General features: G+C 34.9%; 2 protein-coding genes and 1 long non-coding RNA gene across 3 annotated transcripts; 2 read left to right on the top strand and 1 right to left on the bottom strand.

Moving 5' to 3' along the window:
• Positions 1 to 23,888: 23,888 nt before the first annotated feature.
• Positions 23,889 to 26,034, top strand: LOC129924518 (uncharacterized). The gene is given in 13 exon segments (XM_056019642.1): positions 23,889 to 23,927; positions 23,930 to 24,034; positions 24,081 to 24,134; positions 24,137 to 24,187; positions 24,190 to 24,246; positions 24,293 to 24,394; positions 24,397 to 24,501; positions 25,297 to 25,434; positions 25,437 to 25,493; positions 25,540 to 25,599; positions 25,646 to 25,753; positions 25,800 to 25,859; positions 25,906 to 26,034. Coding segments are annotated over 13 exon segments (1,065 nt in total).
• A 22,481-nt stretch (positions 26,035 to 48,515) lies between these two features.
• Positions 48,516 to 116,161, bottom strand: LOC106067091 (probable E3 ubiquitin-protein ligase HERC1). The gene is made up of 85 exons (XM_056036523.1): positions 115,929 to 116,161; positions 110,198 to 110,517; positions 109,625 to 109,980; positions 109,230 to 109,506; positions 108,702 to 108,794; positions 108,356 to 108,568; positions 107,822 to 108,053; positions 106,675 to 106,754; positions 106,380 to 106,476; positions 105,838 to 105,981; positions 105,318 to 105,445; positions 105,065 to 105,209; positions 104,691 to 104,862; positions 104,289 to 104,423; positions 103,570 to 103,735; positions 103,333 to 103,458; positions 102,271 to 102,450; positions 102,037 to 102,189; positions 101,771 to 101,903; positions 101,273 to 101,461; positions 100,963 to 101,157; positions 100,607 to 100,786; positions 100,197 to 100,311; positions 99,117 to 99,376; positions 98,662 to 98,796; positions 97,019 to 97,072; positions 96,269 to 96,348; positions 95,676 to 95,751; positions 95,289 to 95,536; positions 94,741 to 94,938; positions 93,946 to 94,066; positions 93,563 to 93,806; positions 93,329 to 93,447; positions 92,889 to 93,038; positions 91,955 to 92,061; positions 90,899 to 91,276; positions 90,156 to 90,395; positions 89,960 to 90,043; positions 89,411 to 89,744; positions 88,319 to 88,446; positions 88,067 to 88,230; positions 87,639 to 87,847; positions 85,079 to 86,020; positions 84,690 to 84,894; positions 83,910 to 84,130; positions 80,984 to 81,170; positions 72,374 to 72,543; positions 71,244 to 71,428; positions 70,561 to 70,663; positions 70,278 to 70,402; positions 69,477 to 69,612; positions 69,180 to 69,380; positions 68,889 to 68,939; positions 68,578 to 68,791; positions 67,795 to 68,023; positions 67,401 to 67,587; positions 67,155 to 67,279; positions 66,127 to 66,284; positions 65,103 to 65,305; positions 64,533 to 64,736; positions 63,776 to 63,900; positions 63,308 to 63,513; positions 63,056 to 63,158; positions 62,787 to 62,963; positions 62,451 to 62,549; positions 62,008 to 62,181; positions 60,422 to 60,557; positions 59,313 to 59,467; positions 58,273 to 58,358; positions 57,920 to 58,025; positions 57,577 to 57,715; positions 57,172 to 57,353; positions 55,872 to 56,027; positions 55,437 to 55,662; positions 54,985 to 55,232; positions 54,615 to 54,845; positions 53,841 to 54,007; positions 53,551 to 53,716; positions 53,290 to 53,366; positions 52,997 to 53,168; positions 51,821 to 51,901; positions 51,282 to 51,434; positions 50,437 to 50,570; positions 50,158 to 50,329; positions 48,516 to 49,983 (listed from the first exon to the last, which is right to left on the bottom strand). Exons 2-85 carry the CDS (start codon positions 110,498 to 110,500, stop codon positions 49,795 to 49,797), a joined length of 14,847 nt encoding a protein of 4,948 aa, XP_055892498.1. The 5' UTR covers positions 110,501 to 110,517; positions 115,929 to 116,161; the 3' UTR covers positions 48,516 to 49,794.
• On the top strand, positions 72,659 to 80,793 carry LOC129927428 (uncharacterized). Its single transcript, XR_008779040.1, has 2 exons — positions 72,659 to 74,939; positions 80,301 to 80,793. It is a non-coding gene; the product is annotated as an uncharacterized LOC129927428 (long non-coding RNA).
• Positions 116,162 to 117,426: the final 1,265 nt, after the last annotated feature.

The raw sequence follows: 117,426 nt of genomic DNA, 5'->3' as shown, positions 1-117,426 counted from the left end.
TTGAAATTCAACAAGAGTATCAAAAACTTTACACTGTACTTATTATCATTTGCAAAACGTCAGACCGTATTTTTGTCAAGTAAGCGCGGCATAGACTTCAACACTTCTTTGATGTTTCGAGGTTGTGTTTGGCCGGATCATTTTGCTGGTCGGCATGTACTTTTGATAGCACTGCCACTTGTTGTCGCTCCTTCCCTCCCCCGTCTTTCAATGTATCCACTGACAATGTTACCGAAAACGAGGGATGAGAGAGAAGTTAGGAATCATTGATGTAACGCAGCAAACAAAATAGGGGCGACAATTAGCTCTTTAACATTAGTCCCCAGGAGTTAACTGACAAAGCTGCAAAATTGCTAACCACCCAACTTATTCACAGCTCAATTTGGGTCTAGATTATAGAGTATAATAGAGGTATCGTTTCTACGTTTTGTAAAGGAAATGTAAGCATTCTTTTGTTTATTTTTAATAACATACATCTAAAAATACTACACTTAGGGCTTACAAAAAATTCGTTTGTATGTTTTTAAAAATCGAAATTTAAATCCAAAACTCTGTTGTTATTTTAACTTTTGTATCCAATGGCAGACTTCTGCTTAGTACGAATTATGCTTAGTATAAATTCTTATAATAATGAAATGGATTTAGGCTATATAGCGATGTCACATCAGATATTTAATGAAAGAAGATTTATATTTGAAATGTTCAGGGCCGGATTTAAGGGAGGGCAGGCGGGGCTACATCCCCGAGGAAATATATATATATCGGTATTTCGACGTCTCAGAAACTTTTAATTATTTTTGTTTTCGCATTTTTAACGCTAACACTTTAAATATTAGGTCGGCTGGCAACGCTGTCGTGAAGCGTCCTCTTGTGGCATGCTCGTAATTTATGAATGCAGCTCCGGAATAACGGCAGTACAACTACCAAGTGCCTTAACGGCCCTTACCCTCCACAAACTCAAAAATTATAGGACTACACTTCTTAAAACTGAAATTTGCTTATTAGTGATTTGCAAAGTGAGACTAAATTTAGCATGTTTCTAGATCTAAGTATTTTTATTTTGAAGTGGAATTTCATTCAAGCTTTTGAAAAACTGTAGGGGTCTCCACAAAAGTCCTGCCCCGGGGTCTCCTTAAATCCGGCCCTATAAAATAATGGGTCATGGTACATTCATATAAAATTCGCGTTTTTTGTGAATGTACTAAGACGAAGCAAGAGCTTTTCAATTAAAGTGCTCCCCTAACCGTTCTGCTTCCTCTAATCTTTAAATGAAATGGGTTGTTTGAGTCAGCCTGGGAAACCTAAGACTTAGAGTTTAAGTCACTGATCAACATGACACATGAAATGCGTAGGACGCAATTATCTTCTTTTTTTGAAGTAATATCTGTCATCTATAAGTAATATCACAACGTTTCCAAAACATTTAGTAATATTGTAACCGAGGACAAACACTGAACGAAAGATAAAGGTGAAGAGATATTTTTTTTACAAGATATTAGACGATCACAACATAAAAGTCTTATGTCGTCTATGAGCTCATTTAGCTGCTCTTCCTTGCAGGGTTCACTGTCTCCGCCACTGCCTTCCACTAACATACACCGTTCACTGCTACCGCCTATGGCCCTATGTCTTATCGTTCCAACAGGGTTCTCTATCTTGCCACTAACGCAGGTCACATGACATGTCTCAAGAACAAGAGTATACATACACTAACAGGAACGACTATTTCCAGTTTCCTCACAAGACTTCTTTCTGACCAGACAACCTACACTGCTTCTGACCCGCTTACCACACTAGCAATGAACCCTTCTACAATTCAGGCGGTTCTAAGCTTCTAACCTATCTCTAGTTCTGTCTCTCTACTTGGCCGGAATCAACAGTTCACCATCTTGTTACTACCCACTCACTCGTTTTAACAGTGCCCTGGTGCGCACCATACGCTTCAATGTAGGAGCAAACAGTGGCGTCACAAGGATGGGTGTCACCCGGTGAGGTAAGATCAGAGTGTCACCCCCCCCCCCAAAGTTCAACAAATTCAACTTATTTTCCCAATAAAAACTATCGTTGTTTAGTTCTTTATGCGCTATAATACAGTTCGTTGATTGCTGTAACACAACGTTCAAATGAGTGTCGATTATATTTTAAAAAATTGTCTCTGAAATTTTATCGTTATTACATAGATTAACATCTAATATTTTTTTAATTAGAAACAAATTAAACATCAACTGAACATGCTTTCCTCGGTAAACATTAAACAGCTTTTATTACTCAATGAAAAAATTTTAACATTATAATGGTATTTTCCTGAGGACGAGTAATGAAAAAAAAATGCACCTTTATGAAAAGTATATTGATCGGTACAAATACTTAACATTTATCTTAACATTTAAAAGTCTACAATAACTTTAAAATATACAAACGTAAAGTTTCCTTTTCAGGATTTAAAATTTGAATACTTATAAATAACTTTAACTCAATATATTTTGCGACTTCATGTTTCAGTTGACAGAATTGCTTGATTTGAAAACATGTCCACTACCTATCAAACAAGAAAATCTTGCTATTGATTTACCCCATTAAGAATAAGTTTATTCAACCATTCAAATGCTTTATGATCTTGTTTCTGTCTCATTTAAAGTCTTTTTTTTTTGGAAAAGTTTATTTTTTCCACTAGGGTGTCACCCCATATTGGGTGTTACCCGATCGGCCGCACCCCCCCCCCCCGCACCTCACTAGTGACGCCACTGGCAGCAGATATAACAATATATTAATTTCAACTTATTAAGACTGCTATTGTACTGTTTATAGTTTTTAGACTAGATACATCATACATGTATAAATAAAATACTGTACGTAATCCTACGCAAGCATACATCCAGTATCCGATGCATTATCAAACATTATCTACATATATTATACACAAATAATATGACTTGTCATTTGTTGGCCGGGTTATATGGTAGGTCTAATGCACGGGCCGATTTTGATACCCAGTCCACCACTGCTTGACACGAAATCTGTTGCAATTCAATGCAAAACAATCCTCCTTGCCGATTCTCTAAATATTGTTTGTCAAGCATGCAGCCTGCGGACGTGTGTTTGCATCAATGAGTCTGAGTTCTACCAAGCGAGTGGCCTATAGTTTGGTCAATCATCTGGGGAAAAAAGTTGTAGCTTTTATTGTAAGCCACTCAATGAAAACTTGAGTATGTGACACCTTTTAGAGATTCAAGAACTGTTCTCCAGTTATATAGGAGTGGCTCGAACTAGACTCGAAACTCTTCTGCAGAAGAAAAAAATTGAATGGAGAATTGCCCGATCAGGAAAACACTGCGCGTTTCATCTCAGATATAGGACTACTTGTCTGAACCCTCCAACAGACTCCATCATAAAAAAATGAGAACGAAAAAGAAGAAGATAGAAAGCAACAATGAAGTGCATTGTAGCAAAAAGTGATTAGATCACAGCCAAGTGAAAATATGGATTCAAGAGCATTGCAAACTTCAGGTCAGTGTACTTACGATGAATATAGGCCTACTGTCAGCTATCCCCTAATATCACATGTCATCTATCCCCCCAATATCACATGTCATCTATCCCCCCAATATCACATGTCATCTATCCCCCCAATATCACATGTCATCTATCCCCCCAATATCACATGTCATCTATCCCCCCAATATCACATGTCATCTATCCCCCCAATATCACATGTCATCTATCCCCCCAATATCACATGTCATCTATCCCCCCAATATCACATGTCAGCTATCCCCCCTATATCACATGTCATCTATCCCCCCAATATCACATGTCATCTATCCTTCAATATACCATTTTATCTAGCCCCCTCTTCCCCTGCCCCATTGAATGGCATCTAGCCCACAACATAATATGTCTGATATACCAGTTTGTTTATCTAGTTGTACTCGTATAAAAAGTAGTGTTTTTTTTTTATGTTACCCTGAGATCAACACGCGTATACAATTATAGCAATTAGGCTACAAATAATGATTGTAGTGTGTGGGTCTAAAAAATTGTTCAGGGTTAAAGGGGAAGGTGTGTGTGTGGCTTTGTGCAGCTGTTGGTGGAAAAAAAGGGGGGCGGGGGTTGACGATTGGTTACGGTTGGTAAGCAAAAATGAGACGTCTTTTGACATTTCTGTATTTCACGAGACACTTTATCCTTCCAGACGTTTTTTTTCCTAGAAAATATTTTTCTGCACCGTTCTCATTTTTTTATGCTAGTAGATCATCTAGATCAGTGGTCTTCAACCCTTTTTGGCCTACCACCCCCTTTTCTTATTTTTTCTTTTAAAAAAATCCGCCAGTGCCCCCTCTAAAAATAATAATAAAGAAACGTGAAAAGGCAAATTTGAATAAAATGTCATTAATTTATTAATTTTCATTCTGTCAATAACAGGTCGCTAATTTTATAACTATTACACAAATATTATGTCAAATAATTTGCAATGATTACACATGAAAATTAGTATCATTGTCATGACTTTCTTTCACATCCTTTGCATAGTCCCTTTTTAAGTTATTCAATATTTGGGCCTACTATTTTTTTGGTTTAATTGTAAATTTAATACTATTTTTTTTTAAATAAATATGCCTATTATTATTGCTGAATTCACTAAAAATGAAATTAAGCTAACAGGAACCTTGTGCCTCCTGCAGTCTGACAATATTAGAAATGTCAAGCTGTAAATTAGCCAAAACAAGGCGAAGGCCCCCTCTCGTGGTTACATCCAGTCTATTTCTTTGCTTACTCATTGAGTTTGTTACTGCACTAAATCTAGTTTAACCATTATGTTGATGGAAATGCTAAAAATAATTCCATTTTCGACCACAGTTTTGGAATTTTACTGGAACATTTAAGTGCTTAGGACGTAATCATCTTTTTTGAAGTAACAGCATTTTTGATATTGTTTCTTTTTTAATATTAATAGATCTGAAAGTATGCTTTATTTGCATTGAACGAGAGTACTTTAAACTATGTTTGACTCTTCAGGAAACTGTTTTATGGAATATTAGAGATCTTGTACAGGACAATCTACCACGAACAAACAATTCAATGGAGGGATGGCATCATGCATTTCAGCTGTCTATTGACGGTCATCTCCCTAATGTGTAAAAGTTAATCTCTCACTTCCTCAGAGAACAGGAGAACACTGAGAACAAGGTTCTGAGGTAGGCTACAATGCCGGAGAACGAAGTAAAGCTGCAAGCAAGACAAAGTACTTCCAACTTCTTGCAGCTATGTTGCCAATGTACGGGAACAAGCCAGTGATGGAATTTCTACGCGACATCTCCTACAATTTAACTTTGTGAAAGTGTGTGTGTGTATATATATATATATAAATTTGACAAGTATCTTTGCCTGTTTTCAAAGTACACTTTTGGAATGTTGTGACAAGTCAAAAGCTTGCTGTCAGAGTCACTCAAACTTATCACAGCATCAATTATTATTATTTATTATTTATTTATTTTATTATTATTTCCCCGTCCTATCCCCAATTTCTTCACCCGCCCCACCTTTTCATCTCCAGTCAACCACCTTGGGACAACTAGACCAAGGCTTTCACTTATCTCCCTTGATCGGGGAAAGATAAACACACAGCCTCTTTGGTCTCACCCGCCGGATGTCTGACGGTCGCAGTTGACACCACCTTGGGTGGAATGCAAGCCAATCCTTCTTCCCCCCCCCCCTCTCCCACGTCTCTCTTTGATCAAAGAGATTACTCGGGTCAACACGCCTCGTGACACTCCAAGGTGCGACTCTTGTCGGACTTCACCCACGTGAGAGATAATCTTTGGTCAATCCCATTTCCTGTTTCCGCCCACCATTTTCCAGGCCTATATAAGGTAGAATATGGCGGAATAGACACTCTCTCATTTCTCATTCTATCTGAGCAATCGAGTCTGGACTATATCGTTTATTTTTACTCCTAGAGGAATACCTGGTGGTAAGCCGAACTTAATCACAAGTTCCATCTTAATTACTTTGTGCAAATTTTTCACTGGATATTATCATGTGTATTTTATTATTTCATTTATATTTAATCAATGCATTGTGTATTTCTCACTGTCGTAAGTAGAAAACATAAACATGTCATATGTGTATATTTATGTATTGCATTAATCTATTAATGGTACGTTGCTCAATGGATCGTTGATGCATCCATGTATATATTTGTACATCTTATTTTATTCCCTTTATCTCGGCTGACCGCCGTGATAATTTTACTAGCGTACTTAGTACTGCGCTTAGAAAAGATATATGAATTATCTCTCCTTTAGACATTCTACTTTGACGAGAGTTGCGCCCCTTGAACGGACACTCTCCTTTCAAGCGCCCTCCATTGTTCTCGGCCGACGCCCATGTGTATAAATAAACTGTCATGGTCGCTGACCACCGCCCATTCCGCCCCCCCCTTTTTTTTCTCTTTCCAACTTGTGTTGTTTCATTGAGATTATTATTTTCCCTTTTATGTACTATCAGCCATCTGTTTTCCAAATCCCATTTGTCGTCATCTCCTCATTGTACTCAAAAGCAATTTTACCAATCTGACGTATGCACCTCAGTCGAGGGCATCGATAATTTGCATGAGAGACATGTCATTATCTGTCTTTATTTATCCGCAGCATCCCCTCAGGTGTCTGCCTATTTGATGTTCAGTGTCTACACGACACGACTCAACTAGATATCATATCACTACGATATTTAGTATTGAGTATCATCTACTGCCTACTGGGATCTACTCAACGATTTACTTGGCGCTACCGGCTCTACTTGCCTGCCTATTCGACAGCCCACCTGTCAACTTATTAGGTACGACGTCCCTATAGACCCAGAGTCTGTGCCAGACGTCATAGCTACGCCAAACCCTCTGCAACTCACTGGACTTATCCCGCTCACTACGCTGCCCACGGCAGATCCGCTCTGCCCGCAGCGACCTTGTGCCCACGATAGCCGGCCACCCGCCCTACTGTGCCCACTACAGATATCAGAACTTTGGATTGAGACTCCACAAGAACTGTATCACCGGCGTCCCTCTACCCGCTAAAGCGCCACTTCCAGCTGCAGAACCTCAAGCCAGGACACAGCCAGCTGAGACCCAAGCAGGACAACCAGCTAAGTTCAGAAGACAAAGTGACATACTCTCTTATTAAGTGCAAGAGTGATGATTAAACATAGTATTGCTTAGAGACAGATGCAAACCCTCCCCCTTTTTATTCTTCTATGTAAATATTTATGTAAATAAATATTCTTCATTTTTAACTTTGTATCTATCTTTAATTGCTTGTCTCGTTGCGTGTCTGCTCCCGATTTATATGCTGACGGGTTGGTGTGTGATCATTTCAAAAATAATCATCCCCTAGACATAACGCGCCAAACACACGTCACTTTCACCAACCTGTCACAAATGTAAATAAATGATATATTTTGAAATTTGTCATTTTAGCTTATTATAATTTTTGCTTACTATTTGCATATTTATGTTTTCAGATATCTAAATTGTTTCCTGCAAAATGACTGAAAAATAATAACATTGAAACCAAAAAAAAAATATTGTCTCTTTTCATATTTTACGATATCTTAAGTATTTCTTCCAAAATGACTGAAATATATTTTGTCGGCTCTATTTTGTCGGGGTACCGTTAACATTCTTTGTACAGAAGACATAATTTTGTAAATCTATTTTTTTCCTGCAACTCAATCTGAACATCAGTAACAGATGTTTAAAAATTTAATTTTTTTAAATTTATTACTTCCTAGAAGCAAATCATTTCTTCAGGAGCATTGTTAGTTGACTTGCATATAACTTCTTTAAGTCATCGCTAACCGATGAATCTTCCTACTTCTGAAATAATTCCTAAAGTGTAATCAAGACTTTAACAAAAAGAGCAATAGAACTAACTTTCGAAAGCAGCCTACCACAGAGTACATTAAGAGTTGAGCATGCTGCTCATCATTTGTTTCACACAACTGTTGTTATTTTAGGCGTGGGTTTGTATTTTATTTACAGTTGTTATAATTAGATTCAAATAGAAATCAAATTGCGGGCTAAAATTTTAACAAGAAGTTGCCTGTGTATCCTAACTTACAAGTTGAATAGTGGACGGATCCGTTCTTTATTCTATAATACTTATGAAGCCTTTGTAGCGTCCAACCACTGATGGTGTCCTATAAGTCGCAATAAGCTACATAACTACACAGTTTTGAAATAATATTTCATCACTAACGAAAAAAAAGTATTTTTGTATCACAGAAAAGTTTTTAACAATTCAATTTCAGTTTTATTCAATTTTTAAACAACATCATACATTTTTTAAAAAGTTTTTTACTTTAAAAAAAAAGCTATGCAATTTTCTAAGAGGCCACTAAACCATATTCTTTGTCATTTTTTATATTGTTAAATAGTAGAATTTTTTTTTAATTGTTATAGAGTACAGTTGAATTACTTTTGGATATCGCTACATGATCGTAAAGCCGACTTTTGAAAATGTTGTAATTCGAAGTAGAACACTGGAATACTTTTTATTCAATAAAACTTTAGGAAAGATGGGTATCTCCATACTAGCGAGTTTTTCTTACGATGGATTTTGTCAATATTTTCATTGTTTAAAAAAAGTTAAATTATTCTATTTGAATGTTAGCTTGAGCGTTTTTTGTTTAAATTAAAATGTACACATTAATATATTAACAAATGTAGATAAAATAAACTATAACCTAAAATTACCTAGTTTGTTTATCAAATCATAAACTCGCGCAAGATCTAAGGACACTAGATAACCTCCGATTACAGCAACAGAGTAAGAATTTAAACATAGAAAAGGGGATTCTCGAACTCATAATCTAACGTTGTTTCTGTTCTTAAATTAGATGCACACTATCTATAATTTTACTAAATTTTGTTTGCAAGCGTTAATTTTGAAAAAAAAAATTGTTTCAGTACACCTCTAGTTTATTCTGTCATTTCTACGTCCCCCTTTTATGCCCAGTGCCCCCTACCATCCCCATTTGTGCCCAGCGCCCCCTCTCACCCCTTTGGCTTCCAGCGCCCCCCAAATTCATGAAATCGCCACCTGGGGTGGGGGGGGGGACGCTAGCGCCCCCGTTGAAAACCACTGATCTAGATCTAGATCTAGTCCGCGGAGTAATCCTTTTTGGCATATATTTATATATATATATCATATATATATATCATATACATTCTTCTAGATAACAAATAGAGTTAAAAAAGATGTAAAGAAAATTATATGCCAATTTCTTCTTACTAAATATATATATATATATATATATATATACACATGTAAGCAGGTTTCATTCCTGCCTTTATGCGTTCAGCAAACAAGATTGTAAAGAATGGGATTTGTCTATACCGAGCGCCCTGAGCCTTTAATTGACAGCACGTAATTGAGAATTGTATAGGCCAACAAAAGTTTGTTGTTCCAATTAATAAACATAATTATTTAAAAGTAAAAAAAAAATGGGCTGAGGGGTAAAAAAGTTAAAAAAGTGAACAAAGCTTGGCGAATGCGATCTTGTAGCTATTGTCAAAGCTTATCAAAACAACGTCTTAAACACTACACCCTACACTGGGCTCCATGTCACGTGTGGGGTTTGACATAACAAATCTGTTGTAAATATACCCATAGTCTCATGCATGTTTAATATATGTAATTTATACACAGTAGTTTGTCATTTAAAAAGCTAAATAAAGCCGATAATTAAACACACATAAAAACACTTTAGAACGGACTTAAGCTTGAGTTATGACCGTTCTTGTGTGCTGAGTTTTGCTTCTATAATGCAAGTGAATGCACCATTTCGCTTGGTATGCTCAAAGAGAGAAATACATATATGATGAGGTCTCTTGTTTAGTTGACAGTCTGTGCTAGAGAGTCTTTTGTCCGTGCGAGTGTTTGTGTTGGTGTAAAAAGTGGTAATGAGAGGGGGGGGGTGAGATACAAACAGGATATTTAATGCAGGAGCTGAAAGAGATTAACTTACTTTTGGGTCAAAACAAGCTCTTATTGTAATCTACGAATTCGAAAAAGCAAAAGTCTCATTAGGCAAAGTGTGACAGTGCATTTACTTATGTCAATGAAATAAGATAAGATAAGATTATAAGATACTTTTATTGATCCAATCAAATGGAAATTCAGTTTGACTACAATTGCCAACCTTAAATTGTTGAAATACAAAACTAAAGCTTACTCTTAAAAGATACTTTTTTTATTGATTTTTCTTATTTATTTATTTTTTTAACAATACCTCTATTCAAATCACTCCTTCATTGGAACCTGGGTGGGTGGGCAGCTGTTCTCAAAAACGGCTCTAACGATTTTCCTAGAAATTTAACAGTTGGTGTATATCGCTGAGAAAAGAATTACTAGCTCATTGGCCACGCGGGGAAAATTCTAGTTTGACCGTCATCATTTTTCAAAGTATAAAATAAAAAAATGTAAATCTAGCTCTAGAGCGTACATGGCGAAGTCAGACGTATTACAGTAATTATGCGATAACAGAGAAAATTTAAAGTTGCTTCAAGTTTATATTTTTACGTAACTGTAATATAGATTAAATCTAGATTCTAGATCTTAAGAGTTCTAAATCAGAACTTTATATCTAGTGTTAGATACCAATCAATAATCGCACAAATATGCCTTCCTCGCTCGCTGGCCGAATCAGAAAATGAATTTTTTTCTAGTAGCTGACGGTGTCGATACCTGAAATAGACCCAAAAAAAATTTAAATTATATTTTAACTTTAATTATGGAGGTATTGTCTTTTTGAAAAAAAAAAATTTAAAAATGTTTTTCTTGTTAATAACTGATAATTGGTTTTACCATTATCACCGGAGGCCAATACAAGTGAGATTTCCATGTTTGCAAGAACACGTGAGGTTTCTATGTTTGCAAGAACACTTGAGGTTTCTATGTTTGCAAGAACACGTGAAGTTTCTATGTTTGCAAGAACACGTGAAGTTTCTATGTTTGCAAGAACACGTGAAGTTTCTATGTTTGCAAGAACACGTGAGGTTTCTATGTTTACAAGAAGACGTGAGGTTTCTATGTTTACAAGAAGACGTGAAGTTTCTATGTTTGCAAGAACACGTGAAGTTTCTATGTTTGCAAGAACACGTGAAGTTTCTATGTTTGCAAGAACACGTGAAGTTTCTATGTTTGCAAGAACACGTGAAGTTTCTATGTTTGCAAGAACACGTGAGGTTTCTATGTTTGGAAGAACACGTGAGGTTTCTATGTTTGCAAGAACACGTGAAGTTTCTATGTTTACAAGAACACGTGAAGTTTCTATGTTTGCAAGAACACGTGAAGTTTCTATGTTTGCAAGAAGATGTGACGTTTACATGTTTGCAAGAACACGTGAGGTTTCGATGTTTGCAAGAACACGTGAGGTTTCTATGTTTGCAAGAACACGTGAGGTTTTTATGTTTGCAAGAACACGGGAGGTTTCTATGTTTGCAAGTTTCTATGTTTGCAAGAACACGTGAGGTTTCTATGTTTGCAAGAACACGGGAGGTTTCTATGTTTGCAAGAACACGTGAGGTTTTTATGTTTGCAAGAACACGGGAGGTTTCTATGTTTGCAAGAACACGTGAGGTTTTTATGTTTGCAAGAACACGGGAGGTTTCTATGTTTGCAAGAACACGTGAAGTTTCTATGTTTGCAAGAACACGTGAGGTTTCTATGTTTGCAAGAACACGTGAGGTTTCTATGTTTGCAAGAACACGTGAGGTTTCTATGTTTGCAAGAACACGTGAGGTTTCTATGTTTGCAAGAACACGTGAGGTTTCTATGTTTGCAAGAACACGTGAGGTTTCTATGTTTGCAAGAGCACGTGAGGTTTCTATGTTTGCAAGAAGATGTGACGTTTACATGTTTGCAAGAACACGTGAAGTTTCTATGTTTGCAAGAACACGTGAGGTTTCTATGTTTGGAAGAACACGTGAGGTTTCTATGTTTGCAAGAACACGTGAAGTTTCTATGTTTGCAAGAACACGTGAAGTTTCTATGTTTGCAAGAACACGTGAAGTTTCTATGTTTGCAAGAACACGTGAAGTTTCTATGTTTGCAAGAACACGTGAGGTTTCTATGTTTGCAAGAACACGTGAGGTTTCTATGTTTGGAAGAACACGTGAGGTTTCTATGTTTGGAAGAACACGTGAGGTTTCTATGTTTGCAAGAACACGTGAAGTTTCTATGTTTGCAAGAACACGTGAAGTTTCTATGTTTGCAAGAAGATGTGAGGTTTCTATGTTTGCAAGAACACGTGAAGTTTCTATGTTTGCAAGAAGATGTGAGGTTTCTATGTTTGCAAGAACACGTGAAGTTTCTATGTTTGCAAGAACACGTGAGGTTTCTATGTTTGCAAGAACACGTGAGGTTTCTATGTTTGCAAGAACACGTGAAGTTTCTATGTTTGCAAGAACACGTGAAGTTTCTATGTTTGCAAGAACACGTGAAGTTTCTATGTTTGCAAGAACACGTGAAGTTTCTATGTTTGCAAGAACACGTGAAGTTTCTATGTTTGCAAGAACACGTGAAGTTTCTATGTTTGCAAGAACACGTGAGGTTTCTATGTTTGGAAGAACACGTGAGGTTTCTATGTTTGCAAGAACACGTGAAGTTTCTATGTTTACAAGAACACGTGAAGTTTCTATGTTTGCAAGAACACGTGAAGTTTCTATGTTTGCAAGAAGATGTGACGTTTACATGTTTGCAAGAACACGTGAGGTTTCTATGTTTGCAAGAACACGTGAGGTTTCTATGTTTGCAAGAACACGTGAGGTTTCTATGTTTGCAAGAACACGTGAAGTTTCTATGTTTGCAAGAAGATGTGAGGTTTCTATGTTTGCAAGAACACGTGAAGTTTCTATGTTTGCAAGAACACGTGAAGTTTCTATGTTTGCAAGAAGATGTGAGGTTTCTATGTTTGCAAGAACACGTGAGGTTTCTATGTTTGCAAGAACACGTGAAGTTTCTATGTTTGCAAGAAGATGTGACGTTTACATGTTTGCAAGAACACGTGAGGTTTCGATGTTTGCAAGAACACGTGAGGTTTCTATGTTTGCAAGAACACGTGAGGTTTCTATGTTTGCAAGAACACGTGAAGTTTCTATGTTTGCAAGAACACGTGAAGTTTCTATGTTTGCAAGAACACGTGAGGTTTTTATGTTTGCAAGAACACGTGAGGTTTCTATGTTTGCAAGAACACGTGAAGTTTCTATGTTTGCAAGAAGATGTGAGGTTTCTATGTTTGCAAGAACACGTGAGGTTTCTATGTTTGCAAGAACACGTGAAGTTTCTATGTTTGCAAGAAGATGTGACGTTTACATGTTTGCAAGAACACGTGAGGTTTCGATGTTTGCAAGAACACGTGAGGTTTCTATGTTTGCAAGAACACGTGAGGTTTCTATGTTTGCAAGAACACGTGAAGTTTCTATGTTTGCAAGAACACGTGAAGTTTCTATGTTTGCAAGAACACGTGAGGTTTCTATGTTTGCAAGAACACGTGAAGTTTCTATGTTTGCAAGAAGATGTGACGTTTACATGTTTGCAAGAACACGTGAGGTTTCGATGTTTGCAAGAACACGTGAGGTTTCTATGTTTGCAAGAACACGTGAGGTTTCTATGTTTGCAAGAACACGTGAGGTTTCTATGTTTGCAAGAACACGTGAAGTTTCTATGTTTGCAAGAACACGTGAAGTTTCTATGTTTGCAAGAACACGTGAAGTTTCTATGTTTGCAAGAAGATGTGACGTTTACATGTTTGCAAGAACACGTGAGGTTTCTATGTTTGCAAGAACACGTGAGGTTTCTATGTTTGCAAGAACACGTGAGGTTTCTATGTTTGCAAGAAGATGTGACGTTTACATGCTGATGCTTGCAAGATCATGAGGTTTACAAACCTCTCAACATCATATCAAAGTAGTCTCTTCAACAGCCTCACACTAAATTGATTATTGAAAATGCACGAAAAAAAATGATGAAGAATGAATTCTTCTATGGGCATAACTGGCACAGTGTCAGTGTTATTCAGCTCTGAAGTTCAGAATGGAATTTTGTATATTTTTCTTCTTAATGTATTGAGATTTGTTTGTGTAGGAATGACAGAAGCGACAGTTTGAGGGGTGCAGAATGGGACAGCCAGCCCCGGTCAAGTTCTTGAAGCTTCAACCCAGATCACTCAGTGATTATTTGCAAAAGTAATATGCATGCTGCCCATTATACTTATATGTGCTCTCTGAAGTCTATCTTGTGGACTAGAATCGCATCTAGGTCATCGAAAAGGACATCAGCATTTTGTAGTCATTTAATTTAAGTAGACTCAAACTCGTGAAGGTGAGTGTTAGGGGTGAGATTAAGTGCGGTCGGATAGTCAGCGTCCAGCCTGGAGTATTTCTAAAGGCACACCTGGTGACAGGGTAAAACTGATAATCACTTTCTTTAATGAGGTATGGACGAATTCGAATTTATCGCCTTTAATTAAAACTTAAAACATGTAGAAAATTTAGAAACATTATTTATTATTAGTTATCATTATTTATTTGAACTGACCATAAAGCTGCTGTCTACATTTCATTTAGAGTGTTCTTCAAGATCAGTTCATGTGGTTCTACTCGCGTACAAAGAAAGACGTCTGCACCATTAACCACACATTTTGGCAGTCTAAATACACTGTTTTAAAAACCTCCGACATTGGGAATGCGTCCCTGGTTAATGTATTTGATAGTCAGAGCCTCTGAAGGGGGATTACGATGCTGCTAAAGATCTGCGCCATGATCGATTGATTTTTTATAATCAGAAACAAATAAGAGCTTGAAATGCAACTGTAATACATATTGTTACAAATGAACAGTGATAGGTAGAGGTCAACGTATGACCCCGACGAGATGACACAGCAGCTAGTGTTCCCTGGAATCTACATGTACAAACAAAGACAGGATGTGACGTGTCCACACGTGTTGTTCCAGGGGACGAACAGATCTAAGTAGGGGGACAGTTACTAATGAACAGTGACAGATAAAGGTCACTACGTGTGACCCCGACTTGATGACACTGCAGCGAGTGTTTTCTGGAATCTACATGTATAAATAAAGCCAGGATGTGACGTTTCCTGGCATGTTATTCCAGGGGATACTAGGAGTGTTTGTGCAACTTTGGAGAAGCGATTAGGGACTCTATATAAGCCAGAGAGTTAATGTGAAAGTGAGTCGTATGGAGTCGTGAGTGAGCCGTTACAGTCGATACAGACTATGTAAGACGTGTGCGGCTCTGTGGAAGAGAAATGTGTACGACTCGGTGCAAGTTAACTAGGGTAGAGTTAACTGGAGTGGACTACTGTCGTTAAAGTCTATACAGCGAACTACAGTGGACTTGAGCCGTTACAGTCGATACAGTCGATGTAAGACGTGTGCGGCTCTGATTCGGTAGACTTGAGTGCGACTTGGTTCAGCTTTAGGAGACCTGGAGCGACACTGGGAAGTGTGTCGTTGGTCTGTTCTGTGGAATACGGCTCGAGGAAAGTTGAGAAGAGATGAATTGCAACGAAGTATAGCTAACTGTAAACTGACAGATATTGTACAGTCTTCTACGCTACATGTTACAGTAATGTTAGAGTTAATAGTCATTAAAGTTATATGAAACTGAAAGTTTAGTAGTCAAGTTCTTTGCAGTGTTTTTATTTGTGTGCCAACTAATACATCTAGCCAGAAGATTCAGAAATACGTAACAACTGGTGTCAGAAGTGGGATCTTTCTGGCTAGAATGTGTTCCATCAAACTTCTTATTGAACTTGACATGAAAGAACTTAGACAAGAGCTTCGAGAAAGAGGTCTACAGCTTAACGGAAATAAGGAAACGCTAACAGCACGTCTCAGACAAGCCCTGTTGGAGGAAGATGAGAATCCGGACAGTTGTCAATTTGAAATCAAACCTAATACGATGGAGCTCCTGAGAACTTTGCAATACAAAATGAACTCGGTGAAAGAGAGCATTAAGAAGATAGAATCAGAAATCAACACCAGATTTTCTTCATTTAACCAGTTGACCAAAGCCATGAATGAGAATGAACAAATAGCTACCATGCCCAACAAGACAGAAGAACAAACAGATACGATAAAAGATCAAACGAGAATCATGATTAACGAGCTACTAAACACTCAGCAGTATCAGATTGAGTCGACAGATGAAAGAGCTACACCATTGACGAACAGCGAACAATTGTCCAACCAAGGATGTGGCGATACAGACTATTACGATAGGCATGTTGGTGATGGTTGTGCTGTCTGTGACTGTGATAGCAAACCAAATGAATGTGTCCCACAAGAAATGAAAAGAGACGATAGCTGTTATTGTTTCAACGAGAAGCTGAATGAGACAGTTGAAGAAACAAGAGAAGAGACCTATAGTTCAACCGAAGATTTTGCTAGAGATATACCTGATATGAGTACCTCAACCAGCCAGACAGAACAAGACAACGTTGGGTCTGCGTCCAAGCCTGTTGCTGTGGGCCTCAAAGACTTCTGTCTTCTATCTGCCAGTGTCTACGAGAGGAACTCGAAGCTGGATTATTGCACCCATGCGTTTGACAAGAACTGTACGTACGTAGCTATGCAAGAAGACTGTGAATGCCAAGAAATACACCAACAAGCTCTAGACTTAACAGAAGCTTGTACAGCTATCAAGGTAGGCGTGAGAAGCCCTGGTGATAGTCAAGGAATTACAATAGAAATTGATTTTGAAGTTGATGGACCTTTGCACGTTGAATGTTATCAACCTGCCCCACAGTCGAGTCCTCCAGACTCGGATGAAGGTGATGACGTGTTTGAAAACTTGCCTTCAAGTGGACTTGCAGCTCATTCGCAAAGCACCCATCAAAGAATAATGCTGAAGCAACTTGTTAGATCAACAGTCTTGATGACTACAGCTATGAAATACAATGCCTTCCTATGTGCTAAGTCGCTGCCATCAGCATTGATCGACAGGAAAGCAAGACAACGACAACGACATCAACGCAACCAAAGAAATATCAAATTGAGGAGGCGGAGAAAGCGACACCTGCAGAGTGCAACGTGGATGGCTCCAACAAGATCAAGATACAAACCTACCCCTTCTCCCACTGATAGACCCCCACCTGCATTTATGAAACTCCATAGCCCATGTTGTTAGAAAACAAGCCCACCACGTCTCCCACTGATAGACCCCCACCTGCATTTATGAAACTCCATAGCCTATGTTGTTAGAAAACAAGCCCACCACTTCTCCCACTGATAGACCCCCACCTGCACTGATGAAACTCCACAGCCCATGTTTTTAGAAAGATTCTGTCCGGAACCATCAGACCAAAGAAGAAAGCCTTACGAATCAGTTGAAAGTGTGAAGCCACTAATGAATAATCTAAGAACATTCCTCATGAGAATAGGTTGATGAAGTATAACAGAGGTTTTAGAAGAACGCTAATTAAGTCAGAAGCAAGAAGGACAGAAAAGAAGTAGTTTAAGATGTCAGAACTGTAGTGAGTAACCATCTGTGACAGAACTGTACAAGAAGATCAACCCAACATCGTACAAACCCAAGTCAGTTGCTGTGGTTTAAAAGAAGAGCATGTGAATATTGCTGTACTGTGATGAACTTGGTCATCTCTGAAGAAGCTCTGTAAAAAGATACTTGAAAATGTAAAACTCAGCGAGTGAAGTACGAACTCTTTAGAATGCTGCCCAATGTCGTCATCTAAAGGTCGATGTTTCCATACCAAGATTGAAGAAAACATTTGTGAGGACCTGCTGAAAAATGAAGATTTGGCTCCCATTCTTCTATGGAAAGAAGATGGACAACGGCCAGATTGAAAGAACATCTCTGAGAAGGGGGCAACCACCAAAGCTTCCTACTTGATCGTCGATCGATTTCATCAGTATCGTGATGAAGTAGAATCTGTTCGGGACGAACAGATCTAAGAAGGGGGCAGTGTTACAAATGAACAGTGATAGGTAGAGGTCAACGTATGACCCCGACGAGATGACACAGCAGCTAGTGTTCCCTGGAATCTACATGTACAAACAAAGACAGGATGTGACGTGTCCACACGTGTTGTTCCAGGGGACGAACAGATCTAAGTAGGGGGACAGTTACTAATGAACAGTGACAGATAAAGGTCACTACGTGTGACCCCGACTTGATGACACTGCAGCGAGTGTTTTCTGGAATCTACATGTATAAATAAAGCCAGGATGTGACGTTTCCTGGCATGTTATTCCAGGGGATACTAGGAGTGTTTGTGCAACTTTGGAGAAGCGATTAGGGACTCTATATAAGCCAGAGAGTTAATGTGAAAGTGAGTCGTATGGAGTCGTGAGTGAGCCGTTACAGTCGATACAGACTATGTAAGACGTGTGCGGCTCTGTGGAAGAGAAATGTGTACGACTCGGTGCAAGTTAACTAGGGTAGAGTTAACTGGAGTGGACTACTGTCGTTAAAGTCTATACAGCGAACTACAGTGGACTTGAGCCGTTACAGTCGATACAGTCGATGTAAGACGTGTGCGGCTCTGATTCGGTAGACTTGAGTGCGACTTGGTTCAGCTTTAGGAGACCTGGAGCGACACTGGGAAGTGTGTCGTTGGTCTGTTCTGTGGAATACGGCTCGAGGAAAGTTGAGAAGAGATGAATTGCAACGAAGTATAGCTAACTGTAAACTGACAGATATTGTACAGTCTTCTACGCTACATGTTACAGTAATGTTAGAGTTAATAGTCATTAAAGTTATATGAAACTGAAAGTTTAGTAGTCAAGTTCTTTGCAGTGTTTTTATTTGTGTGCCAACTAATACATCTAGCCAGAAGATTCAGAAATACGTAACAATATATTAGTACTTTGAGATTAAAGAGCATTAGGGTTATCGCGTGGTATCTTGTTCGAACTCTGGTAGCAATTTACTAGAATCTAAACGCATTTATAAAAAAAAATGAAAATGTTAGGCCCTATATTTGGAACCAGATGTATGTAACATCTGTTATCATCACCACAATTACTGATATCACCATATTTTATGTTGTCACTTTATTTCATTTCCGTCCAGAGCCAAAACAGCAGTTTCTTCCTTTGACGAATGTTTGTAGTTTTTACAAAGCTGTCTGTCTGTCTGTCTGTCTGATACAAATTTTGTACACGTTATTTCTCATACTTCACATCCTATGATCAAGTTGCACAACTCTTCACTGTCCCTAACTAAACATGAATCAATTAAAATATTAACCAATTAATTAATTAAGTAGTAGTTAGTAATTCATTTTGTTGGACAGAAAAAAGGGAAATAAATCATACATTATTTAGACATTTGGCCCTACATATGCAGTTCTTTCCCTTATAAAAGCTTTGTTTTCTTTTTTAATTTTGTATTTACATTCTACGTGTTTGTCTGTCAGCTCGTGTGTTAAGGCGACATTACAATAACTATTATTATTATCACTGTAGAATAATCATGCTTAAGTCAGAATTATCGTTTGTTTGAGATGGTCCCATGTCTAGTACAGTTTAAGAACCATTCTGTTAGCTCACAGTCCTGCCCCTAATTGTCCTTGCTGCAGAGAGCATCGCAAACACGAAAATGTGTCTCTCAAAGAATTCAGCAAGAGCCAAAGCCAACAATGGTGTCAGGTTGTTTTGAAAGATGTGTTGTTTAAACTACATCAGACACAATGGGGCGGGACGGGATTGCGAGCCTGTTTGTCCAACACAACCTCTCTGTTGTCTTCTGTTCCCTGCAGTGGCCAAATTCTTGGAGAAATTGTAGAGTTTAAGTTTTGACTGATTGCAGAATCAAAATGTTAATGTAGCTTTTAAGGGTAATAAAATACTAGAACATACATTGACTTGACTGACGAAGTGGCGTAGACGTACCAAACACAACAAAAGAAAGAAACCTTTTTTTAAAACAAAGTTTACATTGCTGCCACATCTCTCAATATTGCCAGGTTTATCTCCCTTTTTCTATTTAAAACTATTAAACATTAACCACTAATTAATTTGTTAATTTTTCGATTGATTCACGTGTTATCCTCGACAATGAATAATTATGCAAAAGTTTTACTTGATCCGAGAAAGTGAAGTGGGAGAAAAAACGTGTAAAAGATACCAGACAGACAGACAGACAGAGTGTGTTGATATAAGCTTTTTAGAATAAAAAAAGTTGAAACAAGACTATAGGACGTCACCAAGTGGTATCACGATGTGGAAGTTGAAACAAGACTATAGGACGTCACCAAGTGGTATCACGATGTGGAAGTTGAAACAGGACTATACGACGTCACCAAGTGGTATCACAATGTGGAAGTTGAAACAAGACTATACGACGTCACCAAGTGATCCGGTATCACGATGTGGAAGTTGAAACAAGACTATAGGACGTCACCAAATAATCCGGTATCACAATGTGGAAGTTGAAACAAGACTATATGACGTCACCAAGTGATCCGGTATCACGATGTGGAAGTTGAAACAAGACTATACGACGTCACCAAGTGATCCGGTATCACGATGTGGAAGTTGAAACAAGACTATAGGACGTCACCAAGTGGTATCACGATGTGGAAGTTGAAAAAAGACTATACGACGTCACCAAGTGATCCGGTATGACGATGTGGAAGTTGAAACAAGACTATATGACGTCACCAAGTGATCCGGTATGACGATGTGGAAGTTGAAACAAGACTATAGGACGTCACCAAGTGATCCGGTATCACGATGTGGAAGTTGAAACAAGACTATAGGACGTCACCAAGTGATCCGGTATCACGATGTGGAAGTTGAAACAAGACTATACGACGTCACCAAGTGATCCGGTATGACGATGTGGAAGTTGAAACAAGACTATACGACGTCACCAAGTGGTATCACGATGTGGAAGTTGAAACAAGACTATATGACGTCACCAAGTGATCCGGTATCACGATGTGGAAGTTGAAACAAGACTATACGACGTCACCAAGTGATCCGGTATCACGATGTGGAAGTTGAAACAAGACTATATGACGTCACCAAGTGATCCGGTATGACGATGTGGAAGTTGAAACAAGACTATATGACGTCACCAAGTGATCCGGTATCACGATGTGGAAGTTGAAACAAGACTATATGACGTCACCAAGTGATCCGGTATCACGATGTGGAAGTTGAAACAAGACTATACGACGTCACCAAGTGGTATCACGATGTGGAAGTTGAAACAAGACTATATGACGTCACCAAGTGATCCGGTATCACGATGTGGAAGTTGAAACAAGACTATACGACGTCACCAAGTGATCCGGTATCACGATGTGGAAGTTGAAACAAGACTATATGACGTCACCAAGTGATCCGGTATGACGATGTGGAAGTTGAAACAAAACTATATGACGTCACCAAGTGATCCGGTATCACGATGTGGAAGTTGAAACAAGACTATATGACGTCACCAAGTGATCCGGTATCACGATGTGGAAGTTGAAACAAGACTATACGACGTAGCCAAGTGGTATCACGATGTGGAAGTTGAAACAAGACTATATGACGTCACCAAGTGATCCGGTATCACGATGTGGAAGTTGAAACAAGACTATACGACGTCACCAAGTGATCCGGTATCACGATGTGGAAGTTGAAACAAGACTATATGACGTCACCAAGTGATCCGGTATCACGATGTGGAAGTTGAAACAAGACTATATGACGTCACCAAGTGATCCGGTATGACGATGTGGAAGTTGAAACAAGACTATATGACGTCACCAAGTGATCCGGTATCACGATGTGGAAGTTGAAACAAGACTATATGACGTCACCAAGTGATCCGGTATGACGATGTGGAAGTTGAAACAAGACTATATGACGTCACCAAGTGGTATCACGATGTGGAAGTTGAAACAAGACTATATGACGTCACCAAGTGATCCGGTATCACGATGTGGAAGTTGAAACAAGACTATATGACGTCACCAAGTGATCCGGTATCACGATGTGGAAGTTGAAACAAGAATATACGACGTCACCAAGTGATCCGGTATCACGATGTGGAAGTTGAAACAAGACTATAGGACGTCACCAAGTGGTATCACGATAAGAAAGTTGAAACAAGACTATACGACGTCACCAAGTGATCCGGTATGACGATGTGGAAGTTGAAACAAGACTATATGACGTCACCAAGTGATCCGGTATCACGATGTGGAAGTTGAAACAAGACTATACGACGTCACCAAGTGGTATCACGATGTGGAAGTTGAAACAAGACTATATGACGTCACCAAGTGGTATCACGATGTGGAAGTTGAAACAAGACTATAGGACGTCACCAAGTGATCCGGTATCACGATGTGTGGAAGTTGAAACAAGACTATATGACGTCACCAAGTGATCTGGTATCACGATGTGGAAGTTGAAACAAGACTATACGACGTCACCAAGTGGTATCACGATGTGGAAGTTGAAACAAGACTATATGACGTCACCAAGTGATCCAGTATCACGATGTGGAAGTTGAAACAAGACTATACGACGTCACCAAGTGATCCGGTATCACGATGTGGAAGTTAAAACAAGACTATATGACGTCACCAAGTGATCCGGTATGACGATGTGGAAGTTGAAACAAGACTATAGGACGTCACCAAGTGGTATCACGATGTGGAAGTTGAAACAAGACTATAGGACGTCACCAAGTGGTATCACGATGTGGAAGTTGAAACAAGACTATACGACGTCACCAAGTGGTATCACGATGTGGAAGTTGAAACAAGACTATAGGACGTCACCAAGTGATCCGGTATCACGATGTGGAAGTTGAAACAAGACTATAGGACGTCACCAAATAATCCGGTATCACAATGTGGAAGTTGAAACAAGACTATATGACGTCACCAAGTGATCCGGTATCACGATGTGGAAGTTGAAACAAGACTATACGACGTCACCAAGTGATCCGGTATCACGATGTGGAAGTTGAAACAAGACTATAGGACGTCACCAAGTGGTATCACGATGTGGAAGTTGAAAAAAGACTATACGACGTCACCAAGTGATCCGGTATGACGATGTGGAAGTTGAAACAAGACTATATGACGTCACCAAGTGATCCGGTATGACGATGTGGAAGTTGAAACAAGACTATAGGACGTCACCAAGTGATCCGGTATCACGATGTGGAAGTTGAAACAAGACTATAGGACGTCACCAAGTGATCCGGTATCACGATGTGGAAGTTGAAACAAGACTATACGACGTCACCAAGTGATCCGGTATGACGATGTGGAAGTTGAAACAAGACTATACGACGTCACCAAGTGGTATCACGATGTGGAAGTTGAAACAAGACTATATGACGTCACCAAGTGATCCGGTATCACGATGTGGAAGTTGAAACAAGACTATACGACGTCACCAAGTGATCCGGTATCACGATGTGGAAGTTGAAACAAGACTATATGACGTCACCAAGTGATCCGGTATGACGATGTGGAAGTTGAAACAAGACTATATGACGTCACCAAGTGATCCGGTATCACGATGTGGAAGTTGAAACAAGACTATATGACGTCACCAAGTGATCCGGTATCACGATGTGGAAGTTGAAACAAGACTATACGACGTCACCAAGTGGTATCACGATGTGGAAGTTGAAACAAGACTATATGACGTCACCAAGTGATCCGGTATCACGATGTGGAAGTTGAAACAAGACTATACGACGTCACCAAGTGATCCGGTATCACGATGTGGAAGTTGAAACAAGACTATATGACGTCACCAAGTGATCCGGTATGACGATGTGGAAGTTGAAACAAAACTATATGACGTCACCAAGTGATCCGGTATCACGATGTGGAAGTTGAAACAAGACTATATGACGTCACCAAGTGATCCGGTATCACGATGTGGAAGTTGAAACAAGACTATACGACGTCACCAAGTGGTATCACGATGTGGAAGTTGAAACAAGACTATATGACGTCACCAAGTGATCCGGTATCACGATGTGGAAGTTGAAACAAGACTATACGACGTCACCAAGTGATCCGGTATCACGATGTGGAAGTTGAAACAAGACTATATGACGTCACCAAGTGATCCGGTATCACGATGTGGAAGTTGAAACAAGACTATATGACGTCACCAAGTGATCCGGTATGACGATGTGGAAGTTGAAACAAGACTATATGACGTCACCAAGTGATCCGGTATCACGATGTGGAAGTTGAAACAAGACTATATGACGTCACCAAGTGATCCGGTATGACGATGTGGAAGTTGAAACAAGACTATATGACGTCACCAAGTGGTATCACGATGTGGAAGTTGAAACAAGACTATATGACGTCACCAAGTGATCCGGTATCACGATGTGGAAGTTGAAACAAGACTATAGGACGTCACCAAGTGGTATCACGATGTGGAAGTTGAAACAAGACTATACGACGTCACCAAGTGATCCGGTATCACGATGTGGAAGTTGAAACAAGACTATAGGACGTCACCAAGTGATCCGGTATCACGATGTGGAAGTTGAAACAAGACTATACGACGTCACCAAGTGATCCGGTATCACGATGTGGAAGTTGAAACAAGACTATATGACGTCACCAAGTGATCCGGTATGACGATGTGGAAGTTGAAACAAGACTATATGACGTCACCAAGTGATCCGGTATGACGATGTGGAAGTTGAAACAAGACTATAGGACGTCACCAAGTGATCCGGTATGACGATGTGGAAGTAGAAACAAGACTATATGACGTCACCAAGTGATCCGGTATCACGATGTAGAAGTTGAAACAAGACTATAGGACGTCACCAAGTGGTATCACGATGTGGAAGTTGAAACAAGACTATACGACGTCACCAAGTGGTCCGGTATCACGATGTGGAAGTTGAAACAAGACTATACGACGTCACCAAGTGGTCCTGTATGACGATGTGGAAGTTGAAACAAGACTATATGACGTCACCAAGTGATCCGGTATCACGATGTGGAAGTTGAAACAAGACTATATGACGTCACCAAGTGATCCGGTATCAGGATGTGGAAGTTGAAACAAGACTATACGACGTCACCAAGTGATCCGGTATCACGATGTGGAAGTTGAAACAAGACTATACGACGTCAACAAGTGATCCGGTATCACGATGTGGAAGTTGAAACAAGACTATATGACGTCACCAAGTGATCCGGTATAACGATGTGGAAGTTGAAACAAGACTATATGACGTCACCAAGTGATCCGGTATCACGATGTGGAAGTTGAAACAAGACTATACGACGTCACCAAGTGGTATCAAGATGTGGAAGTTGAAACAAGACTATACGACGTCACCAAGTGGTATCACGATGTGGAAGTTGAAACAAGACTATATGACGTCACCAAGTGATCTGGTATCACGATGTGGAAGTTGAAACAAGACTATATGACGTCACCAAGTGATCCGGTATGACGATGTGGAAGTTGAAACAAAACTATATGACGTCACCAAGTGATCCGGTATCACGATGTGGAAGTTGAAACAAGACTATATGACGTCACCAAGTGATCCGGTATCACGATGTGGAAGTTGAAACAAGACTATACGACGTCACCAAGTGATCCGGTATGACGATGTGGAAGTTGAAACAAGACTATATGACGTCACCAAGTGGTATCACGATGTGGAAGTTGAAACAAGACTATACGACGTCACCAAGTGATCCGGTATCAGGATGTGGAAGTTGAAACAAGACTATAGGACGTCACCAAGTGATCCGGTATGACGATGTGGAAGTTGAAACAAGACTATATGACTTCACCAAGTGATCCGGTATGACGATGTGGAAGTTGAAACAAGACTATACGACGTCACCAAGTGATCCGGTATCACGATGTGGAAGTTGAAACAAGACTATAGGACGTCACCAAGTGGTATCACGATGTGGAAGTTGAAACAAGACTATACGACGTCACCAAGTGGTCCGGTATCACGATTTGGAAGTTGAAACAAGACTATAGGACGTCACCAAGTGATCCGGTATGACGATGTGGAAGTTGAAAAAAGACTATACGACGTCACCAAGTGGTCCGGTATCACGATGTGGAAGTTGAAACAAGACTATAGGACGTCACCAAGTGATCCGGTATGACGATGTGGAAGTTGAAAAAAGACTATACGACGTCACCAAGTGGTCCGGTATCACGATGTGGAAGTTGAAACAAGACTATACGACGTCACCAAGTGATCCGGTATCACGACAGGATCAAACCATTCGATTACGTCTCATGACCCCTGAACTTGGAATAAATAAATAATAAATAACGCAAAGACCGGTGGAAAAATCATGGCCTAAGTTCTTGGGGCTTATAAAGACATTCCTGTAACTGGAACAACAAGAAAACGAACTAAGACTATAAAACTAGTGTACATTTTTAAAACCTCGTTTCCATTCAGTGATATTGCAGCCATTAGTTTTGAATCAGCCATGTAGCCAATCATCTGGAAGAAAGTTTCCGTACTGCTAGTTGGATTTCAAACTCAAGTCTCAGTGATGGAAGGCCGACCTGTTTTGTCCGCTTAGCTAGATGGAAGGTCGACCTGTTTTGTCCGCTTAGCTATTCAAGTACCTATACAAAAAAAAAAAAGATTTTATTAGTCTACAGTTGTTTAAACATTTTCACAGAATGACCTACTTCTCTAATTTATTGTGATTATTGTCACGTGGTCGCTTGTCGCCGATTTGACTAAATTCTCTACTTAAGACAAAATATATTAATTATGACCAATAGATGAGAACTATTTGGCTGTTTCTTTAGACTGACTCGTGTGTTGTCATCGACACACAAAAAATAATGAAATTAATAATGAGTAATAGATTGGTGTTTTTTTTTTTTTAGATTGATTCCTGTGTTGTCATATGGACAGTGAATAATTGAGCAAAGTTTCAACATAAACTGAAAATGGGAAGTGGGAAGAATAACGTGTAAACGATTTTGAACAGAGGGACTTAATGTAAGCGCACAACAAAGGAAGGCGGAAGAAACGATGGATAGACAACTTTAGGCTCAATGAACGGACGGAAATCATGCTGGACGAAAAGCGAACAAAGAATTAAAAAACAGCAGAAGATCACTCGTAGTAATCTAACGGTCCAACTGACTTCGGTAATGATCATTTGTAGTATTCTAACGGTCCAACTGACTTCAGGATTGATCACTTGTAGTATTCTAACGGTCCAACTGACTTCAGGAATGATCACTTGTAGTATTCTAAAGTTCCAACTGACTTCAGGAATGATCACTTGTAGTATTCTAACGTTCCAACTGACTTCAGGAACGATCACTTGTAGTATTCTAACGTTCCAACTGACTTCAGGAACGATCACTTGTAGTATTCTAACGGTCCAACTGACTTCAGGAATGATCACTTGTAGTATTCTAACGTTCCAACTGTCTCCAGGAACGATCACTTGTAGTATTCTAACGGTCCAACTGACTTCAGGAATGATCACTTGTAGTATTCTAACGTTCCAACTGACTTCAGGAATGATCACTTGTAGTATTCTAACGTTCCAACTGTCTCCAGGAACGATCACTTGTAGTATTCTAACGGTCCAACTGACTTCAGGAACGATCACTTGTAGTATTCTAACGGTCCAACTGACTTCAGGATTGATCACTTGTAGTATTCTAACGTCCAACTGACTTCAGGAACGATCACTTGTAGTATTCTAACGGTCCAACTGACTTCAGGATTGATCACTTGTAGTATTCTAACGTCCAACTGACTTCAGGAATGATCACTTGTAGTATTCTAACGTCCAACTGACTTCAGGAATGATCACTTGTAGTGTTCAAATGATCCAACTGACTTCAGGATTGATCACTTGTAGTATTCTAACGGTCCAACTGAATTCAGGATTGATCGCTTGTAGTATTCTAACGGTCCAACTGACTTTAGGAATGATCACTTGTAGTATTCTAACGGTCCAACTGAATTCAGAATTGATCGCTTGTAGTATTCTAACGTCCAACTGACTTCAGGAATGATCACTTGTAGTATTCTAACGGTCCAACTGACTTCAGGAATGATCACTTGTAGTATTCTAACGTCCAACTGACTTCAGGAACGAACACTTGTAGTGTTCAAATGATCCTACTGACTTCAGGATTGATCACTTGTAGTATTCTAACGGTCCAACTGACTTTAGGAACGATCACTTGTAGTGTTCAAATGATCCTACTGACTTCAGGATTGATCACTTGTAGTATTCTAACGGTCCAACTGACTTCAGGAATGATCACTTGTAGTATTCTAACGGTCCAACTGAATTCAGGATTGATCGCTTGTAGTATTCTAACGGTCCAACTGACTTTAGGAATGATCACTTGTAGTATTCTAACGGTCCAACTAAATTCAGGATTGATCGCTTGTAGTATTCTAACGGTCCAACTCACTTCAGGAATGATCACTTGTAGTATTCTAACGGTCCAACTGACTTCAGGATTGATCACTTGTAGTATTCTAACGGTCTAACTGTCTCCAGGAACGATCACCTGTAGTATTCTAACGGTCCAACTGACTTCAGGAACGATCACTTGTAGTATTCTAACGGTCCAACTGACTTCAGGAACGATCACTTGTAGTGTTGAAATGATCTGACTTCAGGAATGATCACTTGTAGTATTCTAACGGTCCAACTGACTTCAGGATTGATCACTTGTAGTATTCTAACGGTCCAACTGTCTTCAGGATTGATCACTTGTAGTATTCTAACGTTCCAACTGACTTCAGGATTGATCACTTGTAGTATTCTAACGGTCCAACTGACTTCAGGATTGATCACTTGTAGTATTCTAACGGTCCAACTGACTTCAGGATTGATCACTTGTAGTATTCTAACGGTCCAACTGACTTCAGGATTGATCACTTGTAGTATTGTAACGGTCCAACTCACTTCAGGAACGATCACTTGTAGTATTCTAACGGTCCAACTGTCTCCAGGAACGATCACTTGTAGTATTCTAACGTTCCAACTCACTTCAGGAACGATCACTTGTAGTATTCTAACGTTCCAACTGTCTCCAGGAACGATCACTTGTAGTATTCTAACGGTCCAACTGACTTCAGGAACGATCACTTGTAGTATTCTAACGTTCCAACTGACTTCAGGAACGATCACTTGTAGTATTCTAACGTTCCAACTGTCTCCAGGAACGATCACTTGTAGTATTCTAACGGTCCAACTGACTTCAGGAATGATCACTTGTAGTATTCTAACGGTCCAACTGACTTCAGGAATGGTGAATGTGAAATTAATCTATTTCACACTTCAAATTGTCTCAGAGAACAATAAAAGAGAAATGAAATATATGAAACATCTTCAAAAATAAATTTAAATACCGCCAAATATATATAAATGAAAAACTACAACTTTTTCTTCTACAATCATATCTATAAATTCTCCAAAGACACACTTTCAACTAATACTAACGTCCCTGAGGACACACCACTAAATGTGACTAACTTCCCTGAAGACGCACCACTATGACGAGGGGCGGGTACCCAAATGGACCGTAGAGCCACCGAAATGGCCGCATCTATGCCACGTATGAAAATGTTAAAGGTTTTATAATATTCCCTTATAAAAAGGTCCCTCAGAGCGTCGTGTTTAAAAACAAATCTTTCACAGACTCTACAGTGTAATACCATTTTAACTTAACTCATTTTCCGAAATAATGTAATAGCCTTCATCCGTAGACAGTGCTACTAGTAGGCTTCATCCTTTTAGGGCCTACATACTTAGCGATTAAAAAGCCACATAAGGTCTATATTTCTTATAAAGTTACAGAGTTCACTGTATGAATACATATCGATACATTATCAAACTTAACATGATGATTTTGAGGACAGGTAGACCTAGAAATGGATGCCCATTATATGATATAGAATTTGTGGGCCGAATTGCATAGAGATCCCGGGCCGATTTTGACATTCAGTCCGCCGCTGACTATGACTAACTTCCCTGAGGACACACCACGAACTGTGACTAACTTCTCTGAGGAAACACCACTGTGACTCTCTTCCCTGAAGACACACCATTAACTGACTTCATTGCTATCGAGTCACTAACAAATCACATGTCAGGGTCAGGTTTTATTGTTTTCAACTTTGAAAGTACAATGTGCATGTAGGCTATTATCTATCAACATGATGATGTACAGCCTGAACCCTGTCACATGATCTCCACTACCGGAGAGCTCTACCACTAGGCCGTGTTATCTGCTGATTCAGCAGAAGTAAACTTTTATGACCAGTTCAATATTGTACAGGAAGTAGCAGACAGGTTGCTGGTCAGATGGTAAAAGCAACGTGAGTTGTTGATTTATTTTGATTATTTTAAAAAGTTGACTCCGGGTCAAAATGTCAGATTTCTAGTTTTTATCAGCACCTGTCAGAATGAGGTCTCTCTCTCTCTCTTACACTCATTACTCATATATATATATATATATATATATATAGAGAGAGAGAGAGGGTTCAATACATCCGTTATGTTGCACAAGGAAGGCAAGAGGGTTAAGTCCTTTGTTCACACTCGACTACTGTGTGTGGGGTTAAAAGGTTCTGTCAGGGTCTCAAAACAAGAACGGAAGGCGCTACTAAACATCTTACCTTTACACCAATGGACCTCATTCACCAATCGTAAACAAACAACATTTAGTCACGTGATAATATTGATAAAACAACGAAATAAACTGTCATGTGATAGCCATTGTGTATTAAAAATTAGATCGTAATTTGTATAGAAGAGATAGAGAATCACGTGGCTAAATGTTGTTTGTTTACGATAGGTAAATGAGGTCCATTGTATCTAGCAGTAGCATAAGGCTTGTTTTCTAGTTGTTTTCCACGTGACATGTAGCCTATCATTCATTGGCCTGTTTTTTTTTTTACTCGTATGCTAAGCCGAACATTATTTTGACCTAAAATAAAAGCGAATTCTTGCAGTGTTTTTGTTCTCTCTCTCAAGTGCCACAAATAGTTGATTACGAAATGAGGGACGTAAACTCTGTGCTGATATAAGGGACAGTAGGCGGGATCACTGTCACCTAGAGTCCACAAGGGAGGGCACCCACAAGAGAGTCAACTTTTTGTCTTTGTTTTTTTTGTGTGTGTTACACTACCTCTATTCAAGTCCGAACTTCATGGAACCTGGATTCAGGAACCTGGACGGCTGATCTCAAACATGGTTCTAACGATTTTCCTATAGATTTAACAGTTGATGCATATCGCTGAGAAAAGAATTACTAGCTCGTTGGCCACTAGGGGAAAACTCTAGTTTGTCCGTTATAATTTTTCAAAGTAAAAAAATAAATAAATGTAAATTTGGCTGTAGACTATATCTTGGTCTAGAGCCAACATAGCGTAGTCAGCTGTATTACGGTAATTATGAGATAACAGTAAATTTAAAGTTGCTTCAATTTTATTTTATTTAATAAGCATTGCTTAGATTTTTACGTAAATCTAATATAGATTACATTTAGAATCAAGATCTAGAAGTAAATCCTTAAAACCCACCTTGACAGTTCAAACTCGGCCAATGCACTGGAGGATCCAGAGGGGACGGGTGAATTTGTTTAGAGAAATCACACAATTTGAGTACAAACGTATTTACTTATCTTAATATTTAAATAATATACACTAATTATTTATATTTTAAACAATTTTAAAATTTTGTCACCCCCCCCCGGTATATTGTGGGTAGAGGGCGATTGCATCTACCGCTTTACCCTAAGGAGGAGGCGGTTTAATTTTTGTACAGAAATCACAGTTTGTGAACTAAATGAGTCCAATATCTAAAAATATGTTACTTAGTAGTATTATAGCACGCACTCTAATCTTAAATTCAATCATTTATAAATATAAAACAAGGTTACAAAGACAGTTTTGTGTGGAAACACAAACTTAAATCGGCCCCGAAGTGGTCCACCCAGGCAGATAAAAAGCAGGTATCAATATTTTCGGAAAGAACATCAGAATTAAATTCGACAAATGACAGAGAAGAATGGAGAAAGAAGGTTGACAGATCTTGTGTGGTGCCCCAGCGGTCCAGCAAACCAAAGGATAGATGAAAGTGAATGTGAAGTTAAATGTGAACCTGGCCTAACTGATGTCTTATAATGAATATCTAAATGATCTAATTGCTTTGTAAATGGTCAATCTCTAATTCCTCAAAAAAAAAAAAAAAAATACATTTCGTAAAAAAAAAAAATAATTAAATTTTTTCCCTTAGTTAAGTGTTTTATAGATGATGTATGCCACTGCTGTTTACGTGATAATATCAATTATTTAATAGAAAGACTTTGTTTGCGGAAAATTTAGAATTCATAAGAAACTTTTAAGTATAAGTGGAACAAGCGAGACGAGGTTTGAACTTATTTCCAGGTCGCTTTTTTTTTCAATCTGAAAGGTATCTATTATTTAAATAACTTTGGGCCTATAACTTACTTTCAATTTATGTTTTAAGACTTGCAGAAATAAAAGAGTTATCCTTCCATGACTTTTTCATCGTGGTGTCCCACATGGTTGGACGACGAAGAAAATTATATATATATATATATAGGTAGTCGACCCGCGAAGTAGGATACGCCGCTATTTTGCAGGGCCGGTCTTACGCCACTGCAACCTATGCGACCGCAGTGGGCCCCTTACTTTCATAGGCCGCGCTAATTTTAGGTGAAGGCCTAAATTATTAAATTAAACCATTTTAATATTGCCCAAATCAAAATAAAAAAAAAATGATAGAAAATAGAAATAGAAATCAATGGGTGTATTCTAATGCGTAGAAGAGGGAAGCATGGCATTACCATTGTCTCAGGTAGGAATAGGACTTATTTTATATTCATGAAATAATCAAAATCTTTATCAAAAAGCAATTCGGTGGATGGGGAGTGAATTCATACTATACTTGCAATAATAGGCCTATAGTTAAGTGTCATAAACTTTATTATAAAAGCTATATTTTTCTTAAATTATAGTCAGGATATCATGCGCCAAAACGTCTGCGCCAAAACGGTCGCGCCAAAATGGATGCGCCAAAACGTCACGTACCGTATAATGTCATATCATTAGTCATCAGATTTACTGCTCTTACATTTTCCAGTCCTTCGTAGTTTGAAGTTGCTGTTACGTTGCAAAGTATTTGTTTTAGATGTATTTATGTTAAGTTTAAAATTTTAACTAATAAATTGCATTAAACCTTATTATTTAATTTTGCTATTGCCTAATTTAATAAAAATCGAACCCAACCTGAATCCGAACTTGAATCCGAACTTTAAATCTGATCGTGCTCTACATAAATCTAGCCGAACCGATACCGAACTTTATATAATGGGTTCGATTCCCCCCAGCCCTACTTCGAACGTTACTTTAGTCAATAGGGAGATTAACTAGTTCATAAAATAAAAATACTGTGATTTACAGACATTTCACCTTAATGTTAAACAAGAATGGTTGCGTTTAGAGAAAGGTTAATTGCTTCATAGTTTCTTCATAGTTTCTTCTCTCTGCAAGCATAACTTAAGTAGGCTACGAAAACACACACACACACACTGTCAAACACCCACACAGTCTAAGCACACACCTTTTTGTGCATTGTTTCCCTTGTTAGCGACATAAGCCCGGATTCTCTACGAGTGCAGGGGAAAGGTACAAAGCAGTTAATATCTTGACTTGTTTTATTTCCGTCAAGATATCACCATGCCATTTAATATTTGTTCCTAGCTTGGGCCCCAAGGGTCATCTTTCCGGTGTAACTCGTCTCATTCAGTTCACGTCATACAAGGAGACGAGATTGAAAGTATAGTCAAACAAAACTAACAGAAGATATGAACCATACAAGGAGACGAGATTGAAAGTATAGTCAAACAAAACTAACAGAAGATATGAACCATACAAGGAGACGAGATTGAAAGTATAGTTAAACAAAACTAACAGAAGATATGAACCATACAAGGAGACGAGATTGAAAGTATAGTGAAACAAAACTAACAGAAGATATGAACCATACAAGGAGACGAGATTGAAAGTATAGTCAAACAAAACTAACAGAAGATATGAACCATACAAGGAGACGAGATTGAAAATATAGTCAAACAAAACTAACAGAAGATATGAACCATACAAGGAGACGAGATTGAAAATATAGTCAAACAAAACTAACAGAAGATATGAACCATACAAGGAGACGAGATTGAAAATATAGTCAAACAAAACTAACAGAAGATATGAACCATACAAGGAGACGAGATTGAAAGTATAGTCAAACAAAACTAACAGAAGATATGAACCATACAAGGAGACGAGATTGAAAATATAGTCAAACAAAACTAACAGAAGATATGAACCATACAAGGAGACGAGATTGAAAATATAGTCAAACAAAACTAACAGAAGATATGAACCATACAAGGAGACGAGATTGAAAGTATAGTCAAACAAAACTAACAGAAGATATGAACCATACAAGGAGACGAGATTGAAAGTATAGTCAAACAAAACTAACAGAAGATATGAACCATACAAGGAGACGAGATTGAAAGTATAGTTAAACAAAACTAACAGAAGATATGAACCATACAAGGAGACGAGATTGAAAGTATAGTTAAACAAAACTAACAGAAGATATGAGAACCATACAAGGAGACGAGATTGAAAGTATAGTCAAACAAAACTAACAGAAGATATGAACCATACAAGGAGACGAGATTGAAAATATAGTCAAACAAAACTAACAGAAGATATGAACCATACAAGGAGACGAGATTGAAAATATAGTCAAACAAAACTAACAGAAGATATGAACCATACAAGGAGACGAGATTGAAAGTATAGTCAAACAAAACTAACAGAAGATATGAACCATACAAGGAGACGAGATTGAAAATATAGTCAAACAAAACTAACAGAAGATATGAACCATACAAGGAGACGAGATTGAAAATATAGTCAAACAAAACTAACAGAAGATATGAACCATACAAGGAGACGAGATTGAAAGTATAGTCAAACAAAACTAACAGAAGATATGAACCATACAAGCAGACGAGATTGAAAGTATAGTCAAACAAAACTAACAGAAGATATGAACCATACAAGGAGATGAGATTGAAAGTATAGTCAAACAAAACTAACAGAAGATATGAACCATACAAGGAGACGAGATTGAAAGTATAGTCAAACAAAACTAACAGAAGATATGAACCATACAAGGAGACGAGATTGAAAGTATAGTCAAACAAAACTAACAGAAGATATGAACCATACAAGCAGACGAGATTGAAAGTATAGTCAAACAAAACTAACAGAAGATATGAACCATACAAGGAGACGAGATTGAAAGTATAGTCAAACAAAACTAACAGAAGATATGAACCATACAAGGAGACGAGATTGAAAGTATAGTCAAACAAAACTAACAGAAGATATGAACCATACAAGGAGACGAGATTGAAAGTATAGTCAAACAAAACTAACAGAAGATATGAACCATACAAGGAGACGAGATTGAAGTATAGTCAAACAAAACTAACAGAAGATATGAACCATACAAGGAGACGAGATTGAAAGTATAGTCAAACAAAACTAACAGAAGATATGAACCATACAAGGAGACGAGATTGAAAATATAGTCAAACAAAACTAACAGAAGATATGAACCATACAAGGAGACGAGATTGAAAGTATAGTCAAACAAAACTAACAGAAGATATGAACCATACAAGGAGACGAGATTGAAAATATAGTCAAACAAAACTAACAGAAGATATGAACCATACAAGGAGACGAGATTGAAAGTATAGTCAAACAAAACTAACAGAAGATATGAACCATACAAGGAGACGAGATTGAAAGTATAGTCAAACAAAACTAACAGAAGATATGAACCATACAAGGAGACGAGATTGAAAATATAGTCAAACAAAACTAACAGAAGATATGAACCATACAAGGAGACGAGATTGAAAGTATAGTCAAACAAAACTAACAGAAGATATGAACCATACAAGGAGACGAGATTGAAAGTATAGTCAAACAAAACTAACAGAAGATATGAACCATACAAGGAGACGAGATTGAAAGTATAGTCAAACAAAACTAACAGAAGATATGAACCATACAAGGAGACGAGATTGAAAATATAGTCAAACAAAACTAACAGAAGATATGAACCATACAAGGAGACGAGATTGAAAATATAGTTAAACAAAACTAACAGAAGATATGAACCATGTTCGCCTTTATCACCTTATAATTTGGATGAGCTTTATTTAGCACTATCTAATAAAAAGACCAGAAGAACGTATTATGTTTTAAAAAAATAGCTATAGAATTATGATCTTCATGTATAGTCTGGTGAGAGATTTTCCTGTATACCAGTTATAAATGACAGTATTGTCACGACCCAATGTTGCACTTTAGTCAATCTAGTTATTCATGTTAATCAAGCCATTGGTTTTCCTGGCTGATTCAGGCAACCCATTCCATGCCCTCATATTTGGAACAAGGAATGTGCCTTTATCTTTGTGTCCTTCTGAATATTTTATTAGGTTTTGTTTTTGCATTTGAAGATTATGGTTCATTGTTTTATGCATAATTGCTACTTTACTTTTAAGTCTTCTATCCAGAAGGGTTTCTAAGTTTAATGATTTTAGTAAAGGTGTTACTCTAGTCAAATGTCAATATTCCCTTGTTTTGAATCATTCTGCTCTATTTTGTGTCTCTTCCATGTTCTTTATGTTCTTATGAGATGAGGGGTCCCAAACAGAGGATAAATATTGTAATATTGGCGTAACCAAAGATAAATAACACTTTAGTTTTATATGTTCCTATTTGTAAAGATTTCTTTTAATAAACCTAATGGTTAGTTTGATTTTTTAATAATTTTATCAATATAGATAGGTGTCTGTTCCTATATATGTCTATGGCTGTTCCTTAATGTCTCATTAGAATTAAGAAGATGATTTGATGATTCGAGAGAGTTATCTTAAGTTGTTCTTGTTTAGAAGCTGTATTATAGAAATGGTTTAGAAGCTGTTTCGAAGGAACTTATTTAGAAGCTGTAGATGCAAATGCTTAAAAAAGTTTATTTTTATTGTTTAGATCCGAAAAAAAAAAGAGATGAGATGAAAGGAGATAGTAGTTGCAGAGTTCCGATCCAGAACCATACAGACGACCTAGCTTAAGCACATAGATGCGCAGACCACACAATATGACAGCCATCCGTACTTTGCATGTCAGGTAAATTTAGATAAATACATTGTTCTATAAATCTTAACATATTATATAAAACAAACATTAAATCTTTTAAAATTATTGATGATTGTGTACGTGTAGGCCCCATTGTTTATTGACAGTGAGTAGAAGAGGATAGACTTTTGGGATCAATTCATTTTTTTTTCTTTATTTATAATACTCAAGATTTAATTAAAAAAAAAAAACTTTGATTGAAATATGTGTGCGAACTTAGGAAAATTATTTTTAGTCAGAATTAAAACTGCGACAACATTTTAGAGTCACGAAAAAATCTCATCCATAGATCTACCCAGCCAACTAGATATGTTGTTCACATCTGCTGGCATAACCACTTTCACTTTCTTGTGTGTAGTGTATCGTATCAGATCATGACGTATCAGATGTATTACGCTATAGGTAATTTTAGCTTTTCAAATCAAATATATTATTATTATTTTGTCGTTAGGGCATCTAAAGGTGGGCCTATTCACTGGATGAACTATCCCCCCTTCAGAATAATTTAAATTTCACTAAGCCATGAATAATTATGATACAAGTAGATCGAGTGATCGTGGTTATAAAAGCACGCATTGTGTGTCTGGTATAGGCTTGGAGAGATGTTATAGTTTACCCTTAGCCTACATTACCCTCTTTGTTCCTACCTGATATGGAGAGTGACGTCAGGGGAGTTAACTTAGTGCACATCAACGTCAAGGACACAGGACAACCTGCCCCTTAGCACGAACTGAGTTGAAATGCTTCATCAAGTTGTTTTTTCCCTTGCGTCGCAATCAAATTGAAGTGTATGAACTTTTCTATTAAGTCGCGTATCTTAGGATCTAACGTGGAGCCATGCGTAGTGCACAGATTTAGATTGAACGGTTTCTTTTTAACCTCTATTTTATAAATAATTCTAATTGAATTTACTCTCTTGGTTGACAAGTCCTGATGATATTTTGCATTGTGCATTTTGTATAAATGTTCTACTTTTTTGTTTGTAATGGAATGGTTTGTTGGAAAGTTTGTTTTTGTTTTTGTTTCCAGATTAAAACCATTTATTTCAATAAGGTTTTAATTGTTATGTATGTAGTCAGTAAGCCTTCATCACATTTATATTACACCAAAATTCACAGCGTTCATAAAAGCAACATTCACAGCGGTTATAAAAAAATTCGCCATTTACAACATTCTTCACAACAAAGGGATTTGTCACTAAGAAGCCATTACATTGTATTTAAGACAGCTCTCGACCGCTATCAGCAGTTCAATGATCTTAGGCTAGGTTCCATACGGTTTCAAGCTGCGGCCTCTTGTCGGGAAAATGTTACCGACGTTTTCGTACGGCTAGGACCAAACGTCTTTACCTTACAGTTAAGTGGACCAAGATCATCATTAGAATCCAGCGAAACTAGAACTGCTGACCTTTGATTCGGCAGCCAGGCTCTGTATTACTTAATCATTGTGTACTTTAATATTAACTTTTAAAACACCGTTATTTTCTAACCTAACCAAATTTTAAAGAAGAAAAACATTTTTAAAAATACTTTATAAAAAAACAACAAAGCTTATATTAGGTGTAATTGTATCAATTAGTTTGAACCAGTCATATTGTTATACACTCCATTGACCTAATCATAATAAATCTGTGCGATAAGAAATATTTTTAGCAATAGCCTTTTTTGTTTAGCTTTTAGCTGTCTCAGTGCCAGTTGGACCGGTTGGGAAGGGAAGAAAGGGGGGGGGGTATTTTAATGAATGTTTACGTGATCGTTTTTTAAATACATAAAGAAAATGTTTCACTCTGGGGTTCAAGAGTCTTCAGTGGGACTAAGTTTATAGCACTACATCTGTCAAGTAAGATTTCCTTGCCTTGGTCAAGATACCAAACAAAATAATTAATTACCAATCGTTAATTAACTAATTGGTTACTTTTTTTATTATTGGTTCTTGTGTTGTCAGGTAAAAGAAATAAGTGCGTAAAATTTAAGCTTGGTCAGAGATTAAGTGTCGGAGAAATAACGTGTACAAACTTTAAGCCAGACAGTTAGAGTGAGTTGGTATGACTTTTGTAGAAATATCCAATATATAACGCAAATTGTAAAGTGTGTGTGTATGTCTTAGATAGAAATCAAAACCAGTTGATCAAACCTTGATAAAACTTGGCATGAATATAAATCACTGCCGAGACCGTGGTATATGTTAAATGCCCTTCCAGCAACCAGAGGGCCTTTCATAATAATAATAAAAATTACCTAAATCTGTCTCTTACACTAAGGAAGTGGTAACAAATCGGGTAGATCCAGTTTCCTATTAATCGTTACAAACTCTGATACTATCGGTTCAACGGGTACAACTATTTTCAGTTACTCCCCATTTTGTGGAAAGATTTTTTTAAAAGTGTTCATATGAAATAAAAGCATAGTAGTACAATAATAAGACTTCACTGTAAAATAAATCGCCCATCTAAGATTAAAATAGAAATAATTCATTTTTCATATCAGATATATAAAGCAGAAAGTAAGGTGTGTGTATGTATGTATGTTTGTCTGTATGTTCCGCATAGAAATCAAAACCGTTTGACCGATCTTGATAAATTTGGCATAAATGTTCCTTAGATCATGGCGGAAATCCTAGTGTATGCATAATGTCCCTCCAAAAACTGTGTTGGAGGGACATTATACATACGCTACGAGGTAGTTACCTCAATTTATTTTTATTAAAGAAATAAACTTTTTAACAAATTCAATAAAGCAACTTTCGCAATCTACTTTTATTTTCGAGGCAAAAGAAATAAACCTGAAAGGAACATTGGCAAGTTTGACATAGATCTAAATCCAATCCACTAGTAATACATAAAGTAAGACCCGCAGGCAGGCCTAATATCCGGCTTATATATATATATATTGAGAGAATTGTACTATTATTAGTATTCTTCATTGAATTCAAAGGTGCCCCCCCCCTTATTTTAGACAATTGTTTACACAGCTATTGGGATAATAGTGTAAAATATCAGACACTTGCCTTCCGCCTCAACCTTGGTTTTAATGAGGTTGCTTCCCCCACTTCCCAATTATTCAAGCTGCATTCTATCATCCCGAGTCAGGCTGATGGAAACAATGTTGGCGTGCGCTCATCTGTGTGTGTACGTAAGTCCTTATTACGTTAATGAGACAGTCACATCCTGTTTAGTGGCGTGAGACTTAAAACCACCAATAGAGGATATAAAGTCATTTTTTTTAAAGTTTAAAGACGATCGTTTGATTCAATGAAAAAAAAAAACAGTCGTGATAAAGGGGCGGAGCCTGGTTTGCATTGTTAAAATTTCAGGCGATGTAAAAACACGGATCTAATCAATTCGTAAACTGCTTAATGCATCGCCCCCTTCTTCTTATTGGGGGTTTTCAAGATAATATAAACCAGTGATTCTCAAAGTGCTTTATATAGACCCTCCCCCAGGGTCTACGAAGACTTACAAGGGGTCTACGAGACAAAAATGTTTGGGAACCACTGACTTAAACAATGCCTATGATACTAAATTAAAATTCAATGTTCCCAACTGAAAGAACAACAACATTGGGCTATAACGGAAAAGAAATTGATTCTACAATGCCAAATAGTGCACACAAATTATCATATATATAAATATATATATATATATATATATATATATATATATATATATATATATATATATATATATATATATATATATAACCCCCCAAAAAGGCTTATTAACACTTATCATTGCTTTTCCGACATATTAAGCAGGGAGATTTCGTAAATTATTGAATGCTCCGGTTGAGACCTATTTTCATGATCAATGATTTACGAGAGTGTTTTATTGTGGGCAGTACAATATCCCAAATCTTATTATTTCCGACATAATATGACAAGCTCCCACAAGTATCGATAAAGACTTTATCAAGGCGAAAATGTCTTAAAATAAGGAATTACAATTAAAATCCCAACATTATTAAATGGATTCGAACACGAGCCCGTCTGTTCTATAAGTGTTTATTTTCCTTGACAGCTACGCACAGTATTCGATCCGACGTTTACACGGGTAGCTACTTTGTTCCAACTGAAGTTCAATTAAAATGATTCTAGAACTCAAGAAAGTCTACTACAATTCTGTTATAACAGCAATGTCTTCAATTCCGAAGATTACGTAAAACCAGTTGCATATTTTCCCACTTCTGATGCGGATAAAGTCGTTGTCCGTCGGGGGTTTTCTTAATGTCTTCTGCGCCTATCTTGACTATCTTCTACAAAGGCTTTTCTTGTGGACTCAATATATGTCCCTCGGTCTTCGTAAGAGCTCTCCAGCTGAATCTTTCAGAGACCATCCGCTGCCAGCTACTTTGCTCTATGCCAGCGATGGCAAAATAGCGCCTGAGATTATCTTTAAAGCGTTACAGGGGTGGGGAGGGGGTACATCTGCTTTAAGCTCGTCAAAAATGATTTGGCATGCGGTTGCAGTTTTAGTCAAATGATTTTAATAGCATTTATAACCAATCACAGATATATATATATATATATATATATATATATATATATATATATATATATATATGTATATGTGTGTGTGTGTGTGTGTGTGTGTGTGTGTGTGTGTGTGTGTGTGTACACGTGTGTTTCATTACTTCCTTCTTGCGTTGCACTCTCTGCTGGCCACATTCAAATAAAATAAATATTTCAAGTTTGTGTTAAAAACTAATGGATCTCTTTCTACGTGTAATAAATAACAGATCAGTAGAGATATAATAAATGTATGGATTTTCTTTGAGGTTACAACAAAAATCTAAGTGTATAAGCCTTAACATTGTTACAAAGTTGAGGAGATAAATCTTGCAGAATTCAGAGATATGACAATGATTGCGTGGTCTTTCCCTTATATAAGCTTTGTTCCTTTAAGAATTTTTTTTTACATTCTGCATATTTGTATTGTTTGAATACGTTTCGTACCTTCCTTTACAAATGAAGATTATTACGTTCCTAGTCCAAGCCTCTTGGAAGACGGCGCAATGAATGGAGAGAGAGAGAGAGAGAGAGAGAGAGAGACAGAGAGAATAAACCAAACTTTTTTGATTTGTTGAAATATGAAACTTCACACACAACATACAACAAAACAACAAACAAACAAACAAAAAAACAAAACCTCAAAACTGTCATTACACGAATACAAGTGATAGTAACTCTATATAGCTTGCGATTAGCTTGAGCACTCGTTGACGGTATTCTAGCACGTGATCACTTCGCTCTAGGCCGTAGACAAATCTTTTTTTTTTTCCTCGTTTCAAATATAATGCAGAGGCCTACATTAAAAACAAAAAAATAACTACTAGTCGACCGGCGGCGTAGCATACGCCGCTATTTTGCAGGGCCGGCCTTAGGCGCCTGCAACCGTTTATACATTTTTAAGGTGTATACATTTTTAATTGAACCATTTTATAACTTAAAACAGATTTCCCGCGCCCTCCTATCGATTTACCAGTAACTCCTGGAATTCCCCCGAAATCGCAAAATATACGAAAAAGTCATTAAAATATACGGAAATATATTTTAAAAAATGTCATTTTGAGGTAAAATTCAATATGGAAAACAATTCTCAAAGATAGATTGAAACATTTGGTAATTCTTGCTATTGAGCGTGATCTATGTAGGAAACAGAATTATTATGAGATACTGTATGACTTCGATACACGCAATGCTCGTAAAGTAATTCTGTACGTAGTAAAGAAAGAATAAAATGCATAGACAGATTTATTTTCTAATACAAACTCTTAAATTTCACTTATTATCCGCTTCCCTACCCAAACTTGGCCCCGCGAAATCCGTTTCGCATAGGGTCCCACAATGGTTAGGTCCGGCCCTGCTATTTACATATAGTAGATTATTTAGATTAGTTCCTAGTCCAAACCTCCCTCAGGACAAAGGGGGATGGGAGCGGGCAGGGTTTGATACATTTAAACGACAGTCAAGCGCGCAGCCAGTCATCCGTAGTGTAAATACTACTCTTGTTTTCTCGTGGACAGAAATACTTCTTACTACTCGACCAACTCTTGAGGGAAGAAGAGAATTATATATATAGATTAGGCAATCAGCAGTGGTCTCCCCATAGTATATCAGTGAAGCCCAGTCTTATTCACCTCACGGGTCTCTTTAATTCCCAACACACGTGTTGCGGGCCACATCAACAAAAGATTTTTTAAAAAAGGAAATAAACAACCAATTTTATTAGAAATCCGTGACTCTAGTACTTACAATAATGAATGAGTAGTTTATCCGAAACCAAGTTCTTCTCATCTGGCTACATGAATGAGACAGAAAGTTAGAGTAGCCTTTGTGATGGTTGAAACTTCATTAAACAGGTCTTTGCCAGTGGGGGTCTAATGCATGTTCATAAAAGCTACTTACATCTCTATATGTTGCTGTTTGTGCCGCGAATAAATACCAAAAGCTTGATCCGTATCAGATATGTCGGTGGACTCATTAGCGGCATTAGAAAACATTTAAAAATCTGCTGTCCTGTCTCTTAGTTTGGAATGGAGATTTGACACCGTGTCCTGCACTCGTCTTCTAATTGTCATGAGCTTCAACTGCATTCTTTTGTTTTCATGGCTCACAGCAAGCAAGCATTTTTTTTTACGCATTCGAAGTCTGAAAATGACTTTGTTTCTCTATCAATATGAGCAACTCTGTACAGCAGACTTCATTCTTGTCTCATTTTTTTTTTTTTTGGTAGATATTTTCATCTCTCCGCCTTATTAGTTTTTGTGTTATGATGTTGGGTGTTATGCTCTTTCAAAAGAGCTACAATTTCAGTATAAAGCAAATATCTTGGCTTTTTATCAGTACCACAATCCATCAAAGAAATAGTGAGAGCACTAAGGGAGGGAAAGATTTTTTCTACTTTTTTTTTGTGGGGACGTGATTTTCTACACTTTGTGTCGATATTTCGGAGGGCCGGATGGAACCACCTCGCCGGCCGGATCTGGCCCGTGGGCCGTAATTCTGGCATCACTGGCGTATATATGATTTGTTTTAATGAAACTCTACAAGGGAGAAAAATGTTAGCGATTCGGCGGATGATTTTCGTTAATCGTTATTATGGCAATTTTAGAAAAAAAAAAGTTGGATCTACATCTCTTCTTCTTATCTTCTTATATAATACAGACGTTACTTCAAAAAAGAAGATGATTACGTCCTACGCGTCATGCATTTAGTCATGCATATTAACCAATGACTTAAATTCTGTCTAGTCACTGGTTTTCCTGGCTAACTCAGGCAACCCATTCCATGCTCTAATAGCACTAGGGAAGAAGGAGTATTTGTACAAATTTGTCCTAGCATATGGGACGAGGAATGTGCCTTTATCTTTGTGTCTTTCAGAGTATTTTATTAAATTTTGTTTTTGTTTTTGAAGATTATGGTTCAGTGTTTTATGTATGATTGCTACTTTACTTTTGAGCCTTCTGTCCTGAAGGCTTTTTCTAAATTTAGTGATTTTACTAAAGGTGTTACTCTAGTCAAATGTGAATATTCGTTTGTTATGAATCTCACTGCTCTATTTTGTGTCTGTTCCAGTTTCTTAATGTTTTCTTGAGTTGAGGGTCCCAAACGGAGGATGCATATTCTATTATTGGCCTAACCAAGGTTAAATAACATTTTAGTTTTATGCTTTGTTTGATTTTTTTATAGTTTCATCACTATGTGTATTCCATGACAGTTTTTCATTTATTATAACACCTAGGTATTTTGCGTTTTTAGTCTGTGTTACTGGTTTGCCATGAATAAGATAAGTGGAATTAATTTGTTTTAGTTTTTTTGTTACTCTTAACAACTGTCATTTTTCTGGGTGGAAAGACATGCTCTAATTTGATTCCCATTTCTGTAATTCATCTAATTCTCTTTGTAAAATATCTGTGTCTTGTGTTGTTTTTATTGTTCTATATATTATGCAATCGTCTGCAAATAATCTGACTTTTGTTCCTGAAGTAATGCAATTTGGTAAATCATTTATGTAAATTAAAAAAATAGTAGTGGACCCAAGACTGTTCCTTGAGGTACACCTGAGTTTACTGTTATCGGTGTTAATTTAGAGCCATTTATTATTACAATTTGTTCTCTCCCTATCAGAAAATCTTTAATCCACTGATGCAGTGGACCATTAATGCCGAAATATTTTAATTTTTTAAGCAAACTATGGTGGTGAACATCTAGAAGGATCAACAACATTGACACTATCATTTTAGGTACAGTCATACAAATTATAAAAAAATAGAATGTATAGTTTTTTTTCTTCTTTTTTTTTTAAACAAGAGTTAATAGCCTTTCGAAGAGAGGAGATTACAAGCAATTAGAACCGGACCAGAGATGACAGCCTATTTATAGCTACCTCTGCTGACATAAAATAAGGGTCAAGATTGTAGGCCTTGGTTCTAAACACACACACACACACACTGTGCTAAACACTTGCACGGCTCATAGACAAAAAACAACAACTACGTCTAGAGACCCAAAGGTTATTCATAAAAACATCTGTCTGGGAGGCGCGACATGTGTGTGTCCGAGTACAACAATTACACAGATACACTAACAAGTTGTCTTGTGTCCGTGTACAACAGTTACACAGATACACTAACAAGTTGTCTTGTGTCCGTGTACAACAATTACACAGATACACTAACAAGTTGTCTTGTGTCCGTGTACAACAATTACACAGATACACTAACAAGTTGTCTTGTGTCCGTGTACAACAATTACACAGATACACTAACAAGTTGTCTTGTGTCCGTGTACAACAATTACACAGATATACTAACAAGTTGTCTTGTGTCCGTGTACAACAATTACACAGATACACTTACAAGTTGTCTTGTGTCCGTGTACAACAATTACACAGATACACTAACAAGTTGTCTTGTGTCCGTGTACAACAATTACACAGATACACTTACAAGTTGTCTATCTTTTTTGTAGTAGACATTACCCAACCACCAAAGTCCCTTTGAGAACCAAAGGGTTCACATTTGTATATTATCTCCAAAAAGAAAAACGTTTTTGAAGCGACCTCGCAGGACTTGAGCTGCTATTGTCTTGATATTTCTCTCTGTGTGTCTCACTTTCAAAAAGAAGTTCTGTTAGAAAACTCAACGTTCTCTTCGTCCTGTTTGAAATTCTATAAAAGTTTCACTTCCCACTCTCTGATTTCAATGTGTCAACTTGTGACATTTAAGTAGCTCCTTGCATTATTATCTAAAAAAACAATAAACGTAAGGGTAGACAACTTGTAGTATTCTTAAGGACGGTTACTTTTCTCAGTAATCCCTAAACTTCTAAGGAAAGCATTAAATTAAAATGTTCAGTAGAGATGAAATGTTATCTCAATAAATGTATACATCTAAAACTCTAATTATCACTTCTAACAAAACTAACATAAAAATAAAGTGTTATTTTAAATATAAAATATATGATATGTAACGTGTATGGATTTGTACAAAATATAGACGTGATGTTCTCTTGTTAAATATAGTAACTATATAGAGTGGTTAGAGACTATATGTACTGGAATAAAGATGAAAAGGAAATAAGGATTTAAATGATTTCAATAGTTGTAACTCTCCTGGACCACTTAACAGTACTGATTGACTTGAAGTCAACATAACTCATTCTAGTACTTATCAGTAATATTGCTAATATTAATGTAATTTCAAAATGTCACTAGAATAGGATGCTGTGCCCAAAATATATAGCCAAGGGTCATGGGTTCCCATAGTACACAATAATTTGGGTTTGAATGATATTACTGAGCCCACTTTGGGACAATAAGCTGTAGGTACATTTGGTGTCGCAAATATTTTAAAACCTAGACATAATGTATTTAAAACTATTTTTAAAAAAACAACATGCAGGAATGGCATACTGAATATAATTTTTGTTATTATTGACCAGCCATATTAGCAAATCTTATCAGATGGCATTGAATATTATTGTATTTTTTACTTCTAAATCTTATGTTCAATAATAATAATAATGCACATTCTTAAATTTGTCACTTTAACTTATTGTTTAGTTTAGTTTAATTAACACTTTGTATTACCTATCCGAGCAACCCTGCACATATTACTCAAGAGATTCCAGATCATGACATCTGACAGAGTCAGTGAAATTGTGTGTGGGATGTGTTAATGTATTAATGATACCAATGAAGAGCGCATCCAATTTTTGAGATTTATTTCTGGGAGAACTGTCGTTCCATCAATATGGACAACTACATGTTAGTCCGTAATACAGATCTCCTGTAACACCTGCAGACATTCAGGTTCATTAAGAAACAATGAAATTGTGTGTGGGATGTGTTGATATCCACTTTAGCTACCTCTAAAACAAAGGACTAGATCTACTGAGCACTACCATCTGTTTCTTTTTGTTTTCTTGCATCCTTAATGGTGTTGGCTGCAAGAACATTTGAGTTTTTGATTAACACTTTGTAACACATTACAGAGAGATCTTCTTCCAACATGGCTGGGCTGCTAAATTTTGACTGCCAATTTGAGATATATTCAATATTAAAATGAACTTTTGTACAGCCTAAAATGGGAATAAAGATTAAAAGGAAATAAGGATTGTTGTACAACAATTAAGTCTAAATTTGAATGCAGTAATTTAGCAGCCCAGCCAAAAACAGAGCTGATTCACTCAGAGCAAGTTGATTCTGAACAGGATTCATTCTCTAGAGATTTCAGCACAACAGATTTCCCTCTGGAGTGTACAGCTGAATCTCCTGTGCACAACAGACTACCAGAAGATAAAAATACTACACAGGCTACAAATGCCAAACCCAATGCCATGGTGGACATTTTACTGGACAGGGATATATCTGACACTAAAAGAAAGACAACAGACATTTCATTTAACATGGTAATGGTCAGCAATGTAAACCTTTTTTTTTGTATATTTATATATAGAGACACCTTGAAAAATCTTTAACCAAAATTTTGCAAACAGCGATATCAATGCAGGCTTTCTCAAGCTATACAACTATATAGCAGGATTAACTTATTGTTTATTTTAAATAAAATACCTAGTTAGGTTTTATTTACTTTCTATAAACAAATGACTAGATCTGTTACACAAACTAAGCAACCTAACAACACAATAAATAAAGATAAAATTAACAACAAAATGGAATACTTATATTCATTTTTAATTTGAGACTTTGCTATGAAACACTAGAGATATATTCCATTTTTCACAGTTTTGTAATAAGTTTCATTTTCATTTGATTACTTAAAACTCCAATAACAACATGCGACTGTTAAAACAACGAAAGTGCAAAGCAACAGTTTTAAAAGAATACTCATGGTAGTGTATAAGTGTAGTAGCTAAAAGTCATCAAAACAATGAATTATTTAACAGAGTGAACTACAAACATTACCTGTTGTAATACACATGGTTGAAACTAACATCAAGGTTATTTGTTTACTCATTTGTATTTCATTTCCTACAGCTAGATAAGGTGTGTGTGTGTGTGTGTGGGGAATGTTAATATCTTTCACACAAATTGTTTTCTCACATACATTTACAGTTTCTTAACTTCTCACAAACCTTTACACTTCACTGTGTTATATATAAATAGATGCCATTTTCTTGAGAAATTAAGGATTGGAGTAAAGTGGTGCACTACAAACTAAGAAGAAAATAAAGGAAAGACCTAGAGGCTTGGATGGATCTGTAATGTAAAAAAAAAATACATTTATAGAATACAATTTAAGCATCTATCACAAAGATCTTATGACAAAGAGCGTTGGGCATATTTCCAGAGGTTTTAGAGTCACAAGAATGAATGAAATTGTTATGAACAATAAAACTACATTATCAAAGAGTTATTTAAATGTGTTTAAAAGTGTACAATAGAACCAGGGCTTGAAAAATGCTCTAGTAATGAAGTCATGATAATTATGGTCCTTTGGAACTAAACAGCATTACAGTAAAGAGGGAATGAGCCCTGGTAAGGCTGATCATAAATTTATTAAGGTCTAGATGTTAGCTGACAATATTTTGCTACAAACATGTAGAAACTAAATGAAACATTGCCATTCTTAGAATGAAATGAGTACAACCTTCAGAGACTTGTAAGCTGAAAGTAAAAAGTGGATTGACAAAGAAAAAAGTATCATTCAGAAAAAAAACATTTCTATATCGCAGTAAATGAGCATTTCATAGAGATATCAAAATGTGGATTTATTTATTCTATTAGAAATGGAACAAATAATGCACAAAATAAAAATGAATTTACAATGTGTTCATCTCTTCCTCCATCATTTCAAAAAGTGGGAAAACAATTATAATTAATAAGTTAACAGAGTATAGATACACAGACATATTTCAGGAACTATTTCTTCCCAAACATGAATCACAAGATTAGGTTTAAGGACTGGACAGGGATCTGGAATTCAGACTTCTAGTTCTACACAACATCATCATCTGAGTCTTGACTGGTCTCTGTATTACGGACTAACATGTAATTGTCCATATCGATGGAACGACAGTGGTTGATAGCATAGCGCAGCTTGCTGGCCATGGCTGCTTGGCTGCTGTAAGCTGGGAGTCGCAGCTGAAAAAAGCAAGTTTGCGATGTAGGCAAGCTGTCTCTACCCTGTGAATGTTAAAAGAAACGTATGTCATTCAATTATTTTAGCTTCATTGTTTACGAACATTTAAAAATTTTGATTTTCCAAAGTAATTATATCCCACACCCAGTTTCAGCAATGTTTTTCTTTCCTAATATTAAAATAAGCATTAATGTTTTAAAATAAAAAATTTCACTGACTCTGTCAGATGTCATGATCTGGAATCTCTGAGTAATATCTGCAGGGTTGCTTGGCAACCTGGTTCTCCCAGAAATAAATCTCAAAAATTGGATGCGCTCTTCATTGGTGAAACTCTCCAATACTGCCCAAAACCATCTGACCAGGACATGGTTCTCATCAATGCCTCTATATCTGTTGATAAAAAAACCACATTTAAAAAAACAAGTTTAAAAAGAGCACAATGTCTATATTAAGAGTAAACCAAGAAGAAATGTGACCAATGAAAGTAAAAGACTTACCTTACAACTTTCTGCAATACTTCAATGTTGACCTCATCAGTGCCACAAACTAATTTCTCCAATGCAGAAGCAGTCAAAAGAGTCAAAAGTGGTACAGGTATAATACCAGCCATTCCTTCTCTAATTAACTGAACCTGAAGGCAAAACATTCTCATCACATGATCAGTCAGTTAATGAAAATGTTTCCAACTCAGATTGCTGTTTTTTTTTTAATACAGATTGCTATGTTTTTTTTCTTAAAATATATTTTTCTCTTTAAAATGTGTTAAAAATTCATATCAGCAAATGTTATAAAGTTTAGTAGCCTAATGAGAGATAAATAAAACAAATTAAAATGTAAAATTAAGGCAGTTTATTTTGGCAATTTTTATTATTAAAATTCAGGCTTCATTCTACCAATATCTCCGCATTAATTTATTCTTGAATATTACCCTAAGAAAATTGTAAGTAACACATATGAACCACACAGTATCCCTACAGTTAATACAACCAAAGCTCATCCCTATTTTCATTTAAATTTATCTTTGTTTGGGTACTTCTAGAACAAGAGCTGTGCCTCTAACCCAACTCTCTAATGACAGGTCAACCAGTTCATGTTGTCTTAGCTCTTAATGTGGTGAGCTTCAAGAAAACAAGTTTTATTTTATTGCAGAAAAATGTTCAATGAATCCTTTGGTTGTCAGGTTTTACTCCAATACTGTTTACAAATATTCAATGCATTTGTATGATGTTAGTCTTGTGTTTCATTTCATCTATTTTTAGATCATTTTTTAACAACAGCAATATATATAATTGAATGATTCTTGTAAGAGAACTATTGTAGCAAGACATCGTTCTCAACAAACCTGTTTGTCCCATTCATGTAGTCTATACTGTAAGACACACTCAACATACTCATGACGATTGTGGAAATGTACAGGAAGTGTTTGACCACCTACTACTACTGGAACAATGTGACCACTGGAACTTCTGCCTTCAAATGTCTCTATAGGTATGAACTAGGGATAAACAGCAGAGTTTAATTCATGCGTCAAAGTGATGCTACATTTTACAAGTGTTAAGTTCAATCTTTTATGCATAGAATTTGTGAAGCGCACTGCATGGGTTGGTACTGCCATTTAGAGGCCATTATGACAAAACATTATAAAAGAGCTAAATTGGAGGAGCATAAAGGAAGATGAAGAATAGAAGCCCCTAAGTCATGGGCTATGAGTTTTTCAGGTGCGACTGAATACTGGCCATCTACTATGAAGAAATGTGATGGACAGACAATCTCAGAATAAAATACTTAAAGAATGAATATGAGAGACAAGTAATGCCATAAAAATGTTCCATTTAAATACTAAAAAATAAAAAAAATTATTCTGATTAATAATTATTGTACCTCGTGGAAATTGAACTCATTGACGCCACTTTCATGGATATCTTTAATTCCTTTCAGACTCTGTATGTACAAATGGTCTACCTAAAAAGCACAGAACATAGTATTTACTTCTAACAATTGGGACAAAAAAAACAACAAAAAGCAACAAATAATTGCCAATCATCATTATCAAACTCCATTTGAGTGAGGGCTTGAGAGGCTCAAATCCTCTCTTGCAAATGCCCTGGACAGAAACCCTGCTGTCTTGCGTAGTGCATAAATGTTGAGAATTTTGGGTTTCCCAGACCTGTCGAGACAGAGATCAGCAAGTCTGGGGCAGTCAAACAGAATATGAGACACGGTTTCCTCTTCTTCCCCGCAGCGGGGGCACCGTGAATCAAAATTTGGCCATAGCCACGAGAAATATGAGCCAACAGGACAATGACCTGTCCTGCACTGGAAGTGCGGTCAGGGCGCCTCATGCGCTCCCAGACTCCACGGGCTGCCAATTGCAATTGTTTTTGTTTTCTGTTGCATGCTATTTTTTTCGGATGTACCCAATGAAGAGCACCGGTGATTTGGGGGCGACTAAAAATAAAAAAAGAAAACATTTTTGTGGTGATTTTTTTTTTATATTAAAATTGTTAATAAAATAAAAACAAATTTAGCTACATATAAACGGATATTATCAATTAGCTTAACTTTCTGAATAAGAAAATCGTACATTCGTAAGCCTCTTTTGCATAACTGTGGGCCCTTCATTGTATCCTTTTTTTCTCCTTTAACTCTTTCTCTCTGTAATTATATTTCCACGTTTTGACGAATTCTTTAAGCTGCTCATTACTATTTCACTACTCTGTTATGATTAAGCTTTAAAAACTTTTTCATTTGTTATCAGAAAATGTTTTATTTGGTATAGAATTTAAGGGGAATGCATGCTCTTTTTATAAAATACAAAGTAAAGTTTATAAAATCAAACATTGATTTAATTTATTGAGGTCGAATCAACGATGATATCATCAATTAGGAGAGAAAGAGTTAATAAAACTACTTAAAAAAATAATAAATCAATATAACCCAATCTAAAAAGCCTAATATAGCCCTAATATATATGTATGTATTTAAAGATCATGGAGTTAATATTAAAAAACCCCAATATAAACTTATAACTAGCAAAATGTTTCAAGGGTTTCATACTTCCTCTAAATCCTCAACTTTCAAAGACATGCCAGCAACAAGTTTCCATATGCAGGGTGCTAAATGCAGATCTAAAGGCTTTTTTGTTCTGATAGCAACACCAAACAGTATGCCCAGAAATTTAAACAATGCAGCATTCTCCTCCACGGACAATGATGGATTTAGTAAATATCTAAGGATTCAAGAGAAAACAAGATTAATTACTAACTAAAATTACTAATAACTAAGTTTAAAAAAAAAAAAAAAAAAAAAAAAAAAAAGAGGACATCAATGGACAAGACAAGAAACATTACCTATCAAGGTTGTTTCCTGAATCATTTTTAGCGTTTGGTGTTGGTATGAGTAAAGGTACAGCTCCAGACTCTAGTTCCTGCAATGGAGAAAAACTATCATTAAGATACACTGTAAAGTCTAATTTATATAAAGCAACTCTGAAAAACACAAGCCATTTATACTACACATCAATGTCACTCAAAGTCAACAAATACGTGTGAAAAAAAAAAAAAAAAAGAAAAGGACTTCAAATAAATTTAAACTGAAACCATTTGCCTCACCAAACACATTTCTGTTATAGTGTCATCAAAAACTCCTCCAGCATCATCAGCACCTTCACCAATGAGCTTCACTTTCCAGGCCCTGGCAGGGAGTCGCAGATCTTCAGGTTTCAGTTTGACAACCTGTTGTGCTATTTGAGTGTAAACTGGTCGACATTTTTTACCTCTGGACAGACAAAAAAAAAAGTCTGTTTAAAAAAATACTAAAGCTTTGGCTTATGACTCTTAGAAAATATGATTGGAAAGGGAAACAAATTAAAGTACTGTATTACAAAACAAAGTCTACAAACCTGGTAGAGAGACGTTTGACTGTGATCTGTGGGCCACAGTTCTTACTTTGTATCATAGTTTTACTGATGGCTCTCACCATAGGTAATGTGTAGACCCGAGGGGATAACAGAGGCCGTAGTGGACCTTCACAGATTCCAGGGACTTCAGATTCACCAGAGTTATAATCCTAAGAGTCAATGGATACATGTTTTTAATGATAACTAGATTAAAAAAATACACTGTCTTTAGTAAGAAAAAAACAAACTTGTTTGCATTTAAAATCCTCTCAGTATTACAAGAGGTGTTTATGTAATTTTCTTTTTTTTGTAAACCAGCTTTAAGGTGCTCAGCTTAGGCTCTAGTTCAGAAGGTTTGCACTAGATTTGTATTCCTCAATATTTTCAAGTTTTTAGTTTTGGCTAACGTAAAACTAGCATAAGTATAGAGATATGCTGTGATGTCTATTTGACATGGCTCATACTTTCCAATGCAGCTCTAGAAGCCAGGGAAAACAAGGTAATTGTATTGCTCACCCTGTAGCTTTAGTGCAAGGTAACAAATACAAATCTATTCAGGATAAAGTGTCATAGATTACTATTACTACACCTGGTAAGGTAAAAAAACAAACACAAAATATCCATGCAGAAGAAAAAAAGAGATAATACAGGGTGAATAATTCACAGTTGTTTTTGTAGTGAATGTGTTGTTTTAATTGAATGTTTAGCCCACTTGTTTTTCTATGGCTGTTAAAAGGATGTAAGACTGACTAAAAGTAAATAGACAAACAGACTTACAGACTTGGGTATCAAGTTAAGTAACCTCCAAGATGAATAGACGAGATCACTAAAATGGTGAAGCACAATGAGCCTATTTCTGATGGCCTCTATGGGAACATACTGGAGTGCTGTGTACTGGGGGGGTACAGTCTCAGGCAGACCCAGCAGTAACGGAGCTGGAACTCCAGGGACACGCTTGGGAGGTGGCGGGAAAGACCAGGCAGCACAATGACTCCTTCCCGCTGAAATCTGAGAACATTTTAAGGAGAATATATATATAAAAGAAAGGAATTCGCTATCTTTTATTTGGTTTAAATTTTAATTAGAATTACAAAATTACATACAAACATTTCTTAAGCAGTACGGGTAAATGAAATGTTTTACTCACTTGTTTAATATTTTGATCCAAAAGTTGTGGAAGAAGTGTTGGTTCCTTGACTGGGGAGTTGGTGTGACCCAGTCCAAGTTGTCCGTCAGTGTTGATACCCCACCCCCAAACCTGGCCAGTGCATGCTAGAGCCAGAGTGTGTTCTGCTCCAGCTGCAATGTCATCTATAAAGTGTCCAGCTAATGGCATAACTTGCTCTGGTTTACAGTGGCTAACACACTGAGTTTCTCCTTGGCCTATCATGCGATCTGAGAATAGTGGCAGTGCTTGTCAATTATTTCTTATTTTGAAGGATGCACATTAGGGATCTGAATTATTTCCTTTTTAAAAGATCTACTATACAATAAAATTATTTTTCTATTTTTTTTAAAACTTCATTCACTATTCAATTTTCAGCAAATAAACCATGGGTCTTTTTATTAATCTGTTTGTGAAATAAAATCACTACTTACCCTGCCCCCAAGTATAAACATGTCCATCTGTGGTCAGCGCAACAGAGAACTGGGTCCCGCAAGCAATTTTCTTAATGATGAAGTCCTTCAAAAGTTCAATTTTGGTTGGCACTGACTTGGGAGAGCTGTTGCCCAGACCCAACTTCCCATAATCTCCATCACCAAAAGCCCATACAATGCCTCCATCTGCTGACATACACAGTGTGTGATTCAGACCACAGGCCACCTGAAATAAAACCTTACTCATTGGCTGATAAAGAAAAAACATTTCAGTCCAAATAAAAAACTATTATGTTACAAAAATAAAAAAAGAACTGTTGTTAAGTATTTACCTTTAAACTGGTCATAGCAAGCCTATTATTTGCGATAATAATAAATTCTAAACTATATCAAAATGAGAATTAACAAAATTAGCAAAGCCAATTTAAAACTAACCATTCCAATCTGAAAGGCTTCTAATGACATGACTCGCTCTGGAACTTTTTTGTTAGCTGTGGAGCCATGACCCAGTCTTCCGTAGTCGCCATTTCCGAAAGTGAATAGCTTGCCATCAGATGTGACTACAGCACTGTGCTTGAATCCACAAGATACCTATAGAGATAGGAAAATGTGTTTTTGTGCTCATTAACAATTAAGAAAAAAGGAAATAGATATTCAGTTTCATAAATATTTACACATACACACATACACCTACTATGGCCAGTTGACTTTGGCATGCCTAAGAACATAAAAAACAGGGAAGTATCAGTGTGTTATTAAACATGTATTTAGTCTTTAAAACTTATTAGAAAGAAAAAAACAACAATAGCCCACTCTCCATTTCAAACATGAAAAAGAGTTTTAAGTTATAATTAGGAAAAATTCAATTTATTTATATATGTATATTATATTATTTATAAAAAAAAAAAATTATTTTTCAGCCTTTCATTTGAAATAAATCATTAAAATTTTACATAATGAACAATGCTTAATGTTTTAAATTGTTTTGCAAGATGAAGTGATTTTTTTTACAAGTTATTTATCCCACACCCAATCTCGGATGAAATTTTGCACAATTATTTCATTTACCTGACAACACAAGAATCCATAAAATAAAAAAACAAAACAAATTAGTTAAATAAATATTGGTAATTAATTATTTTGTTTGGTATCTTCAACAAGGAAAAGAAATTTTACATAACAGATGTGATGATATAAGTTGAATTGAGGACACTTGAGCCCTGAGTGAACATTTTTTTAATGCAGTTTAAAACATGATCATCTAAACATTCACCAAGAGACCCCCTTCTTCCCTCCCCCTTTCCCAACTGGTCCAGACAAGTGATAGGATCATAGCGCATTGAGAAAGTTAAACGAAACAATTGGTAAAAATATTTCTAATCAATCAAGCATTTAATTACATGACTAATCCAAACTAATGTATACAATTACCCTCAATATAAGCTTTTTTTTAAAAAAAGTACTTTTAAAATGTTTTTATTGAGCATAGATTAAAAAAAGTTCCTGTGAGCATTTAAATGATATTTATCAACAAATAAATTGTAATTTATTTCCAATTGTAGATGATTATAAACAGTTTTACAGTAAAAAAAAATAATTTTATATCTTGATTTATAATGAGAAACAAAAAGAATAAATAGTTGATGGAAAAAATAAACATAATAACTATGTCCAAACATAAAACAAAACAGTAAAAAAAAATACATTTGACCACTTGCAGTGTTCTAAAACTGACCTGAATAACTTCCTCCCCCTGAATAGCCTCAATCTGCTTTGGCCTCTTATGTCTCTCACTGTTGTTGTGTCCAAGTTTGCCGTAGTCTCCATCCCCCCAGCTGAATACTTCCCCACTTTCAGTCAAAGCCATACTGTGTCCATCTGAGCCTGCTGAAGTAGCCACTTGAACTACAATAAAACCTGCTCAGACAAATGCATCACATCATGTAGACCCAAAGTCTAAGAGAAAAACAAGAACTGATAGGCATACATTAAATGAAGCATTCTGCAAGCATAAGTAAGCAATTCAATGATTCTTATAATGTTGAATTTTATTGTTTATTGTGTCACACAATTAAGGTAAACAAACATTGGTATTGTATAAAATGGGTTACATTTAAATGTAGGGCTACCTACAGCTTACCCTGAAGTGCTGAAATGGCGGTTGGAGTATGAATGTCATCTGAATTTCCCTGACCTAGTCTGCCGTAACTCCCTTCTCCACAAGACATTAATGAGCCATTGGACATGATAATAAATGTACAGTTCTGACCACAAACAATCTAAAAGTAGAATGAATGAACGTAAAGTCAATTAGTTGTTGTATTCCAACTGAAAAGAAATGTATAAACTGGCTTATTTAAGAATTATTTAAACAGCACACTATTTTTCCTTGGCAGTCTGCAAAAGAGCTCACAGCTCAGCAGCAATAAAGCTGGCTAGAAGAAGAAGAAGAATTATTTTGAGTGTTATTATGAAAGACCAACCTGCTGGGCATTGGAGAGTGACGGTATCTTGACTGGAGTCAGAGCAACTCTTCCACCTTCACATATCTGGCCATGCCTTCCACTACCCCACATGAAGGACTGGCATCTGAACAGAAACATTGTCAACCAAATACTGATGCAAAGTGGTCAAATAACACAATCTATATTTTTTTCTACAAACCACTATACATAACATACAATTACCATTTGAAATAAAGGAACTGCATGCAAATAATAGCAATCAGCGAGGCTTTAAATCTGAATTTTATACATATCATTTGAATATCTTAATGAGACATTGTCATATGCCTTATATTATAGTTAAACTCAATCTGAAATCAACATCTCTATACCTTCCGCCTGTCTGCCAGTCTTCAGGTTGTTGTGTAGCCCATGACATTATTTGACTATCAGATGTCAAGTCCCACTGTTTGTTGTCCTGAACAAATAACAATTATAACAGATCAGAATTACTGGAGTACTAAGAGCCAATTTCAATGCTTTTACATAGTGGGTTGTTAGTAAAATGTTTTACAGGTTTCGGATGTTCTTTCAGAGTTGAAGAGTTTACTTCCTAGTCCAAACCTTCTGCAGGACACCGGGGGATGGGAGAGGGCAGGGTTTGAACCCGGGACCATCGATAAATCCAAACAACAGTCCAGCGGGCAAACCGCACAACCAGGCAGCCAGTTTAAGGAGGCTGCACAGATATATAAATACAATGACCTACACTAGGTAACAAACATCTTGTAAGAACTAGATTTCATAGCATTCAATTAATTATAAGCCAAGCTGCTATCTTCATCATTTATAAAGCTGCAGATGTTACTATTTGAACCATTGAAGTTTGAGTGAAAGCTCTAAACTCAGTAGCTGGCAGGACAATGTAAAAAAATGGACCAGCCTCTCTCTTGAAATCCTGCTAAAAAAAGAGCTGCTGACTGTGAAAAGTGGAGGGATGGTGGAAGTGTTTGATATTTTACCTGTTAGTAGAGATGCACACATTAGCAAGTCTATTGGCATAGTGCATAAATAACTGCATATGGATACATCTTCTGCATCTTCATCCACTTACAAATTTTTTAGTTGGCAGTTTTTAGATTGCAAATTAGTATAGACTGCTACCTCTAAGGATTAGTGTATCTACATTACATTACTGCCACTATCCACAGACAAACCTTAATATTTAGAACTTTCTTCTATATACTGTAATTTATCAAGCTGTTCAAGAGCTGATCTAGAGCCATACAATTTCATAGACAGTAGAAAAGCTTTAATTTAACTGCTACCAAAGAGATAACCCACTAAGTGGATCTCAGCTTCCATACATTCCAAATTGTCCTGAGGCTAATACAATTTGATAAAAAGTTCATTCTACATTCTATATACTTACATAAGCAAGGGCATCACCGTCAGGTTTGATTCTTTCTTTGTTTAAAAGTTTAAAGGTTGGTGGAAAAGTTTGTCTGTGTAATAGAGCATCAGCTGACTTGATGGTACAAGCATAGGTCAGAAGCCATTGCCACTCTTTGACAAGGTGTTCTACATCTAAACAAAAGCAAATCAGATAAATACATCACAAACAATCTACAAACAGCTATAAATTTAAAAAAAAGAAGAAAGAATGCAATATAGAAAAAATTGTGCAATTATAAATTCTCCTTGGACAAAAACAATGTGTCATTAGAGAGCCAGAGAACATGGGGAGCCTTTAGCACCAAGCATTTTTACTGCATTCCAAGCTTCAAAAATGCATTTCTCCGGTATAATCACAACTCCTCATAGTAAAAAAGAGCACAGATAAAAAAAGTTAAATGAATAGGAGGTCGAAACATAGTCACTAAAGTGCGAGAGAAATTCATGTCGCATTTAGCGTTTGTACATTTGTAGTAAGCTTGATTATTATAAGATTTGTTACATGTTCTGCAAGACGTAGCAGGCATGTTTTGTTCACACAAATTATGTTACAGAAAGAAGGTACACCACTTAGGAGAAACTTGATCTTTCTGCTGTGACTAGTGTATTTCAATAAATTTAGTGGACTTTTATTATTAATACTACTGATCAAGTAGATTAATTGAACATTATCATTAGTTGTAGATATGTATTAAAATTACTTTTTAAAGGAACATTTTGAGTTGATCTGGTTGTTGTAAAGGTGGTTGTTTGATATGCTTGCCACATGAATTATTTGCTCTTTAGATTACATGGTATGAAAGAGGAACTTTATTTGCTTTACTGGTTGCAGACAACTTTGCAAAAATGGTAATTTTATTTGATTCAATATTTTAAAAATGTTGACAATAATGTTATTTTACTAGATCAATATTTCATTGGATTTACAACTACAGTTGCAAATACAACAGAGTAGTTTGTTTCTTTAAAAATATAAACAATCACCTTCACAGTATCAGCATGTTGAGCTCCCCCCCCCCCCTCCCACAGATTAACAAATTTTTCACTACAACATGTCATGTTTCTAATATTGCTATCAATCCAAACCTGATTCTGGAGTTCTGTGATGTAATGGTACAGGGGAGAAACAGAGAGCAGTATCCAGTTGGAGACTGACAGCCATGGAGGTAAGACACTGCAGGTATTGGCTATGTTGAAGTTGATCCCCTGCTATTACTTGAGCCTGGTGTAGGAGATAATACAACTTTTAGATCATGGGTATTTTTAAACTAATAGCATTAGTGTTATATAGTGTGTGTGTGTGTGTGTGCCAGTTTGTCTTACTGAATAGATTCTGATGTAGCCATGAGTAACATCAATAGGTTATAATTAAGGGTGAACAGCTGATGAAAGTTTAAGTTTAAGTCGGAGACTGAAAATTAACCAACCAGTCGATGACCTCTGGAATTTCATTAAAAACCATCTTAAAAGCATTATAGAAAATCATATACCAACTAAATACACATCAAACAAAATAAATAGATGCTGGTTTAATACTAGACTAAAGAAGCTTTGTTAACAGAAGGAAAACCTATATAGAAAATTTAAAGAAACTAAGGCAGAAAGAGTTTACAAAAAGTATATAAAAATTAAACACTTAACCCCAAAAGTAAGCAGACAGCTGCAGAGTGAATACATAAACAACAAAAACCTATGGTCATACATTAACTCTAAGAAAATCGAAACAACAGGCATAGCACCATTAAAAGATGAACATAACATAATACATAATGATAATGAAACTAAAGCAAACATCCTAAACAAATACTTTGCATCAGCATTCTCATCCCCAGGAGACAAAGACATATTACTTAATTTAAACCAAGTAGACAACATAGAAGATGTAGTAGTACAAGAAAATGGAATTCAAAAACTATAAGCCAACACCAAACCAAATAAAGCGTCTGGACCTGATGGTATTCCAGCTAGATTACTCAAAGAACTAAGCAATGAGCTAGCCCCAGTGTTCAAAATACTCTTTCAGGCATCGCTTAACCAAACGAATATTCACATTTGACTAGAGTAACACCTTTAGTAAAATCACTAAATTTAAAAAGCCTTCAGGACAGAAGACTCAAAAGTAAAGTAGCAATTATAGAAAAAACACTGAACCATAATCTTCAAAAACAAAAACAAAATTTAATAAAATACTCTGAAAGACACAAAGATAAAGGCACATTCCTCGTCCCATATGCTAGGACAAATTTGTACAAAAGCTCCTTCTTCCCTAGTGCCATTAGAGCATGGAATGGGTTGCCTAAGCTAGCCAGGAAAACCAGTGACTTGGCTGAATTTAAGTCATTGGTTAATATGCATGATTAAATGCATGACGCGTAGGACGTAATCATCTTCTTTTTGAAGTAACGTCTGTATTATATAAGATAAGAAGACAGAAGGACCTGTAGTTATAGTTGTTTTAAAGTGAGCTGTTTTGTTAAAATTGTTCTGCATCCATTAATTTTTTGTTTACAAATAAGTCTGTTCAAGTTTTTATCAAGTTCTGCATTAAGATAATAATATGCTTTCAACAGTTTAGTTGGACTAGCTGTCTGGAGCTACACCCTAACAACAGAGCAACCACAATTAGATAAAATCAAGACCATGTGGAAAAAATATTCCATGGTAAGAAATACCTTCTCATGCTGGTACTGCTCCTGAAGCATGGATGGTAACTTTTGTAGCAGGCTCAAGAAACACTTAGCTTGACTCAGTCCCATGATGGCTTGTTGTTTCAATGACTTCCTAGCCAAGGCAGTGACCCGGTTAGTGTAAAAATGTTCTGTGCTGTAGTTTAAGATGACAACATCCTGTACAGTATAACATTAAAGTTATATTGACAAAATGGAGCTAACAGAAATATTTTATCATAAAATTGACATAAGATTTAGAAGTAAAAAAATACAATAATATTCAAAGCTTACTTTATTGAACTTTTTCTGAATTCAGTCTCAGGTTAATTCTAATACTGCTGCTTAACATAATGACATTTTTCTTTTAGATATAAACCAATTCATTGAAATTACTTTCAAAGTTAAACTTCTATTCAAACAACAAAATGATCTTAAATAAATGTCACCTTGCATCTACTGAAGCATGCAGCAATACTGCGATCCACAAACCACTCCAAGCCTTTAACTGTTCCAGTTCCAGTGTAGGTTTGTAAGAGACACTTGTCCTGATATATATAGATAGAGTAACATTAGTAATAAGCAGTAGTAAGAGACACTTGTCCTGAAATATATAGATAGAATAACATTAGTAATAAGCAACAATCAAATGTGACACATAAAACAACATTTACATGCTACTTTATTAAAAGTATAAAGTTATAACTATTCAATGGGATTACTGATAAATTCTTTTTGAATGTTAAATAATTACTCACTACTTTATTTAATTCATGAGACTATACCTGAATAGACCAGATATTTAGCCAGCCCTTTGAGCATCCACTAGCCAACATTAAGCCATCTGGACTGAAAGCCAGAGCAGATATTGGAGCAATATGACCACACAATGTGACATCAGCTTTCTTTCGTAGCCTGCTACCCTTTGGCTGCATGTAACTGCTCTGAGGCTCATCTTCTCCCTGTTGGGGGACATTGACTTATTAATACAATAATATTCATTTATGTGTTCATGCATTATATAAAAGTGAAATGATGAACAATGAACACTTACTTGTGATGTGGTCTCCATATTACCCCAGGCTGAATGGCACGTGGAGGTTGAAGTATTGAATTGTTGTACAGTCCAAAGGTAAATTAAGCCATCCTCACATCCGCTGAAGAAATAATAGAGTTATTTAAAAGATCATTTTAGAATTACATTTCTACTAGAAACTGTATCTCACTGTCTGATTACATTCAAATTTACACAGTCCTAGGCTACAATAAGCATATATTTAAATCAAAAAGCCACCAGCTACAGTACCTAGCCAGCATCAGTCTTTTGTTTGAACCTATTCCCATCAGGTTGCACCACCTCATGTCTGTCACGGCAGCACTATGCAGAAAATGTGCCCAGGAAGTAAACCCTTCATCATTAGCTACCATCCAAACATGCAACTCTTCATCCCCAACAGCCTGGCTGGCCAGCAGACATCCAGTAGGGTCCCAACTCAGGGCATAGATTGACTTCTGGTGAAATACATTGTCAGAGAAACATGTTCAAAGCATTGGATACAATTTTTAACAATTTTAATTAATTTGTCAAGGTTTCTTTTACTGCTGTAAAACTTCAACATTTTAATAAGTAGTTAAAATGAATGTTACAACTTACATTGCTTATTTAACATTTATAATATATTTAAACAGAAATACAATTTAGGAGATTTTTTAAAAATGTGTTGAGTGTGTGTGTGTGTGGGGGGTGGGGGGTAGGGCAGATCACTCTACTCACTTTATGAGCATCAATATTGATTGGTTGTTCAAACTCTTGCCTACTACACAGTGATATGACACCATCACTGAAGCCAACAGCGAATCTTTTGTCTTCTTCATACCAGACAATGCATGTTACAGACACTGAAAGAAAGACAATAGACATTTCATTTAACATGGTCAGAAATGTAAACCATTTTTTTTGTATATTTATATATAGATACAACTTAAAAAATCTTTAACCAAAATTTTGCAAACAGCGATATCAATGCAGGCTTTACAACTATATTAAAATACAAAGTGACTTAAAAAACAAGCAAAATAAAAAAAAATATTTAGAAAAGCATACATTAAGTGTAGTTGTATCAATTAGTTTGGATCAGTCATGTAATTAAATTTGTGATAGATCTAGACTAAGAATAATAACTATGTGCGATTTGAAATATTTTTACCAATCTTGTTTAGCGCAATTTAATGCTTTTAGCTTTCTCAATGTGCTATGATGCTGTCACTTGTTTGGACCAAAATAATTAATAGTTAATTAACTAATTGGTTAATTTCTTTTATTGATTCTTGTGTTTTCAGGTAAAAGAAATAATTGCACAAATTTCAGCTAATCCGTGATTGTGTGCAGGAGAAATAATGTGTACAAACTTTTTGCCAGATAGACAGACAAGAGTGAGTTGATGTAAGCTTTGTAAAAACTTGAACAAAAAAATCAAGATTAGTGACAAAAACCAAACTTTCACTCAACTGATGACGTTTTTACCACTTACCATTTCTTCTCTTACAATGTTCCAGTTCAAAATTGAGGTAAGTACTGCTGTCCACCATGTCAATGAGTCCCACAGTGCCATCTAGGCGACCAACCAATAATGAATCACCAACTAGCCCCACACGACCTTCAAACATGCCTTTAGTTCCAGGCCATGAAAGGGCAGTCACCCATTGAGGCTGCTCAATTAAATAGCCTCTTCCACCTGTCAAGCAAGAAATTTTTATATGTCCCATAAAAAAAACAACAAAAAAACAGAAGTTCATTTGTATGATAAAGATTTATAAGAAGGTAATGTAGCCAGTAGAAAGAGCCATTGCCTTTTATTACTCTTCTATGTAAATGTCATGTACTCATCAGAGCTGACTGAACTCAGAGAATGTCAGCCTATTCCTGATTTAAAAAAAAAAAAGATAACCTCTACCATGTGTCAAACCCAGGTTTACATTGTAACCAAGCAATCCAGCCCACCCATTCCTGTAAAATCTTCATACTAATAATGATGCCTTACATCATAATCCACAAAAATACTCATCTAAAGGATGAAGTTTAAAATCTTTTACAAGTGTACCTCCAATCATCCAAATATTAACAAGATTCTCCATACACCCAGCCAAAAGCTTGCCAGTACTGCTCCAACACACTAAGTTGATCTGATTCCCATCTAGTTCCTCCAAGCTTGCCTCCTGGCCTCGGTTGAAAATACAAGTCTGTTGCAGAAATTGATGGGTCTTGTTAGGAAGGCTCCAAATTCTAACAGTACCATCATAGCCACTGAAAATAAAAAAGTATGTATCTATATAAACATTTAGCTCAAGTAAAAAAAAAAAAAAAAAAAAAAACACCCCCTCCAAAATGTTTTGTTTCTATGTTGATTAGAATTTTAGATGATATTTGCTGCTATACAATTAAATGATACAATATAATTTCATTGTTGTAACACAATGTTTGATTTTTTTAAAGTGCCTCTCGTTTTTATCAAGAAAAGATTGGTTGTATTTTTGCGCATATAACCAGTATGAATAGCAGCTGTGTGGTGTATACAAAGGTGCAGGGTTAACAAATTTTATTTATTATATAAGCATAGCTTAACTTAAAGATTATTAAGTTTCAAACCTAACCTTCTAACTAATAAAGCCTTTAAAACATAATTTTGTAGATTGAGAGGAAATATCAACATTTGATTGTAGCCAATAAGAAAATGTTCTGATTACCCCAAAATTCCATTTGCATATTAGTAAAGATAAAAATTTATGAAAAATAAACTCAATTTTTTTTTTAATTACTGCATTCAAGTTTAGACAGCAATCCTATCTCATACTAAAATTCAGTTCTTTTTTTTGTTCTAAGGGGGCTACACTGTCATACAAGATTGTAGAATATTGACATAAAATACCATTTCTTATTATCCTGAAAGAACATGTCCCACAATGAGAATGCTAAAACAGGTAATGCAATGTGGTGAATTTAGGGAACAAATATTTCAGCAATATTTCTATTAATGTTTTTTTTTAAATTGATTTTTTAAAATATGAAATTAAAGTTATGTTGTGATCATTGCTGATCTCAAAAGTAACTAATAACAATTCAGTTACCTAGAAGCCAAATAACTTTTACGAGCATTCCACCAACATCCATTAAGTCTGTTTTGATGACCTTCTAGCTTGATAATGGGACACTGTGGCATATCTCCACCTAAATCTACTTGATTGTCTGAACCTGAGATCACTTGCTGACCATATGCTGACAAGGCCTGGAAGATATAACAAATTTAAGGAACCATTCACATTTTTTTACCCCAAGCAATTCAAGGAGGGGTGTCAGACTAGTAAAGCATGCATTCTGCAATAAATAATGTGTCAGCTTAACATGGAAATATTCAGAGAATAAAAGGTATGAAAAGGAATTACTGATATTCTGTATCGAACCCAACAAAAAATATTTATACAAAAGAGACATGAAGTTATAGATGTTGAATAGTAGACTTTTGTGTTTGTACAAATGTTTGTGGGAAAACTGAAATGTTAAAATATATTTTAAAATTATCTTTAAGTTTGCAGTCGACTGAAACTCAATACTAATTTATTTGACCTTGATAATATAGAGTTTTAAAATCACAATTCAAAAGAGTTTTAAAAGTATTACATACACAATAATTTGCAAAAGGTGGAAACATAATCCTAATTTTACATACAATGCTAAAAAAAATAATCTATAAATATTCCTTAGTAAAACCTTGCACTAAACACAGATATTAATAGTACTGCATTCAATTAATATGATGTGTTATCAATAAATAGTTTGGATTATTTACCACTTAAAAGTTAACCTATACTTATCTAATGTGTTTCAAAAGCCAACGATGATAAGGTAAACTATAAAAGAATAATGGTGAAGTTACAGACTGCATAACTAAATAAAAAAAAAAAAGATATTTCCTTGGCAGAATCTAATAAATCTAAATTCAAAAGGATTAACTCATTAGAACTAAACTCAAGAAGATAACTCCAATTCTACAGGTAATGTCACTTAAAAAAAAAAAGCAAAGCTTAATATTTCTATTCAAGAAATACAATGTGGTTCTACATTGATTTTAAAGGAACATCATAAAGAATACACTCACTCTAACTAGCTGTTTAGTGGACCATTGTCTGTGCTGAGGGGGCATTCGTGCAGAGATAACACAGGCTGATAGAGCATTTAACATTTGAAGGTGAGAGCATTTACTGAGTTCATTGGATGGTGACTCTGAAAAAATAAAAAGCACATTTCACTTTGATTCTGTTTAGTTGACTGGCTACAGATGTTCAATATTTCAACTGTCCAATTGACTACAGCAAATCAGCAAAGTGGTGACTGAAGATCAAACCTTTTTCAGCGGATAGCTGTGCTTGAAGTAATTTGTAGTTCCAGCCTTTCTGTGCCAGAAGTGAAACCAAAGCTTGTGTAACAGCAAAGGCGGTTGATTCCCCAGTAGATGGAGCTGGCAGCAAGCGTTGAGAGCTGTGATCTTCTAGACTTCCAGCATTTATTCCCATTGACGCCATCATCAATTCCTAAAAAGGCATTTGATTATTGATCTTAAAATAAATTTATTAACAGAATTAAAACTATTAAACTATTCTAAATTAAAAAGAATAAACTAGTTACATATGAAAAATATTATTAAGAAAGTTAATACCATAAGGGATATACACTTCAATGAACATCATAAGATAGAGTGTTAATGAAATTGAAGATATGTACAAGAATGTCACACATACATGAGTACAGAGCTGAATCAACTGTTTTAATGCTGATGGGTTATCTTCTATCAGTGCTCCTATGGCTGCAGTCAGATAGTTCAAATGTTTAGTGGAGTCCTCAGCTCTGGAGGCTTTGTTTAACAGTTCCATTTTGCCAGCAGCACAAAGTGACATCAACCTGACTATCTGCATGATGTCTGCCAGCCCTATTTGTTCAAGGGCACCTGATAAGCTGCAAGCTTGTCCACTGGACATACAGAGTGAAAATACAAACTGAATGATTATATATATATATTACCCAAAAAGACAAAATAAAAGACTGAGAGAGCACTTTGTTAAGACAAAAAACAGAAAAAGAAAGGAAATGTACAATGTAAAGTATGAATGTGTCAAAGTAGAATTCACATTCATCTATATCTTTCATTGTATGATTAATTGAGTGATAGAGGAAAATAAAAGTTGTAAAATAACAAAATTATGTCAGAAGAACAATCCAGTCCTTCATGTTTATTTTAATTTCTCAAAATAGATTTGAATTTCTATTCCAGATGTTATGCCCATTCATCACGTTAATAAATGACTACTGTAAATAAACACTATCTCTTGCTAAAATAGGATTCTACAAACAAAGACTGATCTCTTCCCCCTCCCTCTGCACCTTGATATTTCAGCTAACTTACAACAAATCCTGTAAATTTGGGATCTGATGTCTTAGGACTACAAGACTGGGATCAATGAGTGACCATCCTTACCCCACTTCAATAAAAAAAAAAGAACACAAAGGAATTCTTTAAGACTTACCATTGAGCTAAAAAGGATAAAATTTTCATGCTGACTGCTCTGGCCACTAAAGTCTGTGCAGCACTTACAGAGCTTTTTAAAGCAAGTACCTTATCTGCCATCTTAATGAGATGTGCAGCCTGTTCACCCAGGCTTTTCTGTTTCACTTCACATTTGACATTCTTGGGCATAGCCCCAGGAGTAACACCCATCAGGTACATTCCAGACATGGAGGCTAAAGGAATGTAAATATCATGAAGGTTAGAAATAGATGTGAGGTTAGCACAAGATTTTATAATACTGAGAAAATACATTTTTTTAAAGTCACTTACGTAGACATGCAATATCAGGATTAGATCGACTACCCAAGGAAGAAGTGGCACCTGTCATGGAGAATAACTGAATATTATTATACACATTTACTTTTACTGAATCAATTGCACACTTTCAAAGTAAGACTTTTAAGTAGTAACCTTCTTAAGAAGACTTCTAGAATCTTCACATTATACAAGCCCTAATTTTTTTTTTACTAAAGGCTAACAGTTATTTCAAAGTATTCAAACAATGTCACAAAAGTCAAACAGTACTTAGGCTATAGACAGTCATTTAAAATACATATGTACCAGCAAGTGAGTTGGATGTGTGGACTGATGTATTTTCAGCTGGTGTAGTTACAATAATACAAGAGCCCAGAGGATCTAACTCTGTGAACCGGACTGGATCAGGTATGGGTTTGCTGTCAGTGAGCCCTAAACGTGGAAGTAATTTTTGATGATCAAGAATGAAAACAGATTGCTGATCTTCCAAAGCCAGAGGCACTTCATCTGTTAAAAAAAAAATTAAAAAAAATTAAAATGAATTTTAAACTTACTTTTACATTGGCAAATTACTAATTTCAATCTTTATCTTATTAATTCTACCTTCTGCCTTGTTCTCTGAAGCACCAATGAAGTCAGGAGCAGCTGATCCAGAAACTTGTGACTGAGTCAGTCTGTCAGAAGAGATGTTAGCACCGGTGACAGCAATGCTTCTTGCTGAGCGCTGTTCTTGATTGGCCTGCAATTAAGTTCATTGGATTTCATAATCTGATTTGGTGCTTTCATGTCAACAAATTTATTGGGACAAGTAAAAATAAAAAGGAATGTAGAAGCCAAGTTAGAAAGCATTTGTCTCAAGTATGAATCCAGATGAAGACTTATAGTTTAGGGAATCTGTGAGCTCAATTCCTATTACAACTAACCCAGAATAACCATCACTTTATAGGGAAAGGCTAAATAAAAAAAACATCACTCTATTTATCCTTGGTACAGACTGCAAAAAGCACTTACAACTCAGCAGCAAAAAGCTGGCTAGAAGAAGAAGAAGAAAGTGAGCTCATATTGTAAAGACCATTGCTTGCTGTGATTTCCAAATGACACTCACATATAATTACTGGCCATTAAAACAGAAAAGTCTTACATTTGATCCATTATCATGGACCAGATTGGCTTTTTGTTTTAAATAGTGACGCAGTTTCTCTTCTCTTAGTGTTGCCTGCCTGATCTACCAATTCTCTCAATTTAGTGTATGCCAATAGTTTCATTTCAATTTTAAAAGTGATGAAAAAAAACAACAACAAACAACTAATATACAGCCAGCCATAAAAATCTTTCCTTATGTTAATATTATGTTTTTACTGTTTATATATATATAGTAAGTTATTGATTCTGAAAAATAAAAACCTGAATAGAGTTTTCCCGACAAGATTGACACATCAAATAGAATGGATTTCCTGTACCACAAGCTCCATCAAACCAGCCACCATCATAAAAACCTAAACTGCGATACCCAAAGCCACGGCTGCTATCTGGAGATAAAAATAATAACATTTTTTCTTTACTTATAACTACCATAGATATCTGACATAGAAAGAAAACAAGTTAATATCTATTTCTTTATTGTTTAAGTGTTTAAACTTCTCACTAAAAATGCACATAATATGTTACCATGTAGCCATGAACTTACTGCCACATCCTGGATGTGTGCTCCTCATATGGTGATTAAAGTCATTAACTTCCATATTGCAAATTTCACACTTGACAATATTATTTTGCTCCAGTCTCCAGCGCTGAATCAAAGAAATAAATTTACAAACAAATTTACTTACAAAAACTGCAGGACAAGACTTTTTAAAGTACAAAAATTCTACAAACTTAAAGAAATTATTATACAATTATGGTATTAAAATTCGTAAGTGACAAAATCTATATATTAAATTATTAATATTATGACTTATTTAATTGTATCCTGAGCTTGACAGACTGTGTACAAGGTTTTCAAAATTGTTTTTTGTTTTCCATTCAATCATTAAAACCTTTAGAACTATAGAATGCAACTTGCAAGAAGTGCAAAGATGGACCTGCACCTGATGCCCAGATATTTCACTATTAAGAAACACAACAAATTTGAGGAGCAGATATTTAAGCATGGGCCAGAATAATAAAGTCTGCCTCACATTTGTTCAAACTTTATTAGTTGAAACTCAATCTAGTGTAACCAATTGAACCATTGTAGTCTGTTATTACAGACATATAACTGTGAGGATGCTGTTGTTGTTTAATTAGTGTGATTGTTGAGTGAGTGCAGTATGACAATAGTCAACTTATAATTATCTATTGTTTGAAATTGTGTTAATCTTGATCACTTACAATGACAGACATGACCTTGGCAGCATCTCTAGCAGTTTCTAAACACAATGGGTCATCAAAATCTAAGCCATCTTCCGAAAAGAAATCATCCTGAAGGTCAAAGTCATCATAAATGTCAAACATGGGTCTTGCTTCTCCCACTTCCTGGCGTCGCTCAGGTCGATTGTTTCTTCTTTCTCTGGCAGCTGGAATATTAAAATGAACTTTTGTACTGCCTAAAATGGGAAGCACATAGATTGCTATAAGTGTATCTCTTTATGAATATGTTCTCTCTCGATGGGTATTCTCATATAGATTTAGTTAGTGAATTAAAGTAAAAGTTTCCCTTTCAGACCCTGTGATCTATAGGGCAGATGATGTAAAGGTCATATGTTTCTCTTGCCTACGGTTAACGAGGGTGTCATGTGGCCAGCACAAAAACCAACCGTCTTTACTTTTCCCCAACTAATGTCAGGTACCCATTAGAGCTGGGTGGGCTCAGAGGCGCCAAAAGATCCCGAAATTAAAAATCACAGTCTTCATCATGATTTGAACACAGGACTTCCGGTTCAGAAGCCAAGCGCTTTACCGCTCAGCCACTGTGAATTGAGGTTTAAAAATTCTTGCTAAAAAGAATCTGAACAGAGAGCTTATGTATAGAATCACAGATTTCTTTAAACATGTTTCTTATATTATTTTTAAAAACTAAAAAAAATGCAGTAATAGATCTAGTACGAATTTAAGTTAATTTTGAAGATATGTCAGCAAGTTCTCAAAACTCTTATTTTCTACTAAGAACTGAAAATATTGTCCATATTTGTAATTATATATAAACATTATTTCAAAGAAACTATTATTCAAATAATGTAAATTTTTTTGATAAGATTTGCTAATATGGCTGGTCAATAATAACAAATTTCCCAAGTCTTCATTTAATATATAAATGTGTATAATTTTTGTGACCTATGACCTATATATATATATATGTCACCAAAATTATGCAAATGTTTTTATTTCAGAACATGGAATGCGTTTACCAGAATGTTTAACTGTAGATTACCCAAAAAAGTAATATTAGCTTCTACAGCAGGTCTTTTACCTTAAAAAAATCAATATAAAACTTATCAACAAAGGAAAAAAAACATAAATACCTGCAGATAAAAAGCTCCGTATATCCACATGTCTTCCACGAGTAAGACGCCTGGGTCGTCTAGACAGACTGGGTCTTGGAAGCTCATCATATTCTTCAGTTTCTTCATCAGAATCTTCACTAAGCATCATGCTGTCTATACGCTCAGACAGAGCTTCAATAGCCATTTCTCTACATACAAAAAAAAACAAAAAACCAGTATTCAAATGTGACTTCAGGATGGCAAGATTTACACATTTATATTACATTTTTTAAAAAGTGGAAATCTATTGGAAACAACAATAACAGTTGAAATCTATTTTAAAAACCTTATAAATTGTTAGACACCTTATTTATATAGGTTAGTTATTTTAGTTATTTAGCGACGCACCATAGTAGACGCATATTGAACGGGACTAGTGACGTTTGGGATATGTTGGGTTAGAGACCGGAAAATCAGTTAGCGATAGAACATTCCAGGGTAACGACGTGTTTAGTGACAGAGACTTCTACTGTGGCCTTTTATCATAATAAATCTATGTGAACTTGTTCATCATCGTTCGACTACATCTCTTCACTTGTTACAATCGATGTGCCAGTTCTTGTTTGTATTGTTGTGCAACTACACGTAATACACCCGGACAATTACACCCAAACGATTGCAGAGTAATTGGTTGACTTCAAGACAGCCTGAACTAGCAACATCACAGTGGCGACCCCGAACCTCGAAGCCGGACCCCTGTTGAAGCCGAACATCGAACCGAACCTCGAAGCCGGACCCCTGATGAAGCTGAACATCGAACCGGACTTCGAAGCAGAACGTTTACTCAGGTGAGGGTCGTGCACTCGAAGATATAAGATTTCATCGGAGTACGGCTGAACACAGCAGTATCGCAGAGTGACTTTGTTCTAGATCTACATACAGTCATCGCCTGTTTGATCGCACGTTCAACGAGCCGTTAACTCAGGGTGACCTTCGTCAGGACCGTAATCATCGCAACGCCTGATCTTCATATGCTGAATCGACCTACAGCCAGAGAAACCGTTCATTCATAACGGGTGAGAGATCGTTAGTGAACCTGTTGGACATATTTTTTCTTCGTCGTAGGAGCCACGTCGAGTATCAAGTTTTACCTCGTCAGTTTCGAGAAGGACAGTTTGCCCGCTGTCAGAAGTATTGTGAGTACTACAAGTTTGGTAGCTAACTAAATCGAAATCGCTCTGTCGTCTTACCCTTGGAGAGATTCTTGTGGAGCAGTTTGCTCATTGAACCGGTTGCTTGCCACGTTTATAACGGTCACTGTGTTTAACCTTTGGAAGGTTAGTGAAGTAATCTTTATCAGTACTGAACATTGATATATCTAGTATTCGTCGGTCTAGACCATATCTAGACTTGTTGATATTGCAGTTGTGGAAACAGCTACATCCACTTAATTTCGTTGAAAACCGTTAATCGTCTAACGGAACGTCGTCGGAGGTGACCTTGGTCTCACCTAGTCTACATTGGACAGTTTGGTCTATTGAAGCAGAGTATAACAGCAAACTTCGTCGTACTACCAGAGTAGCAGCAGAAGCAGTGAACTATTTTAGAGAACCGTTATTCGTCAGCCCAGATCAAGTCATCGTCAAGAAAGCCGTTATTCGTCAGCCCAGATCAAGTCATCGTCAAGAAATTCGTTATTCGTCAGTCGTCCAGATCAAGTTGCCGTCAAGAGACTGTTATTTGTCAGTAGTCATCTACACAAGTCAAGTCATCGCCAGAAGAACCGTTAACCTATTCGTCAGTAACTGTGTACACAAAGTCGTCGGAACTACACATACGGTCATCAACAGTCGTCAAAGAAACTGGAACATTTTGCTGTGGCATATCAGGACATCTGTGGCATTACGTGGGATACTGGTAGCACCGGAGAACAGAGTCAGAACTGGAAGAGAGGCAGTGGAATTTGTTGTGATCTAACATATTCGGGAGTCCGAACAAAGGGATCTTTCTTATCAAAAGCTAAGTGCCATTTTTCTTATTAGTATATGTTTAGATTGCCCTTAGAAATAGATTTTGTCTAAATTTGGTACGTTAGCCTGAGTAAAATCAGGTGGTGCGCCTTAAAACCCGTCGGGGTAGAAGACGTAATTTAGATGAAAAGCTATATTATACATTTAGGATTGTAATTTGTTTTGTTTGTGTAAACGTCATATCCGTTGTTGCCTGGTTACTTCGTGACGTTATCATTGTGTGCCATATTGTCACATCCCAACCCATAGTGATAGTCTCATTTTAATTATTTCATTTGTTTATATTATTTTAAATTATTTATTTTTATTAATTTAATTAGATCTGTAATTTTTTTCACTTAATGATAGAAAGTGCGGGTAGGATTCTTTCATTGTGAATCAGACTAAAATAATTTTTAGTTTGAGCGGTTAAAATCAAATATGATTTTGCCATGAGAATAATGCCGAAACTGGCTATGTAGTCAAACACTATCGTCTGGCTAAATTTAGATCTGCAAATTGTTGTACATCTCTTTGGTACAATTAAATCATCTAGACTCTAATTTGAAATATTACTAATTGAAAGATGAATGAAGGTAGTACATTCTAGATATATATATCTTGTTGAAGATATTTTTGACATTGTATAAACATATTTGTTTTATACGGGTAAATAGAACCATAATCTACTCTAGATCTAGACTCTAGACAGTCTTTGAATTTACTCTAAACACTTCACTGTGACTTCAGTCATACCAGATTTTAAAATTGATCATAGTTATTCATACTAGATCTAAAAGTCATAGTGCTCTTGATAACTATAGATCTAAATGGTACTATTATATATACTATAATATACTAGATTTAAATTTGTGTGATACTAGACCTAATATACAGATTTGAATATAACCATAATAACTCAGACTAGATTTACTCATTTACTAAACCTATAGATAGAGACATAACACTTAAACTGGTATAAAAGTGTGTAAAAACCTAAATATAAAATAAATTTAAAGTATAGCCATAACCAATATAGGCTAAGTAAAAATATATATAAAATATAAAACACAATGGCTACATCATCATATGTGGACCTTAAGGAGGTTAAGGAAACAGCTATGCAGGATGGAAAGGCCATGGAGTTAAAAGGAAAGGACTTAGCAGCTTATGTACAGCAAGTTGTGAGGGAAGAAATGGAACGGCAAGATAAAATAAGAAGGGAAAAAGAAGAGATGGAAAGACAAGAAGAACGTCAAAGACAAGAGATAGAGAGGCAAGAAAGGATCAGAAAGGAAGAATATGAGAAGCAAAAAGAGGACCAAAATAGGCAAGACAAAGAGAGAGAAAAAACTAGAGAGCATGAAGCTAAAATGGAGAAGATGAGACTGGATGCAGCACAAGCCAGAGCTCAAACTGAACAAGGAAATAACACAAATAACTCAAATAATTATACCACTCAAAGAGACAACCCTAATTCGCAGACATGGCTAAAGAGAAAGATACAAAGTTTTGATGAACAGAAGGATGACATTGGTGATTTTCTGAAAAGATATGAGGCAAAAATGTCTACATTTAATATGCCTGAAGAAGAATGGTCTGAAATACTGATAGACTTTGTTCATGGTCAAGCTCTAACAATATGTCAAAATCATGACCATCATATTGATGATAGCTATCAGGTTTTAAAAAGAGAATTATTGAATGCATATGGTCATAATGCTACAACTTTTAGAAAAAAATATTTTGACAATATACCATCATTAGGAATAGAACCCCAAACTACCATTAATATGGAAAAGGATTTTTTCAATAAGTGGGTAAAATTAGAAAAAGTGACAAACTCATATGAAGGATTAAAAAATTTTATTCTAGTGGACAACTTTGTAAATAAATGTGATCCTCAGTTACAATCTTTTATTAGAGAAAGAAACCCAAAAAATATAGATGAAATAACAGAGATAATGAGAGTCTACAAAAATGCCTATCCAAATAAACCATTTTCTGATAGGGATAAGAGCAAAGTAGATTTAATAGGATACACCAAAGAAAATGTTGATAGAAGTAGAAATAGAAACAGATCAAATAGTGGAAATAGAAAATATAGTGAAATAACCTGTTTTAAATGTCAAGGAAAAGGTCATATAGCAGCTAACTGTAGAAGAGGGAATAGTAGGTCTGGAAGTAGAAATAGATACAATGAACAAAATAACAGTAGATATAGGAGTAGAGATAGGAATGACAGGGGAAATTATAGAAATAGAAGTTACAGTAGGGAATACAAAAATAAAGGTACAGATAGGATATATTTCATGGAAGGAAATAGGAACAATTTTGCAGTGTACCCAGGGTTTGTAGATAGAATTCCGGTGGAATTAATCAGGGATTCAGGTTGTAACACTTTGGCAGTAAAAACTAAATTTGTCAAACCTCATTGGTATAAAGGGTTTACTAGGAAAGTAGAATTAGCAGATGGCACCGTAAGGGAATTTAAAGCTATAAGAGTATACATTGAAACTCCATTTTTCACTGGTTATTGTGATGGCATTGCAATACCAGAAATGAGATATGATATGTTAGTAGGAAACATAAAAGGAGTTAAAGAATGTTCAAGAAAAGAATTAGAAGACTGGCAAAACAAATACAAAAACATAAGACAAAATCATGAAAACATAGAAACACAAAATATAACAAGTATGATAATAACAAGATCAATGGATAAAAAAGATGAGAAACAGGAAAATACAATAAATGTAATAAGTAATGATAAAGAAAAAGAAACCAGTAATGTAATACAAATAGAAAATACAGATGTTAAGGAAAAAGAGATAGAAAATGAAACACAAAATAGTCTTGAAACACAAATATCTCAAAGTGAAAAAGAAACAACACCCACATTTGCATTAGAACAAATGAATGACAATATTATTGGGAAAATTTATTCAAGAATATCAGATAAAAACAATAATAATCCAATGGAGAAATTTTGTATAGAGAATACAATATTGTTTAGACAAACAAGTAATGATAACAAGAAAATAAAACAACTTGTCTTACCACAGAAATATTGGAAAGATGTTTTAATCATGACACATGATAATAATTTAGCAGCACATAGGGGAGTAAAGAAATGTTATAGGAATTTGTCAAAACAAGTATTTTGGCCCAAAATGAAAGCAACAATCAACAAATACATAAACTCATGTGACATATGTCAAAAGAGATCTAACAAAAGCTTAGTGAATAAAGCACCTATTCAAGAAATGGATGAACCTACAGCACCATTTCAGAAAGTATCTATTGATTTAATAGGTCCTTTAATTCAAACTGAAAATAATAACAAATACATTCTAACAGTAATAGACATGTTTAGTAGATACCCAGAGGCAATCCCATTATCAAATACAAGTGCAGAGAATATCATTAATGCCATAACTCAAAAAGTAATTACAAGACATGGTATACCTAAAATTATATTGAGTGATCAGGGATCTCAGTTTAAGTCAGAACAATTTAAGAAATGGACTAAACAATACAATATACAACACATATACTCTTCGGTTTACCACCCGGAGAGTAACGGTTTATGTGAACGATATGGTGGATCATTAAAAAGATCACTAACAAAGATAATTCAGAATAATCAGAACAAGTGGGATCATTACATTAACTATGTACTATTTGCTCATAGAAACAACATCCATGAAGCAACACAATTTTCACCATATGAAATAATACATGGAAGAAAACCCAGAGATGAATTAGATGTTTTTAAAGAAAATCTAATAAGCAATGAGAATAAATTAAATAATGACAGTGAAACAACAATCACAACAGAATTGAAAGAAATATGGACTCAAGCATATAACAACAATAAGAAGTACAAACAAAGTGCTCATGAGAATCTAAATAAGAAAAGACAATTGAAAACACTAGAAGTAGGAAACAATGTATTAATATTGATAAATGACCTGAAAAATAAAATTGGTAAACAATGGAAAGGTCCATTTAAGGTGATAAAGCAAATTAGTGATGTGAATTATCAAATTGAAATAAATGGGAAAGTTAAAACATATCACATAAATAATTTGAAACTGTATCATGATAGAGAAGATGAGTTGATACAAAACATTCAGGAGGAAATAGAAAATACATTTTCAGAAAGAGAAGAATGTTTGATGATAATAACAAATGAAAATCACAATGAAAATGATATTAAGGAAATACCTGTAATAGAAACAAAAGAGAATCAAACTTGGCAAAAGATTAATCTTAATAATTTAACTAAGGAAAAGTCAAAAGATATAACTAAAATAATACATGAATACAAAGAAATTTTTTCCAGCATACCAGGAAAAACTAATATTATTAAACATGACATTAAAGTAACAGACTCAAAACCTATCAAGCTTAAGCCATATAGAATACCGCTACATTTACAAGACAAAGTAAAGAAAGAAATAGACAATTTACTAGAATCAGGTATAATTGAGCCATCAACATCTCCTTATGCTTCACCAATTGTGATAGCCAAAAAGAAGAATGGAGATATAAGGTTATGTATTGATTATAGGAAACTTAACAACATCACAGAATTTGACCCATATCCAATGCCAAATATAGAGGATATTTTACATAAATTAAATGGAGCAAAATTTTTTACTAAATTAGATTTAACTAAAGGTTATTGGCAAATACCTTTAACAGAAAATGCTAAACCTTACACAGCATTTGTGACACCATATGGTATTTTTCAATGGAATTATATGAGTTTTGGATTAGTAAATGCACCTGCCACATTTAATAGAATGATGAACATGATAATTGGAAACAAAGAAAATGTTATTTGCTATTTGGATGACATATGTATTTTTAATAATAGTTGGGAGGAACATTTGGTAGATGTAAAAGAAGTATTCAAAATAATAAAAGAAAGTGGACTTACAATTCAAGCAGAAAAAGTAGAAATAGGATTGGAGGAAATAATTTTCTTAGGACATAAAGTAAATAACAACATGATTAGCCCTATTGAAGATAACATAAAGAAAGTACTTAATATTGAAATACCTACAACAAAAAGACAAATTAAAAGCATATTGGGAATAGTAAATTATTACAGAAAGTTTATAAAGAACTTAGCAGAAATAGTGAATCCATTAAATGACTTACTTAAAAAAGGAAAACCTCAAAAAGTAGTCTGTAATGAGGAATGTGTGAAAGCTATTGACAGAATTAAAGATGTTTTTAGTCATGAACTAATATTAAGACTACCTGATAAAGACAAAATATTTTATGTCACAACTGATGCATCTGGTAATGCTATTGGTGGTTGTTTAATGCAGAACTATGATAACTTACATCCTATATTATATGTAAGTAGAAAATTGTCAGAGGCAGAGAAAAAATATAGTGTCATTGAAAGAGAAGCCTTAGCTGTAATATGGGTAATTACTAAGCTAGAGAGCTATTTAATAGGAAGGAAATTCATATTATTAACTGATCATAAACCTATTCAGTATATACAACAAAAGAGCATGAAAAACAGTCGTGTTTATAGATGGTTCTTAGCACTACAGGAGTATAAATTTGAAGTGAAAGCTATTAGTGGAGCTGTGAATATTGTAGCTGATTTATTGTCTAGAATGACATTGAAGTGAAACAGTTTTGTAAATAAACTATGATTATATTGATTATGTAATATATATTAATATATTGACACCATTTATATGTTATGAAAAGGGAGATAAGTAAAGTTGATGTTAAGCATTTAAAAGTAAGTATGGATATTTTTTTTTGTGTGAATCATTTCATATATCATTGACGAAAGTTAGTTCTATGGAAAAGGGTGAGTATAAAAGAAAAATGGACAAAAGCGTATAAAAGGGTGGTAAGAAAAAATTTATTGAATGTGTAAATAAAGTTTATAATTGTTTTTTTGAAATATTGTATTTTATCAGATTACTGCCAGTGAAGAACATTTGAGATGTATAGGACGTGCCCATAAGATGCCACATTTTCCTCCATGATGAACTATGTACCAATGAAGATGATTCTGGAATGTTATGAACTGTTATGAACATTGACATGAATATGAGGAACTGTCAAGATGAAGATGTCAAGATGAAGAGATCAAGATTTTATGTTTGTGGTCTTCCCCTTAAATTGAAAATGCCCTTGTAAGACTTGACAGTAGTGGAAAAATATTGACATATTTTTTTTTCAAGGGGGGGAGGAATCTGTTAGACACCTTATTTATATAGGTTAGTTATTTTAGTTATTTAGCGACGCACCATAGTAGACGCATATTGAACGGGACTAGTGACGTTTGGGATATGTTGGGTTAGAGACCGGAAAATCAGTTAGCGATAGAACATTCCAGGGTAACGACGTGTTTAGTGACAGAGACTTCTACTGTGGCCTTTTATCATAATAAATCTATGTGAACTTGTTCATCATCGTTCGACTACATCTCTTCACTTGTTACAATCGATGTGCCAGTTCTTGTTTGTATTGTTGTGCAACTACACGTAATACACCCGGACAATTACACCCAAACGATTGCAGAGTAATTGGTTGACTTCAAGACAGCCTGAACTAGCAACATCACAAAATGTTCAAATAACATAACACCAGTATTTACCTTTCTGTTGTTAAAGGAGGCATGCCAATATCATCTGGTAACATAGTAAATGGGGGCATACTTTCTCTGATGCCAACCTCACCCTCCTGAATGTCTGTGTCTTCTGGCTCTGCTTCCATGGGATGCTCCAGCATCCATGTGGCAAGAAGATTAGTGGATCTGGCTGATACATCACGTCCGGTAACACCTGCAGACATTCAGGTTCAATGTAAGACTTTGGGTTGGGTGTAACTCTTCCAATGAAAACTAAAGACAAAAGAGCTTTAACAATGATAAGCAAGATTTTAGTGTTTTTTTCCCCCCAACATTTTCTAACAAACTTTGTGCAGAATGATGAGCAGTTTATACAAGAATATTCTAAGTCACCATACTGTTATAGGAGATACATTTTAAACATCAATATTTAGAAAAAAAACCTTGCTAAGCTTTTCCCTTCAAGCTAAAATAAGTCACCTATTGTTATAGGACATTTCTTCTTTCTTCTTCTTCATCGTTCTCATTGTTATGTTGGAGTGTTCATATGACTAGACCAATACATGAGATGAACTGCGCAGTGGTTTCCAAATCAGGGAGCTCTCCATATAGTTTTCTTTCTATTGGGGTGATTTGGGGCCAATGTCTTATACGGGCCTCTTGGTAGAGAGAGCAGTTTTGGAGGACGTGGTCAGCATTTTCTGGTGATACTCCACATGGGCAGATTTCACTGGTTCCAATTTTGAGCTTCCGGAACATGTGTTGTCGCATTCTGTTGTGTCCGGTCCTGAGTCGAAAGATTAGACGTTGGTCTTGTCGGGATAGCTTATAGTAAGCGTCATCTTTCTTGTGATTTGGATGAGAGCTCGTCCATTTCTCATTTATTTTATCTACAATTAATTTCTTCATTTCTTCTGGATAGAGTGCAGAGTTTACTTGTGAGTTTGTTCTCCCACTCTTGGCGAGTGTGCCAGCCTTCTCATTTCCTGCTAGTTGTATGTGAGCTGGTATCCATTGAATAACATTTTTTTTGCTGTTGTTGTTGAGCTTTGTAAGTGCTGTTCTGAGGTTTTTAATATAAGGGGAATCAGAGTTTTGCAAGCTTTGGAGGGTTGTTTTCGCGTCTGTTAGAAAGACAATCTGACTGTGAGGGGAACTTGGATGATTTGCTAGCATGGTAGCAGCTAGTGCTAGTGCTTCCCTTTCTGTTCTGTGACTGTCAGAGACCTCTCCAGTTGCAATGGATTTTTCTAGTTTTCCTCCATCTGGCCATTCGATAAGTATTCCAGCTCCTCCATTTGTGGTGGCTTTATGGGATGAGCCATCCGTGTAAACTCTGATCCACTGATTGCTAGGGTAATTGGTATGTAGAAAACAGTTCACTATTTCCTTGAGCTCTGTTGGTCTGTAATCAGATTTTCTTTTTATGTTTTCAATATGGTCCCTTATAGTAGGAAGAGGGCTTTCGTCCCAGGGTGGAGATTCATTATAGTGTATCGAGGATTCCAGAGTAATTTTTTCAAGTTGGTGTTTCTTTTTTAGGTTTAGAGATTCCTGTATGAAATTGGTCCTTTTGAGACGGTTTTTTGTGCCAGTTTTGTGGATTTTTGTTCTGAGTGGGTGCCTCTCCAAGGTTTCCAATTTAGTGAATTGGGAAAGGATTTTTATTTCTCTTCTTTCATCCAGAGAAATCAGGGCAGCGGTTTCCTCCATAGCTCTTATGGGTGTTGTTTTGATTGCTCCTGTCATTATCCTTAGACCAATATTTTGAACCTTGTCTATTTTTCTTAGGTTGGTTTGGGATGCTGAGCCCCATGCTGAGGCACCATATTCTAGTACAGGTCTTACATAACTGGTATAGGTCTTTTTCAGGATGTTGTGATTTGCTCCCCAATCTGTGCCAGCTAATTTTTTCAAGAGGGATAGTCTCTGGATGCCTTTACTCTGTGTTTTATCTATTTGGTTTTTCCAGGTTAGTCTCGGGTCATAGGTGACTCCAAGATAAGTAGGGCTGTCATTTTTTTCTAAAGCTTCCTTATCTAATGTTAATTTTATTGTTTGTTGTTTTGTTGACAGTGAGAATATGGTATATGTTGTCTTTTTTGTGTTAATGGGCATGCCCCAGTCTTTGGACCAATTATTGAGTTTATCAAGAGCATCTTGTAATCGAAATTTCGATGTTCCTACATATTCTTCTGTGCTAATTAAGGCAAGGTCATCTGCATACATGCTGCTTTTAACTTTTTTGGGTAGGTTTTGATTTAGATCGTTTATGAATATTAGGAAAAGTGTTGGGGATAGGACTCCTCCTTGGGACTTGCTAAGTTTTTCCCTTCAAGCTAAAATAAGTCACCATATTGTTATAGGACATAATTCTAAACATTAATATTACCAAAAATCCTTGCTACGTTTTTCCCTGCAAGCTAAAATACCAGGATGAAAAGGCAGACAAAGTGTTAATCAAAAACTTAAATGTTCTTGCAGCCAACACCATTAAGGATGCAAGAAAACAAAAAGAAACAGATGGTAGTGCTCAGCAGATGTAGTCCTTTTTTAGAGGTTGCTGCTAGTTTCTGAATAAATATTAATAGAATTGAGCTTTTAAGATAAACATTTATGATCCAAAGGTAGTCTCATGAAGCACATGACACAAAACTTCTGCTGAAGATTTACTGACTTTGGATTCAAACTTCGCTTAACCATTTAAAATTATTCAAGATCACTCCAATTATGTCAGTACCCGCCAGTTTTAACTTAATATACTTGTTTATAATTGTTATTTACATGAGCATATGGAAAATTATAGGAACATAGTGAAAATATATTTTATTTACAAATTCAATTGAATTATCCGCTGGAATATTTTGAAAAGACTTTACTTTTTCATGTCAATCTCCAACGCTTTCATTTTTGAAGAGACAGAAATGGTTTGATGGTAAAAACAACAGCATACCTGTGGCTGCAAGGGCTTGCTTGATATGCTGAAGTCCAAAACCCATCTCCAGCAAAGGGGTGACGATAGGTGGAGGCGGAGGAGAAGGAGAGCGAGATCTGATGGGATTTGGGGGTTGGGGTCTGCGAGCTGGGGTAGGTGTGGAGGTACAGATAACTGGTACGCCACTTGGCTTCAGCGCATTAAACATGCGCCTCGTAAACCCCCGCATGTCTTCAGCACTGAAATATTCAACAAAATATTAATTTTAAAAACGATGCATGTCTTCAAGACTAAAAGATACAAACAAATATTAAGTAAAATAAAAATACATATAATAAGGTTTGACTTGCATTAGGTCAAGAGGACAGAATTTAACCAAATTAGTTCAAAAAGAACAAAAAATGTGTGCTAGTTTCCTAAACTAATTTATGGTCAGTTAGTATAACCCAGCCTTTCAAATTTAATCATCAATAAGACAGATGAGGTAGAGCTTGGTTCAGTTGAAAGGGGTTAACAAGGTTGATTTATGTGTAATACAAAAACTACCAACAGAGGTCATTACTCATCAAAGCTGGTGGAAAGTCTTTCATTTCCAAGAACCCATTCTCCATCAAGAATCAAAGTGGTGGATAATCCAAGCACTCTACCAGTCTACTATAATGTTTAGAGATTGAGAATATCATAAAATGAGATAAATATTAAAAAAAAACAAAAAAAACAATAGAGCTGCAACACACCAGTGAATAGAATACAGACATACAGATTGATTTTGAACTGACAGCTTTAAGACTTTCCTACCTTGAGCTGGTCCGCATATATTGAAGTATGGATGTCTGATGTCCTGTACCAAATGTGGACGTGCCGTCAGTTCCATCTGCGGATGAAGCCATGCCAGGCATGTGTGTGTCACTTAGTTGCATCTTTTTAGGAACAGAGGATGGAATGTCATTCAGATGCAGATCTAGTCCTTTTTTAGAGGTTGCTGCTAGTTTTGTTACATTGTCTAGTAGAGAGAATAAATCATATATATGCTAACAAGTTTTTAATGACATTAATCTGTAATCTTTACTTTACTTTTTGAAAATGTTTTACATTTGCTTTTAAAGAGTGATATACATAATGAAAATATTCTTCAAGTGAAATTGAGAAATTGGTAATAATATTTAATAGTTGATAATAGGATTTACCTTCAAGAGAGGTCACTCCTAGCCTATCTTCAGTTATGTGTTGAATAATAGAATTATGGATCACACTAAAGGCTCTTTCTATTTCAGTCAGCGGTACAGCTCTTTTGAATGGTGAAGGGTAAGTTGATCGAGCTACAAACAGTTTCATCATTTGTCTCATGGAGACTTTCATGGACTCATCCTTGTTGCCAGAAAGAGAGTCAAGATACAGCTTGTCACTTGATGTCTCTTTACATGTATTCCTTGGGACCAGCAGCAGCTCCAAGAACTTTTCACATGAAGACAAGACAGACAAAGTTTTGACTGCTGACAGCTGAAGAGCTGCAAATTTAAGAATGTGCATTTCTCTTTCTCGATTGATCTTCTCGGGAGTGATATGAGATATGTCAGTAGATTGGGTGGCATTGGGTTTGGCATTTGTAGCCTGTGTAGTATTTTTATCTTCTGGTAGTCTGTTGTGCACAGGAGATTCAGCTGTACACTCCAGAGGGAAATCTGTTGTGCTGAAATCTCTAGAGAATGAATCCTGTTCAGAATCAACTTGCTCTGAGTGAATCAGCTCTGTTTTAGGCTGGGCTGCTAAATTTTGACTGCCAATTTGAGATAGCCGGTCAAGATCAGAATTGAGATTCATCTCTGATGCGCTAATGGGATTCCTGAGTTTCAGTGTCAAAGTATCAGCCACAGTATCAGCAGAATCAACACTAACAGCTCTCATCTCTCTCCTCATCCCAAGCCTGGGTTGTTCAGGGGGTGCCACATGAATTTCTCCTGAATAAATGGCAGCACCTTTGCTGCCTTGTCTGCTGACTTCTTCCGTGGCAGTTTTCTTGTCAGCATTGTGGTCTACTGTACTGAGATCTTCTTCCAACATGGCAGATATATCCCTGTCCAGTTCTCTCATCAAGAGCTCACACCTTTCTTTAGTTCTCTGACGAGCAGCTATAGGAAATAAGAAACAACAAAGCTTTAACATGTTACATAATTGTTAAATACACTACATGCAGCCAATAAACAAGACTAAATGAAAGTAAATCTTCACTACAAAGATGAAATAATATTTGAAGAATCTTTCTATAATAACAAGAACAATGCCACCAGCAACAAACTTTTAAAAGGAGCAGCAACATGTTTCAATCATTTTCTGAAAGCAATTTATCTGTTAGAACCAACTAAGACCTATCTGTTCAAATCTTTTTTTTACATTAGTTTGCCATTTAAACTCTGGTGTTTATGTCTGTTATGTTATCATGGTGTCTTGAGCCTACATTATGTCTGTTAACAGCACTATATAAATTAATATTGTATTATTAACTATTATTATTATTAAGGTTGATCTGATATAATTATGTCGTTATTGACAAGTTTATAATGAATCAAACTTTCAACAAGATTTATGAAATGAAAAATATGAGCTCTAATGTCTACATGTTGTATAAATAGATAATAGTTCATCTCTTTGTAACTGCTTTCTTAGTAAGGGTGTACAGTCACTTTAAATCTTTATACTAGTATCCTGAACCAACTACAAAAATCTATACTATAAAGTAGAATGTGAGGTGTATGTATGTTACTTATAGACATCAAAACCGCTAGACCAATCTTGATAAAACTTGGCAGGAATGTTCCTTGGGTACCAACTTAGACCGTAGTGTATTTATTGTAGCCCTAAAACAAACTTAAGACCCTAAAAAAAAAATAAAGTTGTCCGACTCTATTACAGCTATAGTATTTTATGGATCTAGGCCATGTCTACAATGTTGACATGAGAAAAGATCAAAAGGATTTAGACCTAGATCTAATTTTAAGAAATACACTTTGCGCAGATAGTTTTTTACTTTGACACATGAAAATACAAAAGAAGATCCATTGATTTCATTATATACTAAAATTAACCTTCAATTTTGTGTTTCAAAAGCATTTTTTGCATTAATTAGTTCGTTATATCTGTGACTACAGATTTCCTGACGAACATTCTTTCATTAGACAATACCGTAATGAATCGCTTACTAAAAATTAATTCGTTTAATTGTTTACTTTATAATCCCATCCCTAGATCTAAAACTCTAATTCAACTCTAAGATGATAAAACTTCTCTTCGCACAGATGGTTTTATACTTTAACGCATGAACATACTAATTATAGTCCATTCATTTCATATTTTGATCAAATAAACATTCAAATTTGGTTTTCTAAAGCATTTTTAATAGACTGCATTCGTTTACGAAAGCTGCGAAGCCGGGTTGAGATAGGCCTAAATCTATATTCATTCATGAATCGCGTACTAAAAATTATTTCGTTTAATTGTTCACTTTATTAATCCCATTCATTTAACAAAGCTATCGCTCTTTTCGTTTTTAAAATAGATATGTATGTATCGGCTTTGGGTAAACCCATTTTCGCAAAACTAATTTTATTTTCGTAGCGAAAGAGAAAAAACTTGAAAGGATCATTAGCTACGTTTAACATACATCTAAATCCAATCCACTAGATTAGTAAACACAAACCTAGACCCGCAGGCCGCGGGTAATGCCAGGCTAGTAAATAAATAAATATTAACCTGCTGCCAAGGATTCAGTTTCTACACGTTCTTTAAATTTGTCTAACTCTGTAGTTCTGAATGATCCAGTACTGTCTGCACGACTTCTAGAATCTCTCATGAACGCTAACTTGACAAGAGAATCAAGGTGATGTGACTGGAATCCAACAAGTGATGACATATCAAATCCTGGCCCTTCTAAGGGTTCTAGGTTTGACAGGACTGTATCACTACAACAAAGTAGTAACAAAAAAATAATGGAAGGATTCTCACAAACAAAAAAATTAGATGAACATAGAGAAAACAAAAGAAAATGAGGATACTCAATAACATAAATAATTCAATAATTAACTGTTATTCACTTTATTGTTTGGTTTTAATAAATTGTTATTTAAATTTAGCAAACTAGCTTTTTAATAGCAACAATTAAAAGGATCCAGTATTCTAACCTGACTGTGCTGTCTCCTTCATCCCACTGTACTTTAGCAGTGATGGCAGCCTCTCTTGGAAGACCCAACACAATACCCTTTTTGCCTGTTGTTTTATGAATGCATCTTCCCCCGATTCTCAGGCCATGGTCCACTCCAGCAATCACAGCTAAACATGGCCAAATCTAAGATATAAGGGAAAAATTTCTAGTTTTATTGACAAAGAGAGCCAAAGGGTTAGGAAGACAAGACATAAGAAGACATTCAACTTACAGTGTTACAAGCATTTTCTAGCTTGGTATCATCAACTGGACATGTCAGATGGCCATCTCTGTTTGATTTCTTTTCATGTTTTAATTTGTTCAAATGATCCTTTCTTTTTTCTCCATCGGACTTTTTAACTGGTGAGAAAAAAACACAAAAGTTTCATTTTCGGAAATCATGTCTATAGATGATTTTTTTTTTAAAACTTATTTTTATTCTCTAGCTGAAATCAATATTTTGAAATAGGTTTTGGGGTGGAAGTTTGTAGTTTTATGTCTTTTAAATGGCTGAAACTGTAAAGGAACAACAAGTTAAATTTTTCATGGGTTTCAAAAATATTATAAATTTCATAACAGCAATATAGCTGATCATTTTCTCAATCAATGATTATTTAGAACATTTTTACGACATACATCACGCCACTGCAACTATCTAAAGTATATTAAGACCTTTCAATCATCAGAAATTTAGAGGACTCCACAACTATCTAAAATTCATCAGGACCATACAACTATTTGAAGTATGTCAGCAGCTGCCAAAAACAAAAGCCAATACAATGATTCCCTCCTCTAGAAGGAATGTCACAGAGGTGAAGTAGAAACATGATCTAAACCTTATAGGAAACTTTAAAAACAGACCAAGGCTAAGATGAATCAAGAATGTAACAACTAAAACAGTTTGGTTTTTTAACTTAAAAAAAACAGCAATATGTTTGAACACAACTAAGGAAATAAAGCTGATTCCTAGTAAATAAGAGTTCTTTTTTTTTTATTCTTTTCAATATTTCGTTCCATCCCTACTATTAGATCACACTTTCTTTCAATTCAAAACCAAAACTCTTTCAAGTGAATTGTAAATTTTGTAGTTGGGATGCAAAATTATGAATAAATTATTTCAGGCTGAAACTTTTATCTTAGTAGTATTACAGGTTAGCTAAGTTGTGCTTAATAATGCGAATGTCATGGGTTCAATCCACATACTGACCAATTTTTTTTTCTCTTTATTTTTTAAATGATAAATATGAATTTTAGTTTACTATATTCTTTAAATATAAAGTAGGAATTCCTTTAATTCATTTGATTTCTTTTATTCCTTGTTTACCTTTCTCTTCCTCTGCTGGATGACTTCCCTTTGAATTTTCTTCCACTTTCTCAGCATCTTTGGTTTTGGGCTCTTTCTTCTCTTCAGTAGTGCCACCAAGGCTGCTTTGCTGTTGAAGGCGCTGCTGTTGCATCTCTTCCACCCAAGTGTGTAGGGTGTCCAGCTGACTACACATGTGTTCATTGATGGTTGAGGACCAGACAGGCTCTACATGGAGACTGAGGATTAGACTAATCATGGCTTCAGACATGACTGCAGCTGATGGGGCACACAGTGGTGAACCAGCCAAAAGTTCCCTTGGGCTTTCTCTCAAATGCATGTCAGTTATTTTTACCTAATGAAACACAAAAACGTTAATACAAAAATGTGTGGTAGGTAGGGATGACTTCTCTTTAGAGGCTCCTAGAGGAAAACCCAGGCCCTAAGCACATACATTTGCTTAGAAAATATCAATATTAGTTTTTCTTATAACAAAAGACTGATAGCAAATTGAATAAGTTTCCTCTTTACCTCATGAGCTATGATTGAAATAAAAACAAATAATCTTACTTTTTCCCCTGGACTGCTACTGTAAAATGTAACACATGGATAAAGTTCTGTGGCATCAACATCTTCAAAAGCCAGTTTTGGTTCCTATGGGATACAAAAATGTTAAAAAAAAAAAGATTACTAGAACTAATTTTAGGTGTGTAAACAAACTGACAGTTCTGAAAAAAAAGTTACATTACTTAACTAATTCACCCACCTCAGCATTTTTAGCAAACGCCAGCGTTCGAGCATCCATATCTAGAATAACAGTGATGTAATCACCCTGAGTAAAGCTAGAAAGTTGAGAAGTGGTTTCTCCATTGTGGTAAAGATTGCCGCTGTAAGCTCGATACAGCCACATGTCTCCTGTAGTACGGTGGCCACAATCTCGCACTGGCCATCTAGACACTCCGACACAAGTCCCTTCATTACCTCTGTTTTCTCTTACTATGAGGAACTGTAAAATATAAGTAGAGCTTATCAAAGTGTCTCACTTTCATATAGAACAGAGGTTTTGTTTCATTTTTATATTATATAAATAAATATATCATTATATAGCCACTATAATATAAAAAAAAAAAGAGGTGAAAATTGGGAATGGCAGGGTGGATTAATATATTTCTTAAATTTAAAAAAAGATAAAAATACTAAATATATTAATGACATAATTCACTTCTCCTTTAACTTGTCTCAGTTGCACAAACACAATTAACCTAGGTCAACTGGAAAACTCAATTCTTTCCAATGGATCAAAATTTAAGTAGATAAGTTCTAACATTATCTTTCAATCAACCTTATTACAGTTAACAGTGAGCTTTGTTTGTTCATGCATGTCTTCCAAGAAAGGTGTTTGAAAGTTTTCACACGAGAAATGGACGCTCTTTAAACTATAACTCTAAATTGTTCTTCATAAACAAAAGTAGAAGTATAAAAATGTATTAGAATAAATAGTCTGCCTACCTTCCACTGATAGCAGCCTGAGGTCATCACGGTACTTCCTAAGCCATATCCTCTACCTCCTGATCCGTGGACTAAAGTATGACCTGACTCCACTGTGCATGCAACACAGCGGTCAGGATCAAATGCTGCACTTTGAATGAGAACAATGTCTGGGGTGGAACATGCTGCTCCAGGTAGAGGGATGATGTATGGCACAGGTGCACCATGGCCACTGGCCTGGACACTTCCCTCGTATCTGTTAACTCCCAGCTGCTTGCTCTTGGCTCCCTCTAACTGGCTGGTCAGAAGAGCTCTCTTCTTGTCAGCACTGGCAATAGCTTTAGTTACTGGAATGCTCCACATGACACTGGCCAAATTTGAAAAAAGGAGGTTCACCACCTATACAAATAAAGAAAAATATATAATATACTTAATAGAATCTTAATTAGGATGACTTATTTTTATGATAGGTCTTGGCACTGCCCAAAAAAATCAAATATCAGATTTGAGAATGTTATTAAAACTGAAGTCTTTCAGTGAGTTTAAGCCACAACATCACTATGTGAATTATGATTGTTTTAGGTATAACACTTCATGTCACAAATAAGCCAATGCCCAACATACATTTCACTGCCAACAGTTTCATGATATCAAATAAAATAAACATAGCTTTTCAGGGTCATTACATTATGTTGATGAAAGTGAAAGTGAAAAAAAAAAAAGAAAAAAAGTTTCCCTTTCAGGCCTTGTGATCTATAGGGCAGATGATGTAAAGTTATTGAGCTGCTACTTAAATGATTGTCATGGAAACACAAACAAGCTCTCCTTCACTTGCCATACTGATCATTGGGTCTCAAAAGGGAAACAACTTTGAAAACAAGCAGCGCTTTTTTTGTAAGAAAATAGGTGCCGGTACTCAGTAGTTGATTGCCTAACTTTTAACTATTAAAAATTAATAATATACGTTGAAATATAAGAAAAGTAATAATTTTTTCAAAAAGGTGCCGGTACGCTGTACCAGTGCATACCATCACATAAAAGCCCTGGAAACAAGTATATGTCTACTAAAATAACAACCTTTGTCTTGTACTCTGCATCCTGTTGTGCATCAAGGGCAGGTAACACAGTACCCAAGAGCTGGAGAGCAAGTATACGCACACGCAGGCTGTCAAAACAGAAGTGGCCTGGAACAAGACAACAGAAAATTGGGTATGATGAATATATTTTTTTTATTTCAATTACTGTAAAAAACATCCACGTTATAGTCTATATTATAGTCTACTAAATAGAAAGAACCAAAGTAGTTAGGAATTTATTCAGTCTTTGAGATCTCATTCACCCTATGTATTTATATAAGTTTTTTTTTTTTGGTTAGATGCTGAGAATTAGAGACCATCAATAGTTTCATTCAAACACATTTGGTTTATGAAAGTACAAACTCCAGAAAAAAAAATCCTGTATTTCATGCACTAAAATTCAAGCATCAAGAAGGAAAAAATTAGTAATGTAATAGCTATATTAAGCCAAAAGAAGATTCTTGGCTAAACAACATTTGCATTGATCTTTTTTTTTTTAATCAACATATGAATAAAAATCAGTAAAATATATTTATATTTTGTTGATTAATGTAAAATATAATTTTAAAGCAAAAAATTTTTAAAAGTCATTCTTTAAAAAAAAAAAAAGCTTTTTGCTAGACTGTATAGTTCAAATTATTATTTTTTTGTCATTTTTTCATTCAACCAAACAGCCTCTATAAACATTCTAAAACATCTATTTGAAACTTTTTTTGTAACTTCCTAATAAATTGTTGTTTGATACCATAAATTCATGAACAAAATAAAACTTATGGATTAAAGTACTAGAATGCTTAAATGGATGGATAATATCAAACAGATTGAAAAATGTATTTGTTTTTTAAATGTGGACATTCACTTTGATTTACAACCACGTATATCTTGAAACTATAAAAGTTTTCTTGACTAACTGTTCTCATTTTAAAACTGATTACCCTCTCCATCTTGTCCACAAGCTAGATGAATCAAACATTTCACCCATCTCCACTCTGTCAATCTCCTCTGTGCTCCTTTAGTTGCCATCACATGACGTAAAAACACTAACAAGTCAGCCACTGATGATAAATTTACTTGTTTCAAATCAGCTGAAACAGTTTCAAAGAAAACTATCAGCAGAATTACAATGGTCATACCAAAGACATTTGTTTATAATGCCATTATTAAACAAATATTTGAATAAGCTGTAGTATAAACATTACAATAAATAAGTAAATGAACCCCTTTCAGACCTTTTGATCTATGGTGGCGAATGATGTAAAGCTCTATACCCAATGGTCAGCAAAAAGGCCAATCACCTTTTTTTAACAAATGAATTTACTTTAAAAACCATATAATACTGTCAATGTTTGAAAAGCTCAAAAAAAAAGGTAGTTACTTAAGGACTGAGCTTCTGTCGATGGAATAGACTTGTGCTGAAGAAGTTCATCAAGCTGTTTCCAGAGCAGCTCTATGACTGACTGTACCACACCACCACTCAATCGATCAGCAAATGTCCTGCAATAGAAATTATATATCATTGGCCTTATTTGTTTATTTTGCATAAGAAATGTGTGAATGTTAACAAAATATCTTAGATTGTATCAAGTCGCAATATAAACTTTATACCAACCCTACAGTGACTGCAATAATCTGCAAAAGTCTAAGGCTGGATACAGACAGTATTGTAGACAAATGTGAGGGCTCCAATAAACTTGTCACTGGAGGAAGTGTGTGAGAGCTATTGATTGTGTTGGAGCCACACAGCTCAAGCAGAACTGGAGGCAGACCACAAGACACTGTTAGAGACACATCCACTGGTTTGTACTTCACACTCAAGGCTAATATTGAGGACAGCATCAAATGTTTCTTGGTAACTGTTGAACAGAAATCATTGTACTTGAAAGAGAAAATTCTGACTAAGAAAGTAGGAAGACACTTTTTGTTATTTGCCTTATACAGAATGTTGACTTAGAGCTAATTTTCTCAAAGATTTTCAGATAGACAGAAACTTACATTGTCCAATGTTGTCCATTTTCATCATGTCAATCAATGAGATTACCAACACTTCATAAATCTGATGCACTACTAACTGAATTTCTTGCTGCGTCTGGGCTGAGGCTGCCTTGATGCCATCCTGAGTAAACAATCAAACCAAACATTCAACAACACTCTGTGACCATGAGCTCAATATCTATTTAAACATACAACAATGACACTCAATGTGTTACAAACTATCACTATATCTGTTCCTTTGGGTTGCTTGAACAGCGTCTGTCTGGGGGGGGGGGGGGGGAGGGTGTTTGATCACTGGTGAGTTAACTTACAAACCCAAGACCAATCTTTTGCTTACAGAATGATCTCTTCATTGAGATCTCTGGTTCTGTCACTCTTAGCAGACAAAGAAACAGCTTGTGAATAGTCGAGATTTGTATTTCAACTAAATTGATTTAGAATATGTATAGAGTATATCAATAAGATCAATCCATCAACAGTAATAGAAAATAGTCACACAGTGCATTCCGAAACTAAAAAAAACAACCTCTCAATTCTCAAATAAAAGCTTTCTCTCCCACACTCAAATACAGTTCTCCAGAAATACAAAATATGCCCATCCCTAGATTAAAAAGCATCTGCAAACCATTTACTCTTCAGGAGAACTTGTTGACCATGATATCACAACCTCTCATGCTATGCATTGTCCGTTTCTTAAAACCTAAAGAACAGTAACACAAATTTAAAGGGGGATCTAAAAAAGTAGACCTAAACTTACAAACATGATTTGTGACACTTTGTTTCAATGTGCTTTACCTGGTAATGATAGAGCTGATTGGAGACACTTGTGTACTCTGACCTCAGCACCAGTAGGCCAAAGCAGCCAGCAAGAAGTTGAAGATGTACAGAATTAAGCAGTGTTGTATTTGGTGAACTGTTGGTTTTGGGCTCATCATCTTTTTCTTTCCCAGTTGTTAGAAGTTCAATGATTTGATTCAAAGCATAAAGGCGTGACTGTTATATAACAACAAAAACAGCTTAAATGTATGTATAAAGGTCGTGTCAATAGAGTAACATTTTAACATTACTTATTAGAATGCTATATTAAAATATACCTTCAAAAAATAAGATAATTTATTATGATATAATATGACTATAATAATAAATTATTTTATAACATAAATTAAAATATAACTTATTATAATGTAGTATGTTATGGCACAACTTATAACAGAATGTTGTAATATAAGATTTTATAAATTAACTTCAAAAACTTTTCTTTAGAATTTAACTTGTATGTTTTCCAGGTTATTAACTCCCTTAAAACTCTTCAAAGATATTTAGCAAAAAAAATGTCAACATACCTCTGCCCTCTCCTGTTGTAATTCCATTGCCTTGATAAGCTCCTCTACATCCAAGTTATCTATGTAATTGTTTTTCTGTTCCCCACAAACAAACTGCATCAAGTCAGTAACTATACGATTTTCTGGGAGGCTGCAGGGCTCATTTCGATTCCATCCCTGACCTGAACCAATTGCATTTATTCTCTCTTGTCGCCATCGTAGCCTGCGCAACATTTCCTTAACTTTTTGAAGAGAGTTTAAGTTTGGACCTAACAAAAAAAAAATTTACACCTTTTACGGAAATCCAACAAACCCTTAGGAAACCCAACAAACCCCTAGGAAACTCAACAAATCTATAGGAAATTAAACAAACCCTTAAGAAAATGCCAAAGTAATGACAATACATACCAAGTTGGTGTCTTGGGTTAAGTGAGTTCAGTGTTGGTGTTCCTATTCCATCTCGGAATCCTGCTGTGTGATCATCCTGACAAAATTTAAAAAAAAAATTCTTTTACATATACAGCTAAAACTCTCTATCAGAATTGATTTAAGTTTTAAAAAATTGGAAAAGTAAATCAGGAATACCAAATTGTTAATATGGGTTAAGAAACATTTGAGTTTTTGCAGACATTATGTGCTGGATACCTACAAAATGTACCTAGTAAATTGCTCATCAGATGGCTACCCTATCACAACGATGAAATTACCACATTTTAGACTATGTTTTATTGATCCTTATTGGAATTTTTGTGTGATTAGGACCTATCTGATAAAAATAAAATAACCACATTTTTAGGGGCTACCTATCATATTGCTGGTATGATGAAATAACCACATTATTATTGCTATGTATCATATTAATGGTATGCTGAAATGACCACATTTTTAGGGGCTAACTACCATACTGTTGGCATTATGAAACATTCTTAAACATAATATCTACATCTTTTAAAAAATGTAATTAGATAATACTAATTTGTACAAACTCAAATCAGACTAACCTGAATATCAGAAGAAATATCTGGGAGGCTTCCTTGTCTTGTGATGGTGCGACGTGGTGACATCTCCGAAATATCAGAAACTTCAGAACTACCTAAAAATAATCAGTTCATAAAGATAATTTCTGAATCTAAGAGATAAACAGTAAAATACAATCTGCTCAGCAATGGCAAAGAAAATAGCTCAAATGGTACAACTAAAGATTTAAGAAAATGCCTCCTAACCCAATTGCTTCTTTTTCCAGTTTAACTAAATAAAAATAAAATGTAAAAATTTCTATAAAAAAAAAAAAAAAAAAAAAAAAAAAAAAAAAAAAAAGCAAAATGTCTAGTTAACAAAACATATATACTTGTCTTTGCAACAGAAACAAAATGTCTTCAACACTTAATTTCAAGTACTGGCCTTATAATCTATGGAGTTGGCACACTCATTTGAACAATTCTTTGAAAAAAAAAAGCTATACACATCTAGTATTTACAGAAGAAAATGTTGGCTAATTGAATCTTCACAATCTGCCATCTTTTAAAAGGTATTCCTGGTAGCATCCTAACCCATAGTTCTCATAATATTACAAGATCATTAACACCTATTCATATTCCTTTATCAGTGGGAAGTGAAAAAATGATAAGTTATTGTCAAGAGTCTGCAGTGGTGCATCAGCATCTTTCCAGAGTAAATAAAGGCTGAAGTGGTAAAACCATTTAGGTCATACTATTCATACTGCTTTACAAAAAAGTAAATTTTTTACTAGCCTTCAATTTGCTGAGTTTTTCTTGTGCTGTTTTGAAGAAACTCATTGGAATCTCCTGTTATTATTGTTATAAAGGGGAAAAAAAGCATTATTGTTAAAAAAAACAAAAACAAAATAATACAATGAAATTTATTTTAAAAAAATAAAACATCTTTTAGTAAATGTGGTTTTTAAGGGGGCGTTGGGGTGGGGAGGGAGTGGGCAGGCATAAATCAACTTAAAAAATAGTTTCCTTATTATATTATTATTTTTTTTGTTGCTGTTTAGAAATGTAGTATGATGAATTAAAAAATGGCATCTTTATTTTTTTTTCCATTATCCTTTGGTTTGAAACCTACATGACTAGTTTGTTATTAAAGTGAACAGAATACATTAATTTATAAAGTGCAAAATCACTCATTTGTCTCAATGGCTTGTGTAAATAAAATAATTATATATAAAACAACAGTATTTAACATTGCTACAAACTAATGTTTCTTCTTGAAACAAAAACAAAAACTTGATCTGTCTCAAAGACAATGGTAAGGAATTCCTAAAATGTTCAGCTCAGAAGAGATCAACTCTTTGTTCTTATCATTTTGGTTTGTTTGTAAAAGATGCCTATCTATAAATCTTGTAAATGATGGAAGTTGTTATTTAAATGATTTTTATGTTATCTGTTAGATCACAAATCATTCAAAGAGCATTTCCATTTCATAAAATATTTTCTTATGTTGCCATTCTTAACCTTGTAGATTCCTTGAAACGGAACACTAGCAAAAAAAATGCATCAGATGAGTTTTATAGATTAAAAATCTGTAAGGGTGTATCTGCGCTTTGTATTAATGTTTGTTAGACACCTTATTTATATAGGTTAGTTATTTAGCGACGCACCATAGAAGACGCATATTGAACGGGACTAGTGACGTTTGGGATATGTTGGGTTAGAGACCGGAAAATCAGTTAGCGATAGAATACTCCAAGGTAACGACGTGTTTAGTGACAGAGACTTCTACTGTGGCCTTTTATTAGAATAAATCCATGTGAAATTGTTCATCAGTGTTGACTACATCTCTTCACTCGTTAAAACTGATGTTAATTGTTCCTGTCTGTATTGTTGTTCAACTACACGGAATACACCCGAACATCTACACCCAAACGCTTGCAGAGTAATTGGTTGAAATCCAACAGTCATCCATAGTTGACTTCAAGGAATCTGTTAGACACCTTATTTATATAGGTTAGTTATTTAGCGACGCACCATAGAAGACGCATATTGAACGGGACTAGTGACGTTTGGGATATGTTGGGTTAGAGACCGGAAAATCAGTTAGCGATAGAATACTCCAAGGTAACGACGTGTTTAGTGACAGAGACTTCTACTGTGGCCTTTTATTAGAATAAATCCATGTGAAATTGTTCATCAGTGTTGACTACATCTCTTCACTCGTTAAAACTGATGTTAATTGTTCCTGTCTGTATTGTTGTTCAACTACACGGAATACACCCGGACATCTACACCCAAACGCTTGCAGAGTAATTGGTTGAAATCCAACAGTCATCCATAGTTGACTTCAAGACAGCCTGAATAAGCAACATCACATGTTACAGAATAATAATATTTGAATTGCAAGTAACTAGTATGACAGGATAAGCCTTTTTTACCTGACAGTGGTGGTCTTACACACAGCAGCAAAAATAGACATTTTTCTAAATATTTGTAGCACATTTCTTCATAAGTAAACTCATTCTTTTTTTCCTGGGGAGTCACTCTGGATGGTGACTGTTGTTCTTCATCCGCTTGAATCAACAGAAATAATCATTTCATTTATTCATTCAAAATGGCTTTCATCAAATCAAAACTGAGTAGAATTTGCATTCAATTTTAGTATGAGATCAAATGAACTTTGTCAACTACTAAACATTAGACATTCCTTACTTACAATTAAAGAGTATTTGTTATACTTCAGGCTTTAAAAAAACTTTTTTGAGTCCCAAAGACATTTAATTTCAGTTTTGAGATTATGATCCAAAATAAATTTTACTATTTTACAATCCCAAGCATTTAGCTGATTGTGGAAATATTTAACTTTAACCAAAATAAAAAACCAGGTTCTTACCATCAGTGTCATGGTGTTCATGGTCTGAATCATGGTCCACAGTCTCTTCTAGATTTTCTACTCTGGAATGTTCAGGGCTTTCTGAGGTCAGCTCTTCCTCTCTTGCATCATTATGAGGCGCTTCTAATTTGGTTTCTGTGGAATGCTGGCCTACAAGAGTTTTATCAGAATCTTCTTCTTGATTTCGTGAACGGAAGGACACAAGAACAGAGCGAACCTTGTAAACCATCAAGAAAATGGCTTCCAGCTGTTTTACAGGCCTTCAAACAAACGAAATGTTTGTAGTTTGAAAAAAAAGGGTAGTGCTACCTTTTATCTAAATTATTATTCTTAGGTCTAAACAATATATGATCAGTGAAGATATTGAATGGCAAGTGAAATGTATAATTATTCATAAACATCAATGTCTTTATTAAGTTAATTAGAAACTTTGTTATTTCATTTTCAAAAATCATACAATAATGTAATAATGAGTAGCCAAGAAAATGTTTTATTTTATTCAATTTAATTTAAATAAATGACAGTACAGGTTCGATTGCCTAGAGAAAAATTGGATAGGGTACAGTGACCTTCAAAACTGCACATTTTTAAGTTTGATTCTACTAATTGTCAAGAATGATAGTAAAACATAGACTATGAAGTAAATGTGTTCCATAATAAAGAGAGAGAGATTAAGATTTCTCTTTTTATGATTAAGCGCCCTATCATACTGTAACATTGTAAACTAATGTTAAGATGTGTCTGTTTAGAGACTAGATAAGTAGACAAGTCTTGTTCTGCCTAGTTAAGAACACAGTCAAGAAACTTACAACAGGCAAAAGGAAACAAAGAGATAATCTTGTTATTTTAAATCTACTCAAGTATTATAAGTAATTTAGTTGATAATACACATTTTAAAAAGGAAATCTGAAGAGAAATATATATCATTTTGATAGCACTGCATGTTATTATAAACATTGTTGCTTTTATACTGACTGTTTACATTGCTAATAAACTAGCCAAATAAAAAAATAATGAATAAACCTATTCCATCAAATGAAAGAATCATTTTTCAAATAATAATGTTAAATAGTTTCATACCAATCATGCTCTTGAATGTGCTTCCAAAGATGACAGTGTCTCAGCATTGCTGCCAAGAAAAATCTGGTAACTAATTCCAGCCATCTTTCTTCTTTGAGTTCACATGTGTTTAAATCTGAAATAAACCATGGAAAATAGGATGATTATTCATATATGGATTATTCATATGTTATAATATTTTTTCCTCTTCTTGTTAACAAGAATACATCTGTGACCTATTAATTTTCTTGAGCAAACTAAACTTCACCGCTGTTTCTATTAAAGGAATTTTCACAATAAGAAGGTTACAAATAACACTATGATGGTGTCCCAAGTAAATGCTAGATATGTTGTTACTTTGACACAGCTTGTATCAATCATACCTAAATTGAAATATAGAAATTCCTTTACATAAAAAGATCAAGTCTCACCTTGTTGAAGAGCGAATTCCAGCATCATTGTCAAAAGAAGGTTATTGGTGTCATTTGGAACTCCCAAAGCCAGATCCAGTAGAGACCCAGTTTCACTATCCATACTAGAGTTTTTACATAGACTTGACAAGGACTCTGAACTTTCTAAACTCATCTCACAAATAAGGGAACTAATTTTCTCTGTGAAACAGAATTATCAATATTACAAAACAGTTAATCCGAATTTCATAAGATAGCAATAACACTTTTCAATATAAAAAAGATTTTTAGAAAAAGTAAATAATTTGTAATGTGACAAATCTGACAATCACAGTTTTTAGACAATAAAAATCGATTGTAGTTTTTAATTAACTTACTCAAAGGTATGGTGGCTTGTAGGCCGTTGCTGAAGAGCAATGAGTTGAGCCACTGTTCACAGTTCATTTCACACTGGGCCAATGGGGGTCCATGAAGCATGCCACCAATGCAGCTTCCTACCACAAGGCCACATGTTCTCTCTAAGTCAATCAACCATGACCAAGGTTTCTGATGGACCGGCACATCATTTTCATCTGCATAAAAACAGGAGATACTTTAAAAACAAATGTCTAGTATGTTTCACATGTCAGCACAAATAAATTGATTTTCTTCAATAAAAGCACTTGAAAGTGCTTTCCCCTATTATACCTTTTTTCATTTCCAGCTCAGACTCTTCCAAGTAGGAGGCTGATGGCAAGAGTTTACAAAGTCTGTCTAGCTGAGGCAGCAATGTTAAAATATGATGCAAGACTGGCATGACTAGAGGTAAGGGCAGAACTAGGACAGCATTTAGTACATGGGTTAACATCTTGCCTGCTGGTGACTGTAATACAACATCTGAAGAGAAAAAAAACAACATTAGATAATATTGAAAATAATATTAGCTTCCAGTGTTCTCAAATCTGTGAAGAAAACTTATAATTTCTTGTTTCTTTTAGTACTAGAAGTATTACAAAGTACTTTACTTTACTGATGATACATTTTATTACTAATTTAAATTGATTTTAATCATATATTGATTAACATGCATGACTAGATTGACACATAAAATGCGTAGGATGTAATTATATTCTTTTTTGAAGTAATGTCTGTAATATATACGAAGATAAGATAATTTACAGGCTTCTATTGGATTCTAGATCTCACCTTCAACTTGCTCAATGATGTCTTCATGTCCATTTAGCCTGGAGATAACATTACAAGTGTGGGTGATGATGTCACCACAGACTGGCAGCAACAAAATAAGATGTTGGTGAAGATGTTTAACAACCAGTGGAAGCTAAAAACAAAAAAAAATAGTTGATAGAAGATTTAAAATAAGATAAAAACAACTGCATAGAAGTATACACATTTAAAACTCTAGCTTTGAAAAAAAATTCTGATCAAATGTAAAAACAAATGTATCCTTTCACCTTAGCATCTGTCATTGATTTGTTGTAGCAATAAGCTAAGAGATGTTTTTGTAGAGAGGATAGTAAATAATGGAGATTAGCAGGCGGAGATGACTCTGCACAAATCTCAGAAAAGTGTGTGTTGTGATTGCTAAGCTCATTCAAAAGTCTTTCCTGAAAAAGAAAAAAAACAACTTAAATCAGCAAATCCTTAATGAAAAAAGAAACAAGAAGGATACTTAGAAATATACCTACAGTATGTGCAGCCAGATTGCGTAAAATAGTTTTCATCAGAAGTTCAGCCAAGTAAAGCTCTGTTCCTGCAGTGTCAGATGTGGCAGGTGAAATGTCCAACTTTTGGTGAGATAAGCTTAATAAAGCAGCTATATGCTGATTGTCCTGCAGGCTAGTCAGTATTATACTCAACTGCATTCGCTGAGGGAATATTTAAGAGAAGACTGCATCAAGATTTGTAAAACACACCAACAATACAGTATGTAATTCTGAAGGTTACAGAACATTTATTTCTTAAGTTATAATGAGTATTTTTTTTTTTGAAAGTTAAGCTTATAGACTAAAGTTGAATTGTTAAAAATATTAAATGAGAAAAAAAAAAGGTACATTAGTTCAAGTTTAATAAAGTGAAACAAAAACTGAAAAAAACAACAACAAAAAAAACTAAACAAACAGGTATTTAAACTTAATTTTTATTATACATGTATAAAAAAAGACTTCCGTAATTCTAGACAGTCACCACCTCAAAGTTGGTGCCATACAGTAGATAACCTATTTTGATATTATGAGTGTGGTTCATGAATCATGTTTAGGAAGGTGAACATTTTTAACCTTGAGTTATGCTGTCACTTGATAGCAGTCAGTAAATGGAAGTCATTGAATATAATCACTGGAGAAAGTTTATGTAAGAGTCACTATATAGTTACTATAAAAGAGTTAAAATTTGTACCAGTCAATAAATTAGTACCATTGTCAAGTATTTTTATATTTCCTATGTGGTCTCATTATTATATGTATTAAACATATTATTAGTGTCTGCTACATCGAGAGTTGTTTCCTCATTTATGAGAGATGTATGAACGTAAAAGAATGCATTTTGATAATGCCTACATATAACATTATAATATGGACCTGATGTCACCCACGACCATCCAAAATAATGTGGTAAAATAGACAGAAGAGAAATGCATGGAATATCTTTATTAATATAAAGGCATGGTGAAAATATTTTTGCTTATTTCTCAATAAATAGCTAAGCATACATTGCAAGAATAAAATATTAATAAACTATAGTAAACCTACTTGGCCTTTAGTTAGAGACTCCCAACTGTCAGGTCCATGAGGAAGCAGTGAGTGCAAGAGCTCCATTCTCTCTCGCAATGGTGGCAGTAACAAAGAAGCTCCAATTGAAAGAGTATCTATCACTGTCTATAGTTGAAAAAAAAAAGTTTAAATCAATATGTAATTGGTTACACACAATTCAATATCACAAAGACTAATCACAATAAAGCAAAAAGAATTGTAAAATGAATGACTTACTTTTTGTATCTCCTCCGGGGTGTTGGTATCCACTAGTCTAAAGAGCAGGATGCGAAGTGGTTTAGTTTGATTTCCCAACACCTCACTGCCAAGGCCACAAGTCAGAGCCAAGGACAGATGTGAGGACAATAACTTCAAACACAACAGGACAAACTGTTGATGTTGCCTGATAAGTAATAAAACAAGAGCAAGTTAAACTTTGGTTAAAAATAACTAAAGCCATTCAGTTCTTTGACAGTTTTCAATGAGGCAAGTAGAAATACATTAGACTGAGTCTAATAATAAAACAAACATGATTGACTACTAAAGAAATCAGGTTACACTTTTTACTACTAATATAAAAGTGATAGCTGATTTTAGATTTTTTTTCAATGAACTAATCCACTAAATTTATAATCAAAGCTTAAAAAAATGAAAGAGTTCAATGCCCTCTCCTTTTTTTTTGTATTATTGCTAATAACCAAAAAAACCAAAGATGTGTAGTTAGATTTCTAATAAATATCTCCACCAAAAGGATAAACCAGAAGCTAAAACCCAATCCCCTTAAAACAACATTTCAAAGAAATTTTAATCACTGAAACTGATGTTTTTCTATAAAGGCAGGAAAATTAATATTACCTAACACATATAACATGACAATAAGCAGCTCTGTGTTAACTTTTACATTTTTACATGTGGCTATTGATGTAAGCAAGGCAGAGCAAATATTAATATCTTACTGTTTATTGGCAAAAGGTGAAGGAGGCTCTGCATTGTCAAAACCATCACAATAATGTTCAAGGAAACTACTTAGTACTGTAAATGTTGATTCTTGAAGATCAACACAAAAAGGACGGTGCCAGGCAATAACTTGTCTATAAGAAAAAATTGCCATTTATTACAAAAGAGCTTTAAATAATAATATATTACATTTAAATGTAAAATGTATTTCTAAATAAAAAAATTATAATTAGTGTACATCAAAATATATTTTTAAAAAAACAACAACAAAAACTGTTAATAACAACTTTATCTAAACTAAAATGGTGCAAAGTTCAACGCTTTCTTTTTAAAAATATTTATAAAAAAATCATATCTTATTTTCACTGTCAATGGCATCTTATTAAAAAAATCCAACTTACCTGTCATATGGAAGAGCTGTTGTGGCCACACTGTGAGATGTACCAGCAGAGATCTGCTGAATGTGAGCCCCTTCCAAGCCAATAACTTTTCGAGGTCTTGTTACAGGACTCTGTGCATGGCCCTGTCCACACTGACCCATTGCATTGTTTCCCCAAGCAAATACTTCATTATCTGCAAGGAAAACAAATTAATATCTGTGTTATAACATGCCAAGGAAAACATGTTATTATCTTATTATCTGTGGTATAACATGCCCAGTACTCTTAAAACTAATTACAGTTGTCTACTAGACATCAACTACAAATGTGAGATTATTTCACTAATGGTGTGAAACAATGAAAGACTCAGAAAAAGCTAAATGGTAACCACTAACCATGGGACAGAGCCAAACAGTGACTATCGCCACAGGTTATGTCCATTATTCTGGTGCCTTGAAGGTCTTCTATCAACTTTGGAGTCATAGCAGTGAAATCAGCCAGACCAAATCCAAGACATGATCCTGTCCCCCATGCATACACCTGAAGACAAGTTGAGATTAATCTGTAAGTTAATTCTAACTTATAATATTTAACTTGGTAATTAAATGAGTAAATTTAAAATTGATATATTTAAATTACAATAATGACCTGTCCAGTAGATGTAAGAGCCAGCGATGCCTGACTGCTACAAGCCACTTTACGTATATACATGCCACAAAAAGCTTCAATCACAGCAGGCTTAGTCTGTCGATTCATATCTCCATGACCTAGTTTACCTACAAAATAAATACTTTTTTTTGTTTAATTCCATGTATCTGATTTTATGTGTCAGTCAATGAAAAACCAGTCATCTGAGGAAGCCTTTGCAAATTTTTTGGCTCTAAAGCATATTATCTTTACTATTTATGTAAGTTTAGACTTGCCAAAATTATAAACATGATTGTATTATGATTAAATTTTACACAGATAACTGATTTGTCAATAAAGCACCACATCACATAAACAACACAAGTAAAATTTGAAGACAATATTCACATTTTAAACATTAATTACATACAAAATTACAACCCAAATTAATATATATGTATATGGTTTTCTAAAATGTGAAGCTTTGTGATGAAAACAAATATGTCTGCCTACATTGACAGTTCCAATAGTCTTTGCTTACCATTATCCCCACCCCCAAAAGACCAAACAGTTTTCCCATCTTGTGATACTGCAAGTGTGTGAGAACTTCCACATGCCACTTGTCCCACTGGCCCTATGTCTTTGACTTGTTTGGGTACATTTCTAGAAGCTTTATCACCATGGCCTGTGATTGGGATTTATATTAAAATGGTATTATTTAATTATCAAGACATTCAAATATATATTTGTGATGGAAAGTGTAATTCTCAAATAAATAAATTTGTAAAAAGTTTTATTATGCAGCTATTTTCACATAGTATAGCTTTTGCTTGAAATTTAATACAGTTGGTCATATATTTAGGTAAAATAGAAACATTAGTGAACAAAAGAGAATTCTATGAGCATTAGGTTAGCTTACTTCAGATAAATCTAATATGTTAGCATCTCTCTGCTGATTACCATATGAGCCTTTTAAAATCTTATTAAACCTATTAGTTGAGTCTCATATTTTCATGATAAGTGCATGCTGTTTCATTTTAATAATGATCTATTTAGAAAGCTCTGTTCAAAATGTGATTTTACCTAGTCTGCCATAATCTCCTTCTCCCCATGTATAAAGTTGACCATCAACTGTAACTGCTGCACTATGTCTGTAACCAGCTGACATTGTCTTCACCACCTTAGAAACATTTTTAAAATGTATGCATCTAAACTACATATAAAATACGACCATAAAAGGTTTTCTTCAGCTGATTTTGATAACTGAACTATTGCAGTACAAAATAATTCATCCTATTTTTATGACAGGGCACAGAAATGAGTAAAAGGTATTACAAGAAAGTATTGTCAGTAACAAGCAATGTGCTCAATGCAGTACCTTTTGGGCTAAAGGTCCTTGGATTAGTTTAGGACTTTTCTGGGTGTGGTTCCCACCAAGACCAAGCTTTCCATAGTCTCCTGTTGTAAAGAGTCATGTCAAACATGTATTTAAAATGATTATATAATATAATTATATATATAATCTTAAACTAAGAAAATACTTTGGTTTGTTTTATAGCATTATTACTTAAAAAACAACTTATATTGAGTGAAATTGCATCAATTATTTGAATCAATCATGTATTAAATTCTTAATAGATCTAGACTAAGTTTTTAAAAAATGTGTGCGATTGGAAACATTTTTATTAATTGTTTTTTTTAGCGCAACTTTCATACTTATAGCATACTTATAATCACAACAAATTTCCGTAAGGATCAATAAAGCAGTCTTAGTCTTATGGTCCAAGCACTTTTCTTTATTGGACCAGTAGAAGGGTGAGGTTTCTGTGTGACCTTTCCTAAAGCTATTTTGTTTTTTAAAAGTTGCTCAAGTCTGAATTCAAACTTGAGGTCTAATTCCTCCATGATGGAAGGCAGACACGTTATACACTGAGAACTTAATAATAGAAAGTTTTATAGTTACCTATTATTTGTTTCAAATTTTTAGCAAATGACATAATTCTCTACAATAAGGTTTGTTTCCCCTTAGATTAGTAAATTTCTAACAAATTAATTAATTAAAACTACTTGATTAATAATTGGTTAATTTTGTTATTGATTCATGAGTTGTCATCAACAATGAATAATTGTTCAATTTTTTAACTTGATCCAAGAATGGGAGGTGGAAGAAATAACATGTACAAGTTTCCATCAGACAGGGTGAATGATATAAGCTTTGTAGATGTAATTATATTTTACCTACACATAAGCAGGCTAAACAAAAGCAAACAAATTTACTGTTTTTATAACTTACAGTGCAAGCAAGTGAATATGTTAGAAGAAGTGAATTTGTGAGTTGTTGTTTTTTTTACATTATTTTGAATGGAATCAAAGTAGTCTTACGTATTTTATCAAGAAAACAAGAAGATGAGATTTAAACATATGAGAATACATCACTGTTTAGTTCTTACATACACAAAACATTTTTAAACAGGCAAAATAATGACAATAGATTCTGCTTCTACTCAAATACAAACATAACCAACCATCTCCCCAGCTGAAGAGCTCTCCCTCCGTAGTGAGAGCTAGTGTGTGTCCGTCAGAGCCTTTGGATGAGGAGATTTTCTTTATGATTGCAGGTGGATCAAATGTTAATTTTCTAGGCATTGTTTGATTGTTGGAATCTCCTAGTCCAAGGCGGCCATAGCTTCCCTTTCCACAAGCACTCACACTTCCATCTGGGTGCAGGAGGAATGAGCAGAATTGACCAGCCTCTACCTATTCAACGTATGAGGAAAAGAAAAGGTAACTAATGCTTGACAAAGTCACAAAGTCAAAGAAAACTATCAGTGATGCAGACAAATGACTTTTATTAAATATATTGAAATGTAATTTAAATAACTCAATGTTTCAGATTGAGTAAACATAATTGACAAATAATATTGTAATATTTATCTCCATATTATAGGATTGAAAATGTAGATTTAATTGATTAAATGTTAAAAAAAAAGTTTTCTTTACAATGAAGTATTAAAAAAAAATAAAGCAAAAAATTTACTAAGTATAAAAGTTTATATGACCTGCTGACAGTCAGCAAAGACAGTGGTCATCTTTGGCGTTAAGATTTTTTCCTGGCTTCCTTCTGCTAGCTGATGACTGCTGTTACTCCCCCATACATACACACTTGCTGGGATACTCTGATTGGACTTGTTTCCTGCTGCTACAGAACTTGATGGATTGTAATCTATGGGTCCAGTACCAGTGTTTGTGTATTCATCTGCAGCACAGTGTAACTGACAAAAATGTAAAGATATATATATATATATATATATATATATATATATATATATATATATAAACTTTAAAAATATGTATAAAAAAACAAACAAACATACTTAACCAATTTACATTTGATGACAAATATACCTCTTCCAGAAGAAACATGGCTGCTTCAAACATCGGTATCATTCCATCCTGGTTGACAGTCAGTGGTGTTCTTGAAATTCTTCCTGAATTTCCCTATTTACAACATAAAAACATTTAAACTAAATTATTTACAAACTAATGTAAGAATAAAATTTGTTTTCACACATTAATTAGGGCATTGTATACACTTAAGAGAATCCCAATAATAAAATCTTATTTCATAATCACAAGCTAGAGACTAACATTTTAGTGAGGGACTTTGTTTTGAAATGATCACTGTAGCTCACAGGTAAAACTTGCCCCTGTTTGTTCAAAATGATTTTGATTTTTAATGTAATTATTGATTTTACTTTGCCAGCAGTTTTACAGTTTAAGTTTCATGTACCTTTTCATGTCTAAGCTATCAAGAGAAAGGATATACATTTGAATACATTTATTATGGATCAAACCATGATTATTGTGTTTATTTTTAACTAAAATTGAACTTATATGAGTGGTGCAAAAAAAAAATATAATAACATAGCTTACACTACATGTCTTTTCAATCATTTGAGCCAACAAGGCTTTGTAAAATGTGCCATTTATGAGACCATATTTATTTTCAACGCCTTTCTTAGCTTCACTCTGGGCAGTAGCTGAGACTCGCAGAGCTAGATCCACCCAATCTAACAGATGATGAAGCAAGCCTCGCTGCATGGCGATAGATAACATGAGTTGAGAAGCTAGCTGCTGCCCCTGTAAGTCAGCGCCTGATTGAGGTGTGGCAGCCAGACGGAGGAACTTTGTTACTGAACTTAAGGATTCACTTCCTAAGTTAACAGATAAAGCAAAACATAATTTTTAAAAAATTCCACATCAAATAATTATCTTTTTAACTATAAAAAAAATGTTAATTATCAATAGTGAATTTATGTCAATAGTACTTGCCTAATGATGTTAATTTATTTTCATTTGCTAAAGACAGAGGTGGTAATGAAGATACTACATCTAAGGCTGTAATGAAGACATCATTGCAGTAAGATATCTGTCCGGCACAAGAAGCTAATGCCCAGTTTTGTCGAAACAAGGAGAAAAGCATGCTAAGACCTGTCTTGACACAGATTTTGATAAGAGCATCACTGCCCATAGGAGATAAAGGCTCAGCATGCTCTTGACTTTGAATCTTTTTTAAATCCAATGTTGCTACTATCGGTGCAGTAGAGCTGTCTAAAATGGCATGATATTTTTGTGATATGGCATAATACATTCGCTGGAGGACTAATACTCGTTTCATTAAAATCTATAAGATAAAAAAAAAATTTTTTTTTTAGAAAACATTAACACCATAAAATAAAACAAAACAACAACAAAAAAAGACAATAAAAACAATAATGGTGATAGATTACATTTGTGTGTATATCAAGTAAATTATACATTTTAATAAATGAAAAATGTATATTAAACAAACTATAAATTTAATAAATAAATTATTGTAAAAAATGTATAATAACAGTTACCTGAGCAAATGGTGTGTTACTGCTGACTACTTCAGCCAAAAAAAGTTGATTAGAGAGCAATGAGTCCAGTAGATGTTCTTGTTCATCAAGATTATATCCTTCCTGGCTGGGATTAAAATCTGGAAGTGTAGGGCCTTTCAGGAAAATTGCTTGAGGTGGGATACAAACTATTTCTTTATTGGCAACCAAACGCTGGTACAAGCTTTCCAGATCATCTTTTAATGTTAAACTTTCACAGTCTTCTTCAACCCATATTGAATTAAAATGTTCAATCCACTTAAATTTAAATTTCTGAAGAGCCATTTTTACTGCTTTTTAGGCTGTTTAAAAAAAAAAAATTATTTTTAATGTGGTATAAATAAGAAAATTCAAAGGGCTTATATTTATAAGATTGTGCTAGACACACGCTTTGCTTCCCTTATTTTAATTTAGAGTTAGCTGTAGCACTGACACAATGTATATAATATATATATATATATATATATTGGAATTTTAGCTAACCCCTGACAGTGATTTTCAGTTTGAATAAAGATAAAAATTAAATATAGATAAAATATAAATAATGAAATCAAACTTTGTCTTTCATACTGCTGGTCTCATTTGATGTCATTATTTAAATGTTGTTGTTTTTTTTTAAATAGTCAAAACAGTAATTTTTCTTTAAAGCAAATGGAATTTACTTAATAATACTTCAACAACGCTATGTACTATAAATATTTTATAACAGAGTTACATGTTAAAAAAACAATTTATTATTTTTTATATTATTATTTATTATATATTGCATTTTTTTTAAAAAAACATTTCAACATATTCATACATTAGGTAACAAGGTATCACATCAACCTATCAAAAAAGTCAAAATCAATTAATATATTATATTCATGAATAATATATCAGGGCAATTTGTTTCCTCCAGATTAAGACAACATTTATCATCATCAAAGGGATGTAGCAGAAAAAGAATGCTGGCTTTAGATGTATAGACAGACTCTAGATACTGCTTAATTAGCCCTAAGTGTACTAATTGAATTTATAAGTCACTGTAGACTATATATATATATATATATATATATATATATATATATATATATATATATATATATATATATATATATATATATATATATATATATATATATATATATATAGTAGAGACTAGATCAAAATCTATATTTTTTTTAGGAAAAGTAGCAGTGATGATACAAACAGAAAAATGTATGCTTTCTTAAATCTATATATATATATATTATATATACTAAATTCTAGACTAGTTTAGATCTAGAACAATAAAGATCTACACCAGAAGTAAAAAAAAATCAGTATCTGGTGACCCTTAGGTAGTTTGCAGCACACAGTTCAACATCTTGACAGAACCTGCAAATCCCAAACTGTATCAGGTATTTGCAATTCTTTTGGAAATAATGGCTGTGTAGAGAGGAGACAAATGCTATGTGTGCCAACCATAAGCATAGCAGCTAGCTAATGCCCAGGCTTTTGTCTCTTGATCTATAAGGGTCTAGGTGATGAACGACAGTAGTCAACACCCCTGACTCTAGTAAATCTCTAGAAATATGACTAGATCTATATAGTTGATTCATCACCCACAAGTGGCATGCTGCATACTGTGCATAGTCAAGATAGAATAGTTGTTCTTTGAATGAAGCCTTTGCCTTAAAAGGCTTCATTGAAAGATAAGGACTTAGGAATCTAGACTTAAACTAGTCACTAAACTAGATCTAAATGTAGTGACTAGATCTAGATACAGTTAGATCTAAAATGATAGTCATTTATATTATTTATTCTAATCTAGAAAAGATCTATCTTCTTATCTTATGTAATACAGATGTTACTTTAAAAAAAGAAGATGGTTACGTCCTACGTGTCATGCATTTAGTCATGCATATTAACCAATGACCTAAATTCTCTCAAGTCACTGGTTTTTCTGGCTAGCTCAGGCAACACATTCCATGCTCTAATAGCGCTAGGGAAGAAGGAGTATTTGTACTAATTTGTCCTAGCATATGGAACGAGGATTGTGCATTAATCTTTATGTCGTTCTGAGTATTTTAATTAATTTTGTTTTTGTATTTGAAGATTATGGTTCAGTGTTTTATGTATATAATTGCTATTTTACTTTTAAGTCTATCCTGAAGGCTTTCTCAATTTAGTGATTTTTACTAAAAGTGTTAATCTAGTCAAATGTGAATATTTGTTTGTTATGAACCTCACTGCTCTATTTTGTGTCTGTTCCAGTTTCTTGTTTTCTTGAGTTGAGGGGTCCCAAACAAAGGATGCATATTCTATTATTGGCCTACGGTTAAAGGTTAAATAACATTTTAGTTTTATGTTCTTATTTGATTTATAGACATTTCGTTTAATAAACCCTAAAGCTTTGTTTGATTTTTTGATAGTTTCATCAATATGGGGATTCCATGACAGTTTTTCATTTATTATAACTCTTAGGTATTTTGCATTTTTAGTCTGTGTTTATGGTTCACTATGAATACGATAAGTGGAATTAATTTGCTTTAGTTTTTTTGTTACTCTTAATAACTGACATTTTTCTGGGTGGAAAGACATGCTCCAATTTGATTCACATTTCTGTCCTCCAATTCTCTTTGTAAAATGTCTGTATCTTATGTTTGTTTTTATAGTTCTATATATTATGCAATCATCTGCAAATCATCTGACTTTTGTTCCTGAACCAATGCAGTTTGGTAAATCATTTATGTAAATTAAAAATAGTAGTGGACCTAAGACTGTTCCTTAAGGTACACCTGAGTTTACTGTTATTGGTGTTGAGTCATTTATTATTACAGTTTGTTCTCTCCCTATCAGAAAATCTTTAATCCACTGATGCAATGGACCATCGATGCCAAAATATTTTAATTTTTTAAGCAAACTATGGTGGTGAACTTTGTCAAAAGCCCTGGAAAAATCTAGTAAAATAGCATCTATTTGCTCACTATCATCTAAACCTTTTGAAAAATCATCAATTAGTCCTATTAGTTGTGTTTCACATGATCTATATTTCCTAAAGCCATGTTGGTATGGAGTAAGGACACTATGTTTGACTAAGTGGTCTATGATGTTGCTAAATATTATGTTCAAGGATTTTACATGTGATGCTGGTAAGTGATACTGGTCAGTAGTTTCAGATTTTTCTCTTTTTTAAAATAAATCTATACTATAAAGATCTAGCTACCTTCTTGAGTTGTAGAGTAAATCAGTGTTCTAAACTCTCTAGACCTAGACTTCTCTAGATCTAATAACTTTTTATTTTAGTATTAGATCTAGAATTATAGATTTTTAATTTATAATATAGACCAAGGCTGGCGAACCTGTGGCACGCAAAACGATTTTGTGTGGCTTGCGACGACGATGATATTAAGAAATTTGTTTTTTTGAAAAATCACGGATATCTCAGATTACCATAATTAATAACGTTCAATTATTTCCGAGAACTGTAAATAATATGGAAGAAGCGCTAGTGGATCATATTCCATATAATTCAATGCATGTCAAGCCTATTCTATTTGCCTTGATGAAAGTACTGATGTGACATCGTCTGCTAGACTGGCCATCATTGCCAAATATAGCAAAGGAAATGAAATACACGAAGAACTAATAAAATTAGCAACTTTACCAACGACAACAACAGGTGCAGATATATGTCATACTGTTGTGACTGAACTCAGAAATGCAGGTGTAGATCTAAAAAAATAGTTTCTGTTACAACTGATGGTGCTACAAGTATGACTGGAAAAGATGCAGGTTTCGTTACTTTGTTTACAGGACATGTTGGACACCCACTAATAACATTACACTGCATTGTGCACCAACAAGCCCTATGTTCAAAAAACGGCTTAAACGAACTTGAAGACATTATGAAATGTGTAACAAAAAGCGTAAACTTCATTACTGCCCGTGCTTTGAATAAGAGAAAATTTGAACAGCTGCTAAATGAAGTTCAGTCCAGTTACTCTAGCTTATTAATGTACAACAACGTACGTTGGCTAAGCAGAGGTCACGTTCTGGAACGGTTTGATGAAATTCGAATCTTTATGGATGATAACAAACAAAATTGCTCAGAATTGACAAATGTTGACTGGCTTATCAGACTAATGTTTTTTACCGATTTTTCATCCCATTTAAATGAACTTAATACGAAGTTGCAAAGTTTCGGAAAATCTGTCGATCAGGCATTTGACATCTTGACAGCATTTGAGAAAAAGTTGAAGATTTACAAACGTGACATAGAGAAGGAAGAATTAAAATATTTTAACAAACTGAAGAAATTTTATGATGATTTAAAAGTTCATGATATTACCGCAAAGATTATCAGAAAAGATTGTTTTTAGAGATAATTGACACAACTGCTGAACAATTTTCACTGTGTTTTGAACAATATCGAAAATTCGAGTACACCTCCAAATTTATAAAATATCCAGATACAGTAGATTTTGACACTCTGGATATGACCATGTTTTCTTGGATGGGATTACACGACTTTGAAATGCAACTTGTTGAGTTTCAGCCCAGCGCAATTTGAAGACAGAAATTTATTGACTTACGAATACGACTTGAATTCATTGAACGTGAACGGTTAAATGGATCATTAGAACCTCAGATATTAGCAGAAAATGAGATTCTTCAAGTTTGGAATGACCTGCCTAAAACTTTCAATTCTCTGATAAAAGTAGCAACATCCATTCTGTCAATTTTCTCGTCTACTTATTCATGCGAATCTTTATTTTCTACAATGAATTATATTAAATCAGATGCCAGAAGTTGCTTGACCGATGATCTAAGTGCGACGTGTGTAACTTTGAAGAATACACGGTATACACCAGATATCAAACTGTTATCGTCTACCACACAGCAGCAGAAGTCGCACTGATTGACCTGATGAAGACTTCAAATCTGTAGGTCAGGATAATAAATTTGAATAAACAAGTAATTTAATATTGTTACTAAGCTGTTTTTATACATGCAGTTGACTTACTGGCTGTAGCACATCTTTTATATAGCGGCGTCACTAGTAGACCTACTGGGCACGCAACAATCTTCATTGTTTTTAAATTGAAATTAATTGGCACTCGCCAGCCCTGATATAGACTATAGAATATAGATCTAGTAACATTAATGACAGCATTAGCTATTTTAATTTTTGATTCAGATGATCATGAATCACTGAATGATAATATAATATTAGATTAGTAGATCATCTGCACCATACAAGTGAAATTCATTAGACTTAGTCTTAGACTGAACACTCAGAATGAGAACCAGAAGAGTGAAACTCAGTCAGACTAATTGAATAGATCTAGAATCTAGAATAATCTAGAATCTAGATTATCATTAGTAGATAATCATGAATGTCATGATCATCATAATCAGACATACATAATCATCATACCATGCTATGCTAGGTCTAGAGTTGTAAATGGTGGTCAAGAACTCTACTCTATGAGTCTCTCTAGATTTCTAGTAATAGATAATAATATTATAATCAAGATGATAGATCTAGATCTAAAATCTAAATCTAGCTGATATTAAATGATAGACAAGACAGATCAGATGTGAAATAATAGTGTAACATGAAATTGAAACATCAATTATTTATTTAATTATTATCATTTTACATTGTCATTTATTATTTTAAATATTAACAATGACATCACATACATTAAACATATTATTATTATGATATAACATAGTCACATACTTTTAAATTTTAAAGTATATTATAATTTATATTATATTGTTGTTTTTTTTTGTGTTCAATATCCTATTTTATTAACAAAAACATAATAGAGCTATCTTAGATCTAGTTTTAAATAAGAGTTTCTGCATAAATTTTTTAACTTATCTAGATTTAGATCTAGAAGTTTTCGATCTAAATCTAGATCCCTACACTACACAAAGATGCCGGTAGCTCTAGATCTAGATAGTTATTATCTATGTATAGTATCTCTAAGAATTATTGTTCAATGTAAACTTCCGTTGTTACCAGTAAAGCTAATACTAGTTTTTTTCTCCCATATCAATGTTTTTTGTTGCTGTGCTATTAATTTTGTTTTATATTAGTAAAAAAGAAATGTCTTAAGTTATGAAGAACAGTAAAATGTTAACTTTTATTTTGTTAAATAAACGTATAACTAAATATCTATTTTGATAGAGGTATGTGACAAATTTACAAATAATATATTTGGTATACTTTTAAAGCTAAGTATTTTCCTAGTTGAACAGATATGTTTCTAATTTGAAAATCTGGATAGAATTTTAGAACCTATATGACAACATTTGTCGTTAACCGTGACCTTCACCCCTTAATTTATTTAATTCGATTTTATTATTTATTATAATCCAAATCTAGACCCATATATATAATATATAATGGGAGTAGCTCGGGGGGGGGGGGGAGGAGGTTTCAACACTCCCCCTCCCCGAAATGAATTTAGTAACTGATTTTTTGCTTTGATTTTGTTTATTTTAGGTGAGATTTTAATACTAAACTATCATTTGCCCCAGCGCAGCCAAGGGCAGGGGGTTTTGATTTTAAAATATAAATATAAAAAAAAGCAAATTACGCACTCAAAATTCTATGAGAGTAGCCAAAGGGGTGTTAGAGTGTAAACCCCCCTCCAGTGGGGTTCGAAGCTAAAAAAAATACCTCTAAAATTTAAAGAAAAAGCAAATTACACACTCTAAATTCTATGAGTGTAGCCAATATTATACTAGCCAAAGGGTGTTTTGAGTTTAACCCCCCCCCTCCTCCAGATGGCTTTTTTTTTAAGTTTAAAACCCCTCAAGATGGTTTTGAGTCCCCCTACAGAGAGTTTCGAGGTTATAACCCCCCTCTTCAATATTAGTCTAAATCAAACTATACCAAATTCTATGAGCGTAGCTAAATTGGGTTTTGAACATGTAAAAACTCCAGAGATTTTTTAGTTTACAACCCCCAACAAATGATTTTGATGATAAAACTTCCCTTTCCGATATACAATCTAAAGCAAACTACATGCAGTCACATAATTCCCAGAGCGTAGCCAAGAGAGGTTACAAATTTCTACCAGTGGCTGGGTTCAATTATTAAAGTACGTGCATGCAGTGCAGTGAATATATATATATATATATATATATATATATATATATATATATATATATATATATATATATATATATACATACATACATACATACATACATACATATATATACAT

The sequence above is a fragment of the Biomphalaria glabrata genome, chromosome 1 (assembly GCF_947242115.1).
Source record: "Biomphalaria glabrata chromosome 1, xgBioGlab47.1, whole genome shotgun sequence".
In the NCBI taxonomy this organism is placed as follows: Eukaryota; Metazoa; Mollusca; class Gastropoda; family Planorbidae; genus Biomphalaria; species Biomphalaria glabrata.
Note: the sequence above shows the minus strand (reverse complement) of the source record. Positions and strands in the feature narration are given on the sequence as shown.

What these genes read in the sequence shown, in the direction of transcription:
- LOC106067091 (XM_056036523.1), bottom strand. Translation starts at nt 110,500, where the DNA reads ATGGCTCTTCAGAAATTTAAATTTAAGTGGATTGAACATTTTAATTCA. An exon ending in CTCTTACATCTACTGGACAG is followed by an intron (nt 105,210 to 105,317) that starts GTCATTATTGTA and finishes ACTTGTCTTCAG; the next exon opens with GTGTATGCATGGGGGACAGG. An exon ending in CCACTAAACAGCTAGTTAGA is followed by an intron (nt 66,285 to 67,154) that starts GTGAGTGTATTC and finishes TATATCTTCCAG; the next exon opens with GCCTTGTCAGCATATGGTCA.